General features: G+C 38.9%; 3 protein-coding genes across 11 annotated transcripts in view; all 3 read right to left on the reverse strand.

Moving 5' to 3' along the window:
- Positions 1-8,071: 8,071 nt before the first annotated feature.
- CUNH16orf46 (chromosome unknown C16orf46 homolog) lies at positions 8,072-84,753 on the reverse strand. 9 transcript variants are annotated; one of them, XM_069072213.1, is made up of 5 exons: positions 77,440-78,057; positions 76,880-76,983; positions 43,670-43,741; positions 42,844-43,082; positions 8,074-11,730 (listed from the first exon to the last, which is right to left on the reverse strand). In XM_069072213.1, the coding sequence occupies exons 4-5, from the start codon at positions 43,054-43,056 to the stop codon at positions 10,681-10,683; spliced, it is 1,263 nt and encodes a 420-aa protein (XP_068928314.1). In that variant the 5' UTR covers positions 43,057-43,082; positions 43,670-43,741; positions 76,880-76,983; positions 77,440-78,057; the 3' UTR covers positions 8,074-10,680. The 9 variants fall into 9 exon arrangements, with proteins under 9 accessions (XP_068928319.1, XP_068928316.1, XP_068928317.1 ...); XM_069072214.1 differs by lacking the exon at positions 76,880-76,983; XM_069072212.1 differs by lacking the exons at positions 76,880-76,983; positions 77,440-78,057 and adding an exon at positions 84,689-84,753 and having other exon boundaries at positions 8,075-11,730.
- On the reverse strand, positions 82,719-95,340 carry GCSH (glycine cleavage system protein H). Its single transcript, XM_069072227.1, has 5 exons — positions 95,051-95,340; positions 93,804-93,883; positions 90,219-90,282; positions 84,689-84,820; positions 82,719-83,360 (listed from the first exon to the last, which is right to left on the reverse strand). The coding sequence occupies exons 1-5, from the start codon at positions 95,247-95,249 to the stop codon at positions 83,263-83,265; spliced, it is 573 nt and encodes a 190-aa protein (XP_068928328.1). The 5' UTR covers positions 95,250-95,340; the 3' UTR covers positions 82,719-83,262.
- A 24,420-nt stretch (positions 95,341-119,760) lies between these two features.
- LOC138149208 (polycystin-1-like protein 2) overlaps positions 119,761-144,179 on the reverse strand; it is a 124,762-nt gene continuing 100,343 nt past the window's right edge. The window contains exons 36-42 of the mRNA XM_069072232.1: positions 142,942-143,075; positions 140,480-140,607; positions 134,755-134,915; positions 130,219-130,429; positions 127,041-127,142; positions 126,173-126,304; positions 119,761-120,545 (exon numbers count right to left, since the gene is read on the reverse strand). Of these exons, the coding sequence (XP_068928333.1) occupies positions 120,405-120,545; positions 126,173-126,304; positions 127,041-127,142; positions 130,219-130,429; positions 134,755-134,915; positions 140,480-140,607; positions 142,942-143,075 (1,009 nt within the window). The 3' untranslated portion in view covers positions 119,761-120,404. The remainder of the gene's footprint in view (positions 120,546-126,172; positions 126,305-127,040; positions 127,143-130,218; positions 130,430-134,754; positions 134,916-140,479; positions 140,608-142,941; positions 143,076-144,179) is intronic.

Raw genomic sequence — 144,179 nt, forward strand, 5'->3', positions numbered from 1 at the left:
ATATATGCAATGGATCTTTGAGTAGAGGAACTGAGGTATATGTTTTGGAAGCAAGAGTGTTATAAAAACAAAACTTAACAAATTTTCTCCTAATCTGAGTGATCTAGACTGAACACTTTTACTGATGAAGTGCACCACTTTCCAAGATGCTAATTTAGGGCCCCTTACTGCAACAAATGGAATGAGGATGCATGTCTCACTATATTTTGAGGGTTCTTCATACTGAATTCAAAATATGCCTCCCTGGAATTTCTACCCATTGCTTCTCTTTCTTTGCTCCTACAAGCTATGGTCAGGCATCTCCATCCTTTAAAAAAACAAACAAAACACCTTCATTTGAATCTGCTATTCCCTCAAGCTATCATCCTTACCTTTTCCATTTCACAGCCAAACTCCTAGAGTGACCCATTTACAACATTCATTTTCTTATGTTCCACTCATTTCTCTTGGAATCTTCCACACCCACTACATGACTGCTAAGGTTACAAATGATCTCTTAACTATAACCACAGGCCTCTTCTCAGTCCTCACTCTCCTTAATTCTTTAAAATTCCTGACACTACCACTCAGTCCTGTATACTTTCTTTTCCCTAATGCTTTTCAACTCCACCACCTTTTGGTTCTCTTCTTCTCGGTCTCCTTAGCTGAATTGTTCGTCATCTCCTACATATCAAGTGTGAATGTTCTCTAATGCTCTATTTTGTGTTTTTTTTTCTTACCTCTTAATAATCTCATTGGCTCCTATGGATGCAATTATCACCTTTATTCAGATGATTCCCAAATCTATATATCCAATCCTAGTCTCTCTCTTGAACTCACATGCATCACCAATTGTTTACTGGACATTTTCATCTGCATGTCTCTTTGGCATCTCAAACTCAGTATGTCCAAAACAGAACTCATTATGTTTTCCCCAAAATTCATCTCTTTTCAAACTTTTCCATCTATCCATCTATCAAGGTTCATAACCTCGAAATCGTCCTTGTTTCTTCCCTCTCTTATTCTACCACCCAACCAAATCTAATCTGTTTCCATGTCTTATTAACTCTATTTTAATTCCACAATACCTCTCACATGTATCATTCTCTCACCCACTACTCTAGATCATGCTTTCATCACCTCTTGTCCTGACCATTGCAATAGCCTCATAATTATCTCTGCTTCCAATCTCTCTTTTCTCTATTCGTCCTATAACAGATTACAAATTAATATTTCTAGAATATAAATCTGATCATATCATTCTTTTACCCAAAAGTCTTGAGTGGCTTCCTTAAGGATAAAATACATATTTCTTAACTTGGCATTTAAAACCATCTAGATTCTAGCTTACATAAATCTTTCCAGACTTATTTCATATTGCTCCCCTTCACAAATTCTAAGTTCCAGCCATGTTGGCCTATTAGATGCCTGCCAAACTCAGTATGCCAACTTTGGTTTCCTTGGCAGGAATGCCTTCCCCCTTAGAAACTTTTGCTTCTTTCAAGGATTACCTCAGGTAATACCTGATTTTTCCCTCATTCACCCAGTTTTTAGTACTACCTCCTAGAATTTCTCTGTATTTACTTTTTTTCCATATGTTTTATCCTCCCAGTAGAATGCTCCTTGAGGGTATGAACCATTTCATATTTGTCTTTACACTTCTATGCCTAGCACAGTGAAATAAACACAGTAGATGCTTACAAAATGTTTCTTGAATTGAAATTAATTTATCAGTGAACTACTAGCATAGTTAACAACCCCTACATATCTTATTTTTTTTTTTTAAAGCAATCGGGGTTAAGTAACTTGCTCAAGGTTACACGGCCAGTTATTTCTGAGTGTGGTGCTAAGTATCTGAGCCCGGATTCGATCCCCAGGTCATCCCGACACTGGGGCCAGTGCTCTTACTTGCTGAGCCACCTGGCCACTCCTAAGCAATTGGGGTTAAGTAACTTGCTCAAGGTCACACCACCAGGTGTTTCTGGGTGGGTGCTAAGTGTCTGAACCCGGATTTGATCCCCAAGTCATCCTGACACTGGGGCCAGTGCTCTTACTCGCTGTGCTACCTGGCCACCCCCATACATATCTTAATAGACAGTTTTTATAAGTTGCTCTATCTCCCCCAAATCATCAGCAGATAAGCAACATTCTGGTGATAAGCATCTCCAAATTTCACTAGGTTAGTCTTTAGATAACAAAAGCAGTCTGTTCTTGGGATTATATTTACAAAGTCACAGGATCAAGATTTGGAAGAAACATCAGAAGCTATGAATACAAACTGTGTCAGAACAGAAATTCATTCTACAGTATCAACAAGTGATCACTGAGCCTTTACTTGAAGACCTCTATTGAGGAATACCCAGTATCTGCCAAGGTGGGTCTTTCCATTTTTTAATAGCTCTGTTAGGATTTCCCCCTCAAAATCTGCTTCTCTAGCTTCTGTCTGCAGATAAGCAGAACAAAACAAATCCCTCTTCCACATGATGACTCTTCAAAGTCTTGAATACCCCTCCAAGTCTTTTTTTTTTTTTTGGATAAAATTTCTTGGTTCTTTAAAAACCCTTCCAATTCTTTTTTTTTTTTTTGGACTAAAGTTCCTGGTTCCTTCACAACTAATCCTCAAACAACACGGTCTTGAAACCCTTCACCATTCTCATTACTATTTCCTTTGAATATGCTCCAGCTTGTCAATGTCCTTTCTAAAATATAGCACCTCAAAATGACTGCTGTACTTTAGTCAGATAAAGACTTGTTTCAAAGAGATTATCATCCACTGTGTGTTCAGACTCTATGCTTCTCAACATAACAGAGGGATAGCATTAGTTTTTTGGGACGCCATATCACATTGTTGACTCATGAGCCTGCAGTCCAATAAACACTACAGATCTTTTTAACATGATTTTTTTTGTCAAGACAGTCTCCCCCCTCCTGTACTTGTGTAGTTTATATTTTTACTCCAAGTGTTGAACTTTACTTTTTTTTTCTAATAAACTTCACTTTATTTGATCTGTTCCATTGTCCTTCCTTGATCTTTTTTGCGTCCTGTCATCCTATGTTAGCTATCTCACCTAGCTTTTTGTCACCTGCAAATGTGACAAACATATCTTCTATGCTCTTGTTATTGTTAATAATAGTGAACAGCCCAGGTTGAAAGAGAAATCAATCAATCAACAAGCATTTATTAAGCAGTTCTTATGTGCCAGGGACTGTGGTAAGTGCTGAAGATGCAAAGAAAAGAAATAACAGACCCTGCCCTCAGAAAGCTCACATTCCAATGGGTATGATAACATATAAATCAAAACATGTAAGTTATATAGAGCTGGTAGAAGGAAACCTTAGAGGGGATGGCACTAGCAACTAGTGAGAGAAGAGAAGGACAACCAAGAAAGTCCCCCTGGACTAAAGGGGCATTTAAAGGAAGCCATTCTAAGATTCTAAGAATTGGAGGGTGGGAAGGAGAGCATTTTAAACATTGGCAAAAGCCAATGCAAAGACATGGACAAAGAAGATAGAGTATAATGTGTGAGGAACAGCAAGTAGGCTAGTATGAGTGGATTGTAGAAAGTGCAGAGGGAACTATAATGTAAGAAGACTGGAAAAACAGAAGGAACCAGGTTATAAAGAGCATTAAAGACCTATGCATTAGGAAATTCACTTTGATACCTTAGTGGAAGATGAACTAGAGTGGGGAGAGATTTGAGGAAGGGAGACCAATTAGAAGACTATTATATTATCCAAGACAATTCCAAAGGACTCATGATAAAAAAAAAAATGCTATCCACCTCCAGAGAGAAACTGATGAACTCAGAGTGTAGATGGAAAGAGGAGGAGGGAGGAGTGGAAAGAAGAGGAGGAAGAAGGGCTAGAAAAAGGAAGGAAGAGAAAGAAGGAATAGCAGGGGGGAAGAGGGGGAAGAGGGAGGAGGAGAGACATGGGCATGTTTGTAGGCACAAAGAACAGTCACTGCACGAGCAGAGAGAGATTAGAGAGCAAAGATGATGGAGGTAATCTGTTGTGAAGATGGGAGGAAATGGGATGATGGACCCATGTAGAAGGGTTGGTAAACAGAAAGGTCACCTCATCATGAGAGAGTGTAGTGGAGAAGGCAGTGTGGGAAAATATCAGAGATTTGAGATAAGGACAAGGGTAGAAGAGAGCTCTTGACAAATGGCCTTAATTTATTCAGTGAAGTATGAGGTGAAGAATTTTATCAGAAAGGGTCGAAAGAGGGAGTGGCATTGAAAACCTGAGAAGAAAAAGACAAGATTTGTAACATGATGGGGATAGGGGAATCAATTAGGGAGTGTTAGAATTGCTTTGCTGTGATGAGGGACCAGTTGAGATTAGCCAGCATATATTTATAGGGTACCCAACTGCCATGGTTTTGTGACTTCCCCCAGTTCTGCTGAGCAGCTTGTTAACAGGAGTGAAGGAGAAGATGAGAGTGATCTAGGGATGTGGCTTAGAGAGGTGTGATTGGCAATAAGACAAGGGAACAAGGAACTCAAGTGTGGAAGATAGTGTGGAATTAAACTGGTTGACAAGGGGGAAAGATGGAGAGTATAGCCAGTGCAGGAGCGATGGTCTGTAGAAGGTACAGAGCTTACGAGGGGTTTGAAGAGTAAATTTGACAGCAGTAGGCTTGGAGAGAGATGGGAGGATAAAAGATTATCAAATAAAGGAAATTAAGAATTCTTGAACATGGAAGGAGAACACTTGTGGGTAATATTAGACAAGATTATAACCATCTCCATATTAAGTCATAGGAACTGAGTAGACTGAGTCTCAGTAGACTCAGTAGACTGAGAAGCTAGGGTATTTGAGGAACATCACTATGTATACTGAAGCCCCTTAGAATGAGAGGGAGATTTGGATTGGGGAGAAAGACTGTGCTCCAAGCACTAAACTCATTGAGAAAGGAGACAGAATGTCTCAGGGCTTAGTATATAACACCTATCAGAATCTGAACTGAGTGATAAATTTGGATTGAATAAATTTCAAAGGAGTCAAAGCTGCTGAACAATGACAGTAGAGGTACAGTCTGGAAGTAGCAAGAGGTGCCAATAGGTGATCAACCAGCAGTCAGCACCAACAATCAGCAAGTTGGAATATGAGTGAAAGTGCAACTAACACTAGAAAGGATAGGGAGGAATGCTATTGACATTATCAAGAACATATCAGATCTCAATAAGTACCAGAAGATGGATGGCAAAAGAAAGGAAGATATTTAAGATGAAAGGAATTAATTATGGAGCAGGTATTCCAGTAGAAGGGGTGTGCATATTTGGAATGGGAAATTGCAGAGGGGTTTAAGGGAGATGAGAACTAGACAGTAGACAGCTAGAGTTGTGAAAGCTGGTTCAGTATCACCAGAAGGGGAAGGAGTATGCCAACCCTTGAGAAATGAGTCCAGACAGTGAGATCTGAGGAAAGTAGGTGATTAGAAAGCTCAAGGTTGTTGTTTTGTGCCAACCTGGTGTTGCTGTCAACTGGTTTGGCAGTGTTGTGGTTCTTGAAGCATCAGTGCTGGTCTGTCCAAGGTATGCCTAGGTACAAGCCTTGTTGTGCCTAATTTGAGGTCTAGCAAAGAGGTAGGCATTGGTTAGTTCCATCTGCCACTCCAGCTGGCAGCAGAGGCAGTGGCTCCAGATCAGCAAGGGAAGGGGGTAGTTCGTCCAGCCTGACTCATCAGCTGTGAGAAGGGACTGACCCTATGCAAGTCTGGAAGCCAAGAGAGGAGATGGGAAGTGCTTTGCTCTAGCCTCTCCCCTCCAGCCACCTTCAGAACCAGTCTGGAGGCATAGGAAGGAGGCAGGAGGTGGTTTGGCTAGCCAGGTTTCTCCAATTAGAGGCAGGCTATGGCATCATTGTGCCCCAGTGCACTACACTAGAAGAATTGTTCCAAGCTGACAGCAACTTATTTATGATTTAGTCTTTGGATCCAACTGCATTCATCAGCTTAAAATTCATCTAACTATGCTGTCATCTAGCCTATATTTCTCTTATCTTGTGTATACGGATAGCCTAAAAGACTCTGTCAAAGGCTTTGCTGAATTGTATGTAATACGTACAGCATTTCATTGATTATTATAGTCTACTTACCATGTTTAAAAGAGGAATGAGGTTAAGTCTAGCATGACCTGTTTATAATCTGGTCACAATACTCACAAACTCTTAAACAATATGTTCTATGGCCAAGCAGAAGTCAAGTTCACTAGATTATGGTTTATGGGAATCATCCTTTTTGTTTTTTTTTTCCCCAACAGGACATTTTCCCTACTCTAGTTCTGCAGCAACTCCATTCCCCATGACCTTTCACAGGTCACAGCCAGAACCTCAGCAGTTACACTGACCAATTCTTTCAGTGCTCTAGAGGGTAGTTCTGAGCCTGATTAAGACAGCAGTTAAATGCTCTCTTACCATCACCTCGTTATCTTGGATTTCTACTCCTTGTTAACTATTTCTAGTCTGCCCAATTCAAAAGCCATTTTCCTCAGAAAACAGAAGCAAAAGCCTTCTCAGCTCCCACTAGTATATCCTTTAAAAACTCAAGGTTATCTCCACATCACTTCCTTTGTAAATTTGACTTGCCTATGTAGTCAGTCACACCGGTTTCTTCAGAGGACTTTCTCTTGTCTTCTGAATTAGAATCACTCAAGACAGCACTGTTAGAAACTCATTCCTAATTTTCCATTTATTCCTGGGTCTCAGTTCATAAAATCATAGATTTCCTTTCACTTATAAAAATGTATTCTTTTAATGTTTATACCACATAAGTGAATCTATCCAACATCCCCTCCTTGGCTAGTATGAACTTCTAAGACGCAATGTCACTTCCTCCCCAAGGTTCCTTTCATTTCTATTTTGTTCAGAATAGCAGTTTCCTTTGCTATTTCCTCTACCTTTTAAAGGATAAAGTAATTAACAAAATTAATCAATACTGTATTAGCTGCTCTGCTTTCAGCAGAGAGCATTACAACAGATGTCTTGATGTTTCAAGTCCCTCATCATAGCTGTTTTGTGGTGCTGGGTGAATATGGTGATCTGTCATGATTTTGCCATCCCTTTCATCCCTCTGGATAGGCAATCTGTACTACATACCTACCATATCACTTGTTTCTCTATCTTTTTATCCTCACCTAAATACTGTCCACCATGCTATCTATACCCCTCAAGTTCATCTATTTCCAGCTATGTATATTCTTGACAGAAGTGCTATTCTATCACCCTTTTTGATATATTTCTTTTGATTAAGGTATATCCTTACATTACTGTATTCCAGTCATAAACTGAATACCTTTCAGGCTCAGTGATATAAGGTCATATTTACTTTCTTCCTTGTAGTGCCTTTCCTACAGTGCCTTCTATATAGGTGCTAGATATTTCATAATCCATTTTATGTACTCTCTATTGGTGTAGACACATTTAGGAACCATCAATATTACTTTTTTCCCCATTCCCATTTTTCTCCTGTAAACTACTAAAAATCTGCTGTTTTTGTTCTCCATGATGTTTGATTTAGCAATTATCTCTAAGCACTTTCCTCCCTTTCTTTCCATTTTCATCTTAAAGTTCTTTTAGCTCATGCCTGTTTCCAAACAAATATAGTATAGCTCACCTTAAGATGCACATTTTTACTAGCCAAAAGCCTACTAATTCTATATCTTGAACCATGATCCAGAAAGCCAAATTTCATTCTTCAACATAATATTCTTAGCCAGTTATTTACTCTCCATATTCTCCTTTCCCCTCTAAAGTTCTAACTTTAAATCAAATGAAGACACACACATGTCCACAAGTCCTTCAGTTTCCTGCTCAATACATCATAATCCTTTGCAGGTTTCTTTTCAAGCTATATCATTCACCTCCCCATGAATCACTAAAAGTGATTGAAGAGGTCAGCAAATATGACAGAATCTTTTTTTCTTTGGAGAGAGGAAAGGCAGGGCAATTGGGGTTAGGTGACTTGCCCAAGGTCACACAGCTAGTTAAGTCTGTCACATATCTGAGGCCGGATTTGAACTCAGGTCTTCCTCACTCCAGGACCAGTGCTCTATTCACTGCACCACCTAGCTGCTCCTAAACCTAATAGAATCTTAAATGGCTCTCTGTCATGCCCTGATCCACAATCCAGGAATAAAGCACACCTCCCAAATAGTTATCTTAGGTTCACATATAGACACACTCCACTGTGTTAACCTGGTTCTAGTTACTGTTTGTGGTTTAAATAATAAAACTGCTTTTCTTTTTTAAAAAAGTATGCTATAATTTTATCATTCACTAATTCAGACTGGCTTTTCCAATTAGTCTGAATAAGTGAGAGCACAGGATTGGGACTTAAATATACTCTAATCTTGACCCTATCACTAACTAGCTAAGTTAGTTACCTGATCTGGGTCCCAGTCTCCCAATTTGTTAAATTATGAGGTTGGGACAAGACAGTCTCTAAGTTCTCTCTGTATTCTAACATTCTATAATTCTTTTAATTAGAAGGCAGAAACCTGCAAGGTTTAAAAATCTAACTCATTTCAATCAGATAATTCCTCCAGATTAAAAAAAGGATAAATTATCATAACTTAGATCACAGTGTTTTAGAGCTAACTGAACACTCGGAGATATCTAGTCTAACCCCATTTTGTGGGTGAGAAAACTGGGTTTTAGATATGGTAATTGACTTGTCTAAAAAGAAACAGCTAGTACACAGAAGAGAATAAAACCGGAAACTAGATTGGTCTCTTGACTGGTCAGTGCAATGCCCTTTCTTCTACAACCAGTATTTCTATTTTGACAAATAACATTCTATTTCCTCTGCCAGTATAAAAACAACTATCATAATGACTATAATTCTGGAATTCAAGTTTACAGGTCACTTTGGAGTCCTCTCTAAAAGATTCAATAAAATGTGAAATTACTGTTGTTATCAAATCAGTAGTAACATTGGATTTCTACATTATTTTATGTCAATCAGGGTCACATTTAGACTTCTATTAAATACAAAGTGATTGTGTGTGTATGTGTATTTGTGTGTATAAAACTGGGTGCTTTGTACCACTACCTTGCAAAAATATACCACAAAGAGAAGGCAAAGGATTGTCTCACAGAAATGAGAGCTCACTCAGTCAATATGGAACATGAGAATCTTACCCCAAATAAAAAAGATGTAGTTGGCAAAAGCATTAAAAAATAATAATTAGCAATAACTCATTATGGCTTCTCTAGAAATAACACTCATTGCCCTATTAGTTTCTTGTAGCCAGAGGGTCAGCAAGAGGTAACCTCAATGGTCCTACTACACCTGGCAACAGGGTATGGCTTCCAGGTTCCATATAGCTAATGGAAACAGAGAACGGTAGAAAACACAGGTGTAACCTGTCTTAAACAAATATAACATTAGAAAATACAGATTTATAATCCACAGAAGTTAGTGGTTAACTATTGGCTTTGCAAAATAACTCATCACACTATTATTCTAAGGAGAAAGCTCACCTGGCACAATGAAAAAAAAATTTTAGTATGTAAGCAATGATTTGCAGGAACATGTGTACTGCATAAAGAGCAATGGGTCCATATGTATCATAAGAGAAGTAACAGAAGAGAAAAGGCAAGGCCTAAATAAATTCCAATTAGCTAGGTTCATATAGTCTGAGGGTTAAGAAGTCCTAAATGTCAAGGGTGTGATGGGGAAGCACTGATGAAAGCTGTCAAAGTGACTTTTTCCACAAGTGATTAACTTGAATGTCTTTCTCAATTTGAATTCTGTACAAGTAGTTAGAACTTCCTGAATACCAAGGAAGAATGTGATACCAAAATGGATGATACATTATATATATATGTACATATGCATATATATCCATTCATTTTATTATAGGATGGGAATTTCTATTAAAGTGATGTCTGAAATCTCATAATACAGTAAGGACAACAAAAAAAACAAAGCAACAACCTGAATTTACAGTTATACCAGCCTCCATTTTTTTTTCTGCCTTTACAACATAAGGAAAAATGGTCTCTAACCAAAATATACTGAACTTCCAAATTGCAGAAGTGGTGAAAATAATAAAATAGTACACATGGATGGAGATGAAAACTGAGCTACAAGTTCATATATATATCCCCATTTAGAATATACTGGCTCTATTTGCCAGTCATTTGCATACTCCTTTCCCACCCACCCCTAACCATCACAAAGCTCTTTTTTTTTTTTAAAGTAGAGGAAAAAAGCACTCCAATTTCTTCTTTAAAGTGAACCCTCTCTTCTAATTCATCACAGGAGAAAACAGAAGTAGGGAGTTTCAGATTTAGCTAATTAAGGAGATGTCTATGCAGAGAAGACTCCATTTAGTCTAAACTCTTCCAGTGAGATCAGATTATAGCAATGGTAAACACAGGGAAATGGCCCTGCAGAGACTATCTGAGCCAACACTAGTAAAAACAGACAATCCCTTGGATTCATCCTGAAATATTATTCATTTCACTCCCACTGGGCATGATAAGGACAGTCAGAAGAATTCCCAACCTGGAATTATCAGTTTACAGTTTGCATATACCTAAGCAGTATTTCCAGAAGGTAACAAATGCACATTGTTTCTAAGCACAAGAATAAAACACAAACAGTAGACCTTCAGTTTCCTCAGGCTCTAGAGGAAAAAAAAAGAGAATTTCAAAAAGCGTTTGTTTCCAGGAGATTATAATATGAAAACATTAAAGGAGTCTATGAGGCAACATAGGGATTACAACTCTGTTCGCAGTTAGAGATGGCAACATAGGACCTGTAAAAACCTTGGCCTCCACAGTTTTAGACCGGCTTTCTCGCTTGGCCTCAAGGAAATTTCGCTTTCTGATATTAACAGGTCTTAACTCATTTCTGATTTTGACTTTACCATTCTGCATTCCCTGTTTTTCCATAAGCCGCAAGGTAGCAAGATGGCTAAACTTTTTGGAATTAACTGAATTAGGGTTGGATGCCAAATCTTTCTCCGGCAGGAGGGACCAGTGCAAACAGCATCGCTCAGGCTCAGGAAATAAAGTCCTTGTAATTTGTGGAGAAAGGGGAGGTGCATCATTTAACTTAAGATGCTTGTCCACAGAACCCCTTATTGTTTCAACAATTCTCTTTTCTCCTTTGTGATCAAAAGTCTTGTTTCCATAAATACAGGAAACATTCTCAGCTTTAGCTGAACTGGGCATTTTCTCTTCCGAATGAGTGAAAATGCCTTTACTCTTCTTTACGATGACATCCAGGTTATTTTTGGAAGATGCTTTGAGGGGAGGCAGAACTAAAAGAGACTTGGAAGTCAGAGACTCCAAAGCAGTGCTGTCTTTGTCTGAGTGGACACCAGCATTTTCTGGTCTTTTGACATCCTTGAAACTGTCTGGTGCAAACCACTTCTCTGGGTGCCAAACAAACTCCTTTACTTGCAGGCTCTTCCGTTCCCCCTGATTAGGGGATGGGAAGCAGATTTTGCTGATTTCCTTGGACAGACTTTCTGTGCAGTTGGCTACATCCTGGCTTGGGGGAGTGGCCTCTTCCTTTCCTGTCATCACAGGGACTGGTATGCTGGCTTGCAGTTTCACCTCTGGCTTCACTGGATCAGCAAAAGGCTTAGGTTCAGGCACCATGTTTTTGTCAGAGACTTGTAACATATTTAAACATAGCAAGCAGCTGCTAACACATTCTCCTGCCCTTGGTTTTCTGTATTTCTTTTTTGGCCAAATGCAGGCAGTTGGAGAAGCCATACCCCAGCCTTGTACCTGAAAGCAAAACAGGATGTTAATCTACAGAGTAGACCTGAGGGACAGTAAAAGACTATAGGCAGGGGGTTCTTGACTTACATAGCCCAGACACTCTGACAACCACCCCTATCTAGCTACAATTTCTATAAGAGCCCTTTGGGGGAAACAATTTGGAGCTTTCAAAAAATAAGTAATTTAGAAGAGGAAGAAGGGAAGAATCTGTGAAAATTAGGAACAATTTAGGGGAGCTCCCAGATTGCCAAGTAGGGCTGCCCTATCTTTGACAGACACTCTTACCCATATTCCACCAATGGATACCTGAAATTTTCATTTCATTCTGTTATACTGACTGAAATTTTACCAATGAAAGGATTCTTGTTTTAATAAGCATCCTCTTTTAAAAATGCAAATACACTGGGAAGGTTGAGCCAGCATCCAGTCACACTTCATAATATACATATAGTTCAACTGAGATTGCTTTCTTCTTAATATAGTGCTATGACCAACTGCACTGAAGGTAACAGTACTTTTGGTGAGGGAGGTCAGGAGTAAGCAAGTAATTTTGAAGTATGAAAAACTTTAAAGAGCAGGAAAGACCTGAGTGGAGAGCTACAGTAAAGGTCTTTTGGTAGCCTGAGTGTACCAGGGTCATTGGGAAGGTTGTGAGAGTATGGTATAGAAAGGAAGATGAAAGATGTTAAAGATAACTCTACCTTAAAAATTCTTCTACATAATAGGTATTAAATATATATTTTGATATATAAACATGTAACATTTTAGAGGAAAAATTATAGAATCAGCTTTTTTTTTTTAAGAAAACCTTCATTACAGCTCCATGGAGCACTGAAAACTGATGCTCTAAAATATTTCCCAACCTTGGTTTAGAAACATTTCAAGATTTCTCTAGTTATCTTAAAGTACTGTAGAACTTCAACATAATAGCCCTAAACTTGATTTTAATTCAACTAAATGCTTAAAATATATTTATTCCAAGTAGCTTGTTAAGGTATTTCAACACCAAAAAAGCTTAACATTTCTTGTCTAGATTTTAAAAACTTTCTGTCACTGTTCTAAAAAGCACCACCCTGAAATGGAAGTGCCATCTCAGTTTTTTACTCAGAAATTTCAATTTAACTTTGCAAAGAAGAATAAACAATTAGGTAGAAGGCTGACACAATGCTGAATAAAGGATCTTCTGTCTCACCAAATTTACAGATAGAAGGGGTCTTAGAGATTATTTGAGTCCAACCTCTAATTTTATAGAGGAGGAAACTTCAGTCCAGAAAAGTACTTGCTTAAGGACAAGAGCTGCTAAATAACAGTCGGGATTCAAATCCAGGTTCCCTGACTCTGAAGCTAGTGCTCTTAGAACTAAACCACATTGCTTTTCTAATATATAAGGTTTATATAAAGTGTTAGTGTCACTTTAAATTTTCAATTACTATGGACTACATTAGACAGAAATAAACTATAAGTTAATATAACAATATAATATATAGCACAATTGTTTAGATAGCTAAACTTCAATTATGTTTAACTTTCATAATAGGTCAATCTCATTTTTAATCAACTATTAATAATATGAATTTCATAAATGCCATTTATGATTTGAACCTCTCTCTAACCTAGCCAAAATAAGCATTCTTAAGTGAAAATCTGGCCATGAAACTCCATAGCTCAAAAATCTTCTGTGGTTCCCTACTGTATCCTCAGTTTAAGCTCATTTATCTGAGATCCAATGTCCTTCACAATCAGGTCTCCAGCACCTTTCCAGATTTATATTATTCTCTTCCATACACTTGACACTGCAATCAAACTGAATTACTATCTGCACCATGGACATGTACTGAGATCTCCATAGCCATACTTTTCTTTACATCGTTCCCTCTGCTTGGAATGCCCTCCATCCCGCCTCTGCCTGTTGAGTTCCTACCAATCCTTTAAAACCAGATTCAAATCCCTGCAGAAAGTCTTTGTGGATCACTAAATCAGTAAAAAACCTTCTTCTTGTATATCACAAGGCACTTTGTTTTTCCTCCCCAATGCATTTATTATATAATAATTATACAATATAGTTACCTATGTTTTTTATTTTCCCTGCTAGACTATAAGACTAATGTGAGCAGAGTTTATATTATATTTAAACTGTATCTTCCCCAGTGTGTAGAAGTGCTTTGTATAATAGGTTCTTAATAACTATTTACTGAATGCCAAATGAAAATTCCTTTAAAGCTCATCATTTTGATAAGCAAACAAGTTTTAAGATCCTTTTTCTAACATGCATAATAAAAATTACCTTTCAAAAAACCCAAAACTATTAAAGATTAATTAAAAACATTGTAATATTTTTGCAATTTTTTTATAACCAGGGGGATGAAACAAACAAACAAAAAAGCTTATCCAAAGATCTGTGTCTTCATTGATATGAAAGCTCCCTTAACCAACACAAATCACAAGCTTTCTATAACTTGGTCATAATGAGTTGGTGTGGCAGAAAAATTCAACCCCCTGGGGCTACCCATCTGGTGATAAGCCTCCCAAAATTTACCTGTAATGGTCCTCAGACAACAAATATACAGTCCTCTGTTGGGCCCACACACAAGGCCTTTCTACCTTAGTAGGACCTGCTAGAACTTGGATTCTACTGTCATAATCTTGCCATAATAAGATGTAAGAGAATTTTTGTAGAGTTTCAAATTAAGACAATAAAATTTTGTTCAGATATTAGAAAAAAAAACTTTTTAGACACCAGAATTATACATTATTTAAATAGACCATAGATAGAAGTAACTGAGTCTCACTTCTAAAGATATTCAAGGAAAATAGACAAATATCTGTACTAGATGATTTAATCTGCATCAAGTCAGGAGATTGTCCCAGATGACAACCTGAGATCTTTTTTTCTTATTCTATGACTTTAATTCCAAAGACACTGTATGAATTAATTTAAAGTAGATTTTTTTTTCTGGAACTCAACTACTATTTACTCTAAATTAAACAAAAACAATTTTGCTTTTATAATATACCAGTAGCAATAATAATTGGTTCTTTCTTTTCACAAATCTACTGTATCCTTAAACAACTCAAAATCCTATACCTTATAGAGGGCTTTGTAATTTAGTAGATATTTAATAAAAATTTGTTGAATTCATGTAACAACTGAATAAATGAAGTTCTGTTTGAACTCAACTGTTTGGAATCTTCCATTTGTGGATTTGTTCCAGGATTATTTTTTTTTTTTTGGCTTTTTGGAGGGCAATTGGAGTTGTGACTTGCCTGACGTCACACAGCTAGTAAGTATGTCAAGTGTCTGAAGCCGGATTTGAACTCAGGTCCTCCTGACTCCAGGGCCAGTGCTCTATTCACTACACCACGTAGCCACTCCTCCAGGATTACTTTTAAAGCAGTTCACAGACTATGGTCAAAGTTCAGCATACCATAAACCAGAATCAGGACACATTTTAGGTTTACGGGTCGGTACCCTAGTTGATTAAATGTTTCAAATGAGCATATACTTTGTGACTGCATATTCTATTCAAGGGCTACACTAAACTGATCTAAGTTCAACCTAAGAGATCCCTTGTCAGTATTATACTCAGAGCTTTATGAGGAGAGAAAAAAACACAAAGACTGCTGAGAAAAATAGTGTAGTAAGAAATTCTCCCATCCCCAAACCAGCATCACCACCCAACCAAAGTCACTGCCAATGTGTTCTGTGGTCCAAAGAAATGTGGAACAATTAATACAGAAAAATGGATATGGATGCAGAAAAAACTGAAATGTTTAGTTTATTAGAGAAGAGAATCTTGAACAAGAATTTATCCATTTTTACCAATTTGCCAAATGATGGATAAAAATTACTTCAGTCTTAGTACAGTAGCTTTACATTGAACAAACACATTACCAACTCAATCTATAACTTTATTCATGCCTATATAATGGAGATGAAAATCATTCTTGTGGGCAACAGTTCAAAAGGGCTTAGCACATGTGGCTGTTATTCAGATTTTTCTCACAAAATGCTAATGAAGACATAATTTGGATGGTGACAGCAGTGTTACTTAGACATTCTTCATACTATACAACTGAAGATGATGGAAGGGTAGGTAAATGCTACTGATGAGGCCAGGAAGCAAATATATACATATATATATAAACCTGCTCTGGGGTATCGGCCTGTAAGTTGCTACCATTAGCTGGGTCTCCTTTGCTCACAGCCACACTAAATCTCTACCATCTTTTTTCATATTCTATGTAAGGCTGACTTGTCTGCTACTCTTTGTCACCAGTCCATGGCTATAACGTGCTTCTAAAAAGATTACTAATGGTCTTGGTTTCATTTTTAGTTAAGTGACAAGGGACCTTAGGAACCATCAAGTCCAAGCCCCCTTCATTTTACAGATGAGGAAACTGAGGCCAAAGAGGCTAAGTGACTTACCCAAGTACACACAGGTCTAAATGGCAGAGCCAGGATTCAAATCCAGGGTTTCTGTTTCCAAATCCAGCACTCTTTCCACTCCACCCTGATGCTTCCTGGTTTGTCATAACTGGACAATGTGCTGTCCAGAAGCAAAATCTGGCGGTCACTTTCAGTTCCATGTTGCAGATGAACACCACTAGCCAAAAACGAGCTCTCTCTAGTATACACTGGGTCATAGTCTGTTTTTTTTTCCCCCTCAGGTTTTTTCATCAGTTTTTAGCAATACAGTAACTCAACAAAACATTCTATAATCCTTTAAAAAGTTGCAGAATGTTAAATGTTGTAAAGATCTTCATTTTACAAATGAGGAACTAAGAACCAGAAATCCCAGAGAAAAATGACTTCCCTAAAGTCACTTCTGGAAAAATAAAACAACAAAGGACATATTCTATTCATTCTGTGACTTCATCTAAATAAAAAACAATCATAGAACTTTAGTTCAAGGTAAGAAGCATATGCAAACAATGATGAAAGCCAAGACTAAAGAGGTACAGGACAAAGCAGATTTCCTTTCAATTAAAAACAATCCTGGAGAATCATTCTGGTACCGCCAAAGGATTTGACACATTGCTCAGAGTGCATCTATTGTTGCATGGTGTGATTCTGGGAATGTACAGTTAACAGTTGTGCAATACTTTGTTCAGGACTTTGATCAAAATATTGTCAGCAAAAAAGGAGCAAGGAGTGAGGTGGCTCTCTGGGAGAGGGAAGAAGAGGGATACAGGGGGAATTTCAGGTCATATGAAAACAAAAGCTATCCATAAAATTTAATTTAAAAAAAGAAAAAAAGCAAAGGAGGAGCAGTGAGTAAGAGTGCTAGCCCCGGAGTCGGGAGGACCCAGGATCGGTTCTGGCCTCAGATACTCAACACCCACATAAAAAAAACTGGCTGTGTAACCTTGGGCAAGTTACTTAACCCCAATTGCTTAAAAAAAAAGCAAAGGAGCAAGTCCCCTCTTCCCACACTGCACCCCCCCAAAAAACTGGTTTCAGTCTGTGCTCCAAGTTTCCATTTTGATGGTGATGCTCTGAATTGGCCTAAGAATCAGGAAGACCTGGGTTCAGTTCTCACTTTTGACACATACTAGCCATGTGTCCTTCACCAAGTCTCTTAAAATTCTCAGTGTTGCAGGCAAGTAAATTGCAGAGCAGGCATTAATCTAAGGTAGTAAAGGAAGTCTCCATGCTGGGAGTTCCCTCCACTAAAGTCTTAATTCAGTGTTTCATTATGGTATGCATGTAATAAACTCCTCCAATGAAGTCCTATTTTGGTGCTTCATTAGGGAATTGGAGGTGTCTCTGGGCTCCTGAAGGTTATGCCAATAGAATACAGATTCTGAAAGGTTCTGTTAAGCTGGAAACAATGCAAGCACGGGCCCAACAATGCTCTATTACACCTTTTATCTGGAGTCCAGCCTATATAAATTTGGAGCAAATCACCAGTTTGACTACAGAGTTACAAAATTTCATCTGTAATCCACAGATTTCAATGAAGATTTTCTGCTAAGACAAAGAAGGCTGTTCTGGTGGAAGGAGTACCCAAATAAATGAAATAACAGATCAATAAAGTAACGAAGTATTAAAGAATTTATTAAGCCTCCAGTATCATTCTGTTCTGATACATCCTTGTGCCCTGGAAGCTCTAGCAGGTCTTGAGCACAAGTTAAACCTAAGACTATCGTCATCTGAGAACTAGCCTAGGTAAATGTGGAGAGGCTTATGGCTATAACAGGATGAATTTTGTTTGGGTTACATCATTTCATGTGAATGCTGCCTGCCTAGTAAGGCAGGAAAGGGCTAAAAATTGGGTCAATTAAAAAACACATAGATGAAATAATGTATCCTGAAATAACAAATAATAATAATTCACATTTATATACAGTTTTAAGGTTAGCAAAATACTTTCCTCATGACAGTTGAAGGAGATAACATATGTAAAGTGCTTTAAAAACCTTAAAGCACTAGATTAGCTATTATTACCTATTAGCTATCCCAATGCTATGATAGTAGTATTGAAGTAATTTACTGTATAAAACTAAACAACAAAAAACCAAACATACATTTATAATTATTTACATTTCAAAATGCATTTAAGCATATAAAACATCCATAATAGCTTCCTCATTACTACCTCTATGCTCTTTCCCGTTGCCAATCAATTATTCTCTGTATTTCTGGAAACATTTCATACAGTTGCAGCCATGATATGATGTTCTAATTCTGCAGTTTTACTTCACATTATTTCATGTCATTCCAAATTTCTTCATAGTTCTCATTTCTCATTACTATTACACTATATTATTTCATTATTTTGCAATAACCACAATTTACTCCTCATTCACTACAAGATACATTATTTTGAGTTCTCTACAATTACAAATAATGTTGCCATAAATGAGTGGTGACCAAAGAAATGATAGAAATGTGCAATCCTGTCAGCAATGAATAAGCACACCTTCTACAAGACCATTAGCATTGTTTTGTATTATATAGGTTTTTTTACTCATTTGATGGGTATGAAATCATAGTTCAAAATGGTTTTAATTTGCCCTTCTCTGATAAGACTGAACATATTTTTCAAGTACTTATTTGTAAAATATGTGTCTTTTGTTTAAGAACAAGACTTGCTAAGTTTGGAAAGCCTTATCATTCAATTAATATAGGTGATAAAATATTTTGGCTATAGTAACTCTTTTTTTTTTTTGCCTTTAGGAGGGCAATTGGGGTTAAGTAACTCGCCCAACGTTACAAAGCTAGTGTTTTTGTGTGCATGTTAAGTGTCTGAGGCCAGAACCGAACTCAGGTCCTCCTGACTCCGGGGCCGCTTTACTCACTGCACCACCTAGCCGCCCCGCTATAGTAACTCTTGAAGACTAATCACTAAGTTTTAGGAGGTTTATAATCTGTGTAGGTAGAAGGAGTATCCACACTGATAAAACTACAAATACTTAAGAGTATTTACAGTATATTTATAACCTCTGTTCACATCCTGTGACTGATTTATTAAATGAAAACTGACTGTTGTCCCAAATATTTTATATAAATTCCTTAAAAATTGTAATGTTAAACTTTCACATATTTGTTGTAATTTTTTCTCCAAGTTTTTATTTTTCTTCTTATTCTGATTATATTGTTTTTGGTTGTGAATTTTATTTTTACATATTCTAAACCATTCAAATATTTTTCTATTTGTTCAATAGATTAAATTTAAGATAAAAGTTTCCTGATTTTCCCAATTCTTTTTAAGGTACTTAAGTCTGATTAAGATGGAATTTATTATGGTATATGATATAAAGATCTAAATTTCTTTTTGTTTATATTACTATCTATAGCTTTTCAAAATTTATTAAATACTGAATTATTTCTACAATTTGAATGTTTGATAGGTTTGTTAACACTATTCTATATATTTGGTTTTATTTATGGCACTTCTTTTCTAGTACTTTTATTTGTGATACTTCCACTCACTTATCTAAATTTTGGTCAGTACTATGTTGTTTTTCTAAATACCACTTTATAATGTTTTGAGATCAAAGCAGGCACAGCCACCTTCTTCAGCATTCTCCTCCTATTCCTCCCTCAAAATTATATTTTACTTTATTGCTCATTTGTTTTCCACTAAAATTTCATAGTAACTATACCAGTATACCAAATCCATTGGTATTTTGATTAACATTGACATTACATTTTAAAATTCATATAGGAATTGTCATTTTTATATTAAACTGACCCATCTGTGAATGATGGATTTTCCTCCATTTATTTAATCTTTCCTTTATTTCTGTTAATGTAGTCTTATAAATGAGGGTACTGTTATAGACAATGCAATCCTTGTTAAGTCACACATGTTCTTAGGCATGTTGAGAGAAATTTAACATTTTTTATTACTGTCATAAATGGGGCTTCTTTTAAAAAAATATCAGTAGAACTGAACTGAATTTGTAGGAGTTTTCTTGGTCTTTATTTAGTAGTATAAAAATATGAAAGATTTTTCTAGGTCCATCTGGTGTCTTGCATCCCTGTTGAATCCACTGTCTGAACTCATTTTTTGGTTGACTGAAGGATTTTCTGAATAATAATCATGTCATTTCTGGTAATATTTAGATCTCTTCATTTGTTTGTCCCTAAAACATATTTTTCTTGTCCTACTGCAATTGCTGGCATTTCTATTACTGTGACATATAAAAATGCTATAAGTATACCCTTATAGTTTTGTTGGCTCTGGATTTCAAATAAGACACTTTTTATTAAGTTGAGAAAAAAAACCTCTCTATTTCTATGCTTTTTAGTTTTTTTTTAATCATGAATAGATGTCATAGTTTACCAAAGGTGTTTCTATATCCATTCATATGCTTAGATGATTTTTATTTTTTCTGGTTATCATATTGTTGTATTATTTACTTAAACTGAACAACTATTGCCTTCCTGGTATAAATCTTACTTGGTCATGCTGAATTATGTTTTCAGTGTGTAGTGCTAGCTTGTATTTGCTAATATTTTAATATTTTTGCAATATGAGATAGTGGATAGAAGTCTTCACGTCAGAATGATCTGGTCCACCTCTTATCCATACTGATTGTGTGATCCTGAGTAAATCATTTAACCTCTCAACATCACAGACAATTCTCTAAGACTAAATTGTAGAAGAGGCCAGCCTATAATGGTAGGAGTTTTCTTACCAGTTGCTTCCTACACCAGCTAAATTACAAATCTATCCTCTCCCCCAAATTTTATCTATATTAATGAGTCAGCTTCTGTGATAGTAATGGCAATTAAAGATTCCCCTGTATTGGCTTGGTTTTCAAATTGATTGTATTAAAACCCAGAGTTTGTTAATCCCACCTGTGGGATGGGCTTGTTGATGTGAAAAGAAAGTCCTGAACTGGGAGGAGCTGGTGATGGAGATTTGGAGAGATAAGAGAGAGGTGGAAGATCTTTTTGGAAGCAGCACCTCGTGGAGAGAGAGAGACTAAGAGAATTGCTGGTGGCCGCTTTGAATTGCCCTGGACTTTTGAGACCTGCCCCCCTGAGCTGCCAAGGACTGAGGAGACATGGCTGTTTTGCTGGTACTTTGTCTGTCTGTTTTGATGTTGTTTTGCCAGATTTGTCCACTGGTGAAAGACAGTCCTTTTGTTGAAGAAGTCCTGGAACCTGGCTGTTCGCTAAGAAGCCCTGAGACTGTCCTGCAGACAGAGAGTGAATACTGTCCACTGGTGAGGGACAGTGCTGTTGTTGCAGGGGTCTGGAGACTGTCCTGCAGACAGAATGAATACTGTCCACTGGTGAAGGACAGTGCTGTTGTTGCAGGGGTCTGGGAGCCTTTCTGTTGGTTCAGAAGCCCTGAAGAAGGATTTTCTTGTTGTATGTTTACAGAAATCCTGGGAGAGGGCTTTGCTAATGTGTTCAGGGGTTCTAGGGCTGTTCTACAGACAGAGGATAAATTCATGAAGGGACTGGCAATGTATCTTATGGCCTTGCTAAGCCTTGTCTCTCCAGGAACTAAGATTGCTGAGAACTTGCCTCGTGTCAAGATGAAGAAAAGACCTCCATTTGGGTATTAAGTGCTGTGTTTAAACTTGATGTAACTCTGGGGTAGATTCAATTGTGATCCAGGGGTGGGGAACTTTTGACCTTTTTGTGTTCTGTGGTTGAACAAATGAATGTAGTTTACTTATGTTTGGAAACTAATCTCCATTTGAGAAGAGGGGCTTTGTGGTGGACTTAATTAAGGTATAGCCTGGGGTGGAGAAGTATTTGGAACAGGGACTTTGTAATTGATTGAATGATTGGAAGGTCCTGGGGTGGGGTAGTACTTGGAGATTATTTAATCACTGCTTAGTAAATGCTGTATTTGGAATAATGTCATGTTTTGATCTTCTCTGTTCTTGGTTGGTCATTGAATAAAATGGAGAGCACCTATGCTGGTATTCTGAACCTTGGGAAGTTGCCTTTCCTTGACATTACATTACATTAACTTATAAAATCATAGATTCAGAGCTGGAAGAGACCTTAGATATCATTGCTCCCGACTGCTTCATTTTACAAATGAGGAAGCAGAGACTCAAAGAAATTAAGTGTCTTGCTTAAGGTCACACAGTTATAAAGTATATAAGGCAGGATTTGAACATAAGTCTTCCTGTCTCCAAGTCCAGTACTTTATACACTATTCCATGCTGCCTCTAAGACAGGCCTTTCCTTGACACATGTAGCTCTTCTTTCTTTTGAAAATTCCAAAGAATAAAAATTTCTTCCCCAGAAATTTCTCTCTTTCTCTTTCTCTGTATATATACCCTATATAGAATACTTGGTTCTAGAGTTACAGAAATGGAAAAGAACATACTAACTGCCCTCAGGACTACTGAAATATAGTAAAGGGTGAGATATGTACACAAATAACTATAATATGGAGCATAAAATGAGTGCTAAGAGAAATCACACAGAGTAACCTGAAAAATTTAGAGAGGGAAGGAATAATTTCTAGCATGGGAATCAGGAAAGATATTATATAGAATTTGGCATCTGATCTGGGCAATGAAGGAAGGGAAATTTATGTCTTTAAGTAAAAAAGAGGGAAATCCCTCAGGCATGGAGGGACGTTGAATACAAATGCACAGAAGTGGGAGAGGACAGGACTAGAAGAAGGCAAAGTAAGTAAACCAGTTTGACTGGAGTTCAGACTGTGCGGAGGGGAGTTTTATGAAATAAAAGTAAAAATGCTGGTTAGGACAAGATTGTGGAAAACCTTAAATATGAATATAAGGAGTTAGTATTCCATATAATTAATAATTGGCAATAATAAAGGTTGGTTTTTTAAATGGGTTTTATCAGTTCTATGAATTAGGAAGATTACTTTGGCAGCTCTGTGAAGGACGGATTAGAGAAAAAAGTAAGGATACCAATTAGAAGACTATTAAAATAGTTGACAAGAGAAAATGAAGGCCTTAAATAGAGAAGGAATGTGAGAAATGTTTTGGACCTGGCACTAAAGAAGATATTGGTAAACTTGGAGAGATCAATTTGACTGTTGATATATCTCAAACCAGATTGCAGTTGAGAAAATGGATAGTTAGGTGATAAAAACATTGTCATGAGAATATCTTCTTAAATTATTAATATAATATTGTAAAATAATAATAAAATTTTAGAGCTTTGGGACTTAACTAGTCCAACCCACTAATTTTACAGAGGAGTTTGCCAAAGAAATGAAAATGAGGACACAGTGTTTTAGGGGTAAAGTCAGGGCAATAAGCCAGGTTTTCTGATTTTAAGTATAGTGTTCTCTCTGCTGCCCCACCCTATTAATAATTTATGAGACATCAATAATTTTATATCCCATAGCTGTACTAATAACCAACTATTCTGGAAAAACTATAAATTACTGTATAGGTAATTAAGTAATAAAGAAAATCTAAAATTTCAAAATTCTGAATAGAGTTCATTTGTACAAAGTCCCTTCTTTAAAAGACAGCTTTAAGATCAATTTAAAAATGAATAATCTTTGTTTAGATGGAAAGTAATACAGGCCCTTAACTTTTAAGCATATGAAAATAATGCTAACATCTAAGCTCATCAGCAATTCATATACTGATAGTAAAAAGCCCTCTTTGAAAAGATTGTTCTAAAATGAGAGGAAAGACACTACTATGGATACTTTTAACAAGTTAATGAAGTATAAGGAAGGATGAAATGTGTCCTGCATGATCTTTGATTAGATTGGTAAAAAGGTTCACTCATATTGCCCAGGCAAATTGATGATTTTTCAAACTTGTGAAAGTATTGACCAGAATACCATCATAAGTGAAGAGAGTTCACCTTTGTTACCCAGGACCTTTGGAATCCTTGGAGATAGGAAGATGAATTAGTAGGGGAAATGGGTAGGAAGATTTAATTCTTTTTCTCATTTTTGGAGGGGGGAAGTGTGATAGTAATGGAATGTAAAGATCCCCCTGTATTGGCTTGGTTTTCAAACTGATTGTGTTAAAAACCAGAGCTTGTTAATCCCACCTGTGGGATGGACTTGTTGATGTGAAAAGAAAGTCCTGAACTGGGAGGAGCTGGTGATGTAGATTTGGAGAGACAAGAGAGAGGCAGAGGAACTTTTTGGAAGCAGCACCTCGTGGAGGCAGAGAGAGACTGAGAGGATTGTTGAGGGCCACTTTGAATTGCCCTGGACTTTTGAGACCTGCCCCCAGAGCTGCCAAGGACTGAGGAGACATGGCTGTTTTGCTGGTACTTTGTCTGTTTTGATGTTGTTTTTGCCAGATTTGTCCACTGGTGAAAGACAGTCCTGTTGTTGAAGAAGTCCTGGAACCTGGCAGTTGGCTAAGAGCTCCTGAGACTGTCCTGCAGACAGAGTGAATACTGTCCACTGGTGAAGGACAGTGCTGTTGTTGCAGAGGTCTTGCAACCTTGCTGTTGGTTCAGAAGCCCTGAAGAAGGATTTTCTTGTTGTATGTTTACAGAAATCCTGGGAGAGGGTTTTGCTAATGTTTTCAGAGGTCCTAGGACTGTTCTGCAGACAGAGGATGAATTAATGAAGAGACTGGCAATGTATCTTGTGGCCTTGCTAAGCTTTGTCTCCCCAGGAACAAAGATTGCTGAGAACTTGCCTCCTGTCAAGATGAAGAAAAGACCTCCATTTGGGTATTAAGTGCTGTGCTTAAACTTGTTGTAACTCTGGGGTAGATTCAATTGTGATCCAGGGGTGGGGAACTTTTCACCATTTTGTGTTCTATGATTGAACAAATGAATGTACCTTACTTATGCTTGGAAACTAATCTCCATTTGAGAAGAGGGGCTTTGTGATGGACTAAATGAAGGTACAGCCTAGGGGTGGAGTAGTATTTAGAACAGGGACTTTGTAATTGATTGAATGAATGTAAGGTCCTGGGGTGGGGTAATACTTAGAGATTATCTAATCACACTTAGTAAATGCTGTATTTTGAATGATGTCATATTTTGATCTTCTCTGTTCTTAATTTGTCACCTAATAAAATGGAGAGCACCTATGCTGGTATTCTGAACCTTGGGAAGTTGCCTTTCCTTGGCATTACATTACAGGAAGGCAAGGCAATTGGGTTTAAGTGACTTGTCCAAGGTCACACAGCTAGTAAGTATCAGGTGTCTGAGGCTGCATTTGAACTGAGCTCCTCCTGACTCCAGGGCAGTGCTCTATTCACTGTGCCACCTAGCTGCCCCTATTTAAAGAATTCTTTAGAAATACTTTAGTACTTCACTGGGTCTGTTGTCTAAGTGATGTGGGTGTTCTCCCCACCAGTGGAAATCAGAATTCATCCATGGCCTCTCATCCTGTGAAATTTTTATTCACATACTTTCACGGTTCTTCATAGATTATCCACCTAACATCCTGGAGGTATTCTAGGCCATTTTAACATTTGTTGGACACTAACACAACAACTAAGCCCTCCATCTATTATCTCTTTCTCTTGCTGCATGACTTACCTCCTCTTTTGATCATACATTTCCTGGGTAACATATTTTTCTCTACTGCTTACATCCATATATTGCAGCCCACCATGTGTCTCTTTTGTCTTTTGGCATTTCTGAAGTTTTGACTCTTGAAGATTCTAGCATTCCATGATTCCCAGCCATATAGTATTACCAAGAAAAATGTAGATATTTTAAAAAATGAGTCAGGATATTATTGTGTCAGGGCATTATTATTCTCTAGGAAGAGTATAAAAAGCATTTAGCTTTGTGAGAAGCCCATTGCAGTCTTTTCCATCTCCAAACCATGCCACTTATACTATGGACCTTCTCTGCTCCCACCAAAACTTAAAACTTCCCACCCCTGAGACCCTGGATTCTGACATATGGGATTTCACTTTATTATGCCCAGAATTAAGCCTTCCTAGCCATCACTTCCTAGTCATCTTCTAACTATACCACTGCATGAATACAATCTACCCTCTGTTCCAACTTTTAACTCCTCTCTATATATTATTTTCCTCTGTTAGAATATAAGCTTGAGGACAGGGACTGTCTTACTTATGCATCTGTTTCTGCATGCTTAGGAGAGTGCTTGGGCACATAGTGGGTGCTTAATAAAGGCCTCTTCATTCATTCATTTGACCAAGCAACAACAAAAAGCAATTATCCATATTAAAAAGGAAATGGTTTGAACAGAAGATAGCAAGAGGAAAAAGGGAGGGGAGACAAGTGACATTGGAACTTACTCAATGGGAGTGAGGGCAAAAATGTTTTGAAGGATATGCATCTAATTTACACATAAAAGCATAATCTGGATTTTACTGTGTGAAAGAAAGTAGTTTATAGCACAAGTGAATTAGAGAGTTGGAAGGATATTAGACATCGTTTAGTCCAGCACCTACTTAAGGTGTGAATGACCTATACAACATACCTGACAAGGTCATCCATACCTTCACATGAGGACCTCTAGAGACAGGGAACTCATTATAGGTAATAATGAGTTATTATCCCCTGTGATTTGCCCATTTAGTTTTTGTACTGCTATAATTAAAAATTTTCCATATGTTTAGCTGAAATATTTTCCCCTGTAACTTTAACCCCACTGGTCCTTGTTCACCCCTCTAGGGTCAAGCAGAATAAATCTAATCACTCTTTTTCATGATAATCCTTCACGTATTTAAAGACAGCTATTTCCCCCTCCCCCAAACCTTTTCTTCAGGCCAAACATCCCTAGTATCTTCATTTGATCCTCATGTGGCTCTGAGGCCAGACATCCTAATATCTTCAACTAATCCAGTTGGTTACATTACATAGGATATACTTCCAAATGATTAATTCTTCATTTTAGCTCCTCAGAAGATCTGCAATTTCATTTTCATGGACATTCCATTCATTGACAGAGATCACAGTTATTTCATGATAAATCACTATGGCTAAAAAAATTTGTCATTAATATAAGTGAGATCTAAGTGTCATTTCCCAAATGGGAAAGGAACTTAATTTGAAATATCTTCCTCTAAAGAGATAAAGTATTTGAAATAGATTTCATAGGTAAAAATAATTATAGCTTATATTCATATCTTTAGGATTTACAAATGCCTTCCTAACAACTGTGAGGTATTATTGTTTTTGTTTTAAAATCTGTATTGATTTGATTTGTTTTTGTATCACTTTCATTTCCTAGTATATCCTTCCTCCCCTCTCCTGAGAGTCATCTCTTATAATAAGAATGAAAAAGAGAGAGAAAAAGCAGTTCAGCAAAACCAACCAACATATAAATCAAACACATTATATGCAGTGCTCCGTACCTGTAGTCTCCTACCTATGCAAAGAAGGGAGGATGGTACGTAACATAAGTATTATTTACACCATTTTAGAGATTGGGAAATTGAATGCCAGAGAGGCAAAGGTACTTGTCCAGGTTCACACAGATTAAATAAGTAGTCCAGTCAGTATTTGAACTCCGACTACACGATATTCTTTCTATTATGCTATGTTACCTCTTCATACAACTAAAGACAAGTCTGAAGAACTATGAGCCACTCACTACTATAAGGGTACTGAAGAGTGAAGATGTCAAAATATAGATGATGAACCTGGATGAAACAGTAAATAAAGAATGTATACAGAATCATTTCATAGTAAGCAATAGGATGTGTAGCTGTGAATTATCCTGTTTAAAAAAAAGTTTGGCCCATATAAGGTCATAATCTTAAGTGACTTTTTCCAAACCCTCAAAGAGGAAATAATTCTTATATAGAATGTTTCTAAAAACAGAGAAAGATCAAATGTTACTCATTCCTTTTTATGAAGCACATATAGAGGTGCTGCCTAAATCTGATAAAAGACAATACAAAAAAAAAAAAAAAGGGAAATTGAAGCTGTAATATAATGCCAAAAGAAAGGCAACTTCCCAGGTTCAAAATACCAGCATAGGTGCTCTCTATTTTATTCAGTGACAAACCAAGAACAGAGAAGATCAAAACATGACATCATTCAAAATACAGCATTTACTAAGTGTGATTAAATAATCTCCAAGTACTACCCCACCCCAGGATCTTCCAATCATTCAATCAATTACAAAGTCCCTGTTCTAAATACTACTCCACCCCTAGGCTATACCTTAATTAAGTCCACCACAAAACCCCTCTTCTCAAATGGAGATTAGTTTCCAAACATAGGTAAAGTACCTTCATTTGTCAATCACAGAGCACAATAAGGTCAAAAGTTCCCCACCTCCTGGATCACAATTGAATCTACCCCAGAGCTACATCAAGTTTAAACACAGCACTTAATACCCAAATGGAGGTCTTTTCTTCATCTTGACACGAGGCAAGTTCTCAGCAATCTTAGTTCCTGGGGAGACAAGGCTTAGCAAAGCCACAAGATACATTGCCAGTCCCTTCATGAATTTATCCTCTGTCTGTAGAACAGTCCTAGAACCCCTGAACATATTAGCAAAGCCCTCTCCCAGGATTTCTGTAAACATACAACAAGAAAATCCTTCTTCAGGGCTTCTGAACCAACAGAAAGGCTCCCAGACCCCTGCAACAACAGCACTGTCCTTCACCAGTGGACAGTATTCATTCTGTCTGCAGGACAGTCTCCAGACCCCTGCAACAACAGCACTGTCCCTCACCAGTGGACAGTATTCACTCTCTGTCTGCAGGACAGTCTCAGGGCTTCTTAGCGAACAGCCAGGTTCCAGGACTTCTTCAACAAAAGGACTGTCTTTCACCAGTGGACAAATCTGGCAAAACAACATCAAAACAGACAGACAAAGTACCAGCAAAACAGCCATGTCTCCTCAGTCCTTGGCAGCTCAGGGGGGCAGGTCTCAAAAGTCCAGGGTAATTCAAAGCGGCCACCAGCAATTCTCTTAGTCTCTCTCTCTCCACAAGGTGCTGCTTCCAAAAAGATCTTCCGCCTCTCTCTAGTGTCTCTCCAAATCTACGTCACCAGCTCCTCCCAGTTCAGGACTTTCTTTTCACATCAACAAGTCCATCCCACAGGTGGGATTAACAAGCTCTGGGTTTTAACACAATCAATTTGAAAACCAAGCCAATACAGGGGAATCTTTAATTGCCATTACTATCACAGTTAACAAGAATAAAAGTATTTATCACTGGAAATGATCTTAAACACTCTCACTGACTCATTTTATAGATAAAAAACTAGGCCTGGAGAGGGTTCTAGGAAGATGGTGGAGTAGGTCAGAAAATTCAAAGCCCTCCTGAACTCCCCCACAGACATGATAAAATAACATCTCAGGGTGAACAGAGAGTGGCAAAAGTAAATAAGAGTAGGGGCAGCATAGTGGTCCTCCTGGTACTAGAGAAGATCTGAATAAAAATCCTAGGACAACGTTTGGTCCCTGTAAAGTATAAACACTTCAGGCTAGTTCTGCTTAAACATTAGCTGGGTTTGGAGGCTACTTTGGCTGTCTGAGCCAGGGAAGATTGAGGAAATTTCTGCTGATAAGGAACACCAGACCCAGTTGTACTGCTGAGATGTGGTCCTGGGCAAGAAGGAGGCAGCACATAGCCTATGAATGTAGAACCAGTGGGGCAGCAACACTGCTGGCTGTCTTACTAGAGTAAGACTTATCAGAGGCTGTAGGTCTTGCTTTCAGTACCAGGCCAGAGGGGAGAATTAAAGGATCTGAGGCAAAGAGGAACCATCCCCATGCCCCAGGGCTAGAGGTAATTACAAAAAATAAGCTGCTACAAATTTTTAAAAATGAATAGACAAAGGAGAAAGAATTCAACCATAGAAAGTTACACTGGGAATAGAGAAGACTGGGGTTTATCTTCAGAGGAAGAAACTGAAGCAAAGAAACCCTCTACTATCCCCAAAGAGTAACATCAAATGATGACCTGCCCAAAAAAGAATTCATAGAAGAACTTAAAAATGACTTGAAAAATCAGATGAAAGAGATTGAGAAAAGACTAAAAAAAAAAACAATCCAAGAAAAATAAGAAGATTATGAAAAGAAAGTTAATCAATTGGAAAAGGAGATCCTGAATCTTAAGGAAGAAAACAACTCCTTGAAAATCAGAATTGGTTTTGTTTTGGTTTGTTTTGCTTTTTTCTTTTTTCTGGTCCCTCCCAGTCATTGTAATTCTTCTATACAACATGACTAATATGAAAATATGTTTATTAGGAATGTATATGTAGAGCCTATATCACATTGCATACTGTCTTGGGAAGGGGGGAGGGGAGGGAGAGAGAGAAAATTTAAAACTTATGAAAGTAAATGTTGAAAACTAAAAATAAATTAACTTTAAAAAAAAAAAGAAAATCAGAATTGGGCAAGGGGGTCTGGGAGCCAAAATGGCAGAATGGAAGCAGTAGTTACTAAGCTCCTCCATGAATCCCATCACTAAACTTAAAAAAAAGTGAATCTGAACAGATTTTGGAGTGTCAGAATCCACTGGGAGACGGAACGTGGCAGAATCCAGTCCAGGAAAGTGCCCATGTGGGTCGGGGCAGGGGGAGTGTGGAGCATGTGGGGGCTGCAGCAGCTTGGACTAGAGAGTGGACTACAGCAGAGAGAGAAGGAGCCCCAGCCAGCAGACTCACCTACCCCAAGGGCAATTTGTAGCCCGTCTCACCAGCTTCTCACTCTGTGGTAACTGGGTAAGAGAAAGCTCAGGGCATGCAGCATAGACAGCAGCTTCTCCTGGGGCTATCAGCCCATAGCCTGGCAGTTTAAAAATCATCTGCCTGATTTTCCAGAGGCCAGGATGACAAAGTAAACTCTGGCTGCTCCAATTCCCCCTCCCTGACCAAGAAAACCCAGAGATAAATGTCCCTCCCAGAGTAAAATCCTGAAATAGCAGAAATAGCCTCAGGCTTAGGAGTCATGGAGAAAGGGTATAACTGAGGCAGTAAGGAGTCTGAAGAGAAGAGCAGGAGGGGTCCCAACAAGCCCCACCCCACCTGACCAGCAAAAGCCTGCCTGAGCTGTAGCCCAGGGCATAGAGGTGGAAATCTGAAGTGGCCAGACCAACCCTCCCCCACAGATTACTCTGTGAGCCTCAGGTTAACTCAGGGGGAACACTGAGAATCCTGGCCTTGGCCTCAATCTAGACACCCAGAGGCTACAGCACACAAAGCCAACAACCAGGCACCTAGCTCCCAGCCTGAGAAGCTTGGGTCAGAGCCCTCTGTACTCCAGGAGCAGAAATACGCTTTAAAGGACAGGAAATAGGCAATTACAACGGGTCGGAAGCAACTTGAAAAGGCAAGACCAAAGACAATAGAATGCTATTATTCTGAACAAGAAGAATCACTTTCAGGAAACACCATGGACTCTGTGTCCACACCTGAGACCACAGATGGAAATATGAACTGATCTCAAGCCCAAAAAGCCTTCTTAAAAGAGCTCAAGAAAGATTTTAAAAGCCAAATTAGGGAGGTAGAAGATAAATTTAAATCTACAGTGACCAAATTGGAAAAAAAAAAGTCTCGCTGAAGAAAACAAATCCTTAAAAAGTAAAATTAGTAAACTAATTGGAGAAAATACCTCCCTAAAAAAGGACCTTCAAAAACTAACTGAAGAGAATAATTCACTAAAAATTAGAATCAGTCAAATCAAAGCTCAGGACTCTATGATGCACCAAGAGTCAATCAAACAAAACATGAAAATTTGAAAATTGGAAGAAAGTGTAAAATATCTCACTAGAAAAACAACTAACCTGGAGAATAGATCCAGGAGAGATAACTTAAGAATTATTGATCTACTGGGAAGCCATGATGAAAAAAGCAGACTGGACAACATCCTCCAAGAGACTGTCAAAAAAAAAAACTGTCCTGAAGTCCTAGAATCAGAAGGTAAAATAGTTATCGAAAGAATTCGCGGGTCTCCTCATGAAAGAGATCCCAAATTGAAAACCCCAAGAAATATAGTAGCCAAATTCCAGAATTACAAGATTAAGGAGAAAATATTGCAAGCAGCCAAAAAGAAACAATTCAAATATTGTGGAACTACAGTCAGGATTACATAAGACCTAGCAGCTTCTACATTAAAAGATCGGAGGGATTGGAATTTTATATTTCGTAAGGCAAAAGAGTTAGGACCGCAACCAAGGATTAACTACCTGGCAAAACAGAGCACAATCTTTCAGGCAGGAGATGGTCATTTAATGAAATAAGGGACTTCCAGACCTTTCTGATGAAAAAGCCAGAGCTCAATGGAAAATGTGAACTCCAATTATAAGACTCTAGAAAGACATAAAAAGGTAAACAAGGAAAACACACACTCACACACACACACTCACTCACACATGCACATAACTTGGGATGCAGTAAGAGCAAAATGTTTACATCCCAATATGAGAAGCTGATAACTGTCAATATCGAAATTTATATCATTATCATGACCTTTAAAAGGATTATACATAGATAGAGGATGTGAGTATAAATGAACTAATCTGATGATTAAAAAAAAACCTTATTAATGAGGTCAAAGGGACTGTAATGAGATAAAAGGAAAGGATGAGACAGAAAAAATTATGTCATTCAAAGAGGCATAAAAACACACTATAGTAGAGGGGAAGGAAAGAGGGAGAGGAACATCATTTGAACATTATTCTCACTGGTTCTGGTTCAAAGAGAGATCAGCATAATCAGTTAAGTTTAAGGTTCTAATGTGAAAAGACACAAAAACTCATTAAATAGATGGAAAGGAGGGAGGGAAAGGAGCACTGTATGAAATTTTCTCTTATTGGTTTGGGGTCCAAGGGGGAATAACATACTCTGATAAGTATAAAAATCAATTGTGTCCTATAGGCAGTAGGAGGGTAAAGGAGGATAAGAAGGGGAGGGATTAGAAGGGAGGGAAATAGTAGTAAGGGGAGAGGGTAGGTAAAGAAGGGGGAGTCACAGGAAGGGAACACTGAGGGAGGTGGTGGTCAAAAGGAAAACCCTTAAGGAGGGGAAGGGAGAAGGAATAAACAAAAACATAAGCAGGGGAGAGAATAGGATAGAGGGAAAGAGACAGATAGTAATCATCACTGTGAATGTGAATGGGATGAACTCTCCCATAAAACAGAGGCGGACAAAAGAATGGATTAAAAAAACCATAATCATACAATATGCTGTCTACAAGAAACACATTTGAAACAAAGGGATACCCACAGGGTAAAGGTAAAAGGCTGGAGTAGAATATATTATGCTTCAGCTAAAGTGAAAAAAAGCAGAGGAAGCAATCCTTATCTCAGATAAAGCAAAAGCAAAAATATATCTAATTAAAAGAGATAAGGAAGGAAACTATATCCTGCTAAAAGGCACCATCAAGAATGAAGAATTATCATTACTTAACATACGTGCACCAAGTGATATAGCATCCAAATTCCTAGAGGAGAAGGTAAGGGAATTAGAGGAAGAAATAGAGAGCAAAACTATAATATCAAGGCAATTAATGAAAAGAAATGCTAGGGAAAGTGGACTAGCTATACCAGATTTTAACCTGTATTATAAAGCAGCAGTCATTAAAACTACTTGGTACCAGCTGAGGAATAGAGTAGTGGATCAATGGAATAGATTAGGCACATGAGTCTCAACAGTAAATGACTATCTATTGTTTGATAAACCCAAAGACCCCAGTTTTGAGGATAAGAACTCACTATTTGAAAAAATTGTTGGGAAAACTGGAATATGGTATGGCAGAAACTGGGCATAGACCATTATCTAACACCATATACCAAAATCAAGTCTAAATGGGTGCATGATCTAGGTATAAAGGCTGATACTGTAAGCAATCTCAGAAAGCAAGGAATAGTTTACCTGTCAGATTTGTGGAGAGGGGAAGTCTTTATGACCAAACAAGAATTAGAGAGCATTATAAAATGCAAAACGGACAATTTTGATTACATTAAATTGAAAAGCTTCTGTACAAACAAAGCCAATGTAACCAGGATTAAGAGGGAAGTGGGAAATTGGGAAAGAATTTTTACAATCAATGTCTCTGATAAAGGACTCATTTCTAAAATATATAGAGAATTGAGTCAAATCTATAAGAATACAAGTCATTCTCCAATTAATAAATGGTCAATGGATATGAACAGGCAGTTTTCAGAGGAAGAAATTAGAGATATTTATAAGCATATGAAAAATTGTCTAAATCATTATTGATTAGAGGAATGCAAATCAAAACAACTCTGAGGTACCACATCTCACCAGTCAGATTGGCTAAGATGACAAAACAGGAAAATGACAAAGGCTGGAGAGGATGTGGAAAAATTGGAACACTAATGCATTGCTGGTAGAGTTGTGAAACTGATCCAACCATTTTGGAGAGCAATCTGGAATTATGCCCAAAGGGTTATAAATAATTTCATACCCTTTGACCCAGCAATACCACTTCTAGGGTTATATCCCAAAGAGTTCATAGAAGTGGGAGGAAGACCCATATGTACAAAAATATTTATAGCACTTTTTGTGGTGGCAAAGAATTGGAAATAAGGGGGTGCCCATCAATTGGGGAATGGCTGAACAAGTTGTGGTATATGAATGTAATAGAATACTATTGTGCTATAAGAAATGAGGAGCAGATGGACGTCATATTTACCTGGAGAGGCTTATATAAACTGATGCAGAGGGGCGGCTAGGTGGTGCAGTGAGTAAAGCACTGACCCTGAAGTCAGGAGGACCTGAGTTGGGTTTCACCCACACAAAAAAACTAGCCATGTAACCTTGGGAAAGTTACTTAACCCCAATTGCCCTCCAAAAGGCAAATAAATAAATAAACTGATGCTGAGTGAGAAGAGTAGAACCAGGAGAAATTTGTACACAATTACAGAAACAACATATGTTTGATGACCAACTTTGATAGACTGGACTCTTCTCAACAATGCAGGGTTATAAGTCAACACCAAAAGACTCATGATGGAGAGAGATCTCTACATGCAGAGGAAGAACTAGAAAGAATTGAGTTTGAATCCAGATTGAAGCAAACTACCTGATCTTTTTCTTTTTCTTATTTGGTTTTGTTTCCTCTTTCCCATTTTTCATTCCATCTCATACAATCCTTCTTTATAACCTCACTAATGTCTAATGTGAAAGTATTTGCAGATCCTATACTTGATTGGATGCCGTCATGGTGGGGGGGGGGGAAGGGAGGGAGAGAAAATTTGAAACTCAAGGAATTGTGGAACTGAATCTTGTAAACTAAAAAGAAACAAACAAATTATAAAAAAAATGAAAAAAAAAAACGAATTGGGCAAGGGGAAGTCAGCAAAGTCATAAGAGACCAAGAAATAGTAAAACACAATATAAAGAATGAAAAACAGAAGAGAATATTGAAATATCTCATGAGAAAAACAACTGATTTGGAGAACAGATCAAGAAGAGAAAACATAAGAAAAATTGGACTACCTGAACGCTATGATCAAAAAAAGAATCTTAATACAATAATACAAGAAATAATTAAAGAAAATTGTCCTGAAGCATTAGAACAAGCGGTGAATGTAGAAATAGTACAAATCCACAGATCACCACTTGAAAGAGATCTTATGAGGAAAACCCAGAGGAATATCATAGTCAAATTCCAAAACCCCCTGGTCAAAGATAAAATATTGTGAGCAAGAATAGAACAATTTAAGTATAGCAGTGCCATAATTAGAATCACACAAGACCTAGCAGCAACACTAAAAGACTGAAGATCTTGAAATACTATATATCAAAGAGTAAAAGAATTGAGACTCAGGAATTAGTTCAAGAAGGAATAATATATATATAGAAGAGTATAAAAGTCTTCTAAATCCAGAAAAAAAACACTAAGAGGATAAGGAATAGAATTTGTTAGAGGAAAAGGAGCAGGGGTCATAATCATGATCTCAGACAAAGTTAAGGCTAAAACAGATTTAATCAAAAGAGTAAAACAGGGAAACTGAACTATGTGTCAGTCGTATTCATCAACATTGTTTTGGACTATTTAAAACAACTAGACAGTATAAGGTTGGAATATTGCTGTATGTAGGAAATGACGAGTTGGTGGATTTGGAAAAATATGAAAAGACTTAGACATATGTAGGAAGAGGTTATCCATCCTCAGAGAAACAGAGGACAAATGTGTATAGTATAGTCTTACATAGATGCATATGAATGTATATGTCTAGATATGAGTATAATTATAGATATCTAGGTATATGTATGTATAAGTGTATGTATGTATGTGTATATATGTATGTCTTTGTGTGTATATATTGATATATATATATGTGTATATATGTTTATGTATGAAAATATATCCTCATTTAATTGTAGCCTTGGGGAGATGGGGATAAAGGAGGAAAAAAGAACAAAGTAAAAAGTGCATAGTAGTCAACAAAAGAAAACCTACAAGGAAGCCAAGAAAAGATGGACAACTCTCAACACAATGTGCAGTATTTATTATATAGGCTTTCACAAAATGGAAATTTATTGCTGTATATTTTGAATCTTCTGTTATGTTCTGCTATATACATGGCAATGCTTTTTTTTCTTTTCTGATTTTATAATATTTTAGTTTTAGTATTTAAGTTTGTTTCTTTTTCCTTTTATTTGGCACATAGTGTTGCTTAATAAATGTTTGTTGATTAATTGATCTCAGACTTTCAAATTCAATAGCCTGACTCCACAGGAAAAGACTCAGATTTCAAGCAGAATCCTAATATTAAATAAACTAATTATTTTGATTAAAGTAAGGTCTATCATAAACCAATTTTTAAAGAATTAGAACACAATGTAATGCATTCAATAGTAAAGGTATTTTTTTCTTTCTTTGATAAATTATGCTAGCACTTCAGAACCTTTCAAGAGTCATTATGAAGTTAACCATCATTGTAAACTCTGGGAAGGAAATAGGACATTGAAAAAAAATAGAAAATTCTGCCCTGGGCCCTCTTTTTCTTCTCCCTCTGTATTATTTTGCTTGATTATCAGTTTCCATGAGTTCAATTACAATCTCCATGCACATGATTCTCATATCTAGATATCCAGCCAGTCTCCTGAGCTACAGTCCTGCATCATCAACTGCCTTGTGAACATCTTCAACCGTATGCTTTCTAGACACCTCAAACTTGATTATGTCCAAAATGGAACTCATCTTTTTTCCCAAAACTTTTCCCTCTTCCCAACTTTCCTATTACAGATAAGAATGCCTCCCTCCATTCTCCCAGGCACTCAGGCTTACAACTTCAGTGTCATCCTTGACTCCATATAATCAGTTCATTGCCAAATCTTGTCATTTCTATCTTCAAAACATCTGTTATTTACATTCCCTTCCCTCCATTCACATGGCCAAAATATTAATTCAGGCTCTCATCACCTCTTGCCAAGACCAGAGGTGTCAAACAAGCACTGCTCATGGGTCACATATAGCCTGCAGCACTTCTGAGTGTAGCCTGAACCTAAATAAAATGTAATTGGAAAATATTCAATAAAACAAACATACAGTAAAAAATATATATGATTACATTTTAAAACTAAATCAGTATGCACCCTACAAGGGTCCTTATATAGTTTAGCGGTCCCTGTTTCTAGCTGAGTTTGAGACCAATGGTCAGACTGTTGCCTTCTAATTAATATCTCCTTGCCTGAAGTCTCTCAGGCCACTCCATCTTCTTTCCACTCAGATGACAAGGGGATTTTTCTAAAGAAAAGGGCTAACACCTGTTCATTTAGCTCAGTTGATAAAATGACTAGGAAGTGCTTAACACCATGACTGCCACATGGTAAGCACTATATAAATGTTGACTATTATTAGTATTTCTTTAATTGGATTATGCTATACCAGGTTTTAGATGTGATTAATATAAAATGCCAAAAATAATATAATGAATTATTTTTATATAAGATAATTTGGAAATGAATTCAGCTGAACTGACATCACCTGACTGGTAGTAAGTTTTGTTTCATGTATTAAATACGTGATATTGTGTCAGATACACTGTGAGAAACCAATGTTTCTCTTTTAATCTGGATACTGTTAGATTATGAATTGAGTTCTTAAAAGAATATGATAAAAAAGATATTTGAAAACTGTTCAACTTAATGGGGTATATTTTGTTTTAAAATAATCATAATAATTTACTGTTTGGGGAAAAAAGTTATAAAAATCCTTTAATATTATCCTTATTTGTGAGTCCCCTTGAGACTTTGTATTCAAGCATGGTCATAAGATCTTATCAGCCCTATTGTCTACATCTTGCAAAAAATTTAAACTACTGAACTTTGAGAACCTAGAAACAAGAAAATAGGATCCCTCTCCCACTCCTTGTCAAAAGAGGGAAATTTACAAGTTTACTAAAATGTGAGTGAGTTTTCATTTGAAAATTTCTGGCTAGCACTTCCAAAAATGATGAAAATATATAGGGTGGTTTAAAGATGTAACTTCACTATATTAATATGAGTCAGGTATTAGGTATTCACTGAATTATGGATAAATTTTTTTTTTAAGCAATTGGGGTTAAGTAACTTGCTCAAGGTTACACGGCCAGGTTTTTCTGGGTGGGTGCTAAGTGTCTGAGCCCGGATTTGATCCCCAAGTCATCCCAACACTGGGGTAGGTGCTCTTACTCACTGTGCTACCTGGCCGCCCCAATTATGGATAATTTTAATTTATATGACATGTAACTGTTAGGAAAACATGAGAAAATTAATAATATTCAAGCCTTAAGATATGATTAATGAAATTTTGCTATCTGAGGGTAAAAAACTCTTAGAATTTTAATATTGTTTTGAGTTTTGATTACACCGATCATTTGTTTGAATTGTCATGAAAAGTCAACTGTAGAAAGTGGCATGTGCTACAGAGCTGCTATAGGTAGATGTCTTTCTCTGGGAAAAGTTGAGGGAACAACCTTGGCATGTCTTAAGGTACGAGCCTCTTGACTCAGTTTCCCCATTGTGCTATTTCCTTTCAGGAAATTTCTCCACCTGATTAATCCTCAGCCTGGCTTTTTCATACCCTGTCAATAATGTGGAACTTTATTATATGATATGACTCATGCCTGGAATCAAACAGAGCTAAGGGAGTTTTTCTTTTCCCTATTATGGAAAATTATGTGTTTTCCTTTCATAGCAAATTTCTATAATCAGGGCAGATGAGCAGTAGAGGTCTTGTAAGTACAGTACATCTATTAATGAACAGGCTAATAATGGAACATCTCTGAATTACTATAATAAGATGTAAGCAAGAAAAATCTTACAATGTATAAGGCAAAGATATAATATAAAAGTTTTCTAACTAAATGGAATAGTAAATTTTTAGAAAGCAGCAAGATTAGGCTGTTTTCTTAAAGATATGTATGTATATATAAATATGTGTGTATATGTCTCTATGTGTGTGTGTGTGTATATTTCCATACTAAATACATTTGGAAGTCAAAATACATACATATATATATATATATATATATATATATATATATGTAGGGGTGGCCAGGTAGCACACAGCGAGTAAGAGCACCGGCCCCAGAGTTGGGATGACCTGGGATCGAATCTAGGCTCAGACACTTAGCACCACACCCAGAAATAACTGGCCGTGTAACCTTGAGCAAGTTACTTAACCCCAATTGCTTTAAAAAAAAAAAAAAATATATATATATATATATATATATATATATATAGTGGGGGGGAATATGTGTGTGTATACATATATACATATATAAAATCTAGGATGGAAATTCAGGTTTTGATAATATTTTAGTAATAAGTTCTGAGAACTGGATCAAGGATTTTACATATAAAATTACATTGATAATTGTAAAGAAAATGAAATTATTTTCCCATTTTAAAGTATCTGTCTGATAATCTTAAAAGACAGAAGGATTCGTTTTACAAGTTAGACTATCCCGAATTTATAGGGTTTAGGTAAAAATAAAAACAGCAACTAATATACAAAAATTGAGATTCTCTAAAGTCTCAGGTGAATTATAGGTTTCTAATTTGATATTCTTCTTACATCTCTATTGTTGATAGGATTAGTTCCATAAAGCTTGAACTGTTTTTTATCAAATAAACTAGTTATTAGAAAAACAAATTTAAGAGACTACAAATTGTATTAAGGCTTATTACTGGCAGATTTTACCATAATTACCTAGGAATTTCTACAAGTAATTTGGAACCAGGGAAGCAGAGCCCCCTTCAGAGTTGCCCTGAGAATGCAGCCTATTCCAGAATGTTCAAGAGAAGATTTTCAAGGGACCGGACAACTACATGGGACATGTGAGACTCAAGATAAAATGTGCTGATTATATGGACATTGGGAGTGGGTTACAAGAGTACAAGGAGTTGATGCTATATAATATTGATGATCATCATTGTGCTGCTTTGGCCTTTTGTTACATGGTGTTTATGCTGGGTTTTCTTGGTTGCTTTGATGACATGTAAATCTCCCCTCTCAAAATCAGTCCATTGTGAACCCTTTAAAGTGGTATGAGCTGCTGCCTGACTTACATAATTTTGATTATGAATATACTAAAAACCTTATAGATTTGACTAATAGATAAGAGATCCATGGGGGGAGTAGGTTGGCTCCTCCTCCATGAATCAAAGGGGAAAATCGAGGGAACTGTGGGAATTGAGTAACCTACAATAACTCCATCTTGTGACTCAATTCTGGATCGAGTTCAGCTCCCTTTCTATGCAATAATGAGTCTAGTCCAATTGTTGTATTGTAAGAAAACTATATTCAATTATGGGAATTGCAAGAAAACTTTATTGCATTGTTTGAACCTGGTCCTGCGTGACTGGGAAGCTGAACCACCTCCACCTGTTGTTTAGAAACCCTTAACTAAGGACCTAACATTATGCTAACAAGAAACCCAACGAGATTCAAAGATTGATATGAGGAATTTTTTCACAATTATACATCTCAAGCAAACCATAAATCTTATCTGAAAACTGGCCCCATACTGGTCAATCAGTTACTATTTCCTTGTTCCTTTGATTAAATATAGATACTTCAGTGTGAGTATGTGGGAAATGTCCTCTTCTTATTTCAGTGCATTACACCTGTTCACTCTCCCTCTCATAACTTGGAAAGCTCCTAATCTTGTAACCTGGTTCATCTTCTCTTTTCTTTTAATGCATAAAAATCTGTCTCTTCCTGTATTTGTGGTCCAAATGCAGTTATTAATAAATTGATAGGCTCAGAATCTCAAACCTTTGTTTCCTCAGTTATTTCTGATTTCACCCACCACACCAACTTCAATCCTTTACTAACAGGAGCTGTCTAAATCACTTAATCTTACTGAGTACCCTGTATATATAATGAACAATGTTCCAAATAAACATTTGTTTATTGCGAGCATACCAAAAAAAAAAAAAAATCCTCCCCCTATACAACTGAAAAGCTCAGTACTCTCACTTCTCCATGCTAATGAAAGAGAAAGCAGGTGCCATGAAATCCAACATGAGACCCAGAAATTTCCTTCACATATAAACTCTTATTAGAGCACCACCTTCCCATCTGGGCTATCTATATCCACTTTTGATGCTTTCTCTGTCTACTCCACAACAGTTAATAGATACTAGGAAGAAAAGGGCTGATGGGGGAGTACCACAACTTCCCTAAAGTCAACTCAGAAAGTTCTATTTTGATGTATAACTAACAAGAACCAGGAGAGATTTACAAGTTCCCAGTTCTTTCAGAGGTGTCTCAAAGAGTTCACACTAAACCAGTGTTGCTGAAAACCATCTGGAGGTTGACATCCATCCCTTCCTTCAAGGTCCAACTTGGGTGCCTTCAAGAACAGATGTCTTGGAACCAGGCCACACTCTCACCAATTCATGAGAGCTGGCCCCTGCATGAAATAAAGATTCCCCATATCCCCATGTCTCTATAGCCTTCCAAAAGTATGCTATCATACAACAAGGGCCAACCTTGGCTAAATACTGTCTTTTGAAAAAAAATACCAGTGAATTTTAGCTACTCTACTCTCTACCGTGTTTCCCCGATAATAAGACACTGTCTTATTAATTTTTTTTGGACAGAAAAACACCAGAGGGCTTATTTTCAGGGGATGGCTTATTTTAATGAACATTGACAGCAATTTTAATAAATAGGTAAATGTGAACAAAAAAATGTACCTTTATTCAATAATGAATTCAATAAAGAACAGGATGACGCGCTCACTGCTGCAGCTCTGATTGGATGCAGCTCGGAGCGCAGCGTGCGTTTCACCCGGGAGGGGGGAACGGTGCATACAGAGGGTACCATAAAGTAGCATGTAGCGCAGGGGATCACCTTCACTACAGTAGCAATCTCAATAGGACTTATTTTCGGGGGAGGGCTTATTTTAGAGGAATCTTACACAGTAAGGGGAGGGCTTATTTTTGGGATAGGTCTTATTATCAGGGAAACACAGTAGGTGAGAGTAGTGAAGTAATTCCCAAAATGATAAGCAGAAGGAAGAAGGGTCAAGGTGCATGAATTAATTACCTACCCCTTATTAACACGTATAAACCCTCTGAAAAAGTTGTAACTTCATAGAGAAAACTTTCTATTCCTGTTTTCAAGCAATTTTGTGGAAACTGAGCAAGTACTGTATCTCTTTGTTCCCACATAGCTAGTAATTCTAACTTTGTTTAATATATGTTTTTTAAAGCTATTGTAAAACATTTCAAGATCTGAGAAAGAATGTAGCAAACATTCAGGAGATATACTTTTGAGAAATGTCATGTGATAGTTTAATACTTAAAACAGAACTCACTGCTTCCTCCCATCCAGTGCCAATAAAAAACTCCTTGGATCTTATATTTTGCTCTTGCTCAAGTATATTGTCACTTATATCAAGAAGACAATAAACATGATTCTTTTCTTTTTTTTCATCTGGATTAGTACATCTGAGTTGGCTTTCTTCTGTCTTACAAATTGCATTGCCATTTGAGGAATCCATTTTATTTTTTTGACAGAAATTCATCATGGTTTCAATTTTTTAAAGCTTTTAACCTGTAATTTGAAAACATAATGAGTTTAATGTTTAATATTCAATATAGCTCCAAAATATCATGCATTTGATATATAGACTACACATCAATTCCAGAAAATGGATCCAATGCCAAATACTAAACCAGAGGCTGGTATTACAAAGAGAAATTTAATTTTTCTTAAAGACACATGGTGTCTTGTCATACTTGGCGGTTCAATACTGAACATACTTCTGAAAGTATCCTGAAGTATTCTGAAAGGATATAGTGTATAGACAGACAGACAGATAGAAAGACTGTGTATACATATTCACATATACATATATATAATGTGTATATGTATGTATATGTGTATCTTAGCACTTATGCTCAGTATTAATTGGGACAGAAAATACAGTTCACATTAATCAGTTCTTCCCTTTCTCCTATTCCCATCAGTCATCTAAACCTAACAAGAAGCAAAAACGATCTAGAAAGACACTACCAAGAAATTTTCCATTTCTGGTTTGGGTACTAAGGCAAACCATTTGGGCAAACCAATAATTATCTTACCCTTTTACGTTTTTTAACCAGAATTTTAATAAAAAAAGAGAAAGCATTTTATTTTACCTTGGATGGTTCAAATATGTTCAGTAGCACTTAAATCCTTCCACATGTGACAGTAAAGTTGATGAATGAAATCTGAAAAGGATATATCATGATTACAAGAGTACTAAGAGAAAGAGGCAACTTTTTCATTTCAAAATGAGAAGTGATAAAAACCCAAGTAGGGGTCCTGGAGCATAATTTGTTGGCAGCCTCCCAGACTGGAGAAAGTAGGTATACTCAGCTCCCTTTGCCCAATGGAACCTATGAACTTCAAAGATAGCTTTTCAACACTAAAGAATCCAAATTACAGCACTGTAATACTAATATTAATTTTTTTTTAAAAAGGGGGTATGGAGGCGGCTAGGTGGCATATTGAATAGAGCACCAGCCCTGGAGTTAGAAGGACCTGAGTTCAAATCCGGCCTCAGACACTTAACACACACACACACACACACACACACACACACACACACACAAACTAGCTGTGTGGCCTTGTGCAAGTCACTTAACCCCAATTGCCCTTCAAAAAGCAAAAAATTAAATTTTTAAAAAGGAAGTTTGGGGATATGAGGTTCCTAAAGGAGAATTTAAGGATAACGTAATAGAAAGAACATTGAACTAGATAAGTAATTCACAACCCTTTTGAGTATTACAGCCACTTTTCAGCATGAAAAAAATTTCCTTCCCCCATGATGGCAATATATTGGGAAAAGAAATTTTTTAAAAGCAATTTTGAATTAGTGACCCTGTCACAAATATTCATACTGTATCCATCACAATTATATATATATATATATATATACATTTAAATGGTTATGTTTAAAATATTTGAAAATAGTAATAGTAATATGCACAACATTTTATTCATCCAATTTACAGAGCAAATAATTATATATATTTATGGATTACATATGGATTCAAAGACTATTTAAAATAACTGTGTTTTAAATTGGAAAGCAAGGTACTAGCAATCTAGAGATCTGGTTTCTAGCTCTGGATCTACCAGAACTATTAGTTGTGTGATTGTGGGGAAATCTTCTCATCTCTAGAAGCCTCAGTTTCCTCAGGAAAAAAAATGGAAATTATACTTTCACTGCCTATCCCCTAGGTTTGTTGCATTGAAAGTACTTTGTAAAATGCTGCGTGAAACAAAAAGGAGGTATACTATTATGAATGTGGTTTTACCTAACATGAAGTACAAAGGAAGTGGAGGAAAAGGGATTTAAATTTACAAAGCATTTTATATAGCTAACATCATTTGATTCTCATAACAACCCAGTGAGGTAAGTGAACCCTGACTCCAAATCCAAAACTCTATTTTATCACACTCTCTCAGTAACTATAATAATTAAAAACAAAACCAAGCAAATCTAGAATATAGTAAATATTGAAAAGAGCATTAAGTAATTCTAATAACCAATCTTGGCCCTAGAGAATATACAACGAAACAGACTTCTCTTCTTGGCAGAGTAAGAACATTTTATATATTGTCAAACATGGTTACTGTTATTAGTTGTTTTGCTTAATTCAATCAACAAGCATTTATTAAGCACCCACTATGTATAAAATATGGTGTTAGGCACTAGAGATACAGGAACAAATGTGAAGCATTTCCTGCTGCCAAAGAGTTTCTATTCTAGTGAACATACAACATGTACAAATAAAATACATAACAAATAGATAAAGGATAATGGGATCTAGGAGAAACAACACTAGTCACTAGGGGGGAATTAGGAAAGGCTCCCTGCAGATGGTGGTACTTGGTTGAGTCTTGAAGGAAACAATGGATTCTGAGATCCAAAGTTGAGGCAAATGTGTGGATAAAGAAAATGCAATGTCACATGTAAGGAACAGCCAGAAGGCGAATTTGGCTAGACCAGTGCATGAAGGGAGGTGATATATTTGATCCCAGAGGCAATAAGGAACCACTGAAACTTACTGAATAGAAGGGTAACATAGGCCTTAGGAAAATAATTTTGACAGCTGTGCAGAGCATGGACTGGAGAAAATGAATTAACAAAGAATTCTTTAAAAGTAGCAATGGTAAAATGTTGCTAATCTTATCCATTAGTTTGGTATTTACACTTCTAAAGATTTTCATTCATATCCAACTGAAAGTAGTACAATGGAATACCATATATGAGGAACAGTAAGAAGGCCAGTCTAACTGGATCATGGAGTGCATGAAGGGAAATAATATCTACTAGAGCTAAAAAAAAAGCTTAGAGCCAGGTTGAAGACGTCTTTAAATATCAAATAACTGCTGTTCTTTTACAAGAACTGTTTCCTTTTACAAGGAAAGGTTAAATTTAGACATAGGCACAGGCGTAGGGAAGGGATGGGCACATCCAAGAATCACTGTGAAATGAAAACAAAGACATCAATCCCCCAAGTGATAAATGGTCAAAGGATATAAACAAGCAGTTTTTTAGAGAGAAAATCCAAGCTATCAAACATCCATACAAAAAAAATACTCCAAAAATCACTAATTAACAAAATGCAAAAGCAACCAGTAGGGCAGCTAGGTGGTGTAGTAAAGTATTGATTATGGAGTTAGGAGGACTCCCAATCGCCTGTACCCCAAAAAGCAACTGGTGAGGTTCTACCTCACTCCATTAGATGACAAATGTGACAATAAAAGGAAAATGACAAGTGTTGGGAGGGGGGGAAAGGGGTGTTGGGAAAATAAAAATTAATGTACTATTGGTGGAACTATGAATTGGTCTAGACATTCTAGAAAGTAATTTAAAACTATGCACAAAAAGTTATTTTAACTGTGCATATCTTTTTAACCCAGAATTATTATTCCTGGCCCAAAGAGATCAAAAACAGAGGAAAAGGACCCATATGTACAAAAATACTTACAGCAGCTCTTTTTATGGTAGCAAGAAATTAGAAACTAAGGGGCTGTTCACCAACTGGGGCATGATTGCAAATCTGGGGCACAATAACAAATTATGGTATATAAATGTAAATGAGTATTGCTATGCTATAAGAAATTATGCAAGGCAATAATGCCAAGCTCAAATAGAAATAGGGGCCACTATCCATACATAAGGATCCTTGTGGACTGCATATTGACTTAAGTTTTAAAATGTAATGTTACTTATGTTTTATTATATTTTTTTGTTAAATATTTCCCAATTACAGGGTTTTTTTTTTAAGCAATTGGGGCTAAGTAATTTGCTCAAGGTTACAATGCCAGTTATTTCTGGGTGTGGTGCTAAGTATCTGAGCCTGGATTTGATCCCAGGTCATCCCGACTCTGGAGTCGGTGTTCTTACTGTGCCACCTGGCCGCCCATCCCAATTACATTTTAATCTGATTTGGGCTGTGGGTTTGACACCTCTGATGCAAAGGGAACTTTCAGAGAAACAAAAATGAGAAGACTTGTAGGAACTGATGCAAAGTAAAATGAGCAGAAATTCTAAGAAAAATTTACACAGTAATAACATTGTAAAGATGAATTTGAAAGACTTAAGAACTGTGATTAACAAAATGATCAAACACAATTTCAAAGAACCAGTGCTAAAGCATGCTTACTTATCTCCTAACAGAGGTGGAGGTGACAGACTCAGAGTAAAATGAGACATGTATATTTTGGACACAGCTGGTTTGTGAAATTGTTTTGCTTAATGATGCATACATTTTAAGGTTTTTTTTTTTCTTTTTCCTTTTTTTTCCCAAGGGGGGGAAGTTTTTGTTCATTAAAAAAATCCTGACTTTAAAAACATAGGTATCAACAAAACTTATTTTAAGTAATGACTTAGGAAAATTATTCCAACAGCAGTTTGGAGGATAGACTAGAAGGGAAAGAGACTGAAAATAAGGAAAACATCTGTAAGGTTGTTGCAGATTTCCAGGAATGAGGAGATGAGGACCTGGCCTACAGTAATGGCAGTGAGAATGAGAAAAAAAAATGACTGAAAAATATTTGCATGATGAATCAAAAGGACTTGGAGACAGTTTCAATGAAATGAATGAAGCAGAGGGAAAAATAAAAATGATGGCTTCACTAAGTCACTTGAGAATGGAGACTATGTTTTCTGGAAGTGGAGATTAGGAAAATACAATAATTTTAGCTTTAAATGTATTAAATTTGAAATTGCAGTAAACAAGATAATATAACCAGAAATTATAAGATTATTATATTGGCTGAGAATATAATGTCAGAAGAAATGCCTTGCATATGACAGTCACTCAGTAGTATTAATGAATTAATGAATGAATGACTTTTGCCCTTTGAATTAAAAAGGAAAAATGCTGATGGAGAACTTAGAGCCTATATAATTTTAAGTTGGAGAAAAATTCACCAGAAAGGGTTCACTGAATCTGAAGTTCCAAAGTGAGGAAAAAGCACACATGATTCTTAAGCCCTAATGTAACATATCCACTGTGTACCAGTCAAGTCAGATACTAATTCTTGTTCCATTTTGTATCATATCACAGGTTAATCTGCATATAATGTAGTAAGAAAAAAAAAGGCACTGTATGTTAAGTGAGAACACCTATATTTGAAATTCAGATCTAGGTTATTATTAATGTCTGGCTTTTTGGGTTAATCCAGGAGTAAGGAACCTGCGGCTTGGAGTCCACATGTGGCCCTCTGGGTCCTCAAAGAGCTGCCCTTTGACCATATCCAAATATTTGGCCATACTTTGAGGACCCAGAGGGTCACATGTGGCCTGCAGGGCACAGGCCCCCCCACCCCTGAGTTAGTCGCCTAATTTTTCTGGGTTTCAGTTTTGCTTTTGTAAAATGAAGGGAAGATCTGAGCTTTTTTCTGAGCCCCAAAATTCTATGGCTTCATTTACAAATGTGTAAAGATGACTGTAAAATGTGGCCACTAATTCTAGAGGACTGATGATGAAATATACTTCTTTCCTCTTAGAAAATCACATACTATAACTGCAGAATGAGGCATATACTATCAGATTTGTTCAATAGGTATGTTAGTTTTTCTTAATTATATATATAATATATATATATATATATATATATATATATTTTAAAGCAATTGGGGTTAAGTAACTTGCTCAAGGTTACACGGCCAGTTATTTCTGGGTGTGGTGCTAAGTATCTGAGCCCGGATTTGATCCCCAGGTCATCCCGACACTGGAGCTGGTGCTCTTACTCGCTGAGCCACCTGGCCGTCCCATCTTAATTATATTTCTTTGTTATAAAGAAAGTTTTCGTTAGGGGCGGCCAGGTGGCTCAGTGAGTAAGAGCACCGGTTCCAGTGTTGAGAAGACCTGGAGATCGAATCCCGGGCTCAGACACTCAGCACCACACCCAGAAATAACTGGCCGGGTAACCTTGAGCAAGTTACTTAACCCCAATTGCTTTAAAAAAAAAAAAAAAAGAAAGTTTTTGTGGATGAGGGTTGTTGGTTTTGGAAAATGAGGGCAATATTTAAAAGAGCATCAGTAAAAATTTTTCTTTTTTAATGTGGTAAAAGAAAATACTCTATATTGGCTTCTAATCATTTGTTCCCTCTCTGTTTCTATATCTAAATGCTTTCTACTTAAATATACGATTTAAAATGAATATACTTCATTTTTGGTATCAACTGATTACCTGTTGATTATAATTTACTTAATTGAATAAAGAATGATTTGGAAATTCAGACAAGCAAAGGAGGAGAAGGTTTCTGTTTTAATTTTCTGACAATACATTCTGTACTCTTCCCCATCATCTCAACACCACGATGACTACACTCCAGCCATCATCCTTATTTCAGCTCTCTTATATCTTGTCTTCTACTGTTAGAATGTAAGCTCCTTGAGGATAGGGGCTGTCTTGCTTCTATTTGTATTCCCAGTGCTTGGTTTATACAGTACAGGGATTGGCACACTGTAAGCACTTAATGAATTCTCTCTGAATATATATGTATATATGTGCTTGCATGTGTGTGTATACACACACACCTATACATACATATACACACATACACATATATGCATGCCAGGAGGGTAAGGAGAGGTTGTAAGCCCTAAACTGTCTACTGAGTGGGGGACAAGTTTAGAAGCAGAAGCAATTAGAATGGGGTCTTAGTTCCAACCTCTAGCATGGCCTAAAACCTGCAGTTGAATAACCAGTGAAGAAATCCTAGACCTACAGTTCTGTCCCTTTCAAACAGCAGAGCTTTCCAGCTAGCTGACAGTGGTCAAGTCCAACAGTATTCTACTGAAACTCCAAATAGACATGTCCCCAGGCCTATTGCTCAGACTCAAACATATGTTGGGTACTTGCAGAACTCAAACCAAAGGAACAGTGATCAGACTTTGCCCTTGATCAGACTGCTTTGGGAACACTGAAAGCTTACAGGTCCTCAGCCTGAGGAGTCCCTGAAATCCTGGAATATCATAGCAGTCAACTTTCCAAGAAAGCAGCAGCAGAACCAGTCCAAATATTACCTCTAGAAATATATTTAGATCAGCCCTAGCATAAAGCCTGAAGGCTTGTTTGTTGGCTCATTCTTCCAACCTTTCTCCTTGGGGGGTTTTCCTGGGAGAAGTTTGGTTTGCACTTCGAAAGGGAACACAGAAGCTGGGGAGTTGGTGGAATCTTTTGGTAAGGGTGGGTATAGTTAAGGCAGCTGGGTAGTTTGGGGGTTGTTAAGGAGATGGTGTTCAAATGATTTAATCTTTTCTTTCACTGATTATAATTTAGACCTATGCTCTCTTTTCCTTGCCTCTGAATACCATTCATCATAGCTGTCCCACTCAAGAGGCTGAATTTCCTCACTCATCAGTTTCTGCCTTAAATACTCTAATCTGGTCTTATCAAAGCTGCCTCAACGAAGGAGCAAAGTTTAGGGTTATCACTAGTCAAATCTACCCAATCCTGGCAATATGAGGGACAGTCAAGGTCATATTTCTTACACATTTGAAAGGCACATGTTTGTTCTGGGGGTTTGTTAATAGGAACTGCTGTATCTTCCCCCTTGCCTTTACCACTCATCTGTCCCATTTTAAAGGTGTACACTCAAAGATAATAATACCACTTAACTAATAAGTATACACAATTCAAAATACACTATAAAGGGGCTATAACAACACAAATATACAAACTACAAGTACACAAATACAAATATTCCACACTGTGCTAGTAATTCATTTGAATTACAGAAGTAAACATTCCATAACTCTAATAAGGTGTGCAATTAAAAATGTCAATTTTGGGGCAGCTAGGTGGCGCAGTTAGTGAGTAAAGCACCAGCCCCAGAGTCAGTAGAACCCGAGTTCAGTTCTGGCCTCAGACACTTAACACCCACACAAAAAAAACTAGCCGGGTAACCTTGGGCAAGTTACTTAACCCCAATTGCCCTCCAAAAGGCAAAAATACATAAATAAATAAAAATAAAAATGCTAATTTCAACCAGTATAACCGTACACAAAACCAATTGTGCAAGCAATTCTTACTCAAAAAATTTTTTACCCCATGTAGAAATAAAACCCTCAGTCCACAGCTCAGACATGCATTTATAAAAGAGAAAAGGAGTAAAACCGTTGGCCATAGCTGACTCAACATTATAAGAGAAAAGATGAACTCAAAAGCCAAATCTGTGTGCAAACAGGCCTTAACAGAGTAATTCCAGCATCTAAGAAAAGGCCCCAGGAACACTCCTCACAGTGAAAGGTGGGCTTCATCAAAAGGCCAAACCCAATGGCACAAGAGTGAACACGGAACCTGCCAGTACATGTGAGTTGTGACTCAAAAAAATCCAGTGGCTCCCTGTACCTTCTCCCTAGTTACTAGACAGCTCAAGACTTCACTCTACATCCACCCCTTAAAAACTTCTGACACCAATTAATGTTAACTGGATTTTACTGAGAGTCTCTAACCTGAGAATGATGAAACAGCAGGACAGAGACAAAGTGCCAGTAATCAGGTAGAGGTTTAATGAATTATTTCCATTATGAAGAACAGATCTGCAAATCAGGATTCTCCTGATCAGAATTCCACCTTGCTGAAGTGAAGACAGAGATTATATACATAAATCACAAGTGGAAAGGGAAGGGGTAAGGTGGATTACAAACAAGTGTTTCTAGGACCAGAGAGGTTTCCTACAACCAGCCCACAAATTCCACAATCCCTAAGGTACAGATGACCTGAAGTTCTATGGGAACAGCATTGTTCAAGTCTTTGGGGACTCTTCCTTCGTGGATTGCAGGACCAGAGTTTTGTGATGGGAAAAGGTTTCTACAATCTTTATTCACTTCACTTCCGGTACACTGGGACAAGAATGCCAGCAATTATGAACCCTGTCAAAGTTTGACTGATCATTGTAAGCTACATTGTGGGCTCTAACTCACAAGCTGGAAAAAGCAATTCTAAAAATCAAATCTATTAGGGTATTCATTACACATATCATGTGTATATCATAATCATAATACCATAACATATATCATAATGAATTATTATTATAAAAATCATAATTCCCTTAACAGGAAGTAGGTTGAAAGAGTGAGCAAACAAAAAAAAAGATTTCCACCATAAAAAACTATTATGAAGGGAAGATCAAGCTAGACACAATCCCAGAAGAAAAGAATGGCTCCAAAATATCTAGAACCAAAGCCTCAAAGGAAAACATAGCTTGGACACAAATGTGATTAGAATTCCTGAGATAGGTAAAGCAAGATTAAAAAAAAATTAGGGGTGTCTAGGTGGTATAGTGAATAGAGCACCAGCCCTGGAGTCAGGAGGACCTGAGTTCAAATTCGACCTCAGACACTTATCACAAAAACTAGCTGTGTGACCTTGGGCAAGTCATTTAACCCCAATTGCCCTACCCTCCCCCCCTCCAAAAAGCAAAGCAAAAAAAAAGAATTAAAAATGTTTTCATAAAGGAAATAATAGTGCTGGGGGGAGGGGAATGGAAACGAAACAAGAAGAAATGGAATAGAAATAAATAGCTTGGCATAAGAAGTATAAAACACTGCAAAAGCAACAAATTCCCTGAAAATCAGTGAACCAAATGGAAACTAATAATTTTTATGAGACAACAAAAAATATATATAAAACCAAGTCAAGACTGAAAAGAGAAGAAAATTTAAGCTATCTTAAAGCAAAAACAACTGGCCTGGAAAACAGATCAAGGAGAAAAAATTTAAGGATCACTGGACTACCTGAAAGCCATGACAAAAAAAAAAGTCTAGACCTCATATTTCCTTATTTTTTTTGTAAACAGCATTTATTTTTCCTTGAATTACATGTAAAGATAGTTATCAATATTTATTTTTTAAGGTTTTGAGTTCCAAATTTTTCTCCCTCCTCCTCCTTGCCACCATTCCCAAGACAGCAAGCAATCTGATATAGGTTATACATGTGCAATCATATTAAACATATTTCCATATTAGTCATGCTGTGAAAGAAGAATCAGAACAAAAGGGGAAAACCATGAGAAAGAAAAAATAAAGAACAAAAAAAATTTAAAATAGTATGCTTCTATCTGCATTTAGACTCCATTGTTCTTTCTCTGGATCTGGATAGCATTTTCTGTCATGGAAACATTTGGAACACTAGACTTCATATTTCAAGAGATTATAAAAGAAAACTGCCCAGACCTCTTAGACCCAAAGGGCAAAACAGAATTAAAATAATCCACTAATCATTTCAGAAAAAAAAGTCCTAAAATGAAAGCTCCTGGGAACATTGCAGCCAAAATACAGAACTTCTAGGTCAAAGGGGAAAAAAAACACTACAAGGAGGCAGAAAGAAAGAATTCAAATACCAATAAGCCACAGTCAGGATCGCACAAGCTTTAGCAGCCACCTCAATAAAGAAGTAAAGAGTTTGGAATAGTATCTTCCAGAAGGCAAAGGAAAGATATATAAGATATAGATACAGACGCTTAAAACCAAGAATAACTTACCCAGAAAAAACTGAGTATAATCCTAAGGGGGGAAAATGGCTTTTTAATGAAATAAAGGACTTCCAAGCACTCTTGATGAAAAGATCTGAATCACGTAGAAACTGTTAATTACAAACATATGAATCAAGAGAAATATAAAAAAGGAAATATGAATAAACAATGATAAAGCATTAGGTAGCTAAAGTGGTACAAAGGAAAGAGTGCTGGGTCTATAGTCCAGAAGACTTGGGTTCAAATCCAGCTCAGACACTTACTGCTATGTAACACCAGACATAACCTCTGTTTGCCTGTTTCCTCATCTGTAAAATGGGGACAATAATAAGCATCTACTTCCCATGGTTGTTGTGAGGATCCAGTGATATAACTGTAAAGTGTTTAGCATAGTGCCTGGCACAAAATAAGTACTATATAAAAGTTAACTATTATTCGCCATTATTAGAGGATTAAACAACAATAAGCTACTTGAATTCAAATTTATCACTTGATTAACATGTCTCCTCTGAACCCTACAAATATCAGGGTACAGAAAGGGAGTCCAATTAGATAAAGCCTGGGAGTGGTTCTATTATGTCTTGATGATCTAAAAAGAAGACTAGAAAAGGAAGGAGAAAAGAATACACCTAGGGGGAAAAACAGAGAGAAGGGTTGGGAAAAATTATCTCTCATAATCAAAGTGTGCAAGTAGAAGTCTATACAAATAAGGATAAAGAACTTGGGAGAATTACTGAGACTTGAATGTAACTCTCATGCAAACTAGTCACCGAAAGGAAGAAACACACGCGCGCGCGCGCACACACACACACACACACACACACATACACAAAGTTGGATATAGAAATACATTTCATGGAGTAATAGGGCAGAGCCAAGATGGTGGCATAGAAGCAGGAAAACTCCATGAGCTCCCCCATAACCACCTCAAATACCTATAAAATATGACTCTAAACAAACTTTAGAGCTACAGAACACACTAACTGAAAGAGAGAAACCAATCTCCCACTGAAGGCAGCCTGCCAGGCCTACAGGAAGGGTCCATCACAGCCTGTGGAGATCTGAGCCCAGCAGGGTGTGAGCCTGCAGTTTTAGCCCCAGGGCAGCACTGACCAGCAGCAGCTGGAATGGACTTCTGGAGACTGGATCACCAGCAGCAGTGCTGGTTTCCATAATTATCAACTCATAAATGCCAAAGACAAAAAAGTAAAAGGTCAGTGTGGAACTCTGTTGGAACTGGGGGAACAGAGAAGCATGGTCCGGCCCCTGCCCCCAGGGCGAGAAATGGCAGAGGAGCAGTGGCCAGCTGCCACGTGGCTACTTCAGAGCTCCTGGCCTGCAAATCATAGGGGGACCAAGCAACTATTCCAAGTGTAATTGCTCTTACTTTAACCTGCTTGGATCTGGATCACTATCTTGGGTGGAGGTCCTAGGGTGTGTGGCCAGTGGGCCAGAGATTGTGGGGGCTGCAGAGAGGGCACCCAACTAACAGCTCCAGCAGCTGTGAAAACCCCAGCAAATTTGGGACAAAGCTGTCCTTTCTGGAAGCAGAGTTCTAAAGTCAAGTAACTGAGTGGCAACATGAGCAAGCAAAGGAAGCAAAGCAAGCACAGCAATCAAACCTTAGCTTCATTTTTGGGGGGCAAAGCATGGAATGGGAGGAAGACAACAAAGTCAGAACTCCTGCACCAAAAGCTTCCAAGAAAAATATGAACTGGTTACAGGCCATGGAAGAGCTCAAGGATTTTGCAAATCAAGTAAGAGAAGTGGAAGAAAAAATTAGGAAGAGAAATGAGAATTATGCAAGAAAATTACGAAATGAGAGTCAACAACTGTTACAGGAATGCAAATTTTTAAGATTTTCCCTGCCCCTAGGTTAAGTGCACTTGGAGCCTGTGGTGGGATGCTTGTTTTTCAGGAATACCCACACCTTGGTGCTTTGTGATTGGGCAGTGGGTCAAGAGGGTTGTTACATTCTCTGACCCATGAAAAGGCTACATAATCCCTGATGTGTGGCTTTGTTTTGGGGCTCACTTTAAGAAGTGTTGTGTGATTTAACAAGATGAGACTCTGGGCAGCTGTTGAGAGCCCCCTGGCTTTGAAAACACAGATGTTGATACTTTCCTCTCTGGTAACTGTGATTTGGTATGGATGTAATGGCTGGACAGTTTGGAAGCCTGTCTGCTTGATATGTTTCTTTGTCTTGTAACTTCTGTCTGTATATTCTGAAGTTTGGGGTGCTGACTTTTTCCCCCTGAACTAGGTAAACAATATATGTTTGATTGATTAAAGTAAGCTTGTTAACCCATTTTGAGTTGCTTTCCTTTAGAAAAGCAGATCTGAGAACCTGTGTTGGCAGGCACCCTGTGGATACGGGGGTGCTTGCTGCTACAACAACCTGACTGAAGAAAATAACACCTTAAAAAATAGACTAACTCAAATGGCAAAAGAGGCTCAAAAAGCCAATGAGGAGAGGAATGCTTTAAAAAGCCAAATTTGCCAGATGGAAAAAAATTTACAAAACTCACTGAAGAAAATAATTCCTTCAGAATTAGATTGGAGGAAATATATGCTGACTTTATGAAAAATCAGGATACTATTAAACAGACCCAAACAAATGAAAAAATAGAAGGCAATGTGAAATATGTCATTGGAAAAACCACTGACCTGGAAAATAGATCCAGGAGAGATCATTTAAAAATTATTGGACTACTTGAAAGCCATGATCAAAAAAAGAACCTAGAAATCCTCCAAGAAATTCTCAAGGAAAATTGCCCTGATGTTTTAGAACCAGAGGGCAAAATAGAGGTTGAAAGAATACATAGATCACCTCTTAAAAAAGATCCCAAAAAGAAAACTCCTAGGAATATTACAGCCAGGTTCCGGAATTCCCAGATCAAGGAGAAAATATTACAAGCAGTCAAGAAGAATGGAATGCTATAAGAAATGAGGAGCTGGTTGATTTTAGAAAAACATGGAAAGACTTGCTTGAAATAATGAAAGGTGAAGTGAGCAAAACCAAGAGAACACAGTATACAATAACAGCATTATTGTTTGAAGAATAATTGTGGGGGCGTCTAGGTGGCACAGTGAATAGAGCACTGGCCCTGAAGTCAGGAGGATCTGGGTTCAGATCCGGCCTCAGACACAACACAAAAACTAGCTGTGTGACCTTGGGCAAGTCACTTAACCCCAATTGCCCTCCAAAAAGAAAAAAAATTTTAAGAATAATTGTGAACAACCAAGTTATACTGAGTATTACACAATCTCAAATCAACTATAAATGACCTATGAAGGAAGATGCTATCCATCTCTGGAGAAAGAACTGGTAAATAGAAGTATACATTAAAAAAAAAAAGAAACAAAATTAAATTTTGAAAGAGGGATTAAAGAGCATAAGGAAATAACCAGAAAATCTGGATTATATCTTATAATATCTTAAGAGTTAGAGCTGGAAGGCATCCTAGAGATTACCTAATTCTGTCCCTGATTTTAACATGAGTAAAACTAAGGCCCAGAAAAGTTAATATACTTGCCTATCACTGACAAAGAAGTTACTTGGAGCTCTAAGGGGAAGGAGGAAAGAGTGAACCAGAGCAGCTAGAAGTCACATTTTCTTAATCTGAGAAGCTCCAGAAGATTTCCAGTGGATCTGGACATCACTTACTGTGAACCCTTAGGTCCAGAGCAGAGGCCAATATCTTTCAAATGTCTCCTCTGAAGAAATGAAGATAATGACACTATACAGAATAAAACAGGGATGGAATCAGAGGCAACTGATTTATTCATCTCAAGGAAGTGAGTTGTTCTCAGCAAGGATGAGTCCTAGCATCAATCAGTTATGGGGAAGGGTGAAGTATGAGGAGCTTTGTTCTCTTCTTACATTGTCTCCACTCTGCTCAGTGCCCCCCAGCAACAATAGAAGTACCTTCTAGAAATGCTAGTGCAGAGGGCTCTGGTGAGACAGCAGATAGAAATTTTTCCTTGCCCTTTGTTGCTCTGACAGGGCATATGCATAGGAAAGTACGTTTTTTGCTTTTTTTTTTTCAGTCTGGACCTATGATTACACTGGCATGGAGAACTCTTGGCAATTCTGTAACTTAAAGAGTTTTGCAGAATTGCCCAAGGCACTAACATGGTAAATGTCTTGTGCTGAGTAACACAGCTAGCATGTGTTGGAGGTAGAACTTGAACCCCTATCTTCCAGATTCCAAACTATCTGATAGGCCTCTGATAAGATTATGGTCTATTTTAATCATTTTATCCATTCAAATATATAAAATAACATGTAAAGTGCTATGCACAATTTTAAATGATCTATAATTGTCAAATCAATATTATTTTATTGTTATTCACACATGTATTCATTATTATTCTATTTCAATGTGTATCTTCCCTCTGTTCCTCTGTTTAGGTAAGCCTCTTTTAGACTTTTGTTATCTTAAGATAGAGATAAGAACAGGAACTGAATCTGTGTTCTCAATATGAGGAAACTCCCTGTACCAATGTAGGCTGGCATCTTCTCTTCAACTTTATACACAGTCTTGAAGAGCTGCTTATAGCACTGAGAGGTTAAGTGAATTGTCCTGAGAGATGGGACCTGAATCTGGAATTTCTTGACTGAGTCCAGGTCTCTTATCAACTGTGACATGCTACCTCTTGTTTGATGTCCTACTTACCTTGAACATACCTGAGTGGACAATGTTGACGGATATCACTGAAGTCTACTGCCTAAGCAGATACTATACTTGCAGTGGTGAGGCCAGACTAGGACTCTGAACCAAACTAGAGACCAAACCAATCCAAACTAAAAGAAGCTACACTGAACTAAGGTACTCAACCTTCCTTATATTTGTGAAAAACAGAACTGCTTTTGATATGCTGCTAACTTCTACAATACATCAAGCATGACAGCAACAGGTGCCACAAATTAGAAAGGGCTAATAATGAGAAGGGCTTAGAAGAAGCAAGTTCGTCAAAATTAAAACTCTTCCATGGTCAAATCCCTTTTCCCTCTAGGCTTCAGTTTCCTCATCGATTAAGAGAACCTCTAATGTTGTCTTTTCTAGTTCCAGTGTCCTAAAATTCTAGCCCAGAGTGGAAAACTTGCAGCCTTGAAGCTAACTTTGGCCCTCTAGATCCTCAAGTGTGGCCCTCTGACTGAACCCAAACTTTAAAGAACAAATTCCCTTAATAAAAGAATTTGTTCTGTAAGATGTAGACTCATTCAAGAGGCTGAAGGTTTCCCCACTCCTGTTCTAGTCCTTAATCAATGAATGGGCATTGCCTCAGAAAAACTGAGACCTGGGAAAGACCTTAGCTTAAAAAGGTCAGGGTCTCCCACTATATTTAGGCCATCACTGGTCATCTTGACTTATGTCTTGCCACTGAACTCCAATGACTCTGGAGGACAGATGTGAGTGAGGTTGATGTCTTTGTGCAGCTCTGCAATATAAATATAAAGACTGAACTCAGTAATAGCATGATTTGATCAGTCACCAGTAGGAAGATTAATTAAGCAGCTGTGTATAGGATCAATTACAGGGAGAAAAGGGATGTTGTTCACAAAATAAGATAGGCCAGTCAGTCACCAAGAATTATTTAAGCACCTCCTATGTGTCAGGTACTGTGTGCTAAGCTCAGGAGATACAAGGAAAAACAAAAGATAGTCCATGATTTCAAGAAAAAAGTCTAGTGGAGGAGACAATATGCAAACTATGACATATATGTCTTCATCCAAGTCCTTTGAAAAGCACAGGTGAAGTAAGAAGCAAAGGTTGGGGGAAATTAACACATTAAACAATACCCTTCTGGCTGTTCAACCTAATTCGAACCTACCCAACTGTTCTATCATCTGGCACATAGCTCTACATTTTTAGCTCTTATAACTATGAGAGTTAGAAGGTTATCTTCCTGTGGAATCTGAAGCTTGGAAAGCTTAAGTCCACCAAGATACTGAGTTATGGTAGCAAATGGCCTGCTGTAATCAACATGTATAATGTTTATATTATGTCTATGAACAAATTATGTGTGTAGATATATACAGTCTTGATATTTTAAGACATGAAACCTTATAAACTGACAAATAAACCCTAACCATGTATGATGACATACCATTCTCAGGATATTCTCTGAATATACTACACAATGGTAGTATATAATGTTGCTCTCTATTAAATTGTTTGGTCTCCATAGTTTTGTGCTTATTTTCCTGGCACTACAAATGCAATGCTAAACTTGAAGTCAGGAAGGCCTAGGTTACAACCTTGCCACCAGACAATCCATGTCGTCACAAAATTTATACCCATCTACCCCAGTTCACTAGGTGGCCTTGGGGCTCAAATGAGATAGCAGAGGTAAAGCACTTCTGCAAACTTTATAGTGCTATAGAAATATCAGTTATTGCTATTATTATTCTCCAATTATATTGTAAGCTCCTGGTAGGAGACGGACCTATCATACTTCTTTCCTATCCCACAGCACACCACATACAGGTGCCCAGTTTTCTGCACCTGTAAAACAATAGGTGCAAATCCTGACCCAGTGAACACCATCTCCATAGCGTTCTGGTCCTCTCTATCACCATTGCCCTTCTCACTTCCTACTCCCCACCTCCATCCTTACTCCCTCCCACCCCTCCTTGTTTGCTTTTCCCTAGACTTGTGCCCTCAACAACCGATCCCATCATTACCCGGTTTATTCTCAAGGTCATGTGGCCTCTCTTCTAGCAGAAGGAGAGCAGCTTTTGAAGTTTGAAGACCTGAGTTAAAATTTCCGCTACCTGTGTGACCCTCGACAAGTTACTTAACCTCTCTGAGCCTCCGTTTCCTCATCTGTAAAATGAGGGAGTTGGCTTGAAGGGTCCCCAACGTCCCTTATGGCTCCAAACAAAAGATTCTAGTCCCCACAAAAACCAGGCTGCCTCCCCTTTCCTCAAAAAATGGCTCTCTCCACATAGCCCCTCCCCGTCCCGCCTCCTTCCCTTGCCCCTCCCTGTTTGCGCAATGGCCCCACCCACTTCCTCTCCCTCCCACCTTCCTCCCCCCCTACCCCCGCCCCAGGCGCATCCTGTCCTCCTGCGCGCGCAGGGTCCTACCTTCCGTCTTTATCTCCAGCCTGGCTGAGCCGTCCACTTCGGGCCGGGGCTGGGCCCCTAGCTTCCCGCCCCGGGGGGCGGGAAAACCGCCTACACCGTCTCACAGCCACATGGAAGGCAGATTCAGGCCCAGGGCGGAGTGGGGTGGGGCCTGCCTGGCCGAGACCGGACTAGGAGTCCTGGGCTGGCCGGCGGCTAATCCGGTGAAGCTATGGGCGGAGGCGGCCGTTGCCCTGGGTTACCGGTCACGCGTAGAGGCTCGCAGTAGGTGGACTGCGGAAGTGGTTTGGCAAAATCGGCTTCTCGCGAGAAAATTGGCGCGGGGTCGGGGGTCGGAATTCAAGAGAGGTGTTATGAATAATAGGCGTGTGATGGGCCGTTTGGGCTTTTGAAGGCTGAGGAGTGACTACGGTGAAGAAAGCTGGGAGGCACAACTACCTCGCCACAGACCCTCGGGGGCAAGAGGCCCGTCATTGCCCCGCCCGGGCCTCTGGGTAAGAGGGCCTCTGTCGGGGTCCGAAGCCGAGCCGGGACCTGGACCCTGCCCCTGCCCGCGCCCTGGCCCAGAGATTCGGTTGGTCCCGATGTGGGGTCGGGGAGCCGCGACCACGCGTTCCCGCCTCTCCTCTGGATCCTATTAAACCATGTCTTTGTACGAGCTTAGCGCCGGCTACAGATTTAAAAACAAAAACCCCGACACAGCCCCTGCCTTCTCGGAGCTTATATTGTTAATAGAACCCGAACAAGTACACAAACGGATACCTCGTCGAATGTGATGTAGGCAAAGGATGCGCTTCAACTTAGGACTGAGGTCTCAGTCTGGAAATACCGAGGGGGGGGACTGTTGGCTGTTACCTGGCTTTTCCTTAACGTTCTTACTAAATTCGTTTTCTTTTTCTGGTGCAGTGGAAAATGCTGGATGTGACTGAGGACTTGGTAGTCCAGTTTTGACGACCAGTGTGACCTTAGGCAGGTCACTTTTTTGGGTCTGTTTTCTCAAACGTAAAATGAAAGGGTTGGAATAGATAAACTTCTAAGATGCTTGGCACCACAGTGGGCCAATTGGAGTGGATACTGTATGCTTAATATGAATTCTTTATTGACTTGAAGTTCATTGGAATTTTAAAAGGTTAAGAATTCAACTTCAATTAGGTTATTCTTTTGAAGTAATAAACCATTTCTATAGCACTAAAGTTTACAAAGTGCTTTCCTCAAAACAACTCTATGAGGTAAGACAGTACAGGTATTATTATCATTTTACACATGAGGAAACAGGTCAGTGAAATGACTTGCCCAGCCAGATGTGTGCCAGCTATTGTCCCAGTCCATAATTCCTGTGCTTTCACCCTTGGCTCTAGTTTAATAATTTCAACCAGATACAGGCTACTCTTGGATGACTCCTCCCCATGCCAATCCTCTACCACTCAAATTTTTTCCTACTCCAGAACCACTGAATCTTACTGGAAGAAGTCACCTAATCCTATAGATTGGTTTCACAACTTCAGCAGGGCAGTTAATGGAACCTGATAAGCCTTTTACTCCTTTTTTTTTTTTTTGCCTTTTGGAGGGCAATTGGGGTTAAGTAACTTGCCCAAGATTACACGGCTAGTATTTTTGTGTGGGTGTTAAGTGTCTCAGGCCAGACCGAACTGGGGTCCTCCCGTCTCCAGGGCCGGGCTTTACTCACTTCGCCACCTAGCCACCCCCCTTTTACTCTTTTTTGATCAATTATCTGAACTAGTACTGTTTTATTCATAGGGAATAATTTGGAATGGGGAGATAATTCAATCTTGCATATTTATTTCCCATATTTAGTGACAGTTGTCTCTCAAATGGGTAGTTTTTTGTGGTAGCAAATCAGCATCCATCCTATAAAAGGAAACCGACAACTTCAAAATAAAACTTGTCTCCAAATGAGATTTGTTGAAAGATATTCGCTACAGCAGACAGGTATCAAGAGGCTCCTGAAAGTTTTGGGGTTTGTGGTAAAAGGTGGTCATCCATCAGGTTGTCTGGGGAGAGGGCCATCAATATGGCTTTTCATCTCTTTCTTTTTATATGGAACAAGTACCATCTCTCTGAAGTGATGATGTTTCACCAGCTTTCTTGACTTGCAGGGGATTCTAAGGGCAGTGACTTGATGGGGAAGAATCCTTGAGTATTAGTTGAGTAGGCAGAGGGGAAGAGAATGTGAAGTCTATACATCTCCTAGCTAACTAAATAGAGATGGGGACCTGCTCTCAGGGTCTTCACTAGAATCAGAGCCCAAGAGCTTATTCTTCTGCACCAGTGAGTCATGGGCTCATAAGGAGCCTTAAAGCAAAACAAGGAACAAATATGCCATAATGTTTATTCAAGGCTTTAATCTCTAATTTTACTAACTCTCCTGAGCCAGGATCTAAATATACTAGAGGTATGAGGTATAGTGAACAGATTAATTTTACAAAAGGCCTTTTCATATATTGAGATCTTCACCTATGAGAAAGCTGAAGCTTACTTGCCCCAACTTTGCTGAGCAAATTTAGGCCATATTTTTGTACACCTTCATCTTCCCTATCATGGTATCTTGGAGAAAATAGTGCATTTGGAGTCAGAGAAAGTTGGATTTGAACCACATTTTTGTCATTAACTTGTGTGACCATGGGGGTGGCTAGGTGGTGCAGTGAGTAGAGTGCTGGCCCCGGAATCAGAAGGACCTGAGTTCTGATCTGGCCTCAGAGACCACACACACACACACACACACTAGCCATGTGACCTCGGGCAAGCTACTTAACCCCAATTGCCCTCCAAAAAGCAAAATAAATAACTTGTGTGACCATGGACAACTAGTTCACTTAACATCCAAGCTTCAGTTTTCTCATTGTGAAGGATAAGACATCTGGTACCTTGAAGAGTAGTCAGGAGTAGTAGTAAATGAGATGGTCTATATAAAACCATTTGCAAACCTTAAAATGCTATATAAATCTCTCTTAAGCCTCATTTTCCTCATCATAAAATAGGATTCATCGTAAAATAGGAGTACTTAACATGGCTTTTGTAAGGAGCAAATTAGATAATATGTAAAGAGCTTTACAAACCTTGAAAATTATATAACTATCAGTTATTTTTACATCTTTACTCATTCTCTTCTCCAGTGTCAGAAGAGGAAGACTCTTACCCTTACTAAGGCTAATCTATGGCTTCTTGTGCTCTTGTCCCATCCATTCTCATATTCTGGATGAATAATCCACATTTGACTTCTCTAATGCTGTTCCTTGTTCTTCTGTTTTGTCTTTCCTCTTTGGTTTCTATTGCTACTTCACCCATCCATGTCTGTTACATCCTGAACTTGTTCCCCAAGATTCAATCCTGATCCTGCTTTTCTTTAATCTCTATACTGTCTCCACTTGGTGGTCATTGGTTTCCAGGAGATCTCTTTTGTCATCTCTATGTATATAACCACCAAAACCAGCCCTGATCTTTAATAAACTCCATTACACAATCTCTGTTTGCTGGCATCACTTGGAAGTCTGGCCACCATGTCACACACATAGCATGTCCTAGTTATTTTTGCTAACAAATCGCTAATTTCAAGTTTCTAGCTGCTGAAAAGGTTCAAATGCTGACTATCAATTCATTGAGAATTTTGGTTCTCTAAGACAAAGCCCTGTTGTCCCACTGATAGTGTTGTGCTCATTTCTGCACTCTACATTCCAGTCAAACTGAAATGTATGTTCCCTAATAGCAGGGATGATTTCATTTTTGTTTTTGAATACCTATTACCCATAATAGGTACTAGTTTATTTGTTTATTTGGCTGTTCCTGGTTCTCAGAATTCAATATGACATATACAGGTTATTTTCATTCCTTTATACCTGAAGTGCTCTTTTAGTCTCATTTATACTTTCTACAATAATTTTCCTATAAGGATGAATCCGTTTACAAGCCACCTTCACAAATTCTCCTTAATTCTCAAGTTGGTAATGTCTCTCTTCTCAGTTTCCTAGAACTTAGTTTGCCCCATTGTTCCTACCTTATATTTGCCTTTAGCCATGCAGAAGTAGAAGCAGGAAAGTTGCAGAGAAGCAGATTTATTTCAGCTCAATGTAAAGAAAATTTTCTTAAAAATTAAAGGTATCCAAAAGTGAAATGGGCTGCCTTCAGAAACAGTGATCGCCTTCCTCACAAGAGGTCTTTAACAAAGGCATGGTGGCACTTGATGAGGATGTTAGAGGGAATTCTTGTTTAGAGAAGAGTAGAACTAGGTAGTCTGAGTAGTTCAGCTCTGAAATTCTGTAGGTAATGCCAAGTAAAAATTGTAAAAATAAAGTAGATAACAAATCTTGAGTGCTGTGAACTACTTGCTTTGTTCTTGCTATGTATTACTGGCTCTTTATTTTCAGGGATATTAAAAATAATAGTACTGGTCTTACCCTCAAAACTTGAGGTATATGATTGGCACATCCTGGTGGGCTTAAAGGTTTCCTAAATATATTGAACATAGAAGAGTCCTTTAAGTTTACCTAATCCACTGCATTTAAATAATGCCCTAATTCCAGTGGCAGGGATCTCATTTTATAAGTTAGCCATCCCATTCCATTTTTAGAAAGTTGCAGGGAAAGAAAACTCAGAGGACTTTACCCACAATTTCTAAATGCCCAGCTACAAGTTTTATAGAGTACAAGTTACTTATGTCTTGTTTCCTAAAGAGTGTGGGTACTAAAGTTCTATACCAAATGTAAGGAGAGAAGGCATTAAGATAAATAATTCTCAAAGATGGCAGAGTAGAAACAGGACCTCCACGTGGCTCCAGCTTCCACATTCCCCAATTCATATAAAAGGGGACACTAAACAAACTTTGGAGCTACAGAACCCACAAAATGACACAGAGAAGCTAACCTCCCACTGAAGACAGCTCAGCAGGCCAGCAGGAATTGGCCAGCGCATTGCTCTGGGAGCCGAGCCTAGGCCAGTGTAAACCAGAGGTTTTAGCCCCAGGATGGGCCTCACCAACCACCAGCTGGAGGGACTCCAGATCACCAGCAGCCGTGGCCGTTTCGAGATATATCAACACATAGATGCTAAGGACAAAGTAAGACGTCAGTGCAGTGTGGACTTTGGGATCCAGTAGTTGGGAGTGTGACGGCTTTTGTCCCCAGGGCAAGAAGCTGCTGACACGCCTTGGTGCAGCTGGAGCCACGTTGCTGCTTCAGCTCCTGGCCTGCAGAGTGTAGGGGGACCAAGCACCCAGTTTGAGGGGTAATCGCTCTTGCTTTAACCTGCTTGGATCTGGATTGCAGTCTAGGGTAAAGGTCCTGAGGTGTGTGACCAGCTTGCCAGAGCATGTGGAGGCTTCAGAGAGGGCACCCAACTAATAAATCCGGCAGCTGAGAAAACCCCAGTGTTTGGGACAGAAGCTCCTCTGTCTGGTGGCAGAGTCCTACTGTGGCAAAAAGCCCAGGGGTCAAGTGACTGAGGGGCAATATGACCCGGCAAAGGAAGCAAAACAAACAGAAGAATCCAACATTAGACTCCTACTTTTGGAGACAAAAAGGAGCAAAGCATGGAACAGGAGGAAGACAATGGAGTCAGAACTCCTGCACCAAAAGCTTCAAAGGAAAATACAAGCTGGTTACAGGCCATAGAGGACCTTAAGAAGCAGATAAGAGAAGTGGAGGAAAAATTGGGAAGAGAAGTGAGAACGATGCAAGAAAATTATGAAATGAGAGTCAACAGCCTGTGACTGAGGAAAATAACACCTTAAAAAACAGACTAACTAAAATGGCAAAAGAGGCTCAAATACAATAGAGGAGAGGTGTACCTTAAAAATCCGAATTTGCCAGATGGAAAAAGGGAATCTCAAAAGCTCACTGAGGAGAATCATTCCCTCAGATTTAGAATGGAGCAAAGGGAAGCTAGTGCCATTAAGAGAAATCAAGATGTTGTTAAACAGATCCAAACAAATGAAAGAATAGAAGGCAATGTGAAATATCTCATGGGAAAAACCACTGACCTGGAAAACAGATGCAGGAGAGATCATTTAAAAATTGATTTTTTTTAAATTTTTTTTTTTTTAAAGCAATCGGGGTTAAGTAACTTGCTCAAGGTTACACGGCCAGTTATTTCTGGGTGTGGTGCTGAGTGTCGGAGCCCGGGATTCGATCTCCAGGTCGTCCCAACACTGGAGCCGGTGCTCTTACTCGCTGAGCCACCTGGCCGCCCCTGATCATTTAAAAATTATTGGACTACCTGAAAGCCATGATCAAAGAAAGTACCTAGAAATCATCCTTCAAGAAAGTCTCAAGGAAAACTGCCTGATATTTTAGAATCAGAGGGCAAAATAGAGCTAGAAAGAATCCACCAATCACCTCCTGAAAAAGATCCCAAAAAGAAAACTCCTAGGAATATTACAGCCAGGTTCCAAAATTCCCAAATCAAGGAGAGAATATTACAAGCAGCCAGGAAGAAACAATTTGAATATTGTGGAAACACAATCAGGATAACCCAGGATCTGGCAGCTTCTGCACTGAGGAATCAATGGGCTTGGAATGATATTCCGGAGGGCAAAGGAGCTGGGATTAAAACCAAGAATCACCTACCCAGCAAAACTGAGTATCATGTTTTAGGGGAAAATATGGTCATTCAGTGGAATAGAGGACTTTCAAGCATTCCTGATGAAAAAACCAGAGTTGAATAGAAAATTTGACATTCAGATACAAGACACAAGAGAAGCATGAAAAGGTAAACAGGGAAAAGAAATCATAAGGAACTTATCAAAGTTGAACTATTAACATTCCTACATGGAAAAATGATAATTATAACTGATGAAACTTTTCTCAGTATGAAAATAGTTGAAGGGAATATATATGTCTATATTGGAGGGTATACGGGCGTATGAATACATATGTGAATGTGTATATATATGTTTACAGGCAGACATAGACAGAGGGCACAGGACCAGTTTAATAGGAAGGGATGACACTTAAAAGGTGAAATTAGGAGGTGAGAGAGAAACATTATGAGAGGAGATGGAGAGAGACAGAATGGGGTAAACTATCTCATTTAGAAGAGGCAAGGGAAATGGTTACAATGGAGGGGAAGAATAAATATAGGAAGGCAAAAGGGAAGGGGTCAACTTTATTCTCATTGAATTTGGCTTGAGGAGGGAATGAAATACACACTAAATAGGGTGTCTCACACTACAGGAGAGTAGGGGGGAAGGGGATGATGGAAGGGAGGGCAGGCTGGGGGGGAGGGAAGTTGGAAGCACCCACTGTTGAAAAGGGATGGGATCAAAGTAGAGAATAGAACTAGTGGGAGGTGGGATAGGAGGGAGGGAAATATAGTCAGTCTTACAATATATCTACTATGTTAATGTCTTGCATTAGCCACACATATACAACCTATACTGAATTGCTTATCTTCCCAGTAAGGGTGGGTGACAAGGGAGGAAATCTGGAATTCAAAGTTTTAAAATAAAATGTTTATAATTATACACACACACACACACACACATACTATTATTAATACTATTTTACATGTAATTGGGAAATAAGATATACAGGCACTGGGGCATAGATATCCACATGGAAAAGTCGAAGGGGGTATGGGAGAAGATATGGGAGAGAGCAAATTGGAGGAGGGGATATCCTGTGGGACTGCTATTTTGGGGTCGTGGGTAGGAAAAAAATGGGGAGAAAATTTGTAACTCAAAATCTGGTGGAAATGAATGATGTAAATCAGAAGGTAATAAAGCATTTGAAAAATGAAAAAAATAAATAAATAAAAGAAGAAAAGATAAATAATTCTCCATTCCCTTGAACAAATTTGAGGTCTTCAGTTTACATGCCCGAAAACTCCAACACTAGGGGGAGTAGTACCAGTCTTAAATTCCAAATTCCAGAAGCAGAGTTGCTGTTTGTTCCCCTTAACTCCACAGATCTACTCTCCAAAGGATGGAAGATAGAAGTATTCAGGAAGCATAGCTTTCAAAGGTGACAAGACATTCAATATCAAGCTTCTACACTGGCACAACCAGATTTTGGGGGTCCATTTGTATATACAATATTAGACAGTTATCTTATTTCTCACCAACCAGTCTCTGTATCTTATTTTTATTCCAGTCACTTAAAAATATTTATATCCTTTCTCCAAAGAATCTTAACAAAGAAAAAGTTAAGCAGAAATAAATTTAATTTACAACATATAGAACAGAAAGTGCATGGTAATTTTACTGAGTAAGAGATATTTTATCATATTCCCTGGAGCCAAGATCATTACATTTAATCTGCATTCAGATGTATTAAACTGTTTTCATTTAGTCAATGCATTTTTCTCCTGATTCTGCCCTTTTGTATTAGTTCATAAAAGTTTTTCTTTTCCCTGAACTCATTTTAACAAACTCTCTTTGTTTCTAACAGTACAATAATATTCTATTGCATTCATATAAAATATTGTTTGTTCCACTATTACCCAATTCATAGGCATCCCTTTGTTTCCATGTTATTTTATTTTTGCTATTGGAAAAATGCTAGCGGGGGAGCAGAGTCAAGATGGCAGAGCAGAAACAGGACTTCCAAGGGGCTCTAGCCCAATTCATGTAAAAGGTGACTCTGAACAAACTTGGGAGCTACAGAAGTCACAAAATGACACAAAGAAGCTAACCTCACTGAGGACAGCCTGGCAGGAAGCAGCCAGCACTGTGCTCTGGGAGCCAAGCCTAACCCCACTCTAGCCCAAGGTTTTAGCCTCAGGGAAGCCTGACCAGCCACCAGCTGGAGGGACTTCAGATCACCAGCAGCTGTGGCAGTTTCCAGAATTATCAACACATAGATGCTAAGGGCAAAGTGAGAGGTAAGTGCAGTGTGGACTTTGGGATCCAGTAGATTGGGAGTGAGGTCCAGCCTTTATCCCCTGGAGGGAGAAGCCAGTGAGGCGCCCTCAGCCTTGCAGCCACCGCCATGTGGAAGCTTCATCTCCTGGCTTACAGATTGTAGGGGGACCAAGCAACCAGTCTGAGGTGTAATCACTCTTGCTTTAACCTGCTTGGATCTGGATCACCGTCTAGGGTGGGGGTCCTGGGGTGCATGACCAGCTTGCCAGAGCATGTGGAGGCTTCAGAGAGGGCACCCAACTAATAGCTTTGGCAGCTGAGAGAACCCCAGCAATTTGAGACAAAGCTCCCTGCCCTGGTAACAGAGCTGTACTGTGGCAAAAAGCCCAAATGTAAAATAATTGAGTGGCAACATGAGCAAGCAAAGGAAGCAAAGCAAGCACAGCAATCCGACTTTGGATTCATTTTCTGGGGACAAAAAGTATCAAAGCATGTAACAGGAGGAAGACAGTGAAGTTGGAACTCCTGCACCAAAAGCTTCCAAGAAAAATATGAGCTGGTTACAGGCCATAAAGGACCTTAAGAAGGATTTTGAAAACCAAATAAGAGAAGTGGAGGAAAAATTGGGAAGAGAAATGAGAATGATGCAAGAAAATTACGAAATGAGAGTCAACAACCTGAGTGAAGAAAATAACACCTTAAAAAATAGACTAACTCAAATGGCAAAAGAGGCTCAAAAAGCCAATGAGAAGAATGCCTTAAAAAGCCAAATTTGCCAGATGGAAAAAGAATCTCAAAAGCTCACTGAAGAGAATCATTCCTTCAGAATTAGACTGGAACAAATGGAAGCTAGTGACTTTATGAGATATCAAGATACTATTAAACAGATCCAAACAAATGAAAAAAATAGAAGGCAATATGAAATATCTCATTGGGAAAAACCACTGACCTGGAAAATAGATCCAGGAGAGATCATTTAAAAATTATTGGACTACCTGAAAGCCATGATCAAAAAAAGAACCTAGAAATCAGTCTTCAAGAAATTCTCAAGGAAAATTGCCCTAATGTTTTAGAACCAGAGGGCAAAATAGAGGAGAAAGAATCCACCAATCACCTCCTGAAAAAGATCCCAAAAAGAAGACTCCTAGAAATAGTATAGCCAGGTTCCAGAGTTCCCAGATCAAGGAGAAAATATTACAAGCAGCCAGGAAGAAACAATTTGAACACTGTGGAAACACAATCAGAATAACAGGATCTGGCAGCTTCTACACTGAGTGATCAAAGGGCTTGGAATATGATATTCTGGAGGTCAAAGGAGCTGGGATTAAAACCAAGAATCACCTGCCCAGCAAAACTGAATGTCATGTTTCAGGGGAAAATATGGTCATTCAGTGGAATAGAGGACTTTCAAGCATTCTTGATGAAAAAAACCAGAGTTGAATAGAAAATCTGACATTCATATACAAGAAGCAAGAGAAGCATGAGAAGGTAAACAGGGAAAAGAAATCATAAGGAACTTATCAAAGTTGAACTATTTACATTCCTACATGGAAAAACAATAATTGTAACATGAAACTTTTCTCAGTATGAGGATAGTTGAAAGGAATAGAAATACATGGAGGGGCACAGGACCAGTTTAATAGGAAGGGATGATACTTAATGTGAAATTAAGAGATGAGAGAGGAATATAATAAGAGGAGATGGGGAGAGACAGAATGGGTAAACTATCTCATACAGAAGAGACAAGGGAAAATGGTTGCAATGGAGGGAAAGAACAGGAAGGCAAAAGGGAATGGGTCAACCTTATTCTCATTGAATTTGGCTTACGGAGGGAATGACATACACACTAAATAGGGTATCTCACCCTACAGGAGAGTAGAGGGTAAGGGGATGAGAGCAGGGATGATGAATGGGGAGAGCAGGCTGGGGGGAAGGGAAGTTGGAAGCACCCACTTTTGAAAAGGGACAGGATCAAAGTAGAGAATAGAACAAGTGGGAGATGGGATAGGAGGGAGGGAAAAAGTCAGTCTTTTACAATATATCCACTATGGAAATGTTTTGCATAGCTACACATGTACAACCTATATTGAATTGCTTATCTTCCCAGTAAGGGTGGGTGACAAGGGAGGAAGGGAATGAATCTGAAATTCAAAGTTTTAAAATCAAATGTTTAAAAATATATATACATATATACTGTTATTAATATTATTTTACATGTAACTGGGAAATAAGATATACAAGCACTGGGGCATAGAGATCCACCAGGCCCTACTTGAAAGTTGGAGGGGGTATGGGGAAAGATATGCAAGAGAGCCGATTGGAGCAGGGGATATCTAGTGGGATCGCTATTTTGGGGTGGTGGGTAGGGGAAAAATGGGGAGAAAATTTGTAACTCAAAATCTTGCAGAAATGAATTATGTAAACTGGAACTTAATAAAGCATTTGATAAAGTAAATAAATAAATAAATAATTTTTAAAAAGAAAAATGCTACTATGAATATTTTTTATTTGTGGGTACTTTTTTGCCTTTGACCTCCATGGCATAAGGAGGACTCTTTGAGAAGTAGCATTTGAGTTGGGTTTTACAGATTTAATAGGAATTCAAGAGGCAAAGCAGGAAAGGGGAAGGACGTTCCAGGCATAGGATGGTGTGAACAAACCTTGCCCTAGGTTTGGGTTCTTATCCCCTCTTGTTTTATCAATAACCCTAGGACTGGTGTAATAGCCTACCTAGGCTCCCTTCCTTTCTTTTTTAAATTTCCCAATCTGGCCTTCACAACATTGCTGAATAATCTTCAGAAATAGGTTTGATAGTATCATTCCCCTGCTCAAAAAACCTTCAGGGATTTCAGATGGCTTACTCGATAAAATACAAATTTCTTGGTCTAGCTTAAAATTTAAATCTCCCATAATCTGGTTTCAGCCTTATTTCACATTAGTCCCTTTTATGCACTCTATTCTAAGCAAACTGTCCTACCTCTTTGAAAGTTATTTGTTCCCTTGCTTGGAACTCCTCTCATTTAATCCTCTTCCTTCAAGCCTTATCTTAGATGCCAACTCTTCCTCAGTGAGTCTCAACTGAAAATGGAAAATTTTTCTTAAAGCACCTTTCCTTTGTCCCTTCACACCCAATCTTACATATAATATATATGTACATATATACATAAATGTACATATATATAACATATATGTTCATATTATTTTAACCCCAAAATCCGAGTATATAATATCCTTGATGATAAAAACTACTTAGTTATTCGTACCTCAATGCTTTTTGCACACTGTATGCTACTAATAAATATGTGTCAAACTGAATTTGTAGAGGGTCTTGAATGCTAGGTTTGAAGCTTACTTGGCATTCAATAGAAAGCCATTAAAGGTTCTAGATCTAATACCATTTTGTTTATGAATTTTCTAATGTATTTACCACATAACATTTATTAATGCTATCTGATGGGATCCCTTTTTGGTGAGGATGGCAATAGCTGTCTTTATCTATAAAGGGTAGATTAAAGAGATTGTTCCAACTTATGTTACTATGTTTCCATATGATTTTAAGACTGAAGATTTCATAAAAAGGAAGAGTTAATACTTTGGAAACTCTTCAAACAGGCAGTTATGGTGCACTGATGTTAGCGGAACAGAGCATTATTTTTTATCTTGACATTAAGGCATTTGGTTGAATATAAATACACATTGACTATACTACCTGTTTTTTCAATTTAAAAAGACTTCATTCTATTATAAAAAACATCCATATGCTTATAAAAACCAAGTAAACAGGCTATCACTATCAGAGGTATCCTTACTGCCTTCACCCAAGAAAAACTTGAATATGGGCAATTCAATTAAGCAGTTCCTGAACACTTACTATATTTCATGATTAACAGTAAAACTTGGGAATGAAAAAACAGGTTACATTCCATAGGGAAGTAGGGGAGGAGAATAAGTACCTGAACAAAATAATTTGGTGGGTTGAGGAGGGATACTATCAATTGGGGAAGATCAGGAAAAGCTTCCTATACATGACATCTGAGTTATGCTTTGAAAAACTCTAGGCAATCATAGTAGGTGAAAATAAAGAGTAAGAATATTCCAAAAGCACAGAGGCAGAAGATGAAATGTCATCTATGGGAAGAGCAAATAGGCTATTTTGGCTAAACAGTTAATAACAGAGAATAACAGACAATTAGAAGACTTTGGAGCTACACTGAAGGGCTTTAAAGGCCAAACTTAGGCATTTGTGTTTATCTTAGAGGCAAAAGGAAGTCACAGAAGATTAACAGGAGTGTGACATGGTCAGACTCATGCTTAAGGATAATCAATTTGGCAGCCCTGGAAGATGGATTGGAAAGGGGAGAGATTGGATGCAAAGAGACTGGTTATGAAGCTATTAAAATACTACAGGAATTATGTGATGCAGATCTGAACTAGGAATGGTAGACCTGGAGGTTAAGATGGTGCTGAAGTTGAAGTACAGTAAAACTCCCCCATGAAACCTCCTCTACAAAGATCTAAAAAACATACCAGATTAAATTCTTATCATGAAATCCAAGAAAAAGTAACAGTCATTTCTCCAGTCCACATTAACTTGGGGAGATGCACAGAATCTGGGGACAGGATCTGGCCAAAAGTAAGCATGCAGTGTCCAAGGCCTAAAAGAGGCAAGACTGGGTACCATGACAGGAAGTTCTGGGGTAAAATGGGATCCCAGGAAATCCCTGTACTAGCACAGGTTACAGGAAAAGGTACCATTGGCAGCTCTGTTGCCTACCACCCAGTTCTGGGTCACAGAACAAATTATAGAGGGGAACCTATGCCTAAGGGTGGTTGGTAGGAATGGTCAAGTCATGGATCCTAGTTGTGTACTGAGCAAGGAACAAGTTCAGAAGCAAGTAGGTATGTGTTTCTACTCTCAGGGGCAAAGCAAGTACTCAGTTCTAGTCACCAGCCAAGGCTGAAGCCTGTAGTAGAATAACCAGGGCAGGAATCCCAGACCTCTGAATCTACAGAGCCTACCAGCAGGCTAATGGTGAATGCAGGAGCAGTCTACTAAAATTTCAAAATTTCCAGGGACAAGTCAACATACCTAAATCTGGATCAAGAAGTTGCAGAACTCAGATAAGGAAGGCAGTGATCAGGCTTCATTCTGGGTCACATCACCCAGGAAGCACTAAAAGCTTACAGACCCTCCCAACCCCCATTCTACCCAGGCTGGGCCAAATGAAAACAACAGAACGACACAAGAGGATGGAATCTCAGCCCTGACCTTCCCCACAGAAGAGTGCAGAGACAAGCCTTAAAGTCTAAAATCAAGAAGTAATTTGGAAGATGAGTAAACAGGAAAAAAAAAAAACCCCAACAATCCCACCATAAAGAGCTATCATGGTGAAAAAGAAGCTCCAAAGATCACAAACACAAAAGAGAACGACTTAAGAACATCTACAAGGAAAGCTTCAAAGAAAAAATGCAGCTTAGACACAAGTCCAACAAGAATTCCTAAAAGAGTTAAAGCAAGATTTTTTTTTTAGCTTTTTTTGGAGGGCAATTGGGGTTAAGTGACTTGCCCAAAGTCACACGGCTAGTAAGTGTGTCAAGTGTCTGAGGTCAGATTTGAACTTGGGTCCTCCTGATTCCAGGGCCAGTGCTCTATTCACTGTGCCACCTAGCTACCCCTCAAGATTTTTTTTTTAACCAAATGAGGGTGGTGGAAGAAAAAAAATGGGAAAAGAAATGAGTTATGTAAGAAAGATATGAAAAGAAAATGGAGTTTGGAAAAAAAGGCACAAAACTCTACCCAAGAAAATAACTCCCTAAAAATTAGAATTGAACAAACAAAAACTACTAATTCCATGAAACATTAAGAAATGGGTTTTTTTAAGTCAAAAGATGTAAAAAAAAATTATCATAGTGAGAACTGACCTGAAAAACAGATTGAGAAGAAAACAATTTAAAAATCAGTGGACTACCCGAAAACCATAACAAAAAAGAGAGTCTGACATATTTCAAGAAATCTTGAAAGAAAACTGCCTAGATCTCTTAGAACCAGAAGGCAAAGTGGAAATAGAAATAACTCCCCAGCCTCCCATTTACCTTCCAAAAGAGAAACCCTAAAATGAAAACTCTCAGGAACATTAAAGCCAAAATCCAGAACTTTCAGGTCAAAGAAAAATACTGCAAGCAGCCAGAAAGAAAGAATTCAAGTTTCAAGGAGCCATATTCAGAATCACAAAAAGGACGGACACGGGGACACGGACACACACACACACACACACACACACACACACACACACACACACACACATCCTCTTTAGTAGCCACGATTATAAAGGAGTAGAGAGTTTGGAATATGATAGTCTGGAAAGCAAAAAAGCTAGGCTTACAACCAAGAATAGCTTACCCAGCAAAATGAATATAATCCTACAAGGAGAAAAACAGACCTTTAGTGAAACAGAAGAGACCTCCAAGTATTCCTAAGGAAAAGACCAGGGCTGAGTAGAAAATGTGACATAAAAAGGTAAATGTGAGCAAGTAATCATAATCCTTTTATTAAAGGGATTTGGTCTGTAAAGTTTGGATTCAGTCAGAGGACCACACCTAGAGGGCCACATGTGACCTCAAGGTCACAGGGTCCCCACCCCAGAATTAAACTGTTTACATTCCTATTCAGAGAGATGATATATGTTGTCTCCTCAAAATTCCATCATCACCAGGGGTCATAGAGGGAATCTAATTAGACACAAAGTCTGGTAATGATTCTGTTTTGTTTTGAGGATCTTAAAAGATTGGAAAAGAAGGGGAAGAATAATAATAGATGGGGGTGGGGGGGCACACAGGAAGAAAAGGAAAATTATCTCTGAAATAGAGTACTTAAAGTAAAAAACTATACAAGGAGTAGGGAGGGGAACTGCACATTTGAAACTCTCACCTGACCTGGTTAAAGGAAAGAAGAGTATACATACCCTTGGGGCGGCCAGGTAGCACAGTGAGCAAGAAGAGCACCAGCCCCAGAGTCGGGATGTTTTTTAAATCATTAATATTATATCAACTATTAATTGTGAGTGTGAGGATTATTCTGGGATTGTTCTAGCTAGTGTGTCGGGATGACCTGGGGATCGAATCTGGGCTCTGATACTTAGCACCACACCCAGAAAATACTGGCCGTGTAACCTTGAGCAAGTTACTTAACCCCAATTGCTTTAAAAAGAAAAAAAAAGGAATATACACACCCACATAAAACTGAGTACAGAAATACATTATACCCAACAGGGAAAGAGGAGAAAACAAAAAGTAAAGGAAAAAGAAAGGAAAAGGGGAATAACAGGGTAGGTAGACTGAGAGACAGATTAGTTGCAAGCAAAAACAAACTCTAAAAGATGGGATGGGAAACAGAAAAGCACAAGAGGATGGAAGGAAATACACAGTAATCATAACTATGTATGTAGATGAACTCACCAGTAAAACTGAAAAGGACAGCAAAATGGATTAGAAACCAAAATCCAACAATATGTTGTTTATAAGAAACACTTGGAAACAAATATATACACAGGGGTAAAATTCTGAAATAAAAAAGGCAAAGGTAGCAATCATGGTCTCATACAAAATAAAAGCAAAAAGAGATCTAATTAAAAGAGATAAACAGGTGAGCTATATTTTTTGAAATGCATCACTATGAATTCATATAAATAACATATATGTGCACCAAATAAAATAGCATTTAAATAGTGGGAAATAGAGAATAAAACTTAAATATAGTAGGGGCCCTGAATTTACCCCTTTCAAACCTAGATAAATCTAACAAAAAAAAATTTTTAATGAAAAAACTCATAAGAAATTTATAGGATAAACATCAGAATCTGTCATTATATTTTATTCCTGTATTGAATGGAAATAGAAGAGAGTATGCCTATTCCTCAACTACATGGCACCTTTACAAAAAATGATCATGTATTATGGCATGAAAACATAAAAAATAAATGAATAAAAGTAGAAATATTAAAACATCTTTTACTCACCATAATGCAATAAAAATTATATTCAATGAAGAGCCTATAAAGGCAAAGATTAAAAATTAATTAGAAACTAACAATCCTAAAGAATAAGTGGGCCAAAGAGCAAATCATAGAAACAATAATTTCATTAAGGATGACAAAATGATAAAAAAGATGGTAAAATAATGACAACGATGAGACAATATATCAAACTTTTGGGGCAACCAAAGTAGTACTTAAGGAAAAATCTGTATCTCTAAACACTTTAATCATTAAAAGAGAGAAAGAGCAAACTAATAAACTGGGCATGCAATTAAAACTAGAAAACCAACAAATTAAAAACCCCAATTAAATTCTAAATTAGAGGGGCGGCCAGGTAGCACAGCAAGTAAGAGCACCAGCTCCAGTGTTGAGAAGACCTGGAGATCGAATCCCGGGCTCAGACACTTAGCACCCACCCAGAAACACCTGGCCGTGTAACCTTGAGCAAGTTACTTAACCCCAATTGCTTAGGGGCGGCCAGGTGGCTCAGCGAGTAAGAGCACCCGACTCCAGTGTTGGGACGACCTGGAGATCGAATCCTGGGCTCAGGCACTCAGCACCACACCCAGAAATAACTGGCCAGTAACCTTGAGCAAGTTACTTAACCCTGATTGCTTAAAAATAAAACAATAAAAAAATAAAAATTCCAAATTAGAAATTCTTTAGACCAAAGAGAAATTAACAGAAATGAAAGCAAAATAACCACCAAATTAATAAAACTAAGAACTAGTTGGTTTTTTTTTTGGGGGGGGGGGGGCGGTTTGTCCTTTTGGAGGGGAGAAGGCAGGGCAATTGGGGTTAAGTGACTTGCCCAAGGTCACACTTAGTAAGTGTGAAGTCTATGAGGCCGAATTTGAACTCAGGCCCTCCTGACTCCAGGGCCTATTCACTGTATTCACTGTGCCACCTAGCTGCCCCTAATTTTTTTTTTTAAAGAACAAAAACACTTAGCTAACTTTATTTTAAAAAAGAAAAGCAAATTATCAGCACTAAAAATGAAGATGAACTCACAACAAAAGAAGAAATAAAAGAAAATATTGGGGGTTATTTTACCCATGTCAATAAAACTAATGATCTAAAAATAGATGAATAGTTAAAAAATATAAAATCTTCAGATTAACAGAACAAGAAGTAGAATACTTAATCTAAGAAAAAGAAATTAAACAAGACATAAATGAACTCCCAAGAAACAGGAATATGAATAAACTCAAAAAAGTGGATGGTTTTTAAATAAACATTTAAAGAACAATTAATTCTTATACTACATAAAATGTTTGGGAAAATAAGGGTTCCTACCAAATTCCTTCTATGACATAAATACAGTTTTGATACCTAAGCCAGGGAAAGTCAAAATAGAGAAAAAAACTGTAGACCAATATTCCTAATGAATCATAATATTAGAAAGGAGACTACAGGATATCACAAAGATATACCCTATTACCAGGGTAGACTTACACCAGGAATGCAGGGCTAGTTCAAAATTAGGAAAACTAAAAACATTAACACCATATTAAAAACAAAGACAAAAATCATATGATTAGATCAATGGATGCAGAAAAAGCTTTTTGACAAGATACAACATTCATTTCTGTTAAAAACACTAAAAAACACAGAAATAAACACAACTTTCCCTAAAATGATAAGTAGCATTTATCTAAAATAGAGCCTGCATTATCTGTAAAGGGGTTAAGCAAGATGTCTTAAAAGGATGTTCGTTATCATCAGAAACGCAATAAGACAAAAAGGAATAAGCACAGGCAAAGAGAAAACAAAACTACCCTATTTTGTGGATATATTTTACTTAGAGAACCCTAAAACGTAGTAAAAAATAATAATCAAAACTTCAGCAAAAATGCAGGATATAAAATAAACCCATATAGATCATCAGCATTTCTATATATTACCAACAAAACCCAACAGGAAGAGGCAGTCTACAGATAGTACAAAATACTTTTGTACTACAGATAATGGGTGTCTATGTATCAAGATACACACAGGAATTAATATGAACACAATTACAAAACACCCTTTAAACAAAGAACAGCTTTAATTAGAGAAATAGTAATCGCTCCATTGGGTAGGCTAAGCCAGTATAATAAAAAATGGCAATACTACCTATGCTAATTTATTCAATGCCATACCAATGAAACTACCAAACGATTACTTTATAGAGGTAGGAAAAATAATACATCTGAAAGAACAAAAGGTCAAAAATATCAAGGGAATAATGAAAAAAAAAAAGCAGGAGGGAAAAGGTCGTAGTAGCAGTAGATCTAAGACTATACCATAAAGCTATAATCATCAAAATGCGTGGTACAGGGTTAAGAAGCAGAGTGGTTGATTAGTGGAACTGATTAGGTACAAAATATACAGAAGCAAATAAGCATAAGAGCTTGGTATTTTACAAATCCAAAGATCCCAGGTATTGGGGCAAGAACTCACTATCTGACAAAAACTGTTGGGAAAACTGGAAAAGAAGACGCAGAAACTAGGAATAGAATAAAAATCACACCATATACTTAGACAAGCTCCAAATAGGTACATGATTTAAACATAAAGGGTATTACAAGTTGGAGGACCATGGAAGAAACTGCCTGCTATAGATAATAGAAGAGTTCATGACCAAAAAAAAGACAGAGGTTCAAAGGAGGTAAAATGGACAATTTTGATTACATTTTTTGGACATATGCAAGTAAAATTAGAAGGGGGCAAAAAATTGGGAAATTGAAGCAAATTTCTCTATGTCTCTTTTTTATGATATATAGGTAACTGACTCAAACTTATTAATAAGAGCCATTCTCTAATTAATAAATAGTCCAAGTATATGAAAAGGCAGTTTCCAGAGGAAGGAATCTAAGCCATCAATTGCTATATAAGTGCTCTAAATTACTTATAGAGGAATGCAAATTAAAACAACTGAAATACTAGTATACAATTAACAGATCGGCAAAGTTGACACAAGAGGAAAATAACAAATGCTAAAGAAGCTATAGGGAAAGTACATCAATGTCCTCTTGGTGGAGCTGTGAACTAGTCCAGCTATTCTGGAAAGCAATTTTGAACTATGTCCAAGAAAGCTATTAAACTCTGCAAAGTCTCTGACCCAGTGACACTGGAACCACTCTTACCCCAAAGAGATAAAAACAACAAAGAACCCATATGTATAAAATTATTTATAGTGGCTCTTTTCATGGTAGCAAAGAATTAGAAGCTGAGGGGGCAACCATCAACTGAGGGATGGTTAACCAAGTTTTGGTATATGAAAATGGAATATTATTGTGCAATAATAATTCGTTTCACAGAAACCTGGGAAGAATTGTATGAACTAATGCAAAGTGAATGGAGCAGAACGAGGAGAACAATGTAGACAATAATATTGTGATATCAACCTTGAATGATTTAGGAGCTCTATCAACCACAATTAAAGAGAACTCATGATGAACCATGTTATCTACCTCCTCATAGATGCAATGGCCTCTAGAGTAGATTGAAGTTTTTTTCCCCTGGGGTGAGGGGAATGGATACATGGGTAATGTGGGAATTTGTTTTGTCCAACTACACATTTGTAATAGGTTTTGTTTTTCTTGATTTCTGAACTGGGAGATGGAGAAGGAAGGCAGAAAATTCAGAACTAAAATTAAAATATGATTTAATTTTAAAAACCCAAACAAGGGGCAGCTAGGTGGCACAGTGAATAGAGCACCAGCCTGGAGTCAGGAGGACCTGAGTTCAAATCCGGCCTCAGACACTTAACACACAAAAAAAATAGCTATGTGACCTTGGGCAAGTCACTTAACTCCAAATTGCCCTCCAAAAAGCAAAAAACAAAAACAAAAACAAAATCCCCAAACAGGACCTGGCAATTCTGAGATATTGCAGAGTTAAGGATAACTGAAGTCATAAACCTCAGTAACCAGAAAACTGGTGTGGTGTTCTCATCAGAAATAGGAAAGTCAGGAAAAGAGGTAGATTTGACGGGAAACATTAATAAGTTGTTTTACATAAGTTCAATGTGAGATGCCTGAATACTGAGAATGCCAAGCATTTATAGATGATATAGTACTGGTGATTGGGAAAGATAGGGATTTGATAAGTAAGATTTGGGAATCATCTGTCTAGAGATGATAGTTGAGCCCATAGGAATTAGTGAGATCATAAAGAGAAAAAAGGGCCCAAGGGGCGGCCAGGTAGCACAGCAAGTAAGAGCACTGGCTCCAGTGTCAGGATGACTTGGAGATTGAATCCTGGGCTCAAACACTTAGCACCCCACCCAAAAACACCTGGCCTTGTAACCTTGAGCAAGTTACTTAACCCCAATTGCTTAGGGGCAGCCAGGTGGCTCAGCGAGTAAGAGCACTGGCTCCAGTGTCGGGATGACCTGGATCACATCCGGGCTCAGATACTCAGCACCACACCCAGAAATAACTGGCTGTGTAACCTTGAGCAAGTTACTTAACCCCGATTGCTTAAAAAAAAAAAAAAAAAGAAAAAGAAAAAAGGGCCCAAGACAGAACCCTTTGTGTGTCTAATCACACAAAGCATATGGAACACAGATGATGATCCAGCAAGGGATATTGAGGAAATTAGGAGAAAACCAATAAAATGTTGTGTCAAAATAGCTCAGAGAAGGTATGGACAACAGTGCCTGGAGCTACAAAGTGGTCAAGGACAAGTCTTCTCAAGTCTTGTCAAAATAAGAAGAAAACATGTACGAAAAAACTCCAACCTTCCTCTTTTCTACCTAGTGTTGGGGTTGCAATCTCAAAGAATGGAGTTCCAGGGGTTGGCAACTACACAGAGATATTGGGCTGGAGACTAGAGACTGGACCTGTGATTTTATCAGCATAGGTAACTCAGGAAGAAACTGTTAAATGTTCTGTCCCAACAAAATTATTTTGTATCTATTTTGTGCATGTTTTATTTATTTGTATCCACATTATTTGCCCATAGCAAGATGAAAGTTATTTTTGTCTTTGTGTTCCCAGTGCCTAGCACAGACATGGAAATATAGAAAGTATTCCTGATAGATGCAACTAAATTAGCCCATAAGCTCCTACTGTGAAGGCAGACAATTTAGGGAAATGCTACAAAGCAGAAACATTCTTTGAAACTCCCTTAGAGGCTGAATTTACTTTTTTAAACCAATTATAAATTTGTATGTAAAAATGTCATTCCCAGATCTTAGCATACCAGTACATGCAAGTTATAGTGAAAAATGCTGAATGGAACAATCATGTAAAAACACACAACTAGTAAAGAAATCAGGGTTTTTAAAAAGTTTATTAAATTTCATTACCTATTCTGCTGCAAGGTTGAAGCCTCATCTGTATAAAATAGCTCCAACCAAGCAGTTTATTAAAAAATTAAGTTGGTATTGTACTGCATCTGACCCCAGCTAGCTAACCAATCTCAGTATATTATTCCCATGGACAGAAAACCAAAAGTATTTTAAACAAAACTGGTGAAGCATGGAGTTGGCCATTACAACATTATTGATTTAAGGCTTTTTACAGATAAAATTCTAGCTCTGAAGTACACAGTCTTAGAATTCATTTTTACCACACATGATGCAACAAATTCAGAACTAGACAGACACTAACTTAAAATTACAAGGAAGAAGTTGTGCAAAAGGTGCAAATAGTAAAAAGCATTTTTATCCGGTCATTTCTGAGTAGTTAAGATTTTTTTCCATGCCATGGTGTTGTTTCAGAAGTGTTAAAGTTACTAACCTTCCATATACCACTAATTTAGGACAAAACTATACTGGACTGCATTCTTATGCTAATTTATTTGGGGATCCAGTGTTCAATCCTCAATAGATTTTATGTATCTCTCATATGCTTCCTCACTCATCAGTTCATCAAGTTCTGAAGGGTTGCTCAGAGTCATCTTGATCAGCCAACCTGTAATCAAGAAGTTATTTTGAAGCCCAAATTACCTTGTTAAACAACAAAAGAATTTTAGATCCAACCTGTTCGTCTAATATCGAATCCACTCACAGCAATGTGCTGAACTTAATAATAAATTCAAAGACTTTGTTAAAATTTAGTTTCACAGGACAGATTTAATATTATCACTGTTTAGTGGCAAAGTGAAGAAAAAAATAAATGCCGAATAAATTTAACTGAGGTCTCATTAAATAACCTTTGGCATCTGTAATTTTGAATTTTCTTTAATTAAGGAATGTCCAAACTAAACTTATGTATTAGGTTCAACATATGAGCCCCTTGCAGTGTCGTCATGGCATTTAATATTTTTACAGAAAATTACAAAAGTACACTTTCTCTAATTTGTATGTATTTGCTGTATGATAATGAAAGTTTGAATAAGTATGAAAACACCTGAAGAGAAACATAGGCATTTGTGGGGACTAACCTTCAGTACTCTTAAGTCAGTGGTATCAAACTCAAATAGAAATGGGCGTCATTAATAAGGACATTAATATCCTTAATAGGTACATAGGGATGCCTACGTCTTGTACAGACTTAATTTTATTTTGTTAGCTATTTCCCAATTATATTTTCATTTAATTTGGGCTACACTTGGTAGTGTTTCAGGCTGTATGTCATATGTTTTGACACCTCTGCTCTAAGTCATACTTTGTCTCTACCGGTAAGGGGAGCTAAAAGAAAGTCTACCAGAGTTTCCATCTAGGCTCTATAAATACTGTCAGATAGCTCAGTTGAAGGCTATTATACTTCACAATCCATGGTGATCCCAATCTGCTCCTAGACCTTAGGGAACCATTATCCTAGCCAGCGTACTCCTTAGCCTTTCTTCCCTTCAACCTTCTAGATCTAAAGCAAATGTGTCAAGTGTTGCTATAAGTACCAAGCCAAAGGAAAATACATTCCTAATTTACAAATAAGGCCAGAGAGCTTACCCGTAAAGAGAGTCTAACACTATAGCCACTAGGGCTAATGAGTATGTCAATAAGCTTACTCTACTGAAAGTATTACTGTTTTCAACATGCAATATGAGTGGATACCTTAGAAATGAATTTTATGGGTGATTACATCATCAGTCTTCTGAAAGCTGATAACAAAGTTCTTAATACTTAATTCTTGAAAGGAATTTGACTAATCTATTTATCCCCATTAAAAGTTCATTTCAGTACTGAGAAAACTCAAAAATCATTGTCACAAATGAGGAGATGAAGTTTAAATTTTTTAAAATGAAATGTTAATTGTAGCACTAATAACTCCTTGAGAAATCAATACCAGCATCTTACCATCTTCATAACAAGATTTGTTGACAAGTCCTGGGTCTTCTGCAAGAGCTACATTAATTTCAGTTACTTCTCCTGTTAGTGGAGAATAGAGTTCACTGGCAGCTTTCACACTTTCCAAAGCTCCAAACTCATCTAAATAAAGTTTAAAAAATAGAGGATATTACATGTCAGAAACATCAATAATGAAAATGAAAAATATGGGAAGCAACAAATGAAACCACTAGAGCTATTTATATGATACACTTATAATTTTTAAAAAATTAGTCTAATGCCATTAGTCAATACAGTTCAATTTAAAAGGTATTTATTAAAGGCCTACTACGTATATGGCACTGCCAAATGCTAAGGATACAATTCTTTTGGGTGATCCAAACAAGTAAACAGGTAAGTGAATATAAGATAATTTGAGAAAGGAAAAAGAATGGCTGGGAGGGAGGGGTCGCAGCAGTGGAGGAAGAGGATAAAGAAAGGCTCTCTGCAGGTGGCAGATAAGCTGTCTGACCCTGGAAGGAAACTATAGCAACTCTAAGAAATGGAGGTGATGAGGGAGTGCATTTCAAGCATGGTAGGATGGGAGAAGGATGGCTAAGCTCTGCAAAAGTAAAAAAGTAGAAACTGGAATGCTAACATCCAGAATCTATAGGCCAATCTGGTTAGAACATAAGTGTTAGTGATGGGAAATAAGGTGAATAAGCCTGGAAAGGTAGGTGAGAGACAGATTGTGAAAGGTTTTAAATGCCAACCTAAGGAATTTTTATCTTCAAGAAAATATAAAACCACCAAAGATCAGCATAGCTTAAAAAATCACTTTTGCTGTCCTTAGTTTTTCTTACCAGTCTTAGTTCTTTATGATTGACTGTTTACACTCTTGAGAGCCATAGTTCTCAAATTACTATTCTTTCAGGACTGAGAAGACTAAAATGATTTTGTATTATTTTTTATTGATCCTATTTACAGTTAATTGATTTTGTCCTGTAACTGACCAAGTCATGATTCTTTGTCTCTGAAAGTTCAGAAATTCAGTAGGGCTATAATGAGTTAAGTTTAGAAATTCAGTTCTCTTGTTAGTCACTGTTGTATTCTTGACTCAAGGAAATCGGCTATCCTTGGGAAATGTGGGTACACACTAGGGAGTATGGTCTAGTACCGTTACACCACCAAGTTATCCTTCAAGAATATCTGGTTTAGGGGTGGCTAGGTAGCGCAGTGAGTAGAGCGCTGGCCCTGGAGTCAGGAGGACCTGAGTTCGGATCCGGCCTCAGACACTTAACACACACACAAAAAAAACCTAGCTGTGTGACCTTGGGCAAGTTACTTAACCCCAATTGCCCTCCAAAAAAAAAAAAAGAATACCTGGTTTAAACAAAAAACAAAAAGCCAAAACAAAACAAAAAGAGTATCTGGTTTGCTATCCAAAGAAGTCTAGCCTGCTATCTCTGATGCTGCAGGTAGAATCTTAGTCACAAGAAGGAAGGAAAGGGTGGCTGCTAGTCCCTAATCCCCAACTTCCAACCAATGATACTGTTCCCCACACCTCAGCTATGTAACCAATCATGTTGTTATCAATCCCATGATGTCATCAACTCTATAACCAATTGTATTATTTCCTCACCTACCCTATTCTGTTCTTTGTATAAAGGGGAAGCTGTCCTGCTCAGGGTCTTTTGGTCCACTAAGGTAGTGAATTGGTTCTATTTTCAGGTTCACACCCTCTTAATAAAATGTTATGTCTCAGAGAATATGTGCCTCTGTCTACCTTTGTTGAATCTTACAAGATTCTGTCACATTTGTATTCATCCTGTTACTTACCCTTGCTTATTCTTTTTAAAAATGGGTTGTCAAGTTCCTTGTTGTCAAGGAACAAGGGTCTGATTAAGAATTCTTCTCTTCTTTCTTGGAATTATCTTTGTCTTCAGAATTTTGTTTTTAAGAGTTTCTTATTCCTTCTTGACTAACCCTCTTTCTGAATCCTCTGAAATTTATTCTACTACATTCTAGGGTACATATTACGGTTTTCTTCTCTATCTGTTTCTCTTTGCAAGAGAATGTGGTCACTTCCTCAACAAGGTACCCACTTATTCCTATACCAGCAACCAAATAATTCTTCCTATCTAGTGAGAATCAGGTCCAGAGCTGTAGTTCTCATTGGTTCCTTTACCTTCTGAAGGATGAAATTATCATTAAGGAAAGTAAAAAAATTATTAGCCACTCTAATGTGGGGAGACAGCTCTTCCAGATAATTCTGGATAACTAAGTCCTCCATCACTATTATAACATTTCTCTCTACCAAATCTTGTAACCTCTTTCCTAAATTGCTCATCTATTTCTTAATTTTTATTTTCTCATCTCTACTTTGTGAAAATCTTTTTTTTTGCTTGAAAAATTTAACAGATACCTTTGTTCTATAACCCTCTACTAATTAAGCAAGGCTTCAAACGAGATCAGATATTTTGCCAAAGGTGTTTGCCAACCTCAAGGAAGGTATCCAACATAAGCCAGATGGACCAGGGATTCCCTATAGATTGTGAGTTACTCCAAATGTTCCTTTTTACATGATATTCTGTTGATTACACCAAACCCCAGAAGGTGAAAAAGCTTTCTAAATGAGATCCAAAGTCCCTCATTTGTTTTGCTCAACTTCACCTAGGAAAAAAACCAAGTCAATGAAAAATGATCCTTATAAATTATGGTATGTAACTGAATTGATAATCTATAGAGCTATTTGATAAGTATCTCAGACACTATGGATGAGCCCAGAAATGAAAAAAAGAGGAGGCAGGCTGAATGGCCTTTGAGAAACTGCACAGTACTTTTAATGACCCAAATCTTCTCTCCCTGAAACAAAAATCCCTATTTCTGACGTCAATTATTTTCCAAGCAATGCAAGTCATAGAATATTACAGAATCTGAAGAATTAAAGGAATGGATTATCCAAAGCGCAATAGAGAGGTGCAGGGTAAGTATAAGTAGGCTGTAAAATCTTATAAACAAAAAACTGCACAAGAGAAGTGATAGAAAATATATTATCAGAGCTACATCACTGAAAAAGTAGGTAGGCTGATCAGATAGCAAAATCAAAGTAAAAAATGTATGAAGAGTCTGCAAGCTCTACCGGTGACCATGTAACACCAAAACATCTAGAGGACACTCCTCCACTCCCCAAGTAGGTTCAGTAGATCCTATGTGGGGAATGTATGGAATGACAGAGATAAAAGTTGCACAACTTCAGTTGAGTTGCAAACTGTATACTCAGAGGGAGTGTCTACATTAAAAAGGTCACAAATCCACTCAAATATAGAAGACAGGCTCAGAATGAATAAGTATATTACCCATCATCAAAAAGCCAGTGTGGGGATTATTAAGAGACACTGCTTTCAGTAATAAGGAAGTGAGAGTTCCTCTGTGTTCTGCCCTTATCAGATTTCATCTGGAGAAGTGTTCACTTTGGAGAACCCCAGTTTAAGCATTCAGAAAAGGCAACAAACATGATAAAGGGTCTAAGTTCATTTTATATAAGATCTAATAAAAGAACTGGGGATATTTAGCCTGAAGAAAAGAAAATTTCAGGAAAACAACAGATGTGATTAAGTATTTAAAGAGCTGCCTGGTAGAAGCATTAGCCTTATTCTACTTGGTTCCTGAAGGCAGAACTAGAAACAATGGGTAAAAGTCGCAAAAGCACATTCAAGCCTGATATCAGAAAATACTTCCTTAACAATTAGAATTGCTCCAAATTGGACTCAGAAAATAGTGCATTTTCCTTCCTTGGAGGTCTTCAAGCAGAGGATAGATGTCCATTTATCATATGCTATGGTGAAAACTCCTTTTAAGTATGGACTGGAATAGATGTTGGTTGCTAAAGTTCCTTATATCTCTCAAATTCTGTAATGCCATGAAGTTACAGAACCAGGATCTGAAACCAGGGTCTCTCCTGACTCAAAATCCAGTGTTTCCAACATACTAGACTGGTTTTCAAATGTTGTCTTTGCATCCCCAGGCTTAGCAGTACTTGATACAAAATAGGCAGTTTCATGAATTTAAATTGAACCAATAGTACTTCTCTAATCAGATAAAGTGACAGGCACTCAATACATATTCAGTAAACATGGAAAAAGGGGAGGCTAGGTAGAGCAGTAAATAGAACACCAGCCAGTCAGGAGGACCTGAGTTCAAATCTAACCTCAGACACTTAACACTTACTAGCCTTGTGACCTTTGGTCACTTAACCCCAATTGCCCTACCTTCTCCCCTCCAAAAAGCAAAAAAAAATAAAATAAACATAGAAAAAAAAGGGTGGGGAAGAACTAAACAATATAAACTTTTCTCCAAACTATTTCCAATGTTTTTCACCATATTTATCAGACCTGGCTATCTTGGCTCATTCCATGTAGCAGACCATTTCTACTGCCACAACCATCCCTGTCTAAAAGGTCAAACAAATTACACTGCTTATGCGGGGAAACATTCCTTCTCCCATTATTTTGGCTAAGACAAGATTAAGACTTTTCAAGAGAAATCTTACTGTGGAACTACAAGAAAAAACAAAAGGAATACAAAGCAAAGAAAAAAAATTTAAGAATAAAATTATTTTCATTTTTATAAATATAATCTTGCCACAGATTTCCCTGGCTGACAGTCTTGGTCCCTTCTGGAACCTGCTTATAAGTGCTATCTCCTCAATCTCTCCCTAGTTCAAAACTGGCTCAGAAAGTTCCTGGGTTTGGGCTTGTAGGGACAATTTCAGTTGTTAATTCATTTGTAGAGCAGTAATAAATGACATTGAGAAAATACCAAGCTTTTCCTATAAGGCAATCCATTCTATCTACACCCATTAAGTTTTCTTTGATGATTAATCATTCAAGTGTCCCAGGGGAGTAATATACCAGAATAATAGTCCTATAAAGTAATACACACCAAAATTGGTTTACAAAATTTTTTCAATGGTTTCATCACTGGGTATGGAATTCCTAGTGTAGATATCTTTTTATAGGCCCAAATCTGTAGCTCATAATCTTAGCTCTGGAGTACTGATTAAATAATTTGCTCATGGTTAGTGTTAGTATGTGTCAGAGGCAGATATGACATATGTGAACCTGGATCTTAACTCTAAGGCCCACCTTGCTATTCCACTCCTACATAAATAATTTCTATAACTTTTTCCAGTGAGATTATTTTTCATCAAGGGAAAATCACTGCCTCATACCTTATTATATTCAAAACAATTCTTATCAGTTACAAGTTGACTACAGAGGACTAAGATGTTGAACAAACATCCTGAACTTGATTAAAATATAACTGTGAAATAGTTAACAAAATTAATGAAAATGTAGTAAGACACAGACAACAATACATTTTCAAACTAAGTCAATATGCGGCCCACAGGGATTCTGAAGGGCCTGTTTCTATTTGAGTTTGACACCACTGGAAAAGGGCATCAAGTTAACTTTACATCTGGATCCTATTAGTAATGTAATTTGGAAATTTCATGAAAAATGTCACTATTTTTCTTTAAAGACAAAAAGATACTCACCTTGTTTGTTCAATTTTGTTCCAACTTCTGGAAGACTACAGTAAACTATATCTCCCAATGCTTCCTAAGGGTAAAAGGGCAAAACTTCAAATCAAATCAAATGCTAATGCCATAGTTTCATGAAACCAACTGCTTCAGCCAAAATAGAGGACTTGCCCTTTTCCTCTGCTTACATCACTCTCTCCCCTTGGAATGTTCAACCTCATCCCTTTCTGAAACCCCCAGCATTTATACCCCCTGAAATTTTGGACTTTCAGAAGAAGCATTGAGTGCTGGATTTGGAATCAAAATGCCAGATGTGGAAATCTTTTCATACTAACTCTGGGACCAAAAGGCAAGTGCCTCAACCAGTCACTCTAACAACAAATAAATATTAAGCACCTACTATGTGCCAGGTGTGCTGAGGATACAAAGACAAAAATGAAACCATATTTGCCCTCAAAAACTTTCATTCTATTAAGGGAGATAGCATATACAAGTAGAAGTATATACAGAATAAATACAATATAATATAATTGGAAGGGAAGGAGATATTAGCATCTGGGCAGTGAAGGAAAGGCCTTGTGGAGACAGCGATGCTTGAGGTAGACTTTGAAGGAAACTATGAGTTCTAACAGGTGCAGGTAAGGATGGAGTACATTCCAAACATGGGTAGCAGCTACTGTAAAGGTATATGGATAAGAAGATGGAATATTGTGTCTGGAAAACAGCAATTAGATTAGTTTGGCTAGACTGAAAAACACATGAAAGGGAGGAAAGTAAAATAAAGCTGGAAAAGGAAACTGGTGCCAGAGTCTGAAAGACCAAATAACAAACACAGTATTTGATCCTAGAGGTGAGAGATGGCCTTTGGAGTTTATTAAGCAGGGAAGCCAAGCCTTTAGGAATATCATTTAGCCAACTATGTGGAAGATGGGTGGGACTCAAGTGGCAGGACACTAACCAGGAGCAATTATAATAATGAAGAATAGAAGTAAAGAGAGGCTCAAATAGGGTGGTGTTCATTTAAGTTGAAAGAATGCGACTGGTACAAGATTTATGGAGTTCAAAATGACAAGAATTGACAACTAGCTGGTATGTGGGTAAAAGAGAATGAGTTGTAATTACAAACCTGGGTAACCAAGAATGATGATGGTGACCTCAACCAAAATAGGGAAATTCAGAAGAACTGGTTTTGTATGAAAAATGAGTTCTATTTTGGATATGCTGGGTTTGAGATGCCTTTAGGGTACCTTAAAGGTTCAAAATGTCCAATAACTTCTCTGAGCCTCAGTTTCCTGATCTTTAAAATGGGATTAATATCTGTATGTAAAAGCATTTTGCAAAGTTTAGAGTGCTAAGATACAAATCTCAGTTGTTACATGCATCCTTCAAGGACGAGTTCAAAATACCACCTCCTCCACGAAGTCTTTTTCTTCATGACTCTAGTTGGATTGCTCTAGTTACATTGCTTTTATTTGAACTCCTACAGATCCTGTGTTATAATGGGCTGTGAAAGATTATCTCCCCAACTAGATTATAAACCTATTGAGGGAAAACAATATTTCATGCTTATTTACCAAAGAAACCTGGTACAGTGGCATGCAAAAAACAGACATCCAAGAATTTTGTAATGATAAATTCACAAGTTACAGTAGTGAATTAGGGTGCTGGATCTAAGAGTCAAATATTTAGCTAGAATCTTGCCTCACTGGTTCTGTGACCTTGACCAAGTCACATAACCTCTGCCTCAGATACTCTTCTGTAAAAAAGGAATATTTCTTACCTTATATCGATGTTGTGAAGATTAAGACATAATATGTGTATTTTGTAAACGCTAAAGCACTATATAAATGTTAGCTATTATTAGAGCTCTTATACTGAATGACAAAGAATCAACAGCTCTCCTCTTCATTGGTTTTCCTCTCATTCCTCTAGAGAGGTGGTGTCAAATTCAAATAGAAATGGGATCTGATCTGAACACCTCTGCTCCAAAGCAAACTTCAGAGCAAACTCCTGGGAGAAGAAACTCTCTTTTTATCACCAATGCAGACCAACAACTTCTAAGCAGCTTAGTTTGAGAAAGTTGCCTAAAGCACTGAAAGATGACATGATATGCCCAGTGTCACACAGAAAATATGTATCAGAGGAAGAATTTAAAATGGGGTCTACTTAGGTCTAAGGCCAGCTTTCTATCTACCAGTCACAGATCTAATGGAAGAACATTTCTGCAGCAACCAGGAGGACACTATGAAGGTTTTATAAGAAAACACTTTAAGGTAATGTATGAAAACAACTGCTTCATTTCAGCAGTCCCTCACAAGGAAAAAACAAAACAAAATAAAACATTAATGGTTCCACAAATAGAAGGCTCAGCAGTCAAATCACAGATTTAGATTTAGAGCTGAACAGGAACTTAGCTCTAATTCCTGTCTCCTCCTTTTAAATACAAGGAGACTAAGGTCTAGAGATGTTAGATGACTTGCCCAAGATCACCCAGTACGTGACAAAAGAAACAAGAGAACCAAAGTCCTCTGATTCCAAATCAGCACTCTTCTCTCATAGCACCAAGTTACCTCCCAAATAAAGCACTCCTAAAATTTTCTTCAGCTTAGAGTTAGATAAACCCTGATTTTTAAAAACACAAATGGAAACAGTAGGTCAGAATTGCCACAATAAACTGAAATCTGTTTAGGGCTTTGTTAAACCCAGGACAATATAATATATTCAGTAAATCTAGACAATTTTAAAATGTTAAATAATTAATTCTTTCCAATAATTAAAATTTCCTTTTTATAAGTAAAGTTTTATCATCAGACTGTAAGTAAGGTTCTTGAAGGTAGGAGCCAGTCTTATTTTCTTTGTATCTGCCCAAAGGTCTAGAATACTAAATGCATGAGTAAGTCCTCAAAATTTGTAATACATATCCTATTCAAATACAGCTTTATTTCATTCGTTAAATATAAAATTTGAATTAAGACTTGAACCTTATCATAATTTTGCAAATGATAAAAGTCATGTCACACAATTCAAAAATCAAGAAAATTCCTGGTCAAAAGAAATTCCATATGCAGTTTCTTTAGGAAAGGAGCAGCCAATAGGCTAGAGTAAGATAAAACTGAGGTGGTGAAATAGGAAAAAGAATAGTTAAATTCACTCTGTAGGCCAAGGTGGGGATGTTCTGTCCGGGATAAATTTGCCCTAGTCACCAAGCAGCAGCCCTGAGACTATATTATCACATTTTCAACCACCAATAACCAAGAAGGTTATATAGCATAGTAAAAAAAAAAAAAAGACTGTAATAAAAAAATCAGTGCCATAAGTTACTTTTTAAAAGAAAGGGTATGGGTGTCACTGTTTTAAGTAGAGATGACCTAGGGAAGACAAGAGACTAAAACTAAATTAAGTTGTTTTTAACTCTAACTTTCAGCTGGCAAGTAGACTTCAACAGAGAGAAAAAAAAAAAGAATCCCAGCCCTAATCTCAGAGCACTAAAGAGTATTACCTCAAAACAAAAATTCCAAAAGTAAATTCCACCATACTCCATAGAGGATAAAGATAGTTACAGAATTACAAAACCACTACAGATATGGAAAAAAACAATACCTGTGCAAAATTGCTGATTCCCACTGTTCCAATACCATTTTCAGTCGATATCCATTCATGCTTGTCTGTGAACTTTCGAACTATAACATAAGAACAGTATTTCAGAAAAATAGAGGAATTTTGTCTTAAACACACTTTGAAAATATGAACCATTTCAAAAGACAAGATAGTTTTGACTTTGAATAATAATGTTATCCACAGTTTGACTTTGAATAATAATGTTATCCACAGAAAGGGCAGTGTGACAAGGGATAAGGAAACTTGGAGTATAAGTTAACAAACCTAAGTCCCAGTTTTGCCACTAACTAGGTCTAAGGATGGGAGGAATTCACTTTGGGTCTGAACCCCAGCCTTGTAATCACTACCTGTGCGACTTGAAGTAAGCCACTTCACTACTATGGCCAAAGATTTCCCATTTGTGAAAGGAAGGGAATGTACTAGATACCTTCCAAGATTATTAAAAAGTCTATTAGCTGTTAATGATTATTTTCTTAAGGAATGGCCCTAGCAACTTGCCAAGACTAAGATAATCATATACAGGATCTGGGGATCTGGGAATACAAAAGACACACTCCACCACTTTTCATTGCAAAAGATAAATACTGCAGCCCAGCCAGTCTCTGTCCTCTCCTCCCCTGCCAATCAGTCCTGTCAGCAGTCCAGGTAGGTAGATGGCACTTCAGCTGGACTATCCCAGTACTTAGCAATTTGGACAATAAGCAAATAGAACATACAACCTTCATTCTTGGAAGAGTAAGTCAAAACAAGAGATAAGAAAAGGATAGTAATCACCCCTTTGCTAAAAGAAGGCTTGGAAAATCTTTCAACATTCAGAGACCTTGAGAACTAGCAGGGGCCTTTCAGACCCCATAGTCCAACCTCCACGGTTTACACGGACGTGCGGGGGTGGGGGAGTCGGAACCTTAACAACCCCCCCCCCCCCCCCCGTACGTTTGCCACTACAACACGTGGCGAGCACCTCCCCTGTACCCGGGTAGAGGGGGGCGGGCACAATCTGGGTAAGCCAGGGACATACTACAGCCCTGCGAGGGCTGTAATTTACGATCCAATGACTGAAGGGGGCTGGGAAATCACCTGGTCTAATGCCCTCATTGCACAGAGGAGAAAACAGGAGGGCGAAGCTGCCCGTCCCGGAGCAGCTCAGGCTGGACCGCGAGGGCGACCCCTCTCTGGCCTCCGCCTGCGACGCCCCACCCCCACCCCGGTCCAGTCCCAAGCTCACTCACCAACCAGTCGCACGGCGCTGGTGCAGAAGCCCCGGGAGGCGGCGGCAGCTAGGAAGGGAGGGGAGCCTGGGCCAGGGCGGGCCTGGAGACGCGCGGGGGAGGCTGCGAGGGAGGCCAGGGACCCGGTGGTCTCAGCCCCGGCCGCCGCCCACAGGGACGAGGCCGCGACCCGCATGCTCCTGGCCACTCGCAGCGCCATCTTCTCCTGGAGCGGGGCAGCCCTGGGACCAAGCGGTCCTAGGCTGGAGGCTGGAAGAGGAGGTGGTGGGCCTTGGGGCGGAGTCTGACCGGCGGCCTGAGCCTAGGGGCGGAGAAGAGGGAGCGTGCCCCACTGGAATTAGCGACTCAGGCCCAGGGGGCGGGCTCTGTCCCGGGCCTGGACCACGTGGCCCAAGACAAGACTCAGGAGAGGTGAGGAGATTTGGAAGCGGGCCGGACACAGATAGCCCCGCCCCCGAAGGGCGAGGTCTTCCTAGGGGGAGCGGTCTGTGGGAGCGGCCCTGGAGACCTCTACTAACTTGGTGTCCTTAAGTGGTTTCAGAGAAAGACAGAAACCCGGGGACCCCAACTCTAAGGTCATTACTAAGGCTGCTTCTAGAGCCGGGCAGCCAGGTAGCTCTGGCTCCTGCCTGAGCAAAGGGAAGGCGGACCGGCGTCCTGGGAAGCTAGGACTCACTAGCAGGGAACCCCCAGGATGCGAGTGTAGCTATGCTGCTTTGTATGAGTCAGTTCTCCTTTCTGGGCCTCAGTCTCCCCAACCTGTAAAAAAAATAAGGGAATTCGACTGAGTCACCTAAAGTTTCTCCCAACGCTGACAGTACCACGAGTAATCAAAGAAGGGAAAGAAGTGGTTGAGCTGGGCTGTTACTCCAGGAAGAATCATGACCTTCCCCAGGAAGCAGTCTTTGGACCCCTTTGACCCTTCCCGATCCTCCCAAATACTAAAAATTGCCTTGTATCAACTGTATTATATGTGTACTTATATATGTATGGACATAACCTTGGAGATGTTAAGGGTTTTGTTCTGACTACCACAAAGAAGTGAATATTGTAATAAAGTGAGTCACAAATTGTTTTGGTTTCCCAGTGCATATAAAAGTTATGTTTACACTATACTGTAGTCTATTAAGTGTGCAACAGTGTTATTGTTGAGTTCTAGGGTCACCCCAAAATGTTGGGGTGCAAATAGGCTGTCTCCAAATTAAAGGCATTTATTGGGGTAACACATCAAGAAGGCTCCTTTGCCCTTTAAGGGAACCAGGGAGACCCCAGCTTAAGGGGGGTGGCACCCCAAAGAGAGGGGCTGATATAGGGAGATGGATCCTTAAGGGAGATGCCCATCAAGGGAGACCCCCAACTCAGGGGGGAAGTCCTCCAATTAAGGAAGATACTAGCCAGGAGAGTTTGGGGATTCTTATAGAGCAAAACCTGCTATGGGTGGGGAGGTGAGGTAATCAGGGAGTAGTTATCTATTTTCTATTACTAATATTATCATTCTCCCCGGGGCCCCCCTCCCCCCCCCCCCCAGTTTCAGTATTTCATTGACCAGCCTGCTTGAATCTCATTTACTCCTAAAATGACTTTTATAATGGGCTTCTCATTGACCACTCTATTTGAATCTCATCATCTAGTCTCAAAAACTCAATGTATATACCTTAAATAAAAAATACTTTATTGCTAAAAAATGCTAATCATCACGTGAGCTTAATCATTCTGCTGGTGGAGGGTCTTGTCTTGATATTGATACCTGCTGACTGATCAGGGTAGTGATTGCTGGCAACTGGGGTGAGTGTGGCAATTTCTTAAAATAAGAACAATGAAGTTTGCTCATCAATTGACTCTTCCTTTCACTTGAATACTTGGAGGTCATTATAAGGTTATTAACTGACCTAATTTCAATACTGTTGTATCTCAGGAAATAAGGAGGCCAGAGGGAGAGAGATAGGTGATAAGGTATGGGCTCTGGGAGTCCCCTCCTGCTCCCCTTGAGTCCTCAAGGTACAGGGCTCTGGGAACCTCCCTGGGACTCTTGATTGAATCATCCTATTTGATGAGGCAAGTCTGTTACTAGACTTCCCACCATTGAACTGGCCTAGCCCACCATTGTTTGTGGTGTCCAGGTGGCTTCCCACCCTTAATCACTCCTGAAGACCCTCCTCCCCAAACTCCTCCTCTAGACCACCCCTAGATTCCTCCCACAACCTTCTGTATATAAGACCCCATCTCACACCACAGTGAGTGCCATAGAATGACCTAGCACAGACTTATTCTGTGTCTAATGCAAATGAACTTTTAATAAATTTTACTTTTTTTTGTCTGAGAAGACTTGAGTCCAATTCATTTGGCAGGACCAGGCATGTTGGTATTTTTGGGGTCTCCAGAGCAACCCTAACCCTCTTAGTGGGTAACCTCTTCAATAGGAACAGCTGGTCAGTGGAGCAGGAAAAACATGGACATTTACCAATTAAGCTCATCGTTGAATTTAATATTATGCTGTATCACTTGATATTTAATATTAATCTGTAATATATCCTTTTCTGGCAAAACCCCAATCTAGCCTAGGTCAAAAGAGACCTCTCCTAGCCTGAACTGTCTGAGAAATGTAATTATCCCTGGCATCAGCCTTGGCAGGGACCCATTAAAAGAAACCAACTTAAGCTAAGCTCCCCTCCCCCAGGGAGATGACTCTTGTGTCCTTGCCTCTCCTAATCAAAATCTAGGGTGACCTGATCTAAACAAAAGGGAGACCGAACCAGTAAAAACCTACTTGAGATGACATGTTTTTTTTCTAGCCAAGATTTGGGAAAGCAATCGTCAGTCATGGAACAACAGGTGTTCTTTATGTGTGACAGAGGGGTGTGATCAGTCATACTTGAAGGCCAACCCACCCAATCAGGATTGCCTTTTGTTTGTCAGGGGAGGTCCCAGTGATGTATTGTCAGAGGGAAGACATCTGGATTTAAAACCTCCTTCCCCCAGATGCTTACGTGGGGCCTTCAGTCACCAAGAGTGACCAATGACCCCAAGTTATTGGCTATTGCTAGCCTAAAGCAATGTGTCTCAGAATTTGCTAGCCTAAAGCAATGTGTCTCAGAATTTCAATCAGCACACCATCTTATATAGGTATTGTTCATGGTGCCCCAAAACAATTACAATAGTAATGTCAAAGATCACTGATCACAGAATCACCATAACAGATATAAGAGTAATGAAAAAGTTTGAAATATTGTGAAAATTACTAAAATGTAACATGAAGGGAGCCAAAACATCTGATCCAGGAATCAGACTGTTCCTAGAAAAGTTAGCTCCAGGCTTTCCAGAGGCCAGTCCAAAGTGTCCAGTCCTGGTTTTCTCTGTAATGCAACTGAAAATCAGAGCCTTTCTGATATCCTGTGATCCAGGGCTGTGCCCTGTTCTGGGATTCTAGCCAAAAGGTGTTAGCTCTCCCATACATTTTAGATACTATTCATATGGCTTGGAAGTCATCAAGGCCATGATTATCATCAAGGCCTAACTTGACATCACCAAGTGGCATATTGAAATTGAACAAAACAGCATTAGAAAACTAAGTGACCTATAATTACCTTCTTTGTTTCATTACTCTATAAAAACTTTGCTCATAGTATCAATAAATAGATTGCATTGATGATCTTGCCTGGACCACAATTACAAATCACACTTTCTCAAGCTAGTGTGTTAGTTTAGAGCTGGCCCAAGAAGACACTTAGAGTTGGCACTACAATTGGCACCCAATCATTGACGTGAAAGAAGATATGAAGAAAGTGGCTTCCTTAGAGCTCTGAAGAAAAGAAATCCTCATCAGAAGAGGTACCTCAGTGGCCACAGCATCATGGTAAGGGGTTAAGGAATAGATAGTTCACCTTGTGTTTAGCAGTTTTAGGGCTAAATAGGGTCTGGGCCCCTAGGGAAAACTTTTAGCAGTTTTAGGGCTAAAAGAGTCACCAACCTAAGTGGTAGATGAAGAACTAGAAACATTAAGATAAAGACCTGGTCTTGGTAAAAAAGCTGTCAGGAGAAAAAGTGAAAGTAGAGACTGAGAAAATTATCTAAGACTGCTAAAAAGAATAGTAAAAGAAAATTGGGAACCAGTCAGGAGACAGAGGAGTGAGAGATTTATGGAGAAAGGACTCCAGTCTTTCCCCGTTTCTACCTTTTTTCTATGGAATATATTAATAATGTGTTTAACATCAGAAATGAAAGTGCCAAAGGTGAATCGAACCATTCAGTGTGATACATCCGTCTCTATTAGAAACAGAAAGTATCAAGGAGATCTCCTACTATTCTATGAGCTTTTGGATCCATTCTGCTATTTTTCTGTACCTATCTGCTTTGTTTTTTGTGTCTGTGTGTGAATGAGTGTGTGAGAGTAATTTGTTATTCTATAAGATTTAAAATGCAGCTGGACTGCTTGATTTTCCTTGAAATGTTGTTATCTTGTACCCTTCCCCCCTCCCTTATTGCCCACCAGAATTCACAAATGGCTGGTAGGAGATAAAGGAGTACCAGAGGGAATAAGTATTTTATTATATGATGATTATGGCAAAAGTGGAGAAGTGTCAGGTTAGAATTAGAAAGAAATAAGGTGTGTGTGGTTTTAAAGAGGGCTTTAGTCAAAGTCCAGCAGAAAATATGACAGTAGGAAAAGCAAGAAAGCTTAAGTAACAAAGAAAGGAACATGGGTAGAAAGTTCAGAAAGGTATAAACTATTTGTTTGAATAAGTGTGAACAGAAGTTTTAAGATTTTTAAAAGTTTGAAAATCTCTTTATTTCAACTCTGGCCAAGTGGAATGAAGAGAAGGCGATAAGATATAAATAGGAAATGTTTCCCTCAGATCAAAGAGGCATATGAACAAGCATTTAACCATTTCCTGACTCACCTATTAAAGAAAAATTTTGTGTATTGGAATGCTACTAAAAGTCAATTTGAACTCATTCTAGTCATTTTAGGGAATATGAAAAAGTGAATTAGTGTTACCCCTAACTTGATGCTAAAGATAAGTCAGAATTTATTATACTAATTGGCATTTAGGCAAATTGGAATATTTCTAAAATCTGATAAGATACACCTCAGAGTTTTTTTCTTTCTTTAGTACTGGAGAGAAGGGAGTAGGTGCCACTTCCACCTCACTTTCACTGGAGGATTCAAAGCTCTCACTTTTAACGAAGTTTTTAAGGAGTCTTAATAAATAAATAAATATACACATAAATAAAGCTTTCTGGAGTAAAAGTTAAATCAGCTGAAAACATTTTACGAAATTTATTAGTCTCTCTTCCTAGATCAGATTGAAAGAGAGAGTGCTGAAGAATAATAGGGAATTTAAGTTACCCTCCCAACCTGACTAAAGGGAGAAAGCATAATAAATTTATCAAAGACCCCACTAGCAACAGCCCTGAGGCACCCAAAGCCCACATATTATTTAGACAAGCAGATTAACCTCTCCTTTCAGACTTCTAAATCCACAATCAGACTGCAGCTGTGAGGAGAGGAAAAAAATCTCTGCATTTAATAAGCCCAATTTTTATTAAGTTTTTGTAAGTGATGATTTAGAAATGCAATTAATGTCATGATGTCATTGTGTTGTTGTGGTCTTTTTAAATTGTAGAAAAATTCTATTATATAGTGAAAATTGAGGGATCATTTGTAGGCCAGACATAGTGTTAGATAAAGTAAGTTTTTAATCTGAATTCTGTTGAAACTAAAAGATAGAGGAAAGAAGTTGTGTAAAAACAATTATTTTACTTATGTCATTTACTGTTTATATCTGCCATATAGAAAATCAGGTATTTACACCTCTACCTGAAGGTAGAGAGGAAGTTACAAATAAAACAATTTGGTTATCAGTTATTGGGACTTGTAAGATTGTTAATTGAGTTATTTTCTTGTTTTACTGCTAAAACCTTAAAATTGTTAATTGATTACTGTATGTAGAAAGGAGGAGACTGGGTGAAAACTTTATTTCGGATTAATTCTGCCCATTAAGAACATTCCTACTCTATGTGTGAGAGTTAGCAACACAGGGGCATAACCTTTAGCCCAGCCCTTCTCCCAGTCTCTCCTGCTTAGAATCCATATCAATTTTACTTATGTTGTAAAACTGCCAAAAGCTTGTGGAAACTATCTCTAGAGGCAAGGTCATTCAGCCTGAGAAAGGAAATTGTTTTAATCATAACTTGCTAAGAAGTTGCAAAATATTAAAAAGAGTTCTAACAATTGGCTTTTACACCGGGACAAGTTTAAATTTGAGAAAGAAAAAACGCTAAACAGAATTCTTTATGTAGGAGAAACCTAGTAAATCTGTATTGTTTATTATGGCTCCATGGTAATAAAAAATTTAATTGTAATTGGCTATGAGCCATGATTAGGTGAAAGAAAAAAAATGTTTTTAACTACTCAAGGCTCACCTTAAGAAGATTCTAATTTTAATAGATTTTAAAGTACTGTGATTAGATTCTATTACTATACCTTTTTGACTAAAAATTTTGTGACATCTAAAAGAATTCCACAATTATCTAGGAATTCAGTTTTTTATCATACTTTGGGAATTTATGTTACTTAAAGATATTTTATACCAACTTAGATTTTAAAAGTTTGTTTTGCTCTAAGTATACATAGCTATCAGGTTTTAAATTTTTAACTAAATATTTTTTTCTTTTCTCTCACAAAATTTTTATGATCATTTATAAATCTTAAAACTAGAAATATAGCCTACTGCATTGATTCTAGTAATTATAAAGTTATTATTACTCTACTTATTATAATACAAAGCTTTTAGCTATGATTTTTACTGTTAAATGATTTTTTCTTTTCCCTTTAATACGGAGTCAGATAGCAAATATTCAATGTACATATGCCAACATATTTGATACTGCTAAAATTAAACACACTCAGAATACAGATCTTTTTAACCTTTCTTAGAAATTACAAGCTCTTGTAAGATAGAGGCCACTACCTATGTTGTAGTTCATTCTTCACTTCCTAGGCCTCTTTATCTAAATAACTCAACTATTAATCAGAAGTTCAAGTTTTTTCCAACTTTCCCCCCAAATATTCATAGAACTACATTATCTTACTCTTATTTTCATCAAAATGCTTATGCTCTATGTAAACAATTCCATGTTACTAGGGAACAAGCTAGACAGATCATTAAAAACTGCCCTCAATGTGTTATCTCCTCCAGCTTCCCTTCAGACTGGGGAAGCAATAAAAATGTAATTAACCACATGTTACAGTCTTTTGCTTCTATGGATGTTCTAAAACTATTGAAAATTGACAATGCTGTCACCTACACTAGCAAATCATTTCAGTCTTTCTGTGATAATTTTCTAATAAAATTAATTATAAGCATAACTTTGATTTATCTCACTGGTCAAGTTATCCTTGACAGATGAAATAAAGATCCTAAGTCCAGACTTTAAAACTTTATCCATTCTAGTTCAAACTTACCATGCCATACTTAATTAATGTTACTTCTTTTCATTCTAGGCAAACTGGCATAGCTATTACTCAAACTTGACATTCTGTCTCCTACCCCCAGCTTTTATATAAGTAAAACCTGTTTGCAAAAATAAAAAGGAGGGACTTGGACCAATACACCACAAAGGCAATTAGCTATTGCCTTATACACCCTAAAATTTTTTAAGCATCACTAAAGGTACACACTCCCTATGGAGAATTCCCCAAACAAGAACTGGGTAGGATCTGACCCTTCACTATAGGAGGCAAGGCTATGTTTATTTTGCTTTTTATTAGATGCTGCTGTGAGAATGGAATATCCTAGCATGTTCCACAACTCACCTTGAAGATGCAGAGAATTGAGAGAAAAAGGATCGGGAGACCCCTTGCACAAAGACAACCCAAGAAGAAGTGACTTAGCATCTCACATTTTCACAACCTTATACCTGCTTTACTTACCCTTATATAATGTATTAATGAAACCACCCTCTTTAGAAAAAAGTGATTTCACTTTTAATCACAGGACTAATTGCTATAGCTTCCCTCTTAATATCAGCAACCATGTCTTCTATTTCCTTAGTAAGTGAAATACAAACTGCTCAATTTGTGAATAAATTGGTGAAGAATGTTAGCTTGAAACCCATGTAATTATGGATACATTTATCCCTATGTATGGAATATTACTTGTATTAATTGTACTCTTATTAATTAAAACTAAATTAATTAATTAAATTAATTAAAAATATATTAAAAATATACTTATGTATATTTTTTGCCTTTTCCAACTAATTTTAACTCATGTTTAGTATCATACGTCAGGGGAATAAATACTACATAAAATTTCTGATCTTTTAAAAAGGGGGGATAAGGTCTTGTCATTGTCAGATTTATTGTTAGACTTATTATTCTTGCCACATTTCTTGTTCCTAGACTCACTGCCTTACTATTATTGTACTATTATTGATCATTTCAACCACTGCCTACAATTTCTCTACTTGGAAAATTTTTTAAAAACTGCACAATATGTTAATGAACTTTCATAAAATGTTTCTATAGCCTTTAAGATACTGCATGATATTAGATAAGGATTTTTGTATAAGATCAATGTATTAGAACCATTAGTATTGTATTTTAGATGATGAGTTAAAAGCTTTTAAAACTCAACTGTTACTTAGCTGTGATTATATATATATATATATACACACACACACACACACACACACACACACATACATAGTTGTGTAACTCCTTTTACCAATATATTAGCTGTGATTCTAATGTCTTTTGGGACAAAATATATGCCCAACTTCTTGTTGCTTGGCATGATTCAAATATTACAAATTATATCAGAAAACATCCAGAATAGTCATCACTCTGGAATTGATCCAGGAACATTGCCAACACAATATTATCAGCACTGTTAAAGTTATTTCCTTTTAATTTGATGTCTATGGTTTTATATATTTTTATATATCTTACCTATATAATTATTCTATTATTTCTTTGTATCTTTGCAATCATTATTAACTCAGATGTATGAACATAACTTTTTAGGGTAAGGATTTATATTGGAATGTTACTTGTAAAAATTGTAATCTTACACAATGTATTATTAGAGGTTTTCCCCACTAACTCATCTCATACCAATCTGCAGAAGAGCATAGCTTAGTTTGATCAGTGAGGCTTTAAAACCTCAAAAACCTTTCATAGGGCTACTATTATTGACACATATCTTTAGTGTTTTAGTTACCATTGTTACATTTTTCAGCTATATGTTTACAATCCACAATTCATACTGTCCAGTATGCTGTAGCACTAGCAAAAAAAATTTTTTTTTATCTGAAGCACATCAAGTACAGAAAAAAATCAATCAGGACACCCAGACAAAAATTTAAAAGTTAGAACAGTCTATATTAGATATAAGAGATGAGGTAGAGACACTGTTTAAGACTCAGTTATCTCTACAATGTGATTACAGATATACATCTATTTGTGTCACCCTCAGTTTATATGACTTTTCCCAGATCAACATTACCTGGGACAGTATTAGAGCCCAGCTTAATGGGAGTGAGGCATGATTCCAATATTACCATGGAAATGAAAGTTTTTCCATCAGATTATCAAAGATATCAAACATAGTATGGTTCCTGGGATTGACCCAGAATAAGTAGTAAAGACAATAATTTGGCACATTGAAGAAAATGTCTCCATTTCAGAACATATTAGATCTTGGTATGCATTTAATTACTATATTAATTGTCATAGTAATTTTCTGTATATTTGTGCTATGTATTATTACAAATGATGCCCTGTGATGTCAAGGCTTTAGGCACTGAGGTACATACCCTTAAATTATTTAATAAAAAAGGGGGAGATGAAGGGAGCCAAAACATCTGATCCAGGAATTAGGCTGGTCCTAGATAAGTTAGCTCCAGGCTTTCCAGAGGCCAGTCCAAAGTGTCTAGTCCTAGTTTTCTCTGTGATGTGACTGTAAATCAGAGCCTTCCTGATATCCTGTGATCTAGGGCTGTGCCCTGTTCTGGGATTCTAGCCAAAAGGTGTTAGCTCTCCCATACATTTTAGATACTATTCATATGGCTTGGAAATCATCAAGGCCATGATTATCATCAAGGCCTAACGTGACATCACCAAGAGGCATACTGAAATTGAACAAAGCAGCATTAGAAAACTAAGTGACCTATAATTACCTTCTTTATTTCATTACTCTATAAAAACTTTGTTCATAATATCAATAAACAGATTGCATTGATGATCTTGCCTGGATCACGATTACAAATCACACTTTCTCAGGCTAGTGTGTCAGTTTAGAGCTGGCTTAAGAAACCACTTAGAGTTGGCACTACAGTGACACAGAGACACAATGTGAGCATGTGGGGTTGGAAAAATGGTGCTGAAAGACTTGTTCAACTGTAAAGTTGCCATAAAGCTTCAATTTGTAAAAAATGCAATCTCTGTGAGGCACAACAAAGTGAATTATGATAAAAATGAGGTATGCCAGCATATACACTGTCTCCCTCAATAGAATATATGCATTTTGAAGGCAGAAACTTTTTTCATTTTTGTCTGGTACATACTGGGCATTTCATAAGTAAACATTAATTGATTGGTTGAAGCTGCCAGCTTTGACAGGGAGACTCAGAGTGATACTTCCCATCCATGGTTCAGATGCTTCATCCAGTCCCTGAGATAAGAGCTCCCCTGGAACCAGAAGACTAAAGTGGAGGGCGAATTGGTTCATGATTTTCTGTTTACAGATAATTGTGTATTCAGTGTAGTCTCTGAGGCTGAGACTCAGCAAAGCATGAATAGATTCTCTGCTGCTTGTGGTAATTTGGGCCTTAACAATACCAAAAAAAATAGAAATTCTCCAACCAGCACCACACCACACATACATGGAACCATTGTTTACAGCAAATGGAGAAATTTTGAATACCATGGGTAAGTTAATTTATCTTGGCAATATACTTTCCAGGAACGTACATAGATGATGAGGTTGTCAAATGCACTGACAGAGCTATCTCAGTGTTTGGAAGACTCTGAAGAAAAGTATGAGAGAAAAGTATTAGGCTGTCTACCAAACTCAAGGGCTACGGAACCATTGCGCTGACCTCAGTGTGTGCCTGTGAAACCTGGACAGTCTATCAGCACCATGCCAGGAAACTGAATCGTTTCCATTTGAAGTCTCAGGAAGAATCTGAAGATCACCTGGCAGGATAGGGTACAAGATTCTGAGGTCCTTTCTCAAACTAAACTGCCAAGCATTCAAACTCCACTGCGAAGAGCACAACTCCAATGGACTGGTCACGTTGTTCAAATGCCAACTACTACCAAAAGTATGAACTCACACAAGGCAATCACATGGAAGTCAGAAGAAGTGATATAAGGACACATTCAAGGTCTCTCTGAAGAACTTTGGTATTGATTGTAAAACATGGGAGACGCTGTCACAGGACAGCCCAACGTGGTATGCTATAAGGTCTGAAATTCCCCTGTCTGGGGAACACTGCACCTCCCCCATAAACTTGGGGTGTTCTTTTTATACCAAAGAAAGAGGTCACAGAGTTCTAAATCGATTATAAGTAGTAGTTTAATCAATCATTATGAATACTTACAAACAGGGGCAATCTTCAGCCTGGGGTGGCAGCCAGACAGTTCTATGGATCCCTGCTAAAGAACCCCAAAAATCTCTGAGGTAATTATAGAAAATAGACAAAGACAGGAGGAGCTAGATAGGTGAATATTTTTGGTTTTCTGCTTAGTAATGAGCTTGGGAATTAAGTCAATGTTATTTATTTATTTATTTTGCTTTTTGGAGGGCTATTGGGGTTAAGTGACTTGCCCAAAGTCACACGGCTAGTAAGTGTGTCAAGTGTCAGAGGCCGGATTTGAACTTAGGTCCTCCTGACTCCAGGGCCGATGCTCTATTCACTGCACCACCTAGCCGCTGCTAGCCAATCTTATTTATGCCCAAACATAAGTTTTGAGCCCCCCTCATTTATAGATCACAATAGTCTTATTTTGCCTTTCATAGGTCATAGTATCTTAAGTTATGACAGTGTATAAGTTATGACTGTAAACAGGTCACCATGTTTCCAACTTTCATGAATTAAAGTTTGTTTGTTTTGAATGGGGGAGGGCAGGGCAATTGGGGTTAAATAACTTGCCAAGGTGGCAATTGGGGTTAAGTGACTTGCCCAAGGTCACACAGCTATTAAGTGTTAAGTATGTGAGACCAAATTTGAACTCAGGTCCTCCTGACTCCAGAGCTGGTGCTCTATTCACTGCACCACCTAGCTACCCCATTGTTTTTTTTTGTTTGTTTGTTTTTTTAATGGCTTTTCACTTATTACTTTATTTTATGGCTTTTTTTCAGTCAGAACCCCATACATGCCCACATCAAAAGAAATGTGAGATGCACAAATTTAGAGACATCTCCACTCTAGATTCATATGGATTATTTGTGCCCAACCTGTGGTAGAGCCTTCTGAGCTTGTACTGGTCTGATCAGTGAATGGGACACATTGCACCTTGACCCCAACATAGTGACGTCACTTTGGTCCTCTTCAAGAAAGAAGTACAACAACCAACCAGCTATGTGTCAGGAACTGTGCTAAGCCCTTTACAAATATTATCCCGTTTGACTTCACATCAGCTGGAAGGCGTGCTGTTATTATCCCCCATTTTACAGTTGTTTAAATAAAGGTTAAGTGCCCAGGATCACACAATTAACAAATATCTGAGAATGGATTTGAATTCAGGTCTTCCTGACTCCAGGCCCAGCCCTTGGCTCACTGTGACGTTTAGCTGCCTCTGACAAAAAAAAAAAAATATGGGGAGAAGCAGGTGAAAGAGAAAGAAAAATAGACAGAGAAAGAGAGAGAGAGAGAGAGAGAGAGAGAGAGAGAGAGAGAGAGAGAGAGGAGACAGGGAGGAGAAGGAGGGAGAGGAAGACATAAAGGAGAAGGAGAGAGAGAGTGAGCATTTATATAGTGTTTTTAGGTTTGCAAAGTGTTTTATAAATATTACCTCATTTTTTCCTCACAGCTACCCTGGGAGGAAGGTATTATTATTATCCTCATTTTACAGATGAGGAAACTAAAGCAAATAGAGGTTAAGTGATTTGTGTGGGGTGGGGGGGTGGGAGTGTTCACACAGTATCTGAGACTAGATTTGAACTCAGGCTTTCCTGACTCCTGGATATTTAAATTTCTAGTCCTACATGAAGTCTATCTCAGTCTACTGAAAGAACAGGTGAACTACGGTTCTGAGCCCAGACACTGATATTGCAACCATTCAAAAAGCATTTATTAGGTGCCTACTGGTGTGTGTATAAAGGTGCCCTAAAGGCTGAGAGTTGTGCTTTCCTTGATTTATCCTCTAAAGGCACCCTAAAATATAGAGGTGCCCTGAGGGTTGAGTTGCTCATTCTCCAGTGTCCTAAAGTCTCCCCTTATCTTGAAATACCACAAAAGGTCCCCTTATCCTAAAATTCCTCGTCTTCTCCCATCCTGCGTCATAAAAATTCCCTTGTCTCCCTTATCTTGGATCATTCATTGTCCTCATCCTGTGTCCTTGTCCCTAAATCTCCAACCCCCTTTAATAACCCTAAAACTCACATCACCACCCTACAGGCTGTGTAACTTTCTGTGGCTATAAGTTTGGTCCTTGTCCTATATCAATGCCTTTGTTTACCTCCTTGGTAAGTCTCAGGCCCATTTTGCTTTTGCGTTAATAAAGCTCCCTTTGGCTAAAGAGAAGGTCTGACTGAATTCTTTCAAAAATCTGAACCAGCTCTCCCAACTCTGAACCCCAACATTTTGGTGCTAAAACCCGGGAGTCCAAGTATTAATTGGACTCTGATGATCTTCTCCTAGCCACTGGGATAACAGGAAAGCTCCCTTTTCATTGTTCTCTTCCCCAGACCTTCCTGCTCCTACTGTCTCCCTAGCATCGAGACCTCTGGAGTGCCCAGACACTGCCAGCAGTGTCTGAAGCTCCACTGACTTCTGGGTAGTCAGTCGTACTGTGGACCCTCATATAAGGAGATGTCCTTGCACTTAGTCGGTCACATTTGTTTTCTCCCCTCTGTCCTGGGACACTGGGACAAGTGGCAAGAGGTTGCTAGGAGGCTTCTAGAAGGGAAATTCTGGAGGTGATCTTAAGAAAAAGTATGTAGTGTTCCACTGTAACACAGTCTGGCCTCAAAATAACCTAGAAAAGTAACTTGTGAAGGGATTTCCAAACAAAATAAGCTTAGTAAGAAATCTGGTCTCCAAAACTTAAAGAAAAGGCACCTTGCTCTGCTTGAGCAATTTTTTTTACCCTGTGCTGTTCCTTCCCTTCCCCTGTGGTAGGGAGGTAGGCCTCTGCACCTGGTTTTCTTTGAGGGCTCCTGAACCCCTGTTTCTAGGTCTCTGTACCCTATGTTGTTAACTTAAAACTTTATATGCATTTTCTAGTTTTTTCTTTTAAAGTGCTAAGAGTATTTGGGCTTTAGAAATGAAAATGTCACCACTAATCATTATGAATCTGAAATGCCCATGGCCATATATACTAAGCCCCTGTATGTAACAAGTTTGGAAAATTACTGAATTCTTCCTGAACTCGTAGGTGCTTATCCAGGAGCCCCTCTCTTGTGAGAAACAGACCTGGCCATACTTCCTGGTAAGATGTCAGAATGATCCTGGGCAGCTGGGTCTCACAACAAACCAGGGCAAGGACTATACAACTGTCCAGACCAAGCCCTGGCTACAACGATGTGCTTATCTACCATTGTCAGACTAACTTTACTTCCCACAAGGCTAACTTTGTTTCCCACACCAATTTTTGGCGGTTTTTGACTTTAAATATTCCCCCTTTCCCGATGGTTCTGAAGGGGAGCTCTCCTAAGGTTTCCTTGGGAGACTGTTGCTGGCCAGCTTAATAAACTGATGCTCAGAATAATTGGCTAGGCTTGGGGTCATTTCTCTCTACCTGTCCATTTCAAATCCAGATTTGATTTGCTCAAAGTTGTGTAAAGTCTTCTGTGTAGTGGAATTCCTACTCAGTAAGTTCTTAAAGGTCTGGTAAGGTTTGTTATTATGATAAGGCCAGTTTAATTGGGTATGTTCTGCAACTGGGAAATAATATATACAGGCACTGGGGTATGGAGATCCATCTTGCCCTACAGAAAGTTGGAGGGGGGATGGGGAAGTATATAGGAGAAAGCAGATTGGGGGAGGGGGTATATAATGGGATCGATGTTTTGGGGTGGTGGGTAGGGGGAAGATGGGAAGAAAATTTGTAACTCAAAATCTTGTGGAAATGAATGATGTAAACTAAAAATAAACATAAAATTCAATTTAATTGGGTATGTTCTTGCCTCAGGAAAAAAAAACTAAACTAAACTTCCTCCCCAAGGTAAACACCTTTTGGTATTTTGGGGGATTTGTGATACTTAAAATGTTTTGAAAAATCTTTTTGTGTGATTTTAAAAGTCTACTAAATTTTAATTTGCAAGCTAATTTGTTCCAATAATTAGATACTGATAACAATTATATTCAAACCTACTGTGGATTTTCTAAGTTTCATTCCTAGGTTTGTTGTGTACATGGATTAGTCTTCTATAGGTGCTTTCAGAGAAACAGTCACTGATTGGTGCTTCAGGTATCCTAAGAAAGGGCACTAGTCTCCTGACTGTTAGTCTGAAAGGTTCAATGTCCCACTCTAAATTTTTTAAGCCGTGGACATAGAAGTGAAAAGTTAGAACAGCTAAAAAAAAGGTTAACAGATTTTGCAAGGTGTTGCAAATGATCTTTTAAGGAGTTTTGAACCACCTCCTGACAATCCCGGGTTACTCCCTTTCCCCCACTACCTTGCCCTTGAGTCAAGAGGGTATCTCAGTACGACTGTGAACAGCCCTGGAGTTTTTCTATTAACTCCTCTCATCCCAGATCAGATTAGGAAAAGAGAGTCTCACCCTCCCTCCTCCCCCCCCTGCAAATTCACCTTCCCTCACCTGGCAAAGGAGAGGGAAGGGCATCAGCTACCCTGAGGGCACCTCCCCTCCCCCATGCTGGTAATGACCCTAAGCCCCTGCTGCTGAAAGCCTGGAAGTACCTCCCATGAGGTAAGAAGCCAGCAGTTGTCTGCATTGGGTAAAACAGTCCATCCTTCTTCTGGCTATTGCTTATGAAAATGATAACATTGCTGGTTGTTTTAATGCTAAAACCTAGAGCTGGTAATTGATTACTCAGTGTGTGTGTGTGTGTGTGTGTGTGTGTGTGTGTGTGTGTGTGTGTTGTATGGAAAGGAGGATTCTGCCCATTCAGAGCAGTCCTCAGGTCTAGTCAAAAGCACAACCCATACAGGGGCTAGAGGGTGGAAAAGGCAGCCCCTTCTCAGGGGTCCCTCTCCATCCTCCCTAATTTTATAAACTTGCCAAAGAGCTTGTTTGGGACATGGAATTCCTAAACAGGGAACTTGGCATGCTGAGAATTTGCAAATATATAGAAATGATCTCTAGTGATTGGCTTTTGCATGAGGACAAGTTTAAATTTGAGATGTAAGTCCTGGGAAAATTCTTGATTAGTGAAATTTGCCCTCTGAGGTAAAAGCTCTTGGGATTGTAATGGAATTTATTTTGAGTTGTATGATGGATTATAAAAATCCATCAGTAGTCAATAATCCACCTTTTAAGAGAAATGCCACGAGGTTCTAAGAAAATATGACTGTTACAGGTGTAACTTTATGTACTCTTATATTTGGTCTATGTCTGGAAAAGCTGAGAGGACAGTCAGCCTCAATCTAAGATGGGATCCTGGCTCAGTTTCCCCATTGTGTTCCTTTGAAAAGGAATGTTTTTCACCTGACTATTCCTGAGTCTGGCTATGAGGTGGAATTGATAATACATGGTTGGAAAACTGTGATGTTTTATCTGATCATGTCCTTGCCTTTCCCTTTATGGCAAATTTATGTAATCAAAACAATGCAAGTGAAAGACTTGTGAACACAATGTACATATGTGAAATTTTGCTGTTTTCCATCTGAATGGAATACTTTTGCATTAATGGAAGTCAACTTCATTCAAAAGATATTACAGGCAGACTCTTGGATGCAAGACATTCCCTCCAGCTTGGTATCTCCCCCTACCTCCTCCTGGGGGTCATGGTTCCTCTCCCTTCTTTCCCCTATTCTGACCCCATTATTAATCATTTTACTTGCTCTTGGTGGGGTGCTTGGGATCTATATCTGTAACAGCAATTTGTAAAACCAATTTGCAACATCAGTCTGCAACATCAATTTGTAAAACCAGTTTGTACAATTGTAACTGAAATCTGTATTGTAAAATTGTAATAGCAATTTGTAAAACCAGTATGTAAAATCACACTACCCCCCCCCCCAGTCACAGAACATTAACTCTGCCCCTTCCCCCTACCTGCACTCTGCCTAGCTTCAAAGCATTAATTGTGCCCAGAAACAACTCATGAGTTGTTTATCTCGGCCTTGAAACACTAACAAGCTATACCTATCAATCTTTCACTAAAGTATCTCTAAACATTCTAGCTTAGGCGACTATTATCTCCCCCTTTGTATAGGGCCTCCTTGCCCCCATGAATCCTTCAATACCCCCTTTCTAGGTTAACTCCTTAAGCAATTATCTTTCCCTAACCTTGGTTCCCGGACATCAATCCTGTCAAGCATGACGCTGATGGGTGGCAGACTGGGCACTTCTCCATCAGCCCTTGACCACTAGCTGACTTAGAGACGTTTCAAGCCTAAAACCACACCTCTAGGTAGCCCCCCCTTTTTCCCAGTGAATCATGGGTACTATGACTTCCGAAGTTACATAAATCCTGCAAGCCCCTTTAAACACCGACTCCACCTTAACCCCACCTTAACTCCTCCCTAATTCCACCCTCTTCTCACCTGGTCAGCCTAATTAACATCTCATGAATAGCCTTAATTCTTTAAAAACCATGCCTGTGTCTTCTTTCAGCTTACAGGTCCCATAAGGATCCTTGCCCGCTGAAAATCATATAATAAACTTTTTCAACTCTGACTTCAAGTAAGGCTGAGCTGAATTCTTTCCAGATTGAGTGGAAGGTTCTAGTCTTAAGATAAGATCAGAGTCCCTGCTGAACCTAATAGCTACCCCTCAACACTCTTATACTTTGTCGGTTCTTGTTTAACCTCCTGGTTTGCTTTGTGTCTTCTCATCTGCAGAAATTTCATTTTCAGCTCTTAAGATAACAACCCCTGGGGCGGCCAGGTAGCACAGTGAGTAAGAGCACCGGCTCCAGTGTTGAGAAGACCTGGAGATCGAAGACCTGGAGATCGAATCCCGGGCTCCGACACTTAGCACCCACCCAGAAACACCTGGCCGTGTAACCTTGAGCAAGTTACTTAACCCCATTGCTTAAAAAAAAAAAAAAAGATAACCCCTACCCTTGGTGTTCCTGAGTGGTTTGTGTCTCTTCACCCTGGACTCATCTGGCACCATGTTCTGCACCCCCATGCTGACCACCCCTCCTCCACCAATTCTGGGTCCTTGAAATGGACTCTTTGCCCCTGTGCAGCAGGAAGCAGCTACTGAAGCTTCTGACCTTTGTCCCTTCCCCCCTGTAGCATCAAGCACCCCAAGCGGTCCTCAGGGTTTGCTGCCACCGAAGGTTCTTGGATCTGCTTTGATAAAGGAAAGCAACTCAAAATGGGTTAACAAGCTTACTTTAATCAGTCAGACATATATCATTTACCTTGTTGGGGGGGGGGGAAAGGTCAGCACCCCGAAACAAACTTCAAAGTACACAGACAGAATTATCAAGACAGAAACAGATCTAGTAAACAGATTTCAAACTGTCCAACCATTACATCCATACCCAGTCAACATCTGGGTTTTTTCAAAGCCAGGGGGCTCAGGACAACGGCTTCACAAAATCCATATCAAATCACAGAACACTTCTCAAAGTGAGCCCCAAAACAAAGCTACACATCAGGGCTTATATAGCCTTCTCCTGGCTCAGAGAATGTAACAATCTTATTGACTCACTGGCCAATCAAGAAGTATCTACTGAAAAACAAGCCCCCCACCCCCGGCCCCAGGGGGCATTTTAGCTCGGGGGAGGGAAAAGATTTTAAATTTTCCTTCCCCTTTCCCCCCCCCCCCCACCCAAAAAAAAAGAATTCTCCTGCCTAGTAGTTGAGTGGGGAAATGATATGGATACAAAGGTGCCCTAAAGGCTGAGTTGCCCTTTCCCTGGTTTATCCTTTAAAGGCACCCTAAAATACAGAGGTGCCCTGAGGCTTGAATTGCTCATTCTCCAGCTTCCTAAAGTCTCCTCTTATCTTGAAATACCACAAAAGGTCCTCTTATCCTAAAATTCTTTGTCTCCTTCCATCCTGTGTCATAAAAATTCCCTTGTCTCCCTTATCTTGTGTCATTCATTGTCCTCATCCAGTGCCCTTATCTTGTCCCTAAATCTCCAACCCCCTTTAAAAACCCTAAAACTTACATCACCACCCTACAAGCTGTGTAACTCTCTGTGGCTATAAGTCTGGTCCTTGTCCTATATCAGTGCCTTTGGTTAGCTCCTTGGTAAGTCTCAGTGAAGAGGTTACCCACAAAGAGGGTTAGGGTTGCTCTGGAGACCCCAAAATACCAATACACCAGGTCCTGCAGAATGAATTCGACTCAAGTCATCTCTCAGCCAAAGAAAAGTAAAGTTTATTAAAAGTTCACTTGTATTAGACATAGAGTAAGTCTGTGCTAGGTCATTCTATGGTGCTCTCACAAACATGAAGACAGGATGGGGATTTATATACAGAAGGTTGTGGGAATAATCCAAGGGTGGTTTAGAGGAGGAGTTTGGGGAGGGTCTTCAGGAGGAGTTAATGGGGTCAGTGAGTGATTAAGGGTGGGAAGACACCTGGAGACAACAGACAATGGTGAGCTAGGCCAGTTCTAGGGTGGATCTATATTTTGATAGGCTCAAGGGTGGGAAGTAGATGAACAATGGAGGGCTAGGCTAGTAACTAGGCTAGAGGTCTGGGCCCAGCCACAATGTAAGGCTTATCGCCTCATGCAAATACCTCATCAAATGAGACAATTTAATCAAAGTTCAAGAGGGCTCCTAGAGCCCATACTTCATCATTATTAGAAGGCTATAGCCATAGTCCAGGTGATAAAGGACCTGAACTAAGGTGCTCTTGCTGTCTCAGGATACTAAGGTAACCTGTGTTGGTGCTGGCTTTTTTTTTTTTTCCTATTGCCCTCAGGCTTCGGGTTGTCTTCTTGCACAGTTCTGAGATTAAAAAAAAAAATCATTTGCTGTACATTCTCATTGGACTTCTTGATCATTAATCATTTTGGTTCTTTTTATTTTCTTAGCATCTCTGATGGGGATGGGATCTGAACTCCCAAAAGGAAAAGATCATGTTTTTGGGATCTGGACCCCAAAAAGGAAAAGACCTTGGACTTTCCCATGAGGCCCAGGTCCCCAGCATTCACCAGGAGCAGTCAGCCCTTCTTAGTTAATTAACTGTCCTTTCATTATCTGCACTTGACCCCACCCTAGACCATATAGACCATATAGATGCTTCTCTGTTCCCAGTCTTCTCTATAAAAAATTCTATCTTGCCTCCATGAAAAGGCTCAGCCTCCTTAGGGGTTTGGCTAATGTTCAGATTTTTAAAATCTTGTCACTAGAATGAAATTTTAGAATCATGTATACCCTGACTGGTGTTCTAATAAACTTTGTCTTTGGCTGAAAGAAGCCTTGGGTTGAATTCTTTCAGGCAGAACATGTGTCGATATTTCAGGATCCCAGCATCCCTAAACAACATCTCTACCCTTGGTGTTCCTAGTATATATCAGACCTTTACTAAGCAGTTCCTGTAATGGGGTACAGGCTCTGGGAAACCCCTTGAACTCTGATTGAATTTTCCCATTGATGAGGCATTTGCCTGAGGCCATAAGCCTTTCTCTATAGCTAGGCCCAAACCTAGCCTAGCCCTTCATTGTCCAGCTACTTCCCACCCTTGATCCTATCAAAATATCTATACCCAAATCTGTTACCCTTAAACTAGTCTAGCCCTCCATTGTCTGTCATGTCCAGATAGTCTTCAGCTATTTCCCATCTTAATCCCATTCCTGAAGTATGACCTCAGTTCCATCAAAGATCCTTCTTAGACTCCTCCTCAAGACCCTCCCCAAACTCCTCCTCTAGACCACCCCTAAATCCTCCCACAATCTTTCTGTATATAAGCTCCATCTTGCCTCCATGATGGAGCTGAGAATTCAATCTAGTGCAGACTCATTCTGTGTCAGATTATTCTGGCCCTGCTTGTCTAATACAAGTGTCACATATATTTAGGCTCCTTAAGAATCTACCCATTATGGGCAAATCTTTTTTTTTTTTTTTAAGCAATCAGGGTTAAGTAACTTGCTCAAGATTACACTGCCAGTTGTTTCTGGGTGTGGTGCTAAGTATCTGAGCCTGGATTTGATCCCCAGGTCATCCTGACACTGGAGCCCGTGCTCTTACTCTCTGTGCTACCTGGCCGCCCTATTATGGGCAAATCTTAAGCAAACTTTGCTTTACTTTGACTGAGAGAAGACTTGAGTCAAATTCATTCAGCAGGACCCAGAGTGTTGATATTTTGGGGTCTCGAGCCCTTAAGCCTCAGCACCTGGAGGGCTGCCCATGCTAGAGAACCCCAGATCTTTAGCCTCTCCAAGGTTACTGCAGGGGTGATAAGTTACAGTTGAGAACCTTATTGCAGAGTTTGTTGTACATTGCTTTGTCAAACAGAAGCAGATTGTTGAGCTTGTCTAGCACTTTTCCCCTAGAGCACTTCTTAGCTTTGCCCCTAGACTTGTTCAGGTAATCTTTGTCCTTCTTGGCCATCTTGCTGGCATCTTTCTTCATATCATCCTTAGGTGGTATGGTGAAGCCTCAGGGACTCCTGCTGCTATAGGTTTTGAGCTAAGATATTGGACATAAAGTCTGCTTTGGTACTTTAGTACCAGAGTACTGGAGTAGAAGTAGGTACTAGGGCACCTGAATGGTTCGTCTCCAGTTCAGGAAATCCAATCCTCTTGGCTTTTAATTCTCAGTCCCTTCATTCACTCAGTAGGTGGGTAAAGGGTACTGGACTGGTCAAATGACTTTGTTCATCTTTAGCAGAATTTCCTGGCCCCTTCACATACAAATGGACTACTCAGACTGGAAGTGGAGATCTCTGTCTCATTGTTACTTGCCTTTCACATCAAACAAATTGGTAGCCACTTAGTCAAGCCCCACCCCCAAACCCAGGTATGTATAATTGTGGAAGAAGCATGTTTGTAAATACGGCTAGGTTATTTACATGTATTCACCTCTAGGTAAGTAGTATACAGTACATAAAAGGATTAGTGTATGACTGGCTCCTGATTGGGTTGTGTAGAAATTATAAGAGGTCCTATTCCCATAGTTCTTTCAGATTTACACAGTGCTTCTTTAGACAAAAGCTGTGAAGCCTATAGGTGAAATATTGTTATTTACTTTTAAGAAGATACCCACGCTAATAATACACTATTGGTGGAGCAACTGTTAGAAATACACTTGTGGGGATCACAGGACTTCCCAGGCAAGGTCAGGGAGTTAGCCCAGACAACCATTGTTTACTGCTTCCCTGGTTACTAGCCCTCAGGAAGACCCACATGATAGACCCATTCTCAGAAAAGAACTCAGACTCCCCCCACCCCCCTCCAATATTGTGAGAAATATCCTCACTTTAAATAAAGAACAATACTCATTGTGAAGTCAGGAAAGCTCTCATTTTATTTTAGTCAATTATTCTACATTCCTAGTTAATAGGTCTCTCCCTAATGGAGAGTATATTTGCTTCAGACAAATGCCAGGTTTATATGCCCGGCTTTCAGTTCGAATTTCGCACCTGCCTCCCAGTGGCCGGCATTCCAGGGATAACTAAATCTCACCCCTGGATTACATCTTCTCATTTCCACATTTCATTTCCCTTCTCATCTTCATTTACTTTATTCTTTATCTAATAAAGAATACCCTTAGACCCCTCCCCTTTTGTCTGCATCAGATTAGCATGGGAGAGGAATTTTCAACTGCTTAGAGAACTGACAAAAGCTCTGTGTGAAGTCTGAATATTTGAACCCAGGATAGGAAAGAAATGCAATGACCCATTGTAATTAATCTAATTCTCATCCTTTGTGAATGAGGCCTGACCTGATAGCTCTTTTCTTTTTATATGAGAAAAGGCCTTCTCAGAACAAAGAAAAGTAGTAGATATGCTGATTTTCAGACTCCAGCACCCCCCACTGCCCTCTATGAGCAGTTTTGTCCCTGACATTAGACATCAGTATGGCTTCAAATCATGTTTCATAAAATTTCTGTTTTTATATCATTTCTGTGGAAACAAAATTCAATCATACATTACACTATGAATTGATCAACCATTCTGGAAAACAGTATGGGAAAAAAAAAACACAACAAAAACAAAAAAAAAGAGTATGGAATAGTGAGAAAAGTGATGAGAATGGTCTGAATTATCTCTAACTGCATACAACTCAAGGAGGTCAAAGGCAGATGGAAAGGTCTTCTGTGTGTGTGTACCTATGTATATGTGTGTGTATGTTTATATGTATAAAATACATGCAGTTGTTGCTATAGCAAAAAAATGCAGGGTGGGGGAGTAAATACCTCCTGGTTAGGGAAATAACTGAGCAAATTGTATTAAAGAAAATTTTATAGATTATGTTTTACTTTAAGAAGTGACAAATATGAGGAATTCAAATTAACCTTGGAAGACTTATACCTGGTAGAAGGTAAAGAAAGTAGGACCAAAAGAACAATATACACAATGACCACAATAATGTAAAGGAAAATACTAAAAGACGTTTAGATTTATGTAATAACCAATCTTAATTCCAGAGAATTCATGCTAAAATATATTTCCTTTTTCTCTCTAGGCAGTATGTTATAGACCCAGAAAATTATATACCCTGTAGACATAGTTGATATGTGGTTTCGTTTTTGCTTTACTGTAGTTTTTTGTTACAAGGAAAGGTTTTTATGGGGGGTTAGGGATGGAGAGAGTGTATTAGGAATTGACCAATATGAAAAAAAAATATCAAGAAACCAAAGCTAATAAGTGTCAGGGCTGGTACTTAAAGGCTAGACCAAGCTACCTCCCCTAACAGGGACAAGAATAGAGTCAGTATGGGGAGCCATACTGATGGCTAATGTCTGGGACAAAACTGCTTGTAGAGGGCAGTGGGGGATGCTGGAGCCTGAAAATCAGCATATCTACTACTTTTCTTTGTTTTGAATCTTCAGATTACATTTTCCATTTGTGTCTAGTGGTTAGTGAATATGGTTTTACTGAGAATAAGCCATTTACTACATAGAAAGATTAAATTCATTAAAAAAAAACACACTACTTATTATATGTTGCCTGTATGCAAAGCTCAGTGCTAGATGCTGGAGATAACTCTCTCCCCCTGCCCTCTTAAATTAATAGCCCGTCTTCAAGGAAGCTATAGGATATACCATGTAAGTGCAAGTATTTATTAAGTAATACAAAAGATTAATGAAGATTAACAACTAGGGATTTCAGGGAAAACCTAGGAGAGGTTGAGCCCGAGCTAGCTTTTGTGGGAAGCTAGATGTTTAAATGACAATGACAAGAAAGGTTTAAAGCCAGATAACTGCTCAGTAGGGAAATATTTTTGACTGTAGACATTTTTATTAAATACTTTACTATAAAGTTGTAGAAAATAGAAAAAATACAACCAGCACAGGAAAAATAGGAAAAAAAATACAGAGAAACAGAACTTTTCAATGTCACTAATTATTCTTCCTGGGCTTCTATGGTAGAAAATAGGAAATAACAACTGACATTTATATGTTTTAAGGTTTGCAAAACACTTCATATATATTATCTCATCTGATTCTCACAACAACCTTGTAAGATGAGTGCTTATGCATGTTATCATCTCCATTTTCCAGATGAGGAGACTGAAGCTCAGAAAGGTTAAGTGATTTGCCCAGGGTCACACCGCTAGTAAATGACTGAGGCAGAATTCAGTCAGTCAATAAGCATTTATTAAGAACCTACTATGGGTGAGGCTGTTATTCTGAGGCTACAAAGTCGTTTCTACTCTCAAGGAGTTCACAATCTAAACAGGTCTTTCTGACACACAGTCAGAAAGTGCTATTTCCACTATGTCATGTTACCATTCTAAATAAACAAAAAGAATTCATAATGAGCATTGCATACTGAGCAAATCCTTTCCTGTATAGGCCCAAGTCTTTGGCCTGTGGTACCTGGACACTGCCCACACCACCACCCATGATGTGAGCAGTGAGTTTAAACCCTGTCATCCGCCTGGGCAGTCCAAGTTTGGCTGGTACCAGGAGTCATGCCAGTCTCACTCTTTTTGCATTTAATGCCAAGGAAACTGAAGATTTTCATCAAGAGCAAATCAACAATCTCTTCCTCCTCTGAAGGCTATAAGGAGAAAAAAGGAAAACAGATTTGTCAAACAGTCCCACTTAGCAAAGTCTAAAATTCTAAATACGTAGAGGCCTAGAAACATCAACTTAGTGGCATTCAGAGAGGTAACTTTAAACTATCACTTTTTAATGAATTAAACTATTCTGAACACAGCCATCTGGATAGTTTCTGGATGGCCTTGTCAGCCTCCCTTCAAGGCCCCATATTCATATCACTTACTCCCACTGCTCACCTCTCCCCCATCCCTACCTCAGAGGTGAGAGGTGAGAGGAATGTAACTCTAGGATTTACAGCTGGAAGAGACTTTAGAGATCATCTAGGTAAACTGCTTCATTTTGTAGATGGAGAGACTGAGGCTCAGAAAGGTGAAATACAATTCAACTCAACAAGCGTGTACAGTCAGGTTCCAATTTGTGCAAATAAAGAATCTCCATGAAGTGGTTACATTATTCACATTAGTACTGTATACTTCCATTGGGCTGGAACCAATGACCACTTTTACATAATTATATGGACCTTCAAACTTTGTGAATTTGAATATACTTTATGGAATTTGTTGTTAACACTAATTGGAACTGAGTTGTATTAAGTGCTCATTATTTACAAGGCACATCTCCAATGATCTTTTCCATCCCTATTCTCCTTGACCTCTCAGCAGCCTTTGACACTGATCTCTCTCTTCTTTCTGACACTCTTCTCTTCTTAGGTTTTCAGAATGTTGAGCCAAATGGAGCAAGACAAAAGATCCCTGAGAGTAAAATTTGGAAGTGGACTTTATTACCATGGGACTGCTGGGGTCACATGCCCAGATCAGACAGTGAGTTGGCACGGACAATGTTTACCCTAGGCTGAGGAACAGGGAACCTAGAATGGATGAAGATAAGGGGGAAAATGGGGAAGATCCGGTGGGGGGCAGGGGATGGGGGAGAATGGGGAATATCAGATGGGAGGCAGGGGGGGCAAGGGAGAATAGGATCATGCTCAACAGGGATTTTACCTGAGGCTGAAATTCCTGCTCACGAATCAGTTGAGGGAGGGAAGAGTATAGTCATGCTCAACAGGAACACCTCTCTCTCCTGGTTCTCCTGCTATCTATCAATTGCTCCTTCTCAATCTCCTTCTCAATTGCTAGATCCTCATGCAGATCATAAACTTCTAATTGTAGATGTCCCTCAGGGTTCTGTCCTGGGCCCTTTTCTCTTCCCCCTGTATTTAACACTTCACTTGGTGATCTCATCAGTTTCCATGGATTAAATTATCTCTATGCTGATGTTTCTCAAAACTACCTATCCTGCCCTAACCTCTCTCCTGACTTCCACTCTTTCTTCTCCAACTGCTTTTCAGACATCTTGTACTGGATGTCCAATAGAAATCTTAAATTCAACATGTCCAGAACTCATTATCTTTCCCCCTAAACCAGGGGTGGGGAGCCTTCAGTCTCAAGGCCCCATGTGGCCCTCTAGGTCCTCAAGTATGGCCCCTCTGACCGAATTCACACTTCACAGAACAAATCCCCTTAATAAAAGGATTTATTCTGTAAAATTTAGACTCACTCAAAAGGCCGCACCCACCCCTATCTAAACCCTCCTCACCTCCTAACTTCCCTATTACTAGTAAGGGCTATACCATCCTCCCAGTCCTTCAGAATCCCACCTAAAAGTCATCCTCAGCTCATCATTATCTCTCACTCCCCATATCCAATCTGTTACCAAGGCCTGGTGATGTCACTTTTGCAATATTTCTGTAATATACCCCTTTCTTTCTGATACAGTCACCACACGTGTGCAGGCCCTCATCACTTCACAATTGGTCTATTGCAAGAGCCCACTGATGGATCTGACTTCCTCAAGTCTCTCACCTCTCTAATCTATCCCTATCTTCAATTTATCCATCAAAGTGATTTCACTGAAGTGCCTGCCAAACCATGTTGCTCCCCCTACCCCAACTCCTGTGGCTCTCTGTTGCCTCTAGGATCAAATACAAAATCCTCTATTTAAAGGATTTGCTCAAAGTCCTTCATAACCTCGTCCCTTCCTACCTTTTTTTCTTCTTACACCTTATTCCCTGACACAGATTCATTAACACTGGCCCCTGCTATTCCTCGACATGACATTTCACCTCTTGGAACAAGACACTCCATCCCTCAGCTCCAGCCATTTTCTCTGGATGTCACCCATGCCTGAAATGCCCTTCCTCCTCATTAATGCCTTTTGGCTTCCCTAAAGTTCAACTAAAATCCCACCCTCTGCAGGAAGCCTTTTCCAACCCCTCTTAATTCTAGTTGCCTTCACTCTTTAAATTAGTTCTTTTTTTATCCTGTAGAGAACCTGTTTGTCCATATTTATTTGCCTGTTATATCCCCCATTAGAATGTAGGCTTCTTGAGGGTAGGGATTGTCTTTTGCTTCATTTTGTATTCCTAGCACTTAGCACAGTGCCTAGCTCTTAATAAATGTTGATTGACTGACTAACTGAAGGCACTGTGCTGGGCGCTGGGAATAAAAAGACAAAACTACCAGCCCCTACCCTCAAGGAACTTAAATTCTATTAGTGTGATAGAACAAATATATAGATAAGTATACACATGCTGATTTGGGGAGAAGGGAGAGGGCACTAACAATTAGGAAGATCTGGAAAAGTTTCCCCTAGGAGATGGTACAAAATCTGAGCCTTGAAGTACAAGAGAGATTCTAAAAGGCAGAGGTGGGGAGGAAGAGCATTCTAGGTATGAGGACAGCCTGGGTAAAGATACAGAGATGAGAGATGGAGCCATGAGCTCTAAGAACTGTAAACAGAATAATTTGGCTTTCTGCCTTTAAAAAAAATTGTATCCCCAACAACTAGCCTGACACATAGCAATTACTTAATAAATGCTTATTGAAAGGTTGATAAATGCTATATACAGCACAGAGAGGGGAATGATGTACAAGACTGCAAGGTAGGCTGGAGTCATACTGTGAAGGGCTTTAAATACCAAGCTGATGAAGTTATCTTTTTTTCCCCTAGAAGCAGTACGTAGATACTGAAGCTTTGTAAGCATGGGGGATGACATTGTCAGAACCAGCTTCTTCTGTAATATACCTCCAATAAAAATAGGTAGGTGGTTTCTACTTTGTCAGTATGCCCCCTTTGAGTTTGGTAAGTGTGACTCACTCTCTCAGGGCCTGGTCATTCCTAGGTAAACAAGTAGACGAGTTCCTAACTTGTTCAGAACTTCAGCCTGCACCCTGGCTGGTCCTTGGTGACCACACAGATATAGAAACAATCTGCTTGACAAGCCAGCCTTCTTAATCTCCCCCTCCCTGTTTAGCATGTTTTCTTTATTTACATAATGGGCAAATGGAAACATTTTGTACTTTCTTACATATAGATGCAGTCAAGTCAAAATCTTTCAGTTACTCCCTATTGATACTTAAGATCAGAATCCTCTTACCTGGCATTCAAGGCTCTACCTAGCATCAGTTTACCTTTCTGGTTTCACTTCATCTTACTTCCCTACATACCAGCTATGCCCCCACCAATGTGAACAACTCCCTTAGCCCCAAACACACCCTTTGCTCATTCTGTTCCCTATCTCTAGTGACTTCCTTCTTCTTCTTCCCCATTGAATCGAAGGGCTTAGAAGGAAACATGCACCTATTTTGTGACTGTTTCATGCCAGGCTTTACAAATAACATTCAGCAGGAACAGGATGGTGAGCTATCTTCAAGCATCTGAATAATTGTCAAGTACAACAAGGAATAGACTTGTTCTTCATGGAGCCAGGGAACAGAACTAGGAACAATGGGTAGAAGTCATGGAGAGGAAGATTTCATGCCAGGAAAAACTTCTCAACAAATAAAACTATCCAAAAGTGGAATGGGATGCTCGGGAGGTGGAGAGTGGGTTTGGCCTCAGTGAAATCTTTAAGCAGAGGGTGGATAGGTTATAATAGGGATGCCTTTTCAGTTTTGAGTTGGTCTCGATGGCCATTGAGATCTTTCTAACTTCAAGGCCTCCTCTCTCACAAAGCTTTCCTCCATCTCTCTGGTCAGTAACAACAACCTTTCCTCTTCAGCCTCACACCTCTCTAATGGACTGATATATAACATTGCTTATTATAGTTGACTGTCTTTTGTGTCTTAACCCTCTTACTCTGCTAGACAGTAGGGACTATGTTTTAAGTAAACTTTAATTCTCCTCAAGTACTTAGCAAAGTGCTCTGGGCACAGTGGAGACTAAATAAATGCCTATTGTATTGTCCTGTATTTGTCTTAGTAGTGAGGCCTGCATGGGTATCATCATTATTCCGTCTCCTTCCAGAGTAATTTTCCTCCTTCTAGGAATATTATTCTGTCTAAAAAATACCTTTAAATTATAACAGGAGTAGCATGGAGTAGGTTACCTCTATGTCAACCAATGATACTGAGATAAAGCTGGATACAGAGAATTGTAAAAAACCAGGATCAACTTCTCATGAATGTCTTTGTCAGCTACAAAGCTTTAAAAACCTACCTCCCCAAAAAGAAGGGTGAGTACAGGCCCTGAGGGATGTTTCCTTTCAAAACTAGAACTAGTAGTTTTTGTACCTGGGGTTAGCAGTACAAAACGTGCCCTGTCAAAGTGGCATGAAATGCTTTCTCAATTCAGCTGAGGGAAAGGGAGGAGGCCTCAAGAAATTGCTGGAAGCTCACCTGGGGAGTAGCCATCAGGGCAAAGAGGACACCAAATGATTCTTTCATTCTAGGTAGCGAGCCCAGTTGTGTCTATGCTGCCCAAAGCCTGAAAGTGCCATCAGAATCCTTCTAAATATTGTCACCCTGGGCTGACCCAGCTGCTCTGCTCTCATTATGACTCCATTTCCTCTCTAACATTCCATAGCTGAACTCTCTAGGCTCCCCAAACTGACAGAATAATAATGAAGACAGGTAGCACTCAGATGGCACTTTAAAATTGGCAAAGCATTGTACATACGGAACCTTGTGTGATTCTCATCACAACCTTTCAGGGCAGATGCTATTACAATCCCCATTTTCCAAATGAGGAAAAAGAGGACGAGTGAAGTTAAGTAAGTGACTTGCCCAGGGTTACATAGCCAGTAAATATCTAAGGTAGAATTTGAATTTAGGTCTGTCCTGACTCCAAATCTAGCATTCTTCCTCTGGTTGTACTACCTAGCTCTCATCTCTTGAAGCTCTGTGTAGGTTTATGCATGAGCAAAAGACTCCCTCTCATCAAATAGCCATTCTAAACATATATTGGGGACAAATATGGAGAGCATGATTCTTTCTTTAGCCTGAATTTATCTGGAAGAGAGAATAAATGACAGACCTGAACAGGCTGTTCCCTGCTTCCCTGGAGGGTTTTGGCACCATTGCCAGGAAAGGCAGTCAGACAAGACCAAGAGTGAGTTGACCTGTCCTCCCAATAACACATTGTCCACCACTCTGGACTGGGACTCATTTGTCTGCATATTGCCTTCAACAAGCTTAATCAAGCAATCAACCAACAGACATGTATTAGGCACCTACTTTGCACCAGGCACTGCGCTAAACATTAGGGTTACAAAAAAAAGGCAAAAGAGAGTCCCTGTCCTCAAGGAGCTTACAATTCAATGGATTACAATCTAATGGATTAATTTACCTGGTGATATTTTTGTTCCTCACTAAAGGCAACAAGGATGACAGAAATGAACAGATTCAGCACCACAAACGTCATAAAGATGATGCAGGAACCAATCAAAAAAGAGCCCAACACAGGATTAGAATCCAAAACCTAAAACAAAGAGAAGTCAAGTGAATGCTATTAGATCCATCTGCAAGGGGTCCCCCTAAATAGAAAGCTGGCCCAGCAGTCCAAAGGACTATATCTAGCTCCAACTTTAGGGAAGCAGGCTAGTTCTTACTCAGGATGATCTGTAGAGCTGCTACCTGGGGGAAGGGAAAGAGAAAATACTGTCACAGTGCCCTCCCTATGACTTTAAGCAAGTCTCTTCCTCTCTTTGTGTCTCAGCCCTCTTCCTGCCCAGGTCTGAGAACAATCCTTGGGAGGAAGCCCACTTAACCTCCTCTGTGGGAATGAACAAAATGAGGAAGGTGAGAGGGAGCAAAGGCTGGGGGAGGGAGGTGTGGGTAGGGGATGCTTCCTAAAGAGGAGGGAGGTTCAATCTGGCTGTTTTCAGGAATAACTCACTGCATGAACCAGACAAAAATGGTATGTTTTCTGGTGGATAAAGACAAGGACACCTGAATATCTGACCTCTGACTTCTCTGCCCAGTATGTCACTGAGATACTCTATGACAATCAATATACAAGTCTCTCAGTCTAGCTGGACCTGCTCTGCCATCTTTGCCAAGCATGTCATGACCTCTGCACAATGACCCAGAAGCCTTCTGGGAAACAGAGATGATGAAATACCCTTGAGTAGCATGTTTTTTCTATTGTACCATGGCCCTTACCCCTCTCTGCCATCCTCTGGGAAAGAAACCAAGGGGACAACAGTTATGGTTACCTCTTCGTAATTGAAGATCCCCAGTTGCAGACTGACCATTGTTTCTGCTGCATTAAATAGGGTTTTGTAGGAATGAAGATTCCAGCCAAATATCAAGTTTGTCTGCCAAAGAAAGGGAGCTTAAGTATTACTATCAGGTAAAAGATGAGTGGTTCAAACCACGAGGGATCCTTTTCCCCACAGTGTGCAAGCTCACTGTTTGTCATTCAAGTTAAATATCTACATTCATCCAACCACAGTGGAGAGGAAGTTAGCTGTGATAGAGTAGAAGGAATAGTGGAGTTTGAATCAGACAACCTGAGCTCAAATCCAGGCTTGCTGTGAGCAATAAATATGGCAGTAAATCAGTCAAGTATTTACTAAATGCATACTATGTGGTAGGCACTAAGCAAAGGGCTGAGGATAAAAAGGGAGGCAAAAACAAGATCCTAGTCCACAAGGCAGTCACAATAGGTACTGAATCAACGGTTGCTGAATGAATGAATCACTGACTAAGATCTGGATTTAAATCCTGCCTTAGCCACTTACATGCTGTATGATCTTGGACAACTCACTGGGCCTCATTTTTCTCACTGGTTTAGCTGGGGAGTAAGACTAGATAACATTTGAAGTCTTTGCCAAGTCTAAATCCTATGATCATTATTAGATCTAGAGCAAGCCTCTTTCTCATTCTACAAATGAGGAACTGTGGCCCTGAAGAGCTAAGTGACTTGCCTAAGGTAAGATAGGTAGGATTTGAATCCAAGGCGTTATTCAGTTGATTGAGTCATTCAATAAACATTGAGTGGCTCCTATGTTTATTGCACTTGCTACTACCTCTTTTGCACAGCCCAACCTAGGTAAATGCTTTGAAAAGCAACCACAGTACTTTGCCAATGCTGCAAAAAATGGTCTATAACCTTTCATATTGGGATAGGTGGAATGGGCTGGGGTGAATACACATTTCAGAAGTTCCTCAATGGAAATAAGAAAATAAACATTTATTAAGCACTTACTATGTGCAAGGTGCTATGCTAATTGATTTACGAATATGATCTTATTTTATCCAGACGATAAATTGGTTCAAGAAACTGAGTCAGAGGAAAAGTGACTTGTCCAGGGTCACATAGCTAATATGTATCTGAGGCTGGATTTGAACCAGAGTTTCTGATGACATTCACAGAACTGAAAGTTTCCTGAATATGTTTTGCATGACTGCACATGTATAATCTATAGTAAATTACTTGCCTTCTTGAGGAAGGGGAAGAGAAGGGACTAAGGAAGAGAATTTAGAACTCATTTTTTTTCCCCTTTCATTCCCCCCTACCTTTTTTTCTTATGGAGGCAACTGAAGTTAAATGACTTGACCAGGGTCACACAGCTAGTAAGTGTCTGAGCTCATATTTGAACTCAGGTCCCTCTGACTCTAGGGTCCCTTGCTCTATCTACTGTGCCACCTAGCTGCCCCATTAAACAAATGAATGTTGGGACAGCTAGGTGGCATAGCGGATAGAGTGCCAGCCCTGGATCAGGAGAAACTGAGTTCATTCAAATCCAGCCTCAGACACTTGACACTTACTAGCTGTGTGAACCTGAGCAAGTCACTTAACCCAAATGCCTCACCAAAAAAAAAATGAAATGTTAAAAATTATTTTTACATGTAATTTAGAACATATTTTTTAAATTAAATTTTAAAAAGCAACTTTCCTGGAGAGTAGGAAACATATTTGGATACCAGCTTCCAAGGTGGTCACTTTAACATCTCAGGATGTAGTCAGTCCACTTAGAATAGTTCTTTTGTACATAGTAGGTGCTTACTAAATATTTACTGAGTTAAATTGGGCAGGTGAAATAAAACCTCATAGGCTTGTTCCAGTAGCTAACACCTTTTCCCTTTGCTTTGCTTTTGGACCTTGAAATATTTAATAGATTGTCTCTCTTAAAGGATGCCATTGGAATTATATTGAATTAATCTAATAGCCTAGTTAGAAAATAATAGCTTCCACCTATCCTGGGCTCATCACCCTTTTCATTTTCTACCTCACAGGTCTGCTGTGAGGATGACACTTTAAAAACCTTTAAGTGCATATAAAATTAGGAGTCATTAATATTAACACTAAGAGAAGTATCTTTATTCTTGGGTTTCTTAGGCCTGTAAAGATGGAAACATTCACAGATTTCCTAGCCTCTGTAAGAAAGGAGACACTGTTGATGTCCCAAGACCCTGTATAGAGGGGAAGCAAGTTTGGAAAAATCTCTAATTTTTTTTGTTAGTCTCTCTTTTTCAACAGGCCCATTTATTCCCTAGCCATACCTCAGCAACCAATCCCTTCTGCCCTGGCCCTTGCCCTTCTCTTGAACCCCACATATTTGAAATCTTCTATTCTAGGCTTTTTGTTGTTGTTTAGTCTTTTCAGTAATGTCCAACTCTTCATGACCCCATTTGGGGTTTTCTTAGCAAAGATACTGGAATGGTTTCCCATTTCCTTCTCCAGCTCATTTTATAGATGAGTAACCTGAGGCAAGCAGGGTAAAGTGACTTGCCCAGGGTCATATAGCTAGTAAGCATCTGAGGTTGGATTTGAATTCAGGTCTTCCTCACTCCAGGACCTGTGCTCTATCCACTGTGCCATCTAGCTGTCCCAATTCTACTAAGAAACTTCCACTTTCCTAAATAATCAATGTCTCTTTGCCTGTGACCCAAGGGGTGAGAAACCAGTCAGACTCACCTGAGTAGGACCCTTTCCCTCCAGCTAAAACACCTGGGTTCTCTAGGAGCTGCCTTGAAGCACAGATTTGGGAATCCAAGACCATTGTGGGTTCCTGCTTCCTGCCATGGCCTCAAGACTATCATGGCTGAGGCTTCCTAGTGAAATCCCTGGTTCTTTCCCTTCCTAGTATTTATAATGGAGGTTGGTCCCAGTGTCAGTATGAGGGGGTCAGGGAGCTGCCCTCATACCTTTCCTTGGTCTCTGCCTCCTGCTCCCTTATGATTCCAGCGTCTCCAGTTCAGTTACTTGGCCTTCCCTTTTAGTCCTTAATTACATTGTCAAACAGCCCAGTGCTTTCAGCACTGACTAGCTCGTCTACTTCTTGTGTACATCTTCTCTTGGCCCTAGCAACGAGCCCCAAAAAGGAATATTTGTAGGATTCCCTGGTTCCTTGAGGAGACTGGACTTCTTAAGGGGGCAATACTCACGGCTATTGAGTATGCTAGGAACATGATAACAATCACAATGATGAATCCAGAGAGGTCTCCCCAGGCTCTGCGCAGGGTAGAGGTGAGCACATTTAGCTTGGGGTTCAGCCTAAGCAGATGCCACAGTTTCACAGTGGACAGAAGCACCAGGACTGCAATCAGGTAACCCAGAACTGCATCTGCACTGGCTGTTTCTCCAAAGCTGACAGCCCTAGAGGAACAAAAGGGGAGCCCTGGTTAGATGGTCAAGAACAAAGGGGCTCAGAGGCTCAGCCCCCTCTCTTCCTATCCCTTGTGGCTGATGTGAGGCAGCAGGTAGGTGACACAATGGAAAGAGCACTGGGCCTGGAATCAGGAAGTCTTGAGTTTAAATTAGGCCTTAGACACTTAAGCTGTGTGACCTTGGGAAAGTCTCAACCTCTATCTCTTCAGTTTCCTCAACTGTACAAGGAGGATAATAGTAACACCTACCTCCCAGGGTTGTCATGGGGTTCAAATGAGATACTTGTAATGAGTTTAGCACTGGGCCTGGCACACAGTAGGTGCTTAATAAATGCCTGTTTCCTTCCTTACTATGTCCAGAGGGCATGACTCTGGGTAGATAGCTGAGTCACCAGTCTATGACAAGTGTTTGGAAGACTGAGATTAATTAATCTTCATGCTTAATGCTGGAAAAATTGTGGAGACGATTCCTGGAAAGGTGCATATTGAACTGGCTGATCTCCAAGGGCCCCTCTGACTCTGAGATTCTATAGTCTTTAATATAGCTTTGTAAATGCCTACTCCTCAGCATGATGTCAGGTGGATGGAATTAATTCAGACTGAATTCGCTGGGTCCATCCCCAAGGCAAATGGAACCAGAAATATGGATGAGGTTATTTGAAAATTAGAATAATTTTACTGATGAAATCATAAACAAGTATCCCCCCAGATTCTAATTTGGAATTATAAAGAAAAGTGACTAAGCTGTACCTACATACATTTCACTATTGGTCATAGAGCCCAAGGATGCCAAAGGCAGAAACATAGAACTAGAAACCAAGTGGATACCCACTCAGTGAATTGGAAATGGTCAGAAAAAGCTGTGATATATGAAATTAATGGAATATTCTGGTGTAGTAAGAAATATTGGCTATGAGACATTTAGAGAAACATGGGAAGATTTATATGAGCTAATGCAGGGTGAAACAGGTAGAACCAAAAGAATAAGGTACACAACGAATTGTTCAGTCATGTACACCTCTCTGTGACCCCATTTGGGGTTTCCTTGGCAAAGATACTGGAGTGGTTTAGCCATTTCTTTCTCCAGCTCATTTTACAGGTGAGGAATTGAGGCAAAAAGGGTTAAGTGACTTGCCCAGGGCCACACAGTTAATAAGTGTCTGAGGCTGAATTTGAATTCAGGTCCTCCTGACTCCAGGTCCAGCACTCTACTGTGACACCTTGCATGCTAATAATCAGCCAGTAGAAACAATTCTTAGCAAAGGGACTTTCTAAAATAGCATAGTAAGAACAGTAACCATAAAGCATTTCTCTCTAGCTTTCTCACTAATACATATGACATCCCCAAGAAGAATTTGTATACATGTAAGAGTACCATGGTAGTGAGGCACTCATCTAGGTAGGTGTAGTGGCAACCACAGGCATACCCAGGCTGGCTGTTAGCATAGGTTCTTAGATTTGCTTTACTAGGAAACATAGCTGTTTAAGGGGTCAACAATCTTTTTTAAATTACACTCACTAGTTCAGGGGGGAAAGTCAGCACCTTGAAATTCAGAGAAAATGCAAGCAAAGGAATAAAGACCAACAGACAGGGTTCTGATACCCTGAATCAACTATATACTTTACATACATCCTTGGATGGAGAGAGCCTTTACATCTGAGCATCTGGGGAGCTCTCTACCAGGCAATCACAACATCCTTCTCATAAGTGAGCCCCCAAAGCAAAATACCAACTCAGAGTGTGTATGTGTGTGTGTGTGTACATATACACACACACATACACACACACTTCTTATAGCCAGAAGGCATCACAACCCTCCTGACTCAGTGCCTAATTAGAAATTAGCAAAAGGTGTGAAAGCCTTCCTACAAGCAAGTCTCCCCTAAGCAAGTTTCCCTTACTGGGCTCCACTTGAGGCCCATTAATGGATGGGGAGGATCTTAAATCCCATTAACATTACAGTAGGGCACCAAAGTGCTTCACTATGCTTGTCCTTCATGACCTAGAAATCCTTTCTCTCCTACTGCCTCTCTGCTGGCTGAGCTGCTAGGTTGCACTCCCAGGGTCTGTTCTTCATGGCTTAATTCTTAATTTCTAGATACCCCTCTCTTTTGAGGTCATAAACCTTTTTTCTCCTCCTGTCCGAGGTCCCGCTTCTCAAAGCTATTTCCCCTCCCTCCAGTGACTGCTTCTTTGTAGTTGAGTCTGTCATTGTGTCTCTGCTGCCCCAACCCTACAAGTGACTCTCCCATTGCTGGATGGGATGTCTCCTGTGCAAGCTCTACTGACAGATGCCAGGGTTGATGAAGGCTAAAAGAATAAATCACCTTACCTTGACCTCTGCAGTAATCTCTCCATGGGCAACAATTAGTAATAGTCACTCAATATGGCTGACCCTTTCCAGGGATTAGCCCCAGTCAGTCATGTTGCTCTTCTGATTCACTCAGAAAGTTTTTCACTCTTTGTAAAGGGATCACCACACATTAACAACTGCTAACTTCGTGAATACTCTCATGCCTCTTTGTTCTGCTCTTTGCTTTCTGTGATTTCATCAACTATGGGGGGAAGAACCAAATCCTCCATTTATACTTATCAATCAACCACCAAACATTTATTGAGAACCTACTAGGTGCCAGACACTACTAGGTGCTGAGTATGAAAATACAAAAGGAAGGTAGAACTTGCCTTCAAGGAGTTCCATTCTAATTGGTGTCACACACACTGGACAACCTCCCAGAACTATTCAGTTCCCCCCTCTGATTCTCCCATCTTTCCACACCTCTCTTCTCTTGGTCTTACTCCTCCTCCTCACTATATTCTTCATCTTACCACAGCCTCTAGCCCCTATGTTTCTATTCCCTAAATCCATCACTCTTCTTCTGACCTTATTTATTTACCTTCATAGTCTTGACCCCATAGTTGAACATTTTCACATCTTGCCAGTCTTCAGTCCTGGGTTGGCCCCACCATCTGCCTTCTTTGTTCCTCCTCCCAAGTTACAGAACACTGCTAGAGAATTCTACTGAGTTCACTGCCAATTTATATGTTCTAATTTTCTCTGTGCCTTCACTGATGTAAAATAATCCTTTTAGTCTTCTGATTGTTTCTCTGTCACAGTGGAATTGGCCTTTTCTCCCCTCTCATCAGCGTGAGAGTCCTAGCTCACTGAACTAGAAACAAAACAAAACCCAAGCTGGGAACAGACTCCAGCTTCCCAGGCCTTTTCTAGTGGTGTATTATTTCCTGTAAATGGCAATGCTATCAATGAGAATTATTTCAGAGATAAGGCTTAATTTTCATCCTTTGGTCACAAAGTTTTGTATCCAGTCAGTCAATAAACGTGTATTAATTGCTTCCTAGATGAGTGCCTGATTTCTCACTACTACAAAAGGAAGAGAATTCCTGGTGGTGAAGCAGAAGACAAGTTCACAAATATGTTGATACAAACATCAACTACAGTCAACTACTATAGAAACAGTGTGATGTGATGGAAAACATACTGGCCTGGGTTCGAATCCTGCCTCTTGTTATTTACTATCTTAGTGACCTTGGGCAAGTTATTTAATTTCACTGGGCCTCAATTTCCTCATCTGTAATATGAGCCCCTGAGGTCCCTTCTAGCTCTAAATCTATGATCCTTTTCCTTAGATTTTTGCATCAACCATTATCAACAGTAACATTATCATGAATATATCATTTGAATCAAAGACTTAGAGAATATCAAAGTTAGAAAGTATTTTAGAACATATCACAGAATAATAGATTTTGAGAACTGGAAAGGATCTTAGAGGCCATCTTAATTCAATCCACACCTAAAAGAAATCCTCAATAGAATAGCGCCAAGGGGTCATCTAAAGTCTGATTGAAGATCTCCACTGAAATGTATCTCAAGGCAGCCCATTCCACTTTTGCAAAATTCTAATTGTTAAGGGGAAGTTTTACTGATATTTTGCCCAAATTTGCCTTTTTGAATTTTGTATCCTTCCCCCAATTAATGCAAGCACAGAAAGCCCATTATGATTGAGACTTCTTCCCAATGACTTGTGTACAGAAGAATATGCCCCAGACTCTTGTCTTTATACCAACTTTTTTCTTTTACAATACCACATTAATAAATATAATTTCAATTGAAATAGTCAATTGAGAGTAATCACTGAGAGCTTATAATCAACAGAAGTAGAAACCCCCAAGCCCTCAGAGTTGAACTTTGAGGGGAGAAGTAGTGGACACTTCTTGGGAGCTGGCCCATTAATGAGGAGAATTAAGAAAGGAGCCTTAGAGAAGGGATTACTAAGGGACAGAACTATCATTACTTGTCCTTGTGGATCAAGTAGTGCTTGACATCTCGGGCCCCCAGGATAGTCCTCTTCACAAACACTGACAACGCACTCCAGCTGATAAGGATGATGGCTAGTTCTAGCAGGTTCCATTTACTTCGGAAATAGCTCCATTTCTGATTCTTCATGAGCTGACCCTGCAAGACAAGGAGTTTATGCCTGAAGTTTAGCAGGGTCCTGAGCTCCAAAAGCTGAGGATGCCTTTCCCTGGAATCCAAAAGATTTCCTGCTTTTTAGGAATTATGAAATCTTGGGGGATACAAGGAATTCTTGGAAAATGAACAATCTCAACCGCAACAAAAAAATCTGGACTAGGTGATTCTGCCCTCAGATAACTTCTCCTCCGGTGAGACTATAACAGGAGTGAACAACTAATGGGAGCACGCTGGTTCAGCCCTGGGTCAGAGTCCTCAATGTTGTTACACACTTCATCAGTGTGGGCCCATAGCATGCCTGAGAGTTTGAGAAGCTGAGACTGAGGACCAGCAGAGATGAATGATCTGCCATTTTCAGAACTAGTAGGAATGGATTGTGAAGCTCCCAATTTCCACCTGATGCTGTGTATTCTGCAATATTGTACTGGCAATCTGCAATTCAGACTAACCTAATGCCTCTTAGGCCTGCAAGAGTGGAGTAGGAGTTTTTTTCCAACTCTTGGATATTGTCCCAGACATTAATTGTAAGAGAAAAGTCTGTGGTCCATGGGAAGCTTAAGAGTGTAGGACCAGAAGGCTAAGCCTAAGTTATTCCCTGGATTTCCAAGATGAAACTGAGACCCAGTTATGGACGGAGCTGCTGCCACAAGAGGCTAGTGCCGCACTAAAAATGCACTCAGATTGTACCATGCCACTGTACACATCAGTTAGGCTCAGGGTTGTGAAATTAGGACATTACATTTAAGGGCATCTGGGTTCTTCCTGTATATGCAAGGCCCTGAGACAGAATAGATACTCCTGCAACTCTGAACTGCGCCCAGTAAACCAACTTTCCAAGGGAAAAAAACAATAATCTTGGGGCGGCTAGGTGGTGCAGTGAATAGAGCGCTGGCCCTGGAGTCAGGAGGTCCTGAGTTCAAATCCGGCCTCGGACACTTAACACAAAAACTAGCCATGTGACCTTGGGCAAATCACTTAACCTCAACTGCCTTCCAAAAAGCAAAATAAAATAAAAATAATATTTTCACCCTGAAGAAATGTAACTTCACCTTCCCAAAGGGGCTGAAAAAGCAGAGTGTGATTTGACATAAGAAATGAGATAGATTAGGCTGGAGGGAAACCAATTTCCAGCGTTCCTAGCCAAGAAACTGGCTCCCAACTGAGTTAAAATTTTTAGGAATATTAAAACCTGGGAGAACTTTACAAATCAAAGAACTTCACACCCTGAAGGGAACTTAGAATAGAGCTAGAGAGGACCTCAGGAGACCAACCAGGCCAGTCCTCTCATTTTACTGGGGGTAGAAAGAGAGGCTCAGAGAGATTAAATAAATTACCCAAGGCCATATCACTAATAAGTAGATAGAAGAGGCTGTCGCAGCAGAGAAGTACCAAGATAGGAGGAGGGGTATGAAGTCTTTTCAGCATGATAGCTAGAATTAAGTGAAGCAAAAATAAATAAATAAAAGGGGAAATGGGAGGAATGAAAAGAACTAATGAAGAAAAATGAGCAATATACAGCATGTAATAGGAAACCTGAAAAAAAAAAAAAGAAACAATATCAGATGTACTTCAGAAGAAAACAAAATTGCAGACAGTTCAGACCAACTGGAAAAACACCCTCACGAAATGACTGCATTTTTGAAAGCAAGAACTGGAAAATATTTAGAGTGAAGTGATAGACCTGGAAAATAAATTGAAGTACAGAAACCTCAGTATTACTGACACCCCAGAAAATTTAGAAAAAAAACTGTTAAATTTGATATACACTTTTAAAAATGGTTCATCATAAAAGCTTGTGGTTGTCTATGCATACCTCCTTTTTGTTCTGTTTTGAATATTGGAATTTGTTGATTACTAAGTTTATAAAAAAAAAGTGAAAAAAATAAAAGAACCCAAACATTATATTCCAAGTAATCATTAAAGAAAATTTCCAAGATTTTTAAACAAGTGACAAATACAAATAGAATCTATAGGACTACAATAAAGAGAAAAAAAACAACCCAAGAAGATTCAACTCTCTTGGGCACGTAGTTAAATTTCAGCATGACAACAAGGAAAAATACAACATGCTTCAAAAAGGAAAGCAAAAATAACATTCCAAAGAATATCAATCAAGATCACAGTGTGCTTCTTAAAGAAGGCAAATTATGATAACTAGATAGATGATGGATAGATGGATGCATGGGAAGAGAGATGGACAGACACAGAGAGAGATATAGACAGAAACAACATTTGTTAAATGCTTACTTTGTGCCAGGCACTGTGCCTTTAAGCCCTGGGGATTCAAATATAAGCAAGTGAGATAGTCCCTGTTTACACTCAGACAGTCCTTCTCTCAAGGATCTTACAATCTAATAGAAGATAATACATGAAGGTGAGCTGGAAAGTGGGGAAGGATAGACAGGATAGGCCATGGTGACATGTCCCAGAGATGGATGGGGGAGTAAGGTGAAGACCTGGATCCAGGAAGGATAAGGAGAAAGCCAACCCATCAGAATCCAGAGGAAGAGGCCAAGTTTTCCATGGGGAAAAGGTGTGGATGAAGGCTGGAGTAGAGGTAACCTGACCTGCAAATGGCCAAGGAATAACTCTTGAACAGCTCTGATGCTTAGGCAGTTTGTTCTTACAGCCAGCTAAAATCTGTACCAGTGCTATTTATGAGGTTTTCTTGGAAAAGATATGGAAATAGTTTGCCATCTCCTTCTTCGTGGGATTAAGGCAAACAGAAGTTAAGTGACTTGCCCAGGGTCACACAGCTAGTAAATATCTGAAGCCAAAATTGAGCCCAGGTCTTCCTGATTCCAAGTCCAGTGCTCTATCCACTGAGCCATCTAGATGCCTAATCTAACAGGGGTGGACAACACAGAAAGGGGAGTTTGTTAGGGGAATATGATTGTGGAGATGGCCAAGAATGACAAGCAAGTGGTCACTAGCCACTAAGGACCCCCAAGGAAGAGGAACCCACTACCTTCTGAGAGCCCATTTGGAATCTGGACAATTCTACTTGTTAGAAACTTTTCCTTTATCTCTAGATTTGTCTCTATCCCTTTTCCACATATTGCTCTAAATTCTGCCCTCTGAGGACAAGGAGAACATGTGTAATACTTTTACCACATGGTAGGACTTTAAATGCTTGAATATAGCTGTCATGCTCCTTTCAGTACTCTAAGCTGAACACCACAACTTTCTTTGTAACTCTCCTTTGTAAGGATGTGGCTCAAAGTAAGGTGCTGCTTTGTTACCAGCCATATATACAGAATAAAGGAAAGAATTTATAAGAAAGGATCAAGGCAACTGAAGTGCCTCAAATGAGTTCCACTTAGGGCTTTGTGTTCCTATGCCTTTCCTGCATAAAAACCAACCCATAATTCCAATAACAATGTAGTACAATGGTAATTTCTCCACTCAGCCTAGATGTTTACTGCATTTTGAATTTTTGCTTTTGCTCTAATAATTGTGTCTACCTTCTATTTCTTCCCTATGACAGTTGGGAGATTCACATATGAAACTGTATGTGTTTCCAAGGGCCACCCCTCACTGTGTAAAATGTGGCTGTCAAGCTGAGATTTGTTCTGGATCATGTCCTACTGTTTGAGAAGTATTATTTGCTTAGCCTTAGGAGAAATATTGATTTTTGGATTAAAAAAACATAAAGTTAAATTGGTGTGTAAATAAAAATCACATCTTGGTTATCTTGCCCCTTTGTTCTGATTGGATTGTTCCTTTTAGGTGAAGGCCTCATCTCCAGAAGGCCCCTATAGTACAATCCAATGTCCTCTGGAAGAGTAAACACATTTACAAACTAGGTAGAGCCCTCACCTTGTTGAAAATACTGTTTGAGTTGCTTGTACCAGATTTTAGCTGGTTCTAAGAACAAACTGCCTAAGCATCAGAGCTGTTCAAGAGTTATTCCTTGGCCATTTGCAGGTCAGGTTACCTCTACTCCAGCCTTCATCCACACCTTTTCCCCATGGAAAACTTGGCCTCTTCCTCTGGATTCTGATGGGTTGGCTTTCTCCTTATCCTTCCTGGATCCAGGTCTTCACCTTACTCCCCCGTCCATCTCTGGGACATGTCACCATGGCCTATCCTGTCTATCCTTCCCCACTTTCCAGCTCACCTTCATGTGTTATCTTCTATTAGATTGTAAGATCCTTGAGAGAAGGACTGTCTGTTTGTTTCTATTTATATCCCCTATGCTTAGTACAGGACCTGATGCATGATAAGTGCTTAATAAATGTTTACTCTATCTACCTATCTATAGCCATTGAATTTGCTCTCATAAATGGTGCTTAAGCAGTTGAACATTTTGTTGAACATCTTGTAGAGTATACTCCTGCTGCAGTTATCAGTTTGATCAGATGACCTCTGAGGTTCCTTCCGACTCTACAATTCTATGATTCCACATAAGCTCAATTTCCATAGCTCCTTAAGGCTTACAAAGCAAGACAACTCTGTGAAGTAGATGTTAATCTTACTATTTCTATTTTACATGAGAAGCAGAGTGGATGGAGTGCTTTCCTTGAAGTCAGGAAGACCTCACCTATAGTCTCATCTCTGACACATACTGTCTGTGTGATCATGGGTGAGTCATCTAAGCTCTCAGTGCTCTGGGTATCTCTCTAAGACTACTTAAGTACCAGAGAAGGGGTTTTCTCATCTGGAAGTTCCTTATACCAATGACATTATAGGTCCATTTTACATATGTGGAAACTGAGGCTTAGAGAGATTGTGACTTGTTTAAGTTCATTCAGATAGAGAGCTTCAGAACCAGGTCTTAAAATCAGGTTTTTTTATTTGAAGTCCTAAGTTCTTTCCCTGATACCATATTGATATTATCTGGACCAGTTTGTCATACTAGTGGTAGACTCAGTAGAGACTAGTGGTCTTGTATGAAGAAGTCCTGGGGTGGGGCGGCTAGGTGGTGCAGTGTATAGAGCACCAGCCCTGGAGTCAGGAGAACCTGAGTTCAAATTCAGCCTCAGACACTTGACACACTTACTAGCTGTATGACCTTGGGCAAGTCACTTAACCCCAACTGCCCTTCCTCCCCCTCCAAAAAGCAAAAAAAAAAAAAAAGAGAGAGAGAGAGAGAAGTCCTGGGGGACTCCTGGGAAGAGTCCAGGAAAGTTCAGGAGCTCAAGGAGTTGCTCCAGGAAGGTAGACTTAGAAAGGTGGTAGCAATAGGAGGATCTCAGAAGCCCTGAGGATAAGTAAAGACAATTAATACTGGAAGTCTCAGTAGAGAGATATCAAAGAAGGTGGGACAGGTTATAATGGGAGTTAAGAGCTGACACCAACTCTATCTAGAGCCGTCCCTGCTGAGTCCATCAACATGCTTAACTCTAGAGGAAAGTGATGGATGACCTTTTGCCATGAGACCCCTTCCTTCCTTGCCCCAGTAGAGCAGTGTTCCTAAGAACCCACAATGAGATGTCAGACTTGCTTACCTCTCCCAGCCTTTCTTGCCAGGAAAATGGATACCCAGCCCTTCACTCTGTGCTGTTTTAGTTTCAGGACTCTGCTCAGAATGTGTCCAGTCTTACCTGAATGCCCATATAATAGGCTAAGAAGAGGAAGTAGATAGCTTCAGCTGCTACAACAAAGACATGTAAACCATTGGTGAGGGGATAAAGTCGGATACTTTGTAGTTTTGCTTGTGGAAGAAAAGCCCCTGAAAAAATTAGATGGGGTGGGGGGGAACATTCTATTAACATACAGCAACCTCACTTTACTTCTCCCTTTGACTAAAAATTCCCCAGTTCTCTAGAGTGTATTCATTCAACCTTCCCTCCCCACTTCTTTTCTTCTCTCCCCTTCCTTCCTTCCTTCCTTCCTTCCTTCCTTCCAAACAGAAGCTCTTCTGAGGGCAAGGACTATCTCATTTTTGTCTTTGTGTCCTCAGCAAACTATAATAGTGTGTATTTAATCATTGTTGAATTGAATTCCACATTTACTAAGCCCTTACTGTACTTGGAACACCATGATAGGTGCTGGGATGGATACAAGTTTGGGCACAGTAAGTGTAGGGTCAAGGGAATTAGCTGGTCAATTGAAAGATGAGCCTTTGTTTGGGACTTTAGAAAGCTTCTCTCTGTGGTGGATGTGAACATCTCTGAGACAGTCTTAGTGCCTGGAGCTTCCCTTAAGATTAATCGGTTGGTGTTAAAAGATTAAGTATGGATATGTCTCTGTCGGATTAAAGAGAGACTCATTGGAATGTCAAGGTGTTATATGTTTAGCAGTCCCAAGTTCATTTTCTTTCCAAGGACAGTGCAAACCATAGGCTGGCACCGAGTATAAAGAACTTTAAGATTCTGTGAACAACAGTGGGACCCACTAGGGAGGGAGAAGATTTATACTGATTGTTTATAAACTATTTTGGGTCCTTTATGAGCTTTCTGCATTGTTTATAAACTCTGGCAAGTCCTTTGAATCTTCTGCATTTTCTGTGGGGAAAAAAAAGAGGCTGACCTCTATGTGAGATATGCATTATAACCTTTCATACTTGTATGGCATCTGGGGGAAATCTTTTACCTATATCTTTGGACATTTACACATGAACTATATTCTGAGATTGTGTGGTTGTGGTTTGTCCTTCCTTCTTGAAGAGGACCATGAGATTTCTCAGATTGAACTCTAGGTTGGGGCCAACATAAAAGAGAAGAGGGGAGGGGACAGAAGGGAACTGAGGAAAGGAGAGGAGGGCAGGAAAAGGGAGAAAAGGGAGAGGGAGGAGCAGAGAGGAAGTAATCTTTTAGGGTCAGTCCCTAAGATTGGAACCAATCTGTATAAACACTAAATTTGCACGTGGCTGAGCCACAAGTTACATATAATATGGTACCTGGCCTCATGGCAATTATAGTCTATATTAACAATTCACATTTCTACAAAACTTTAAAATTTATGAAACATTTTTCTCATAGCTAAAAAGTAAGTAGTATAATTTTCATCCTCATTTGACAGATGAAGAAACTGAGACTCAGGTAATTTGCCCAAATTCAGGTAAAAAGTGTAGGGTTTGACCCCAGGTCTTCCACTTCAGATACAAAACTCTTTCCAATTCACCAAACTGATTTTCCATCTAAGAAAAATGTCATGGCTCCTGTTGGGCCTGGACAGAAAATTTAAAAGCCTCCATAAATCCAAACATTAAAGGGGCTGAGGGAACTCTACTAGGAGAGCCCAGGAAAAGAAAGTAGAGGAGGGACTGGTAGAGAGGGAGAAAGACAAGATGGTATTTGCTGCAGAGATTGGCCAGTTGGATAGTGGGTACAAGCACCTTAATTCTTATGCCCTCTAGATCTTCTTAGTCTTCTGGAGGCATCTATTCTAACTCATGGGATGTAATAGACACTTTACGATGAATGGATGCGCAAATGAAAGAGGAAGAGGTGAATAGGAAGTTGTTTCTAAATTGCAATTGAGCTCCTTCACCGTTAACAAAATAAGTAGACTGAGCACACAGTCTCCCTAGCAGACCAAAATGAAGGGCACTGGTAACAAGGTGAAATCAGAGAACAAGAACCTTTCTCCATTAATCAATCTTTCTCTAGCTAGCCACTGGCATGGATGCATTGGAACATAGTACAAAGGACCCCGAACTACAAATTAGAAGACCTAGGCTCTAGTTCTAGCTCTGTGGCTAGTTTGGTGTACAGCCTTGGGCAAGTTGCTTCCCCTTGTCTCCGCCCCCGCTTTGGTCCTCAGTTTCCACATCTGAAAAATAAAGGGTTTAAATTAGATCGTTTCTAAGGTTCCTTCCAGACATACCTGATAGATCTGAAAGGTGTTGTGAGACTCACTCCCCTGTTCTCAGCCTCCTAATCCACCCTTATCCCCCAGAGCCCTGATCTTCAGACTACCATAGCAGGGACCCATGTTTCTGCCACACACTCTCAGAGACTCTAACCCAGGGACTAGGACATCCAGGATTTAGAGAAGTCTCATGTTCTCAGTGTGTACAAATGTCTTGTGTGCAACAGGAGACTCAGAAGACATTTCTTACCTATAGCGTTTGTTTCAAAAGTCAGAGTCACAACACAGAAAAGGTTCACGTTAGCATTATAGATGGTAAACTCCACAAACACTGCCCTAGTGAAGGTGTCCAGCCAGGTGTTGTTGAAGAGATACTGCAGAATCCTGCCAAGAGATAAGAACATAGAATCATTGGATTTAGAGATAGGAGGGAGCTTGAGGCCATCTAGTCCAAACCTCTCATTTTACAATAGAGGAAACTGAGGCCCAGAGAAGGTAGATGACTTTCCCAAAGTCTAATAGGTATCAAGTAGAAGATTCAAGATGAAGCTCCAGGTTATTGGACTCTAAATCCAGTATTCTTTCCACTCTGATGCTCATGTGTGGGTCAGTCATCTCAGCTGATGGCCACTAAGGATGTGACTTCAAAAGTTAGCTCATGGAAGGGGTACCAAATCCCAATGGTTGGTCCCTTGTCTCCTATGTAAAGATCCATTCTTTGGGCTAAGTAAGTGTTAGGACCTCCCTTCTGGAAGTTGCCAAATGTGCTCCAGCCCTACCCTTCACCTCAGTCATATGCTCCCACCTGAAGTGCCCAGTTCACCCTGCTTCCACAGTTTCTTTTCTCAGCCAGTGCCATCAAAAAGCTCTGGGACTGTGTTAAAAGTCATCTCTGTCAGCAAGGCCTTTGGTGTTGGCCCCCAGCATTTCTCACTGATTGCATGGATTGTTTTACCCTTGAGCTCCCACAATCTACTAATGGTCACATTGGACTTTTGATTATTAGCCTTGCTTATCTGTCTGATGCCTGTGTCCTCCCGGTTCCTGTCTGTTCACTTGCTCTCTAGCCTGTTCTCTGCTCCATGTGTGCCCTTTGAGTTTGACTTACTCACTTGTTCTGACCCATAGCTATGTTCTTGACACTGTATATCCTCACTCTGAATTGCCTGCCTGGTTACCGAGATAGGCTCCAACTTGACTCTGCCAGATCTTCTCCAACTCCCACATCCTTCTCTCATAAGACCCCACCCTGACCCCACATCAGTTGTTTCTGATTCCTCACTCTGCAATACAAGATTGCTAACTCCTGTGGTCTTGACTGATCTCACCCCAAAGGGTAGAGTTTCTGCCACAAATTACACTGATCCTATTGGGATCATTCCATCAGGTGGGTTAGGGGATAAATGATGTAGGTCAATGGGCTTGATCTTTAAAATGTGACCTCCACATATACCCAAAGGAGATTGAAGAAAGCCCCCATAGATATCA

The sequence above is a fragment of the Petaurus breviceps genome, unplaced genomic scaffold (genome assembly GCF_028583685.1).
Source record: "Petaurus breviceps papuanus isolate PSGF00001 unplaced genomic scaffold, PetGlider_PUasm1.0 90845, whole genome shotgun sequence".
Taxonomy (NCBI): domain Eukaryota; kingdom Metazoa; phylum Chordata; class Mammalia; order Diprotodontia; family Petauridae; genus Petaurus; species Petaurus breviceps.

Bases quoted from the DNA above. Each gene is read 5' to 3' on its own strand.
- CUNH16orf46 (XM_069072214.1), bottom strand. From the start codon at position 43,056: ATGATGAATTTCTGTCAAAAAAATAAAATGGATTCCTCAAATGGCAAT. The intron at 11,731-42,843 runs GTGAGTTCTGTT...TTTTGCTTTCAG, and splicing joins GCACTGGATGGGAGGAAGCA to GTACAAGGCTGGGGTATGGC.
- GCSH (XM_069072227.1), bottom strand. From the start codon at position 95,249: ATGGCGCTGCGAGTGGCCAGGAGCATGCGGGTCGCGGCCTCGTCCCTG. The intron at 90,283-93,803 runs GTATTGTTTTTT...TTTTACCCTTAG, and splicing joins GAATCAGCAATTTTGCACAG to GAAGCATTGGGAGATATAGT. The intron at 83,361-84,688 runs GTAAGATGCTGG...TCTTGATTACAG, and splicing joins CAAATCTTGTTATGAAGATG to GTTGGCTGATCAAGATGACT.